The sequence below is a fragment of the Protopterus annectens genome, chromosome 7.part0, assembly GCF_019279795.1.
Source record: "Protopterus annectens isolate FY-2018-M chromosome 7.part0, PAN1.0, whole genome shotgun sequence".
NCBI classification, from domain to species: Eukaryota; Metazoa; Chordata; order Ceratodontiformes; family Protopteridae; genus Protopterus; species Protopterus annectens.
The window spans coordinates 589,848,968-589,981,752 of NC_056739.1; the positions used below are offsets into that span (position 1 = coordinate 589,848,968).

General features: G+C 39.6%; 1 protein-coding gene across 1 annotated transcript; it reads right to left on the reverse strand.

Moving 5' to 3' along the window:
- Positions 1-22,431: 22,431 nt before the first annotated feature.
- Positions 22,432-112,465, reverse strand: LOC122806612 (mucin-3A-like). Its single transcript, XM_044077179.1, has 3 exons — positions 104,254-112,465; positions 55,098-55,217; positions 22,432-22,565 (listed from the first exon to the last, which is right to left on the reverse strand). Exons 1-2 carry the CDS (start codon positions 112,201-112,203, stop codon positions 55,134-55,136), a joined length of 8,034 nt encoding a protein of 2,677 aa, XP_043933114.1. The 5' UTR covers positions 112,204-112,465; the 3' UTR covers positions 22,432-22,565; positions 55,098-55,133.
- Between the last annotated feature and the right edge of the window lie 20,320 nt (positions 112,466-132,785).

A 132,785-nucleotide genomic window follows, 5' to 3' on the forward strand; every position in this document is an offset into this window, starting at 1 on the left:
GGCCTAATGAGTGCCAAGTAAAGTAGACCAAATACATCGTCGAACCTGGAAGCAATATCTTTAAATATGACCTGTGAGATGAAAAAAGACTTCATTAAAACAGTTTTTACATGGTGTTCAAAGGACAGTTCATTGTCAACATAGGTTCCCAGATCTCTAACTATGGGATCAATTTTCCAGGGGGTGTTGTCAATTTGATAGTTACAAAGTGAGTCATGCTTGCCAAAGGATGCAGTTATACATTTCTTGGCATTTGGTTTTAGACCATGGTTTTGACACCAGCTATTTGTCTGGGATAGGCTGTCTTACAGTTTCTTGGGGTCCTCTAGGATGTTTGTCATAGTACCAAAATTGGAATCACCTGCAAACTTTGTCAGCCACAAACCTTAACATTAGATTTGATCTCTGAGAAGTAAATGACAAAAAGGAGAGGTCCAATTACTGAACCCTGGGGTACTCCTCTGGTGACAGAAATTTTGAAGGAGATAGATTCCCCATTATTTCTTACTTACTTTGTGTATTGCATTTGTCAGGCAATTTTCTATCTAATGAGTCTCATAGGGGCTAACATTTTCTATGATGCCTGAGTGTGAGATGGAGTTGAATGCCTACACAAGGTCCAGCTAGGCAGTGTGCACTGACTTGCCTCTGTTTTGAAAATGGCCATGGGCAATTACCACAAGCTTCTTCACTGAATGGACTTACTCATATGACAGGAGATGTTTGATATACCCCAACCTTCGACTTCTTCAATTGACTACCTGGATGATAGAATTTTAATATCTTTTCAGAACCTTTTTTCTGAGGAAGAGCAACCAGTATTAAAGAAGACAAAGAACCCTGCTACTAGGAAAACCTACATGGGAAAGTGAAAAATATGTTCTAGTTGGTGCCTAAGTAAGAACCAGGACCCTTTGTAGGCCCAAACACCTCTGGATCCACAGTATTTCTTTAAGTTATTATCCTGTGATTTTTATTACTCCTCAGCAAAGATTCATCTCAAACTCGTTTCTGCTTGTCTGCCATAGATCCACCCATTACTACCCAACTTCAAGTCATGCAGTTTTTGAAAGGGGTGTTACATATTTAGCTACCTACGTGCTTCCTTCTTGGGATATTAATTTTGATTTGGAGAAGGCTTGCACTGTTTCCTTTTGAAGCAGCTCATGAGGCTGATTTGAAGTTCTTTTGATCTGACCTCTACAAGAAGAGTATCTGAGTTACAGGTTCTTATGGTGAGTCATCCCTATCTCATTGTTCAAAAGATAGGGTTAGTTTCCTTCATGCCTAAGGTCATTTTCATAGTTTACTCTAAGCCATGATTTCATCTCCCTGTTTTCTTCCCATAGACAAAGAATAAAGGAGAAATAATTTACATACTCTGGATGTCCACAGGGAACTCGTATTAACATATTGACAAGAAAAAAAATCAAGATTACTAACCAGCTGCTTTCTGATATGAAGGAAAGAAAAAAGGGACAAACAATGCCCAGACAATTTTTAAATGGTTGCACCATGCTACTGCTTTTTGCTATCCTGACCGTAACAAGTCACCTCCAGGCAAGGTCATGACCCATTCTGCCAGAGCTCTGGCTACTTCTTTAATTTTTTGGAATGGGTAGACTATAGAAATATACTAGAGTTAGAAACTTGGTCATCTGTGCATACCTTTACTAAGCACTACAAACTAGATTCTTTCTCTAGGTCCAGAGCAAGCTTTGTTAGGAATATTCTACAGGAGCTCCTGAATTCTGATTTATCTTCCTCACTTGATTTCTATCTCTTGTAATCATCCCATACAGCGCAGACCACTGCAACAGTGATCTAAGGAGGAACATATCATAGTTGTGTAAGTAAACCTACCATAACAGTAGATGTTCAAGCAGATCACTGCTGCAGTAGCTGGCCCTCCCTCCACCGCCACACTTTTTTTGCTATTTTTACACCATGGTATGGGATTTTCATTAGTATGAATCCCATTTCTCAGGGCTCTAGCATCTTTTTCTTCTAAAGCAAGAAAGCTCTCTAGTTTTGGAGTCCTGGTCACTGATTTTATCCTGCTTCGTCCATGCAAAGCAGTGGCTAGGGTATATGGAAGGTGCACCTAAAGCTTTGGAAGCTAGCAGCTAGTCTGATCCTTACTGTAGCCATGATCTGTTCTATCATCTACTTAACTCAACTTTCTCTTTTCCAGAAAAATATGCATCACATGGTATGTATAATTCCACTGAATACGAATGCCTTTTCTTATGTGCTGCAGAGGAAAACTATTTTCCATTTGAGCTTGGTAGAACAACATTCTGGGCTTCATAGAATGGCCTAAGTGTGTAGAAACTGCATCCCAGTTATACACATTTTCTCCCTTTAAATTACTTTATGGTGGCACTGTGATAATAGCAGTATGTATTGTTTCTTCACCATAACTGGTTCTCCATTTCATATCCAAGTTGGGGCATCTTCTGTTTGGTGTGTGCGTGTCTGCCCTGATTCCATCTGTTATTTCTCATCTGTTCCAATTTCCACACACATCCCAAAAACATTTTGCATGTCTGATGTTGAGCTCTACATTGCCACAACTATGCAGGTAGTGCAATAGTTTATCTGCATCCCGCCATGGGTTCATGGGCTGGCATACAGAATTATTCTCTATTTTATACCTCCTTCCATTACTTGAAAATGATAAAGTAGGTGTCAGAAAATGCATGACTGGAATTTATATTATATATCAACCCCCTTTTCCCATTTTCAACAGGGGGTCGGGTGTCATGTTAACTGTTGCCACCTCTCTCAATTCAGTGCCACACTCCTGCCTTCTTCAGCACTCATGCCTGAATGTTGCAGATATTCTTTCACACAATCCATCCACCTCTTTGCTGGATGCGCTTGTTTCCTCTTACCTTCTTCCTGTCTGTCCCAAATATTCTTCACCAAATTATCTCCTGCTTTTCTACACATGTGCCCAGACCACCTGTAACCTGTTTTCTTTGATCTTTTCTGCAACTGGGGCTACTTTGGCTTCTGCTCTTATTGTCCTCATTTCTTTGTCTGTCTCACAGTGTGCATCCTACCACCCATCGCAAGCACTTAATTTCCATCACCTCTAGGTCCCTCATCTGCTCTGCCTTTACTGCCCAGGTTTCTGTACCATACAGTAATACTGGTTACAACACTGTTTTGCACACCTTACTTTTCAGCTTTTTGGCATTCTTCCATCTACACCACACCTGATACCCTATGCCAGCTGGCTGCAGCCCCAATGATTCTAGCTTTGACCTTTTCATTCAGATTTCCCTTCTCTTCAACCAACCCTCCCAGATACTTGAAGCTGTTTACCTGTTCCACTATCTTCCCTTCTATCTCCATTCTCAGATTCTTCTGATTTCCCCAATTTGCTGCCATTACCACTGTCTTATGTATGCTTAGTTTCATCCCGTGTGCCTTCAGTATTGCATGCCATTCCCCTATCCTTTGCTGAAATTCTTGCTCAGAGTCTGCCTGTAATGCCCCTTTATCTGCATACAGCAGCTTTGTTGATCTGTCCCCTCCAACCTGTTTGCTAATGTAACCCATCACCAGTATGAACAGCAATGGCTTTATAGCTGAACCCTGATACACACCCACTCCCAGTGAGAACCCCTTTTTGAGACTGAACACTGTTTGTACTTGAGGCATTGGATCTTTGTATATAGCCTGCATTAATTATACCAATGTTTCTGGGAATTTGAACCACCGCTGGACTGCCCAAATCAGCTTTCCTGGGACCTTGTCATATGCTTTCTCCAAGTCTAGGAATTCTCAGTTGGATTTTACTCATCTCTGGCTTCTTCTCAATTATCTGTCTCACTGCAAACATTGTTCAGTTGTGCTGCCTCCTGATCTGAATCCGAACTGCTCATCTCCCATCTTACTTTCTACAACTCTGCATATCTGTTTATCACTCACCTTCTCCAGAACTTTCATGCAATGTGACAGCCGTTTGATACCTCTGTACTGCCCACAGTTGTGGAAGTAAGTCTCTTTTGTACTTGTACACTGCCATGCGTATGCTTATTGTCCAGTCATCTGGTATACACCTTTCACTTCACACTGCTATGAGTAACCATAGAAGCCATTTCTCCCCTATCTCACCAAGCATATTTATCATATATGCTGTACCCTCATCTGTGCCTCCTGATTTCTCTAACTTCATTTTCCTCAGTGTTAATCTTACTTCTTCTAGGGTGTGCTCCTTCTCTTCTCTCACTGTAGGCTGTATCTGTTTCAGTACAGCTTCTATGTGGTTTTCTTAATTCAGAAGCTGCTGCAAGTACTCTTTCCATCTGCATTTAATGTCCTGTGGGCTGGTGAGCAGGTTGTTGCTGGCATCCTTTATGAAGGGTTGCTGGCATTCTTTATGAAGGGTATCTGGCTGTCTTCTTTATCTTTCTGTCTTTGCCTTGCAACCTGATTTGTTTCTTTGTGCCAAATATTGTCACCTTTCAGAAGCTGGTAGAGTACCTCCAAAAACCTGTTCTTTGCTATTGCAACTCCTATCTTCACCTCTTTGTTAACCAACCAGTATTCCTTCCTAGCCTGGTCTGTCTTTCTTATTTTCCATTTTGTCCTGCACTTCTTCTTTCTTTTGATGACTTCCTGGTGCACTCCACCACCAGCTTTCCTTATGTACCTTATTTCCATACCTGGCTGGACTACGTATCTATTCTGTAATCCTGACACATGCTGTTTTGAGGTGCTGCCATTCTTCCTCAACTCCACCTATTAACTCATGTTCTTGAGGTTCTAAAACCCTGAGTAATTCCTTATACTGTTGTACTTTCTCTCCAGTCAACTTCCAGGTCTTCAGCCTGGTCTCTGTTGACCTTAGTGCCTTCTCTAACCACTGCCTGCAGCTGATTGTGGCAATCAGTGGTTTATGCTGTGGGCCAACTGTTTCACTGGGATGACTTTGCAATCATTGATTCTACCCCAGTGCCCTTTCCATACTAGGAGGAAGTCTACCTGAGTTGCATGTTTGCCATTCTTGTATGTGATTTTGTGGCTGTCTCTCTTTCTAAACCATGTGTTGGCTACTATCGAGTCAAGATGTCTAGACTGGCCTCTTCTTCTTTATTCTGGTTACCCCACCCATGTGGACCCAGGCAGTCCTCATACCCTGTTCTGTCTGCCCCAATATGTGTATTCAAGTCACCCATTATCAACACAAATTCATGTCATCCTGCTTTATTTAATAGGTCTTGCAACTACTATCTGAATGTACTCTTCTCTTCACTATCACAACCCTGCTGTGGGGCGTATTAGGCTGGAGTCTGATTGCCATGAGTCTGTCACTAATAATGATGACATCCTTCACTGCCTTCTGAAGCCACTCCTCTGCCTCAGCAGTAGACTCTGGATCCCAAACCAAGTGGTTTTGTTGCACTGTCCTTCGATCTTGTCTCTTGGATATATGGGATATCCAGCCTCCTTCATATTGTCATGTCATCCACGTCTATGCTCCATCCTGTCACTAAACCTACATTAAGTGTAGCAGTTCTTAGTCCATGTTTGGCAGGTTGATTGGTTTGACATCTAGCTTTCACTCAGCAGAGCTATCCCAGGTAATCCATGCTGGGCAACTGGACACCAGACGGCCAGTAGCTTATTGACCAGGGTTGCTGGGCTTTAGGCAGGCTCACACTGACCAATATGAGCACATACACCTCTTCCATCATTAGCATGGTTCCCTGGAGTAGGTAGGAGTAGTCCAGGTCCTCAACCCACTTATCACTGGTGAATACCCATGCTTATTTGGCAACATTAGTCAACATAACTGAATCACCTAGAGACATATTTTACATCATCAAATAGCTAGCCCTGCCACAGTGTGCAGTCTGTGATCTGTGCTCTCTTATCCTGAGGATACTGTACACCACAGTAGATGCCCAAAACGGTTAATCAGTGCAACTCCTTACCCTATAGGGCAACATGTAGAGTCTGTGCTGCTTCCTAAATATCCATTCTTTGGTGAATTTGAGATGGAAACACTCAGCATGTTTTTTGGAGGTGGGAGTAACCCCACAGAGACACAGGAAGAACTTCAAACAAGCATTGGCCAGATGTCAGGCTCGAACCTTGTACCTTATGCATGGGATGCAAAGACCGTAATCGTTATGCCTATGGAATGTCTTATTAAAATGGTGCATATCCCCAAGCTTTCACAGTTTCATAATATCATCAGCACTGCCTAGCACTTTCAACATGTGTTGCAATGAATTTGGCGGTTTGTCACCTGGTAAATATTTCCTGTCAGCACTCTAGAAGATGTATATATGCATGATCCTTAATAATACCACAAATGTATTGAGTTGGCTACCTGTCTGTGAATAATTAAAATTTTTGGCATTGCAGGTTTGACTTGTGCCAGCAATTCTAGTACAGAATGAAGAGGAGGGAAAGTTGAACAACTGTTCGTTGACAACGGTAAAAAGCATTTTTCTCACTAAGCCTTTGAAACATTTAAACAAACATATGAACATCATCTTATGAGGATCATTGCAGTTGTTTCAGGTGACATGGCAGTATATCATTTAGTGGGGCTGCCTCATAATTCCACTGTCAGAAACTCAGTAATGAGTGTTGGTTACCATAAACATGGAGTTTACATGTTCTCCTGTCTGTATGAGATTTCTGTGGGGAATTCATATTTCCTCTTACCTCCCACAGACATGCTGCTTATGCTGAATGCCTACTAACTTATCAATACATATATCCTGTGCCCTTCCCATTCCCTTTGTAGTGGAAAGGGCCCCACAACAATCAATACATTAGCCAATAAATTAATACCTAAAACACATAACGCTGAGATTGTAACCGTTGAGGAAAAGGTTTTGCCATATTCTTGGTGCTCAGCACAGCTGCACAGCAATTTCCATGAGTGCTTTGAAACTTGGGTTTGGCAAAAAAAAAAAAAAAAAACATTTTGATGGCTATCACCTCTACAACTGCTTTTATGGATCACTGAGCCATAGACCTACTGAACTTAGATTTCTGTCTCTGCTCTTTGAATGGGTGATTTTATGGGTTACCTATGTTGTGATCGAGTTACCATATGTTGAACTTCACTTCATCACTCCAAGGCAAGTACAAATACAAGTACAAATATGACTCAGTCATTGTCCATGCTGGTGTGAATGACCTGAGACGTACCTCCCTGGACTACATGAAAAGAGACATAGAGGAGCTCTCTGAGCATGTAGCCCAGGCCGGTATGACCCTCACCTTGAGTAGCATCTTACCCTCACCAAGAATGATGCCACAATATGAAGACAAGATGATCAATTTCAACAATTGGCTTAAGTATTGGTGTCATTCAAAGGGGATCCAATGCCTGTCAGCCTGGGATGACATTCTCGACAAGCCACGATGCTTCGCTAGGGACGGCTTGCACCTGTCACCCATGGGCTTTCGGATATTGGCAAAGGCTCTTGCTACGCCCATAGTGCCTTTTTTAGGCAAGGCTCAAAAGACAAACCCACCTCCATAGGTATCACAAGAGATAAGAAACTAAGAGTAATGCTACTCAATGCCAGAAGTCTAAACCTCAAGATGCACGCACTCGAAATTCTCCTTAGCATGGAGAACATCGATATCTGTGCGGTAACAGAAACCTGGTTCAAGGCTCCCGAGAGCACCCCAGCACTACCAGGTTATACCTCATACCATGCTTTTCGACCCCAAAACTTGGACCAAACCATAAAAGGAGGGGGAGTATCAATATTCGTCAAAGATACCCACACCTCCAGGTTGGTGGCACAGCACGAAGCATCAGAGACTATCCATGTGCAACTAACAGTGGGTAAAACTGCCTTCCAGTTTATAGCGTGCTACAGACCACCCTCCCAAACACAGGAACCCCACTCAGCCTTCCTGAGAATACTGGAAAATATGAAGGTCTCTCCAAACACCATTATATTGGGAGATTTCAACTACCCCAACATAGACTGTGAGCATTACTCTAGCTCCAACACCCTAGCCCAAAGGTTCCTAGAATTTATAAACTCAAATGCTATGGAACAACTTGTTACCACTCCCACAAGAGGGGAAAACATACTGGACCTGATCATCACCAACATGGGGACACTATGCTCCAGACCAGAAATGTATCCCTCACTGGTAAGATCAGACCATAAACTAATCTCACTGGATATTCACATCCCGACCCCACCCCCTGCCCAGAAAACCACAGTGAAAAACTTCTCTAAAATGCATTTCACACACCTCAAAACCGAGGCGGAATCCTTCAAAGCCTCCGGGCCTGTGGAAAATACGGCCCAGACCGCAGAATCCTTTATAAACGCATTCTATGAACACCTTCAGGAATGCATGGATCATGCAATCCCAAATAAAACCAAGACCCAATCCTCCAAAGGCAGACGTCCTGTCTGGTGGACCCCAGTCATAAACAAACTATACAATAGAAGGAGGAAGCTACTACATGATAGAGCAAAATCCCAAAAAGGGAAGGCATCTCTGATCAGTATTAGCAAAAAACTATGGGCACTCATAAAATCGTCTAAGGCCAGCTTCGAGAGAAAAATTGCACAGGACACTAAGGATAATCACAAGGCTTTCTTTAGTTATGTTAGGAACCTGGGTGGGAATTCCCAGATATGCTCAGAATTAGTCCAAAATGACAAAAAATACACCGAGCCCACAGACATTGCCAACATCCTAGCTGACAGGTTTAGTGCAAACTTCTCCCTCCCCACCAAAAGGGCAAATATCTATCCCAACAGAGTGCTGCCCCTGACATCTCAGATGCTCAGGTAAGAGCCGCCTTTCCAAAGCAAAAACACAGCATCAATGGGACCAGATGGTGTCCCGGCTGCATCCTACATGAACTCCAAGAAGAGCTAAACCCAAACATAAAACTACTGTTCAATCTTAGCCTTACTACAGGATATGTACCCAAAGAGTGGCGTACAGCAGCAGTGGTCCCTCTCCACAAAGGTGGTGCCTCAACGGATCCTGGAAACTATCGCCCCATAAGCCTGACTAGCTTGGTCTGCAAAGCTATGGAAAGGATCATCATGGACCTCATAAATAAAGATATTGGGGACCTACAGACACTGGATCCTACCCAGTTTGGCTTTGTTAAGGGCAGATCCTGCCTCTTAAACCTGGTCAATTTCTTTGAAACAGTCACCAAGGCCATTGACGAGGGGAAGGTGGTCCACACAGCCTACCTGGACCTCACAAAAGCCTTCGATACAATACCCCACTCGGGCATTATAGATAAGCTCACCAGCTTAAATATAAACCCCTATGTCACTAGATGGGTTGCAAACTGGCTCAAGGACAGAACCCACATGGTTAGAATTGCTGGAGCCATGTCAGACTCCAAACCAATTACAAGTGGCATCCCACAAGGCTCAGTCCTGGGACCTCTCTTGTTCGGTATATATTTCTCGGTGGTACAGGCCAACACGGAAGGACTGTGGCTGACCAAGTTCGCAGATGACTGCAAACTGGGTGCCATAATCAACTCTTCAGCCGACACAAGCATCCTCCAAAAGGGCCTCATAGAAACAGACAACTGGTGCCAGAGCCATGGCCTCAAGCTAAACGCCAAAAAGTGTATAGTCATCCCCTTTTGCAAAAACAAAGAACCCACAAATTACCATATAGGTGGTAATCCATTAAGTACAGAAGAAGTCATTAGGGACCTGGGGACCCAAGTTGATAGCAATCTCGTTTGACAACCACGTGGCCAAAGTGGTTAGAAAAACATTTTATATAGCCCACCTAATCATGAAGGGATTCACATCTAGATCAGGGGAGGTCATCGTGCCTCTTTACTCATCCCTCATCAGGCCCATAATTGAGTACAATGCCCCTTTTGGGATGTACCTTACCAGACACCTGCAGCAACTGGAAAGACCCCAAAAGTACCTCACCAAGAGGATCAAAGGACTCAAACAGATGCCATATGCTGCCTGGTTAAAGAAACTCCAGCTCTACTCAGTGGCATACTGCCTGCTCAGAGGCGATCTGTGCCTGATGTATAAAGCCATGTCCAACCCGGAATTAATGGACATGCTGCACCTCAGAAAATCCAAATCCCATCGAGCTACGCACTCGAGAGACTTGAACTTCAGCACTGAAATAAATAGGACATGCTGGAGGGACAGATTCATAACCCTGAGGCTCCCTTCACTCTGGAATAAAATCCCAGTCCAGGTTAGGCAGAGTCCCACATTGACTCTCTTCAAGAGGAATCCTGATGAGTGGATGGGAGATCGTAGGTTTACCCCGGCTATCACTTCTGTGTCACTGTTAGACAGAGGCACAGTATACTAACCTCAAAAAAAGGCATAGTAAAATTAATTTAAAATGGGTGGCGAAAGCCAAATACACTCTGGCTAGGCTTATAAATGCCCTGGGGCAGATAGCCTAGTATGAACTTATGAACCTAATCAAACACAAGCCATTAAAAGTCCAGCTCAGTTATTCATCCAATTATCAGAAGAAAAACACTGAGACTAAGTTAATGGCAACCAAAGCAACCAAGAAGAAAACTCGGTACTATTCATTAAGTTAGTAAGTAAGTAAATAAATACATAAAAATTAACCAGGATGAACACTCAGGGTACTACATAGCAAGTAAGTAAATTAATAAATAAATTATGATATACTAATTGAAGTAACAAGGAATAAATTACACAGCAGTGATCACTTTATCAAATATCTCCACATTTGAAAAAGTAATATAAAAAACACTTCTGCCTGCAGACATAAACCAGTGACACTGCTCTCTCAAACCAATGTTTATTACCCCTATGCTAACAAGCAGCTGCCAGGCCTACCCTGCAACTATCATCTCCAGACTTCATATTATAAATACACAATGGTACAGTTTTAATTATGCCTTTTGTTTCGATGTTCTGCTTTTCATTCTTTTGGAGAGTCACTGATTTGACTGCTCATTGCTTTCTATATGATGAAGTAACGACTGAAGTAAATTATATCAACCATAAGTTAGGAAGCTAATTTTATGACTGCTATAGCTTCAAGTCATTTTATATGTAGCTTTCCTTGAATCTGTCTGACAACTACCAGAACAAGGAATGGAACTCATTGTAGATCTAGATTACATACAATTTCCAACAGGCAGTGTGGTAGTGAACTCCAGATGAAATTATAATAAGCCACTTCCTATGTGATTGAATTGTAATGAAGTTTATCATACTCAATCAGTTAGCGGTACTTAATTATTTACATCGAACTCCTTCACTGCCATTATTATCCTTTCTAACTTCTTTCTGGCACACACCAGCTTGAATAGCAACCAAAAAAAATTTGTTCATATATCATATCATGATGGACAGTTTAATTGCATAGTTTACAGATCACATGACTACATTGTGCTTGACCATGTGTTATAAAATCTCATGCTAAGAGTATGAGACATCTTCCTGGTATAAGTTGCTTACTGAATATACTCAGGTTATCAGTGATGCTTTTTAGGTCATCGGTCCTTCATTAGCCTACTTTATGCAGCTTAGTAAACATTCCCAGCAATAAATAATAGAACTTGCTTATTTACCAGTTCTTCTCTAAAGTACAGTTTGGATCTATTACAGAGTACTCAAGCTTATTTGACCAAAAATTCAGTTTTCCTTATTTCTTTTATCAACAACTGGCAAACCAAAATTACTGTAAAAAGAAAACAGCAAGTTCTGCTACTTACTATTACCTTGTGTAATAATTCGGAGCTGCAGCACCTTGAAGTTATATAAACATATACAGGTGTAAGAGAAAGAAGCATGAGCACTCTCTTTTTCTCTCACTCTCACCATCACATGCAATCATTTGCATCGCCAGACTTCAACAAACACCTACTTCCACCTACCACATTCAGCCCATTCCCTGATGATTCAGTATTAAACCTTTATTTGCATACCAGCCTGCATTCATTATCTGTCCTGCATCAATCTTCTACTTTGCTATTTAATTTCTTCAAGGCACATCACCTTTCTAGGATTCATTCGTTTTATTAGACTGGTTCCCCTTATTTTCAATATCTTCTTTGCCACCTTCATAAGCTCCTTTCATCCAATATCTGTCACTTTAATTCTTTCATGTGTATGTTTCTTTTTCTTGTTTTTGCAACTCTTTTTACTTCCTATTGCTGACCATCAATGGACCCCCTGTGCTTTTCCACATTCACTGGGTCTACCAACCCTTCCTGGCCATTCCCGGACTTAATCCAATAGGGATAGGGGCCAGCAAGGAGTTCAAGGTTTCCTGTGTCTGTGTCATACTGCTGCTGAGATTGCTTTCACGTGATCCCCCCTCCCCAGCTCAACTAACACACCATGCATGAGTTGTGCAATGGGCCAACTGCAGTGAATCACCCTTCACTTCCACAAAAGGCTGGGTATTGGCAAGCTACCCCCCCCCCCCCATATCCCAGGAGCACTTCACAGTTGTTTCTCTGTCCTCTGCCTGGGAAATCAACTGTATTATGTGTCCTGTGCATGTGCCTCCAGTCCCATCCTTCCTGCCAGAGCCTCAGACACCTGAGCCATTAATCAAACCTGAGTCACCTAAATCATATTTGGAGCCTTATCCCTTTATGACAAAGCCACTGGCTGTTTGTGTGTGTGCATGTGTGTGTGTGTGTGTGTGTGTGTGTGTGTGTGTGTGTGTGTGTGTAGTTAATGCTGTTGCTGTTGTGTGCCATGCTTTGTTGTACAAAATAAAAAAGGCCATTAGCCATTTACCTATCCTAGGTGGAGAATATGAACACAATGAGATGAATTTACATTTCACTGCCGCAAGATGAATTTTTTCACCCCCCACTTGCATTTTCAACAAAAAATAAATTTTTTTCCTCATATAGGATATTTTGTATTTAGTGTCTCGCGTATCTGCTATGTGGAAGTGACCCGCTTCAATCTACCCATATGTTAAACCTTTTTTATGCAGCCATTCATAGTACACAGGGTTGACACTAAAATTAACCACTCATTCATAAGTGAAACTATTTATCACCCAATGAACTGAAACAAAGCTCACCCTGGTCTGGTTGAAATGTATAGGTGAAGCATACCTGAAGGAAGAGTACTAAGCAGAGATTTGATTCCCATTTCCATCCAGACAATTTTCTATTACATCATCATCTATCTGAGTGGAAAAATGATATCATAGGATCACAGGATCATAGGAGTTTACTAGGCTAATGGCCCTGGGGCCTTTGCAAGCCTAGCCAAGAGTTTATCCCCAAAAATAAACCTCAGTCAGCACCTGTCACCCCTATCATTGAGGGACACAGGTGGAACTCATGGAACAAATTTGTGGTTTCCCATCCACTCATCAAGGCTGTGCTTGAAGGGGGTCAGTGAGGTGCTCTGTTTGACATGTATCGGAAGTCTATTCCAGAGATGGGGCAGCCTCTGGGAGACAAACCTGTCTCTCCAGCAGGTTTTGTTAATGTCACATATTAGGTTCAGGCCTTTTGAGCAGGTAGTGTGTGAGGAGTTAGACTTACAGATATGAAGCATCTCTAGTAGGGCAGGATCTGATATTGCCTTGTAGGCGAGACACAGATCACCCCTGAGCAATCTGTACAATACTGAGTACAGTGATAGTGATTTGAGATTGTCTGCATAGGACAGGTGTTGGAGGCCATGGATTCTCTTTGTGAGATATTTCAGTGGCCTTTCCAGTTAGTGCAGATGTTTGGAGAGGTACATCCTAAATGGTCTAATGAGGGAAGAGTATAGAGAGGTAATAACCTCCTTTTTTCTGGATGCAATCCCTTTATTTATGAGATGAACCAAGTAAAAGGATTTTCTGACCACTACTGCTACATGATGGTCGAATGTGAGGTTGTTATTAACCTGAGTGCCCAGGTCTCTCACCACAGCTTGTGCACTTAGGGGGTTGCCGTTGATGTAGTAATCAGTATAGGACGTGTTTTTGCTGAATAGTACGATGATACATTGTTTTGCATTTAGCTTGAGGCCATGACTTTGGCACCAGTCATTAGTTGCTGTGAGACCCTCTTGCAGTATGTTAACATCATTTGGGGAGCCAATGACAGCACCCAACTTAAAGTCGTCGGCAAACGTGGTCAGCCACAGGCCTTTTGTCTTTGCCTGTACCTCCAAGAAGTAGATGCCAAACAGTCAAGGTCCTAGGACAGATCCTTGGAGAACTCCACTAGTGACAGGTCTGCTATTGGAGATGGAGGTGCCTATTTTGACTTTGAGGGTTCTGTCGGTAAGCCAGATAGCAACCCACCTGCTGAGAAAGGAATTTATGCCAAGTTGTGTTAGCTTTTTGATAACGCCTGAGTGAGGGATTGTGTCAAAGACCTTGGCCAAGTCAAGGTAAGTTATATGTACTGACTGTCCCTCATCCAGGGCCTTGGTGACAGTTTCAAAGAAGTCAACTAGGTTCAACAGGCATGAATCCAAACTTGGTGGGGTCATGTGCTCAGAGATTGCCTATGTCCTTGTTTATAAGATCCATAATAATACACACCATGGCTTTACAGATCAGACTTGTCAAGCGAATGTGGCAATAGTTTCCAGGGTCAGTAGTGGCATCACCTTTGTGCAAGAGGATGACAATGGCGGTTTTCCGTTCTGCTGGAATGAAGCCAGTACTTAGGCTGTGGCTGAAAATAGTGCTCAATGGCAAAGCCAGTTCTTGCTGGAGATGGTGCAGAATACATCCTGAAACATTATCAGGACCCATGGAAGCTGTGTTTTTTGCCTTGGATAGGGCCTGTAACACTTGATCTATGGAGATTTGAGGTTCAGGACAAATATCAGGGATGTCGAAAGGGCCTTGTGGGGACAGGGGGGGTGAAGTTTGCACTGAACCTATCTGCTAGCAGGTTGGCTGTCAATAGGATCAGTTTAAGTGATACTGTTAAGTACTAATTCGGAACAAACCTGGGCTTTGCCACAGAGATTCGTGACATAACTGAAGAAGACTTTATGGTTTCCCTTTGTTATGGAGGCTAGTTTTGATTCATAATTGGCCTTGGAGGTTTTCACTAGTCATCTAATTTGCTTGTTGAGGCTAAGGAGGGAGTTTTTCCAGTTTGGGATTTGTTCCTTTTTACCCTTGGACAACAGCTTCTTCCTTTTGTTGTAAAGCCTGTTGATAGAGGATGTCCACCAAACAGGTTTGTCTTTCCTTGAGGAGCAGGTTTTAGTTCTATTGGGTATGGCTGAGTCCATGCAGTTATGCAGGTACTTGTAAACTGCATTGGCGTACTGTTCAGCATAGTTTCTGCATCTTCTGGGGATTGCCGATGTTGGGAAGCTACATATACCCTCCCTTAGGAGGTTGTAGTCACCTTTTGAGAAGTTTTTTAGCTTGATTTTGGCTTCAACTATGGGTCAGAACAGAGAGAAGATAGGGTACGAATAGAGAGATTATAGGGTCTAAATGGAGAGATGGTACGGGTCTGAATGGAGACATGATAGGGTCTGAATGGGGAGATAGTATGGGTCTTAATGGAGAGATGGTATGGGTCCAAATGGACAGATTATAGGGTCCAAATGGAGAGATGATGGGGACTAAATGGAGAGGTGATAAGGACTGAAAGGAGAGATGATAAAATCAGCGAGCAAAATAGAGTAGCATTGCTGGAACTGAATTAATTCTCAAGTTTGGGTGAGTATTTTCATGAGTGAACCATGTTTTTACAAAATCTCACCAAGACAATGTTGATATATAGACTATATTTTGCATAGCATATACCACAGACAGAAGAAGGTTTAAAAATAAAAAAGACAGCTTGTTGCACAAGTCCCAGGATAAAAAAGTGTTTAATCCTGGTAAGTGCACTGGTGTCAGGAATGGAAAAAATAGCAGTGTGGAATCCTCAAGACATGGAAACATCCCTACAATGGGATTAGGCCAGGCGCAGGTGGAGGATGGGCTCCCTGTTGTAGAAGGAAGTGGTAGCCCATAAAAAAAAACACAAAAAGTCTTCCAAAGACATATCTGGAACATTTCTCCCTGGGCCTCCTTCTGAAAATATGCTCTGTCCTAGTCGGACTTTCCTGGTCAACAAATAAATAAGGTGACAGGACAAAAAAGAGGCATAAAGATAATAGAGTGGACTGTTGAGAACAAAAAGGAATTATGTATTGTTACTATTATGCAAGAAGGCCAGTATTTCCAGACAGATTTACAAAAAGATTAAGAGAGAAATTAGGGGAAAGAAAAACACTTGCACAAGAAAAACTGTCAAAAGCTTCAAATACAGAGTTGTGTTCATTAATAAAACAGCGTTATGAAAAACATTATATAGACCAAGAAAGCTTAGGCCATCTGGAAAAAGAAGTGATTGAGGAAGTGTGAAAATACAAAGAATGAAATCTACAGATTTTTGAAAGGTATAAAAAAGAAACATGGACATGGGAAGAAAGAAAGATCTAATATGGTGCAATATTTATGGAAAAGAGAAAGCAAAATTAATCATTACAAAAAGGCAGCTTCAAAGACATTCAAAGAGAAATGCACGCAAAGGCACCCAGATATGGAAACTTTCACAATACAAAAAAAAAAATTAGATCACAAAAGGAGAATAAAGAACAGAACATTAGTAAAGTAGAAGTTAAAAAAATCACAGCTAAAGTTATGGAATACCTGCAAAGTGACGAAGGTTATGTCACAGCATGATGGAAAAATAACTACCCCAAGTAAGGAGAAACAGGAGGAGTGGGAGACATCTGAAGAATATGGACATGGGAAAGACAAAGAGATTTAATATGGTGCAATACTTATGCAAAAGAGAAAGCAAAATGAGTCAATACAATAAAGCAGCACCAAAGATATTAAAAAAGAAATACAGGCAAAGGCATCAGGATATGGAACATTTTACAACACAAAAACATAAGAAAACAAAGGGAGAAGGAAGAAAATAGGGTTAGCAATGAAGACATTAAACACACTGAAGTTATGAATTATCTGTGAAGTGAAGAATTTAGTGTAGAAAATCTAACTCTGATAACATCACAGCTTGACAGAACAATGAGTGCCCAAATTAAGGAGAAACCAGTGGAGTGGGAAGCATATGGTCAGTTGCCATATGAAGATGCTTTGGAGCCTTCAGTAGGAAACCAGTACAAAATGTCAGTTGGAGTTGTACAGCAAGAGAAATAACAGGAAACTGTGGAACTCTGATGCAGTCAATGTTGTGTAGAGTGACAGTCCAGTGAGTTCCCATATGAAATAGCAATGGATGACACAGGATGAAGCTTATCAGAATATCTCACAGGAAGATGTTGTAGAACTTCCTGTAGAATGCCCACATGAAACAGAGAACAAAGAGTGTGCTCTTAGTTTAGAAGAAATGATCTATAGGAAGAGTTGTTTGTTTAATGAAGATGGCTTGACCTCTTAAAAATCAATGAAAGAGTAGATTACAGAAATTCATTATGACCCAAAATATTAGAAGAGTGATAAAACAAATGAACATAAAATGATCATATAAATTAATGTGATATAACAGAAGTAAATTGGATATATTACTATGCAGTTAATTTAATAACAGATAAAGTCTTACCACAAAAACACAGGGCAGTAAGGGAAAGGAAGGGGAGAAATCAAATGCCATTATGGAATTATCAGACAGGGAAAACTATAAAGCAATTAAGACAAGAAGTGCCACTGTTAGAAGAGTACAGAAAAAGGAACAGATCTACAAAAATGCTCAGAAAGATAGATGTGATAAAAGCAACACTCAGTATCAGAAAAGACCAGGATGTATTGTACACTTTTGCAAATAATAAACTAAAGATATGAGCACAGGCAGAAAAACCTTAGAACATATGCAGATAAATACAAAGGAAAAGTACAAAATAAGTAATTTATTGATGACTCAAAAAAGTTTATAGAGAACCGGGAAACAAGGCAAAACGAATAGAAACACCACCAAAAAAAAAAAGAAGAAATAGACACATTTGGGAGCAATATCTATGAAGATCGTGTGAAACATAACAAAGATGCTGAATGGATAGAAGAAGTAAAAGAAAGAATAAGAAGCTGAAATGTGTAGAATGTGAAACAGGATGAAGCAATGATCAGAGAAACTGAAACAAAATTAAGAAAGGCTCCTAAATGGAACGCCCCAGGCTCAGATGCGGTACCTAACTTCTAGCTAAAAGTATTAACATCTTTATGTAAGAACTATTTATATATGCACCCCAAACAGACACTAACCTGGTTAACGACAGGAAAAACAATATTTCTCCTTGAGTGAACTTACAAGATATCCTATAGCCCAATAACTTGCCTTCTGATGATGTATAAACTACACTCTGTAACTGATGCTGACATAGTTTATAGTAATTTAGAAGAAAACTCATTCATGCCAAAAGAACAAAAGGATAACAAAAGAAAGTCATATGGAACAAAGGATGAAGTGTTGTTAAAGTTATAATGGAAAATTATAAAACGTGGAAGAATATCAGTATGGCATGGATAGTCTTCAATAAAACATTTGACAGCATCCCACACTGATGGATAAAAGCATGCTTACAAATGTATAAGACACACCCTACACTGATCAGTTACATTACAGTGACTCTGAAACAGTGGCAAACTACTTTGCAGTTAAGCTATGATAAAGGACAAATTATTATCCCAGGGATAAAAATTCAGTGGGAGACATTCCAGGGTGATTCTTTGTCACTGATGCTTTTTTTTCTTTCCCTTAACCCATTAGTCTGTCTACTTAACAGATTAGGTCATAGTTACAATTTGGCTCATAGAAAACGACAAAGTGCAAATACATCTAATCTTCTTTTTGTAGCTAATTTAAAACTGTTTATTTGATCAGATGAGGTACTGAAAGCACAACTGCAGGTTGTCAAAACTTTCTCAGAAGATATAAGAATGTCATTTGGTCATGACAAATGTGCAAAAGCAATCTTCAAAGCAGTAAAGTTGCAGCACCAAGAAAATATCAGTCCAGAACAGGAATGTGATAAAAAGGAACTTGAACAATAGGAGGGAGTCTACAAATATTTGGGAACTGATGAAGGATCAACAATAAAACATAAGCAAATGCAAATAACAGTAAGGAACATTTTAGACAACTAAAAGTAACAGTGAAAACAGCCTTGATATCTAGCCCAAGCTATAAGCCAATTTGCTCCTCCTGTTCTAACTTACAGTTTTGTGGTGATGGACTGGTCCCAAAAGGTATTGAGTCAGTGTATACAAAGATTATATATATATATATACATATATATATACACACACACACACACACACACATACTCTTTGTATCCCTTCACTCTTTCTCAAGCTCACTGCAGATGGTATCGCCATACCCATCAGCATTCTCATCAATAGATCCATCTAGGAATCTTATGTTCCCAAACTATGGTGAGCTTCCTACATCCTGCCCCTTCATAAAGGAGGCAAAAATAATAGCATTTCTAATTTCCGCCCAATAGCTGTTCTTTCCCCAATTTCAAAAGTCCTTGAAAAATGTATCGACCTGCAACTCATGCCCCACCTCCTAAATAACCATCTCCTCACCCCTACTCAACACAGTTTCCATCCTGGCCACAGTACCATTAGTGCTCTCCTCTCTTTCTTAGACATTGTCAACCTTGCCCGTGACTCTGGAGATATTGTCTCCACTGTCCTTCTTGACCTTTCCAAGGCATTCGACACTGTATCACACACACTCCTTTTTAACCACCTTTCTAACCTCAATCTCTCCCTCGATTCCCTTTCTTGGTTCAAAAGTTATTCCTCAGCTAGATCCCAAGCTGTGAAATGGCAAGCGGGTACATCTACCTTCCTTCCTACCCCTACTGGAGTTCCACAGGGATTTATTCTCGGACCAATGCTCTTTAATGTCTTCATCAATGATTTTCACTCTGCAATTCCAAACTCTCAAATACTGCAATATGCAGACAACTCCACTTTAGTCTGCTCAGCCTCTAGCCTTCCTGAGCTCCAGGCCAAGACCCAATTGGCCTTCACAACTACAGAGAATTGGATGCTTCAAAACCATCTCTCCCTTAATGCCAATAAATACCGTATCATTCTTTTCTCCCCCTCAAAAGCCTTCCCACTTGATAAGCCCTCTTTCAAGATCACCAGCCTCTCCCACTCCTCAATAGAAGTTGTTATTTGTGCCAAACTACTTGGTGTTACCATTGATGAACACCTGAAATTTAATACTCATATTCAACTAAACATAAAAAAACCCATCAGAAGCTCAGCATGCTTTATAGAAACGCTCCCTTTCTATCATTAGCTACAAGACAATCCCTTGCCTCTACCTTCCTTCTACCTTCTCTATTGTATGGTGCTCCTCTTCTAACTATATATCTATATCTATATATATATATATATATATATATATATATATACACACACACACACACATATATATTTATATATATCCCCTGTTCTGAAGGAAGTATGAGCCTCCTTGAAACTGATTACATGTGTAGATCTGCAATCATAGATCTGCATACATATTTGCTGACCTCACAAGATCCAAACACAGTGAAAGTTCAAAACATGAGAAGAACAAGTCTAAGATGACTTACCTGTTTAGTTTAGGAGAAGCATATAGGTATCAAGCAGGAATGGAAATCAAACCAGAAGTAGACAAAAATCATGCAGCAACAAAAACAAAAGAAATAATATATGGTAAAGAATGAGATTAGAAGCCAAGAAATGTGGAAAATGCATAAATATAGCTGCAAGTACAGAAAACTCCTGGAACAACGTCATGTTGATCAGGATCTAATGCAGGAATGGTTAAGGACAGATGAATTTAAACCTTAAGATGAAAGGTTAATATTGGCATCCATGTATAGTGGACTACATACATGTTGATTTACAAAGTCTGTGTTGGAGAAACAAACAAATGCAGGTTTTGTAAATCAGAATTGGAAACAGTCACACATCTTGTTGCTGGCTGTGATATACTAATGGCAGAAGGCCTGTATACTGAAAGGCATAATAATGTGGCAAGACCTTTGCTTTTAGGATTGTCCAAACATTATAATACTAAAGTAGCTGAAAAACATTGGAAACATGAGCCACAAAGCATTATAGAAAATGCTGAGGTTTATATCACATGGAATCACCCATTACCAACAGTTCAAAAAATAGATGCAAGGAAACCAGATATAAGGATACCCAGGCAGTTCCAATAGCAGAAGGAGTGATGGGTCTCCTAAAAAAATAATTTACAGTCTTATTTAGATATGCTACTGATACATGTACTCTATATGAATTGCTGAAGGAGTCAATTCAAAGCACATTGCAGGTACTGCGAAGAGCACATCTGGCTAACATCAAAGATGGAAACAATACTAATTTCACAAACGTTAATCATACTTTGACTTAGGAATGGTGTCGATTTCCATCATGGTATTAGAAACCCAAAAGACTTGGAAAAATTAAACTGGCTACATCATTGATTCCTATTCATGTTGAAAAGATTTTGAAAAATCAAATAAAGAACTGAGTTCTAGCAATAAAACTGATCTAACATAGCTGACAAGTTTAGATGTAAGAAAAAAATCAGATAATAAAACACAAGCCACACCTGCAAAGCAGTTCAGAAAATATATATTATGCTATTCTATTCAAATAAAATAATTTTAAGTATACATTATAAAGTAGAGAAAGTGATTAAAAGTAATAAAACATATTACAGTAACTCCAATACCTGCAGGTCATTCAATGTAATTTAAAATGTCCTTTAGTGCAATATCACAATAAAAATGCTGTCTTGCTGCTTTTATGACATTTAAGTTTATTTATTTATTTATTTATTTATTTATTTATTTAAATTTGTTGACCGGGAGTGTCCGACTGGACGTGGGTCCATTTCCAGCGGAGGCCCGGGGAGAAAAACTAAATGGCATATTTCAGTTGCTAGACTTTGGATTGATTCTGCCCATGAAGTCAATATGTTTAAATCTGGCCCTTGTTTCAATAATTCACTTAACTTTTCTTGGTTGTTTGGTAGTGAATTGTAATGACTGCTCACAGCAAGCATACAGATACACTGTACTGGTTATCAAATGAAATCAAGGATCAGCATGATGGGTGTTTTAAGTGAATCATTATTTCACTGGTTAATATGCTCATCTGTTTAAGACATTTCTCCAGATCAGTTTCTGTGATATGGCTATTTCTCCAGATAACTTTCTGTGACATAGCTGGCCAGATCCCTTTCAGCTTATTGAATAGCCTCTGTTAGGTCTTCTTTAAGTTTTGCAGAAAAAGTATATCTGTATTCATCTTTCGACTGTCTACTCCACCGTTTTCGCAAGGGAATGTCCTTACAAGCAGTGGTGTTACACTATAGTGTCATACGTCACGGACTTCTCTAAGATGTAATATCAAATGTCATCTTATCAAACAAAGTATAACGTAAGCAGTTTAGGTAGTGTTATTAGTGCACAGAGCAAATAACTGTTACATTTTTTTCAGTCTAATATTTTGCCAGGTTAAAGTTCTTTGTTCTTACTGCTTTGGCAACTTCAGTTAAGCACATTTTGCTGGGTAATCTAAAATGGTACAGAAAAGGATAATGTTTACAAATGCACACTTATTCAGTCATATATCATACATAACTTTTTGTCCAGGCAATTTGCCTTGTGTTAAAACAGAATTATGAGATTTTAGTGAAAACTTGGAAAGAAAAAAAAAAGAATCACACTGAATCCCACAATACTATATGTCTTACTTATATTCTTACCTGCACAAATGTTCCCATTTACTTATTTGTCCAAAGCCTTGACATGTAAAATATGGCTGCCTCACAATTCAGTAAATCTTAAAGGAATATTTCAGTAATACATGGGGCAGATGTCGAGGAGTAAATGGGAATGGGGGAGTATCATAATGTTAACTGCAACAAAATGGCAAGCTAAATGGGAAATGTATTTTGGGGGGGATTGTGAATTTGTGATACATTACAATACATTTCAAACACAGACTACAGTGCATGGTCTAGCTCTCTCTGACTCACTCATTCCATTTGCATAATGTATATAAGAAAGCATAATTAGTCTTCCCTCTATGCAAAACTGGAGATAAGTACTGTAAATTGGTTTTGATGTAGGGAACATGGATGAGAAGAAACATTAATCAGAATGAACCACCACATGGCTGCACCTATGTCTGCTGCAGAGTATTGGCTTGAGGCTGACTAAACTTCATTTAGTTGTGGTGCCAATAACTATTTCAAATGCCATAGCACATTCAATGGTGGCTGCACACAAAAGTTGCACCACTAATGCTCAGCAACTCACTCTCCAAGGATGTTTTTATTCAGCAATTTACAACTGTAGAACTCAAGAAGTGAATCCATTTCCCCATCATAAGAAATCTTAAATACATCACTTTTACATGGTTATGAAGGAGAAGCTTCAACAAAATATAGGAAACCATTTATATGGACAAATAATCTTTTCAACTGAGGAAATAATATATACACCTTCATCATGAAGAAAAGCATAAAATATGCAGTTAAAGCAGTGAAGAATTACCGTCTAGTTAATCAAATGGTTCTTTCTTTACAGAAAAACAAAGTCACAGCTAAACTCTGAAATGCACATTATCTGTGGACAACAAGACACCATTTTCCTTTCAACATCAGTTTGATTAAGAATATAGTAATACAAAGAACTGTTGTAAAAGAAGAAAATTAATATAATTTCTAGTATCAGAACAGAAACTGTTGTCAGAAACATTCATAGCTGGTTCAAAGACATCCAAGTAAGAGTTGGTAACATATGTTTTACCTAAAGAAGTAATATAACAGATATACTTTATTACAGAGCTTAAAAATATCAATCTTGGTTTATAAAGGTATGGAAGAACAGTAGGCATACATTTTATTCCCAAATTTGGGGCCTTTAGCTCTACCCCATTTAATTCCAGTCCAAAAATATTATCAGTATCATTATTATTATTATTATTATTATTATTATTATTATTATTATTATTATTATTGTTATTATTATTATTATTATTATTATTATTATTATTATTATTATTATTATTAATAGAAGTAGTTACATTTTCCAGAAGAACTAATATTAGTTCAGGGCAGCAAACCAGTAATGTTAACAACACCATCAAAAGTAACGGAATTATGTATGGTACATGTTTGAATTGTTCTGTGCACAATCTTGATACTGGTTATCTTAGCATCATTTTTTTTTTCTTTGAGACACAAAGAAATGTTGTACTCTTGCTATCTCTCAGATTATTCTAAATCTCTGCTAATATGTTCAGTCCTTCATGTTATCTTTTCACCATATTATATCCATTTGTTAAGATAGTAATTGTACAGCTAAGATCTACTGGAAGCCTGCATTTGAGATTTAGGAAACACCTCATCAGTATCATAATCTTTCAAGTCCTGATTTTTTAAATACCCTATGTGCAATTTGCAGTGGACAGTTCTAATTTCAACCTATCATTTTTCTTATTTAATAACATTCCTTAAATGTAAAAACAGCAACACTCGAAAGCAGTTTGCTGAGTATACAGCCAAATGTTATTGAAACAATCCAACAGGTAGTTTAGCGCTTTCATTCCTAACACAAGAACTTCTTCAGAATTCAGCTACCAGGAAGCTTAATCTCCTCTTCTCAATAAGTGCCATGGGATCTTGTACATCCACCTGAAATACCACCAGCTTAGGCAGATAGGACCTCAGTTTAATATCTCATCTGAAGGACGACATACTCAGTTGTGTGCAACCCCTCCCATGCAGTACCAGTACTGTAAAATTAATCCAAGTACATGGTCAAAGTATTTAAAGTACAAGATGCATTTAAAAAGTTTCAGGCATCACAGAGTCACAAAGAAGACTCTACCAGGAAAGCTAATCTATGGGTCTGGTTTCTGAATCACAATAATTCATTACAAAGATTATAGAACTGTTTAGAATGTTCAGTGTTTGATCAACTCAAGTTATATTTTAATCTTTCTGAAGAGGGCCAGACCTGTTGTAGATGAATATCGAGTTGGATTAGGTGCTAGTTTGATTCAAAAGCATAACCCAATAAATAAATAAAGGGCATAAACTGGTGACTTGTGTTTTTACTGTTGTAATCTCCACCTGTACGGGCTGCTTTCACGTTTAAGCATCCTTCAGCACTCAGTGGTGTGTCAGTGCAGTTGTGCTGCTCCCCATTCTGCAGGGTTTGCTTATCACTATTTAACAGTGGTGGACCTTCACTTTTAGCTTCTGTCTTTTAACAGACACAGCAAAACTCTGCCTCAAGCCATTTGTTTACATTTGATGGCCTGGGTGTGCAGAATCCCTGGGTTTTAGAAGGTCCAGACTGACTGTCTCCCACATTAGTGGAAGGTGTGGCCCACTTCTCTCTCTTCCCACCCCAATTCCCCAGCCATCATCCCAGATCCACACACTCAATCCCACTGCTCTAATCACACTTTTTAAAGACATCATAAACCTGCTTAAAGTCACATGTACATATCAGGACCATTTCCACACATTCACCTACCCCATACTATCCATCACAATAGTATTACCTGCTTACATACATATTGCTCATTATCCAGCCTCATACAGCAGTAATTCAAAGTTCTGCCTCAGCCCCCCTCCCCCCAAAAGGAATACAGCTCAACACAGGAGAAACTAGCATTATCATCATTATCACCATCATCAACATCATCATCAACCCCAATGTTTCCATTTTCTACATGGGGTATTTTGTCAATTGTCACAATCTCTCTCTCTCTCTATTCAATGCCACTCTTCTGCCTTTTCTACACTCATGCCTGACTGTCACAGGTCTTCTGTCACACAATCCAGCCACCTGTTTGCTGGATGCCCTCATTTCCTTTTGCCTTCTTCCTGTCTGTCCCAAATCTTCTTCACCAGATTGTTTTCTGCTTTTCTGCACATGTGCCCAAACCACTGTAATCTGTTCTCTTTGACCTTTACTGCAACTGGAGGTACTTTGGCTTCTACTCTTTTGTCTTCATTTCTTCATTGCCACAGTGTGCATCCAACCACCCATCTCAGGCACTTCATCTTCATCATTCTCTACCTTCCTCAACTGCTCTGCCTTTACTGCCCATATTTCTGTACCATACAGTAGTTCTGGTTGCACCACCATTTAGTACACCTTACTTTTCAGTTTTGGCATTCTTCTGTCATAAACTGCACCTGAGACTCTATGCTAGTTGGTTGCAGCCCCTCTGATTCTGGCTTTGATGTCCTCATTCAGACTTCCTTTCTCCTCAACCACCCTTCCCAGATACTTGAAGCTATTAACCTGTTACACTACTTTCCCTTCTATCTCAGTTCTAATTTTCTTTTGATTTCCACCATTTGCTGCCATTGCAACTGTTTTATCTGTATAGAGTTTGATCCCACGTACCTTCAGTTTTGCATTCCATTCCTCTATCCTTTGCTGAATTTCTTGCTCAGAGTTGTCTGTAGTGTCACATCATCTGCAACTTTGTTGATTTGTCCCTTCCAGCCTGTTTGCTAATGTAATCCATCACCAGTATGAGCAGCTGTGGCCTCAGAGCTGAACCCTTGATGTACACTCATGCCCACTGGTAACCCCCCTTGTGAGACCGAATGCTGTTCATACTTGACTCATTGGGTCCTTGTATATAGCTTGCACTAATTCTACCAATGTTTCCGGGACTTTGAATGACTGCATGACTGTCCAAATCAGCTTTCTTGGGACCTTGTCATGTGCTTTCTCCAAGTCTAGGAATGCCCAGTTGGATTCTTTCCTCATCTCTAGCTTTTTCTCAACTATCTGTCTCACTGCAAACATCAGGTCAGTTGTGCTGCATTCTGATCTGAATCTAAACTGCTCATCTCCCATCTTACTTTCTACTATTCTGCATATTTGTTTATCATTCACCCTCTCAAGAGCTTTCATGCAATGTGACAGAAGTTTGATACCTCTGTACTGCCTACAGTTGTGACTGTCCCCTTTGTTCTTGAACACTGGCACTAATATGCCTATTCCTCAGTCATCTGTGATATGCCTTTGTCTAGACACTGCTACAAGTACCCCCAGTAGCCATTTCTCCCCTATCTCACCCAGTATCTTTATCATATCTGTTGTGACCCCATCTGATCCTGCTGCTTTCTCTGACTTCATTTTCCTTAGTGCTATTCTTGCTTCTTTTATGGTGATCTTGTCCTCTTTTCTCACCATAGGCTGTGTCTGGGGCAGTACAGCTTCTGTGCTGCTTTCTTCATTCAGAATCTGTGGAAAGTACTCCTTCCATTTGGCTTTGATGTCCTGTTGGATCAAGAGCAGGTTGTTGCTGGCATCTTTTATGAAGGGTGTCTGACTATCTTCTTTATCTTTCTGTCTTTGCCTTGCAACCTGATATAGTTTCTTTGTACCACATACTGAGACACTTTACAGAAGTTCGTAGAGTGCCACTGATGCCTTGTTCTTTTCTGTTGCAAGTCCTTTCTTACCCTCTTTGTTACCCAACCAGTATTCCTTCCTAGCATAGTCTGTGTTTTCTCTCTCCCACTTTTTCCTCTACTCCTTCTTTCTTTTGATGACTTCCTGGTCTTCTGCATTCTGCCACCAGATTTTCTTATGTACCTTATTTCCATACCTGTCTCAACCACATAAATGTTATGTAGTCCTCACACATGCTGTTTTGAGGTGTGGCCATTTTTCTTCAACTCCACCTATTTCCTCTTCTTCCTGAGGTGCTAGAGATCTGAGTAATTCCTTGAACTGTTGTGCTTTCTCTCCAGTCAATGTCCAGATCTTTAGCCTGGTCTCTGTTGATCTTAGACCCTTCTCCAACCACTGTGTGCAGCTGATTGTGGCAAACAATGGTTTATGCTGTGGGCCAACTGGTTTACTGGGGATGACTTTGCAATCACTAATTCTACCCCAGTGCCCTTTCCTTGCTAGGAGTTGCATGTTGGCCAATATTTTATGTGATCTTGAAAATGTCTCTCTCTCTCTCTCTATCTCTCTCTCTCTCTCTCTCTCTCTCTCTGCCTTTTTGAACCATGTGTTGGCTACTATGAAGCCATTTGACAGAGAAAAGTCTAGAATGGCCTCTCCTTTATTCTTGTTGCCATACACATGTGGACCTAGACAGTCCCCATATTTTGTTCTGTTTGTCCCAATATGTGGATTCAAGTCACTCATTATCCACACCAATTCATGTTGTCCTGATTCATCTAGTAGATCCTGCAACTGCTGTATGAATGGATCCTTTTCCTCACTATCACAACCCTGCTGTGGCGCATAGACTGAGATTATGAACGCTGCCCTATCATTACACTGGAGTCTGATTGCCATGCGTCTGTCACTAATTCAGATGACATCCCTCACTGTCTTCTGAAACCTCTCCCTCACCACTATTCCCAAACAATTTCTAGCCTGTCGTCCTCTTGAGTAGGAGACTCTGAATCCCAAGCCAAGTGACTTTGCTGCACTGCCCTTCCATCTTGTCTCCTGGATACATAGGATATCCATCCTCCTCCTTACCATCATGTCCTCTACTTCCAAGCTCCATCCTTTCAGTAAACCTACACTGAGTGAGGCAATTCATAATTCATGTTTGGCAGGTTGATTACTTTTACGTCCAGCTTTTGCTCAACAGAGCTATCCCAGGTAACCCAACTTGGGCAACTGGACACTATCTAACCAGTACCTCATTGACCAGGGCTGCTGGACTTTATAGCAAACACATACTGGCCAATAGGGGCACATACACCCCTCCCATCATTTTCATGGGTCCCTGTTGTAGATTGGAGTAGGCTAGGCCCTCAACCCACTTATCACAGTTAAATACCCATGCCCATTTGGCAACATTAGTCAATGCCTGAATCACCTAAAGCCATATTTTACACCATCAAGTGGCTAGCCTTGCCATGGCATGCAGACTGTGATCCGTGTCCTCCTATCTTAAGAATATTGCACACCACAGTAGATACCCAAAACGGTTGGTCTGTAAAACTCTACTCCATATAGGACACCATGCAGAATCTGTGCTGCTGCCCACAGCTCCATTCTTGGGTGAGTTTGACATAGAAACATTCAGCATGTTTTTCTGAGGTAGGAAGGACCCCACAGAGACACAGGGAGAACATGCAAACTTCAGCTAGAAACTAGCCTTCAACCACTACCACTAGGGGACTGAATATCTCTCCAAGCTGCCATGCAGGCAAGATTTGCCTAGTCTAATTATTAAGTCTCTCAGGAAAGTTTAAACCAAGACAAAAGATTAATAGAAGAATAAAATGCTGGCTTATGTCTAACTGCCACTTGGTATGCCAGTAGAGCCAATTTCTCACACACCCAGCTGGTCTTACCATACTGATGAAGACTACATTCAATGCACTGTTTCTTCTATATCTTGTAATACGTTGCCTTGTTTTCGGTTGAGAAGTTGTCCCCCGCACCTATTCTCCCTGGTCACCCTTGAGATATGTACTGAATTTCAATATTTTTCTTCCTAAAACTAAGCAGCTCTGCAGAAACGGTTCTATATCACAAAATCAAAGCTTTACTTAATCGAATAAGTAAAGCTCAAACTTGTAATATTGAAACCGTAAATTGTCGAATGGCAAATTTAACCCAGGGAAACACTTTCCTTGGCCATTCAGTGGAGTATGCCCATTTCTCCAATTTGGAGGGATCTTGGAGTTGGTATATTTAGGTAGGGGGGTGTGGGATGTAAAGATTTTTTTTTATTCAGCCAAGGGAAGTGTTTCCCTTGGTGAAATCGGCCATTCAACAATTTTAGCTGTCGATATTACAAACTCGAGCTTTAGTTATTCAATGAACTAAAGCTTCAATGTTGTAATATAGACGTGCAGAAACATAGCAAGCAGCAACCCTGTAACCTCTGATAAAAAACACCCCATAGAATAAAAAAATCTAATAATAGATATTGATTACATAGTTGATAAATAAATAGATTTTTTTTTGTATGTTACCATAGCTCAGGACCTGACTCTCTCTGGAGACTAGCCTTGCTCCTCTCAGCCACGATACAAGCTGCTTCACTATGCTCCCCACCCACCCTCATATCTTTAAATGTATCAACTAAAACATATCACTTGACTACTCTTCAACCCCATATCATAAACTCTATTGGCCAAAACATATCACCTGACCCTTCACTACCCACACTAGCCAATACAGCCAGCCAATTAAAAACTAACACATAACCAATTAATTGCAAGTCAGAAAATAACAATCTTTTTCACCATCCTTCTCTTATCAACCCCCCCCTTACCAAATAGGTGTATCCCAATATTTGTTATAGTTTTCGTCCTCCCACTTCCTCTCTATACTGTTCCATACAACTATTTCCCACCTCCCATCATGCATATGCATCTACTTCCCTAATAGTAACTTTAGCTATCCTAATCCATATTAACTATGTATGAATTATGCCCTTCCTGCACTCAAAACAAGTCCTCCATAAAAAAACCTATTTAATCCCTATCCACAGATGCAACACCCTAATCTGACCAACCCTTCTCAGCATAGACAAAATCCTACTGAAAGTACATACATTACTAACCTGCACCAAAGGAGGGATGTACACCCCAATCTTGGCCAAACACTAGTACCACTAGTACCACCTACACAAACCCATCATGCAACCCATCCAAACCCCCTGCATAAATACTCCCCTCCTCAATGATCCTCTAATTCACAACAATCCCCAGTTTCTTCAGTCAACCATAAAAATATATAATCTCAATGCCCGAAGCATTTGTAATAAGATATCAAAGCTTCCTGCATGGATTGAATTCCATCAACCCCACATCCTAGTTATCACTGAAACCTAAAAGAAGAAAAAATCCTTCCTCCTGGTTACACCATCACTAGGAAAGACCAGATAGGTAAATATGTTGGGGGTGTGGCCATCATTTTCAAGCCATTCTACAAATCCATACCCACCTCCCAACTATCCAACTATTCCACAATATAGCAATGAAGAAATACTAATAGCCAAACTTCACATAAACAATCAGAAATCCATAATAACTGAAGACATCTGGATTCCCCCCATAAAAAAATGCCAAAATTACTGAAAACATACTTTACTTATCTACTTTCAACCAAGAAACAATCCCTGCTTGGTGATCTTAAAATAGACTGGACCTCTTACAAACCTAACTCTGCCCCTCCATAATATACTTTGATTCAAAAGCATAACTAATAAATAAATAAAGGGCATAAACTGACATTTGTTTCATCTGGGAAGGAGATGATACTCAATTAAACCTATTTATAGAATTTCTGATTGGCACTACTACATTTTTGGACTTTGAAAGTATTCCAAAGAAGAGACTGAATTTCTTGATGTTAAATTATATTTACATCAAGACACAGGACATGAGACCACTATACATAGGAAAAAGACCTGGAAAAATCATTATTTGTATAAAGACAGTAGGCATCCGAGGCATGTCTTTCATAACATTTTTGAAAATCAACTTACTCAAATTTCCAGGCTATATACTACTGACCAAGATTTTGGTAAAGAATTTGAACAGCTTAAAATACATCTGAAGAATAGGGGTTACTCAGATAAAGATCTAAATTTGAAAAGTAACGACATCCAAAACCTAAGGAAGAAGAAAGGTCGACCCTATTTCCCTTGCAAACCAATTAGCAGAAATGATAGTATTAAACAAAGCAATGATTTCCAACCATTGAGATGTATTTTAACTTATACTACTGATATTCAGCAAGTATGCAATACTATTAGAAAATGTTGTCCAGTGTTAACTGAAGATCGGAACCTAAGGAGAATAGTTGGAGATGTACCAAAGCTCACCTTCAAAAATAAGAAGAATATCAAGCAACTTCTTTGCTGTAAGAATGGAACTGCTTTGGAACAACAGACCATAAAAGGCAGAAAAGGGACTGTTAAATGTGTAAGATGTAAGGCATGTCAGTTTATTGATACCTCTAATTATTTTGTCATCCGATTACTGGGCAGATATACTCTTTAAAAGTATGAGCTAATCGTAATAGTAAACATCTAATATATGTGCTAGCTGCCAAAATTGTAATGCCTACTATGTAGGCAAAACTGACTGTCAGTTTAAAGAAAGAACTCTTCGGCATATATGGGACATTGCCAACAATGTCGAAACTAATGCTTTGGCCCAACATGTAAAAGCACACCCTTTGCATTCCTTTAAATTTAGAGTGCTGCAACTACTTTCTGAAGATCAAAGAGGAGGGGATTTGAAAAATTGGACTGAAGTTGCCAAAATTAATTGGAGAATTAACCTGAGAGCTGATCATGAACCTGGACTAAATGGTGTAGTACCATTAAAACCTATATTAAATAAGAGACACTTCAAAGCCTGCCACTGAGTGGATATCAAGAAAAGTTGTGTCCCTTCCCTACTGTTGTGATAGGATGGTTCACTATTGGTTTGGACTGCAGGTGTTGGCTGAATAGTGATGTTTTGATTGGCTGTATGTAAATAAATTGAGAAAATCACACTACGAAAAACAAGATCTGAGGAAGGGTAATCCCAAAAGTACTTATCCATTCTGATAGGTGCACCTCTGCATGATTTATTCATTTTATTTTTTGTAAGACTCTTTTTGCTTTGAAGGATTCTATCTACGTTTCTCAAGATTTTATTAAAGGATTTTATCAATTCATGGTGATATTCTCATGATTTTATTTCTGCATTTTCCTGTTCTTCCATGGGATATTTTTAGCTGCTTACAGGTTTGTTTGGACTTTTTGGTTACATTTTGGAGATGTAAGGTTGAGAGCTATGCTTTTTTCTTCTGTTTATTTGCTGCTTTAATATTTTGCCTGTTCTTCAATTTGCATTTAAAAGTTGGTATCCCACAATTCCATCGGAGTGGGTGGGTTACATAATTATGTATGCATATTTTATGTTAATCAGTGTACAGATTTGTACCTATTTTTCATGGGCCTTTGTCCAGATTTTTGATGTTTACAGGTTGAGAGGTATGCCTTGCTGTCCAGCTTCAAGTGAATGTTTATACTGGTTTCCTGTGGTAGGCTCCAAAATATCTTCATATGGCACTTGACCAATTGCTTCCCATTCCACTGGTTTCACCTTAATTTGGATGTCCACTGCTCTGTCCTGTTGTGGTGCTTTCTGAATTAAATTTTCTACACTGAATCCTTCACTTTGCAGTGTTATGAGACAAGATTAGTTATTAAAATGTGTATTCATTTCAGTTTATTAATGTTGCTATAATATGATTGTAAAACAGCAAATATAATTTATATGCAGGGCTAGGAAAAATACAATTTCATAAGCTAGAGTATTGCTATGTCCTGACTGCATTCTTTTAATATGTAATAAGGAAAAAAATACATGTATGATGTCGAGGCATGTTAGTTACTATAAAAGGAATTTGTCAGCCTGACTTCTCCAGGCTAGGAGTGCGTTGTTGCTAGGGAAGGTTTGATACACTATATGTGAATTTGGAGGTGGGTTTTTAAGCAATTCATGTTATATTACATTAGTATGTTTAGATCACTGTTGAAAAAATGTTTTATTGATTTTTTCAAGGTTTAATTGATTAATTAATGTGTGATGTCATCATTCAGTCACTATATAATGGATGAACCATTTTTATTTGTTGTCTGAAGAAGGTGAATTACTGTTTTCAACAAAAGCGCTAACATAAACTGATTTTTGGGGATTACCACTGCCTGCGTTGTTTTTATAAGGTTTGAAACATCCACGGTCAGAAACAAGACCCCTTGGAAGTAGGTGGATCATGTATAGAAAGGTGTTCACGTGAAGTCCAAGGCGAAAATCATGAGGGGTTAGGACATTTTAAAAGTTTTCTATTAGCTAGAGTCATTGTAATGTAATGAAAGTGCATGACAGGTTTGATAAGAAAAATGTATAAAAGATGTAGGTTGTCTCTCTTCAGAGGGACTAATTTAACATCAGCAATGAAGATTATCTCCCAGCACTGTAAGAATAAAATTTCAGTTTGCACATCCTGAAGTGTTGTTCCTGACTGAAGGCATATAAGGCAAATTCTTAAAGTTATTTATTTATGACTATAACAGCAGGTACTCCATAACCTCGGTTTCTATTTCTTTAACTTTTCCATTACTTATCATCTTTTCTGTTTTTCCTCTTTGTCTTCTTATTTTTTGTATTGTAAAGTTTTCCATAACTGGATTCCTTTGCCTGTGTTTCTCTTCAAAAATCTTTGGTGCTGCTCTTTTTGTATTGATTAGTTTGCTTTCTCCTTTGCATAGATATTACACCATATTTTATTTTTTTTTATTTTATTTTACATTTGTTGACTGGGATAGTCCGACTGGATGCATGTCCATTTTCAGCGGAGGCCCGGGGAGAAAAGCTCCAAGGGTAAGCAGATACAGCATTACATAATACCAGCATTAAATATTACAAACAGACTATTTACAGAGATTACATAAGTAAGCAAGTTAAACAAGTTCCACAGGTTACAGTTAATCCTGAGCACAAGTCAGGATTAAATTAAATTACACAGTAAACTGGTTAACAGAGTTTTACACATTCTAGAGAGAGTTAGCCAGGCTTGATACATTGACATAGCCAGTTAAGTGACAAATGTTGTTTGAGTCTAGTTTTAAATTGACCTAAGGTGGAAAGTAAGGCAATATCAGCTGGAAGAGAGTTTCAGGATCTACTTACAGAGTTTGCAAAGAGAGAATCACCGACTTTGTTATTAATTTTGCTAGTCTGAATTAGTAGTTTGTTAGAGGATCGAAGCGGTCTAGGATTGTTATAGGGGGTGATAATATTTTTTAGTGCAGGAGTATTGTCCGTATTATAGAGGATTTTAAAGGCCATAATCAGTTGGTTATACTGGATTAGGCTGGGTAGTTCAAGCCAACCAAGCTGATTTAGATTGATGCAATGATGTGTCCTAAAAGACAGCCCAGTGGCAAACCTGGCAATGTGGTTGTAGCAAATTGAGAGTTTGTTAAGGACAGTCTTGTTCAAATTCAAGAGTAGAGGGGGTGCATACAGAAGGGTTGAAAGAAGGTGAGAGCGAGCTATGGCAATTTTAGCTGGAGGGTTAGGAAGGCTTTTATTCTGTAAAGTGACCCTAGTTTTTTATTGATGGTTTTGATAGTTTGGTTAACATGTAGGTCAAATTTTAGATTATTGTCTATGATGACACCTAATAGTTTTGTAGATGGGTCAAGGGAGATTATTGTGCCATCATTTGATTTTATGGTAAAGGTGAAAGTGGTAGACCTATGTGTTGGTGAAAATAACAGCATTTTAGTTTTTTGGGGATTTAGGATCAGACGATGTTCAGAAAGCCAATTTTCTATTGTATTAAAGGTGGTCTGGGTAGCTGACCATAACTCTACTGGAGATGTGGCTGAGCAAATCAGAGTAGAGTCATCAGCATATTGGATACAGCTGACTTTTGGGATGACAGTATAAAGGTCATTAATGAAGATGGAGAACAGCAAGGGCCCTAGTATAGAGCCTTGTGGTACTCCGAGCATGTTAGGTAGAAGGTTAGAGAGTTTGTTCTGCCAGAGGACAGCCTGCTGTTGACCATTCAGGTAGGCTTGAAACCATTGGAGGGGTCCAGTATCTAGACAGAATGTTTGCAGGGTGTGGATTAAAAGTTGGTGATCAACCATATCGAATGCCTTGGAAAGATCCAAAAAGAGGGCTGAGGATATATAATTATTGTTGCGATTATGGTTTATGGTGTTAGTAAAGGCTAGGAGGGCTGAAGTAGTGCTGTGATGAGGACAGAAGCCATGCTGAGTGTCTGCCATAAGGCGATTTTGGATTAGGTGGTGCATGAGTTGTCTATGAATACATTTTTCCATAATCTTTGCAAGTGGAGAGAGTATAGCTATTGGCCTATAATTGGAGAATTCAGTAGAGCTACCTCCTTTGTGAAGTGGGATTACATAGGATATTTTCCAAATGGTGGGAATTTTAGCTTCTACTATGGTTCAATTGATTAGTATTGAGACGGGGTAAGCAATAACATCAGCTGATTTTTGTAGGTACTCGGCAGGGAGTTGATCAGCAGAAAGTGTAGTGGGTTTTAATTTTTTGATCAAGGTACGGATAAGTGAAGTGGTTGGAAGCTGGTTGGGGATTTAAATCTTTTTCTTTCCCATGTCCATATTTCTTATGTCTCCTGATCTTCCTGTTTCTCCTTACTTTGGGGACTCATTCCTTCATGCTGTGATGCTGTGATATCTGAGCCTGCAGTTCCTCTTGTACTGAGCAGGATAACTATCGCAACAACACATCATCAGTAGGGTAAAACTAACCTGTTTCACAATGGTCTAATCCCAGCTCACATTCCCTTTTAGTGGGTGAACATTCCAATGCTTGGTGAACTCAGCTTCACAATGATAGGAAGAGCCAACATTGAAGGATCAAAAAGCAGCATCACTATGAACCCTTGGCCACCACAACCCATCCCTGTTGCAACTTTTCTGACACCTACCGCTTAAAATCCAAAAAGCCAAAAGGATCATGAGGCCCCACTTTTCTGGTCTGTATTTATACTGAAAATCAAGATCAAGCAAGCTTTTGCCCTTCTGCTCCATGGGAGGTTTCTGTCCTCCCTGAGCTCACCTTAGGACACCTGCATGACTCTTTGACAGGTGTACCACCCCAGTCAAACTCCTCACCTGACACTGTCCCTGGAGTGGGTTGTGCCCATTTGCCTGGGCACTTGGAGCCAGAAGCAAAAGCCCCAGTGTGGCTCACCCCCTTGCCTCACTGGAAGGCAGAGGGTGTGGCAAGGGGGTGACACCTCATCCAGCTGTGGCACTCACCCAGACCCGCTACATACCCAAGCCTGACCGACCCAGCCCTTAGAGCCAATCCTTATCCCAAAGTTACAGATCTGGCTTGCTGACTTCCCTTACCTATATTGTTCTAAAATGCCAGAGGCTGTTCACCTTGGAGACCTGCTGTGGATATGGATACAACTGGCATAAGACATACACCCTCTTCCCTGGATTTTCAAGGGCCAGTAAGAGCTCACCTGATGCAACCGGAACCACAAGGTTTTCCAGGTCGTGGGCCCCTCTCTTGGGGTGAACCCATTCCAGGGTGCCCTGCCCTTTACAAAAAAAAAGAGAACTCTCCTAAGGGCCCCCACCAGCTTCTCTGGGATCATTTGCGTCACTGCACTGGATGCCGCACCAAATCCTTCACTTCCCAGACACTCCATAACTTCAATTTCTATTTTTTTAACTTCTACTTTAATAATTTTCTTTTCTTCTCTCCCTCTTTGTGATATTATTTTTTTATTGTGAAATTGTCCATATCTGGATGCTTTTGCCTTTATTTCTCTATGAATATCTTTGGGGGTGCCTTCTAATTGACTAATTTTGCTTTTCCCTTTGCATAAATATTGCGCCATATCAAATCTCTTTTTCTTTCCCAAGTCCATATTTCCTTTTTATACGTTTCAAAAACCTCTAGGTTTTGTTGTTTATATTTTCGCACTTCCTCAGATGCTTCTTTTGCCAAACAGATCAAAGTTTCTCGGTCTATATACTGTTTTTCATAAATCTGTTGTATTAACCAACACAATTTTTAATTTGAGGCTTCTTTTCTCTAATATCTCTGTTAATCTTTTTGTATATCTTCTGTCTGGAAATTCTGGGTTTCTTGCATAATAGTAATAATGCATAATTTCTTTCTTATTCTCAATAGTCCACTTTATCATCTTAATGGCTCTTTTTTGGCCTATCAGTTTTTGTGATTTTTGTGGACTACTACTTTCTTCTACAACAGGGGAGACAACCTCCTTTGAGAGAAGCAACATGGTACAAGAAATTACAACCTTGTGATTCAGCTTTCTTATAGAAAAATAGAGAGTATAATAAACATTATGTCAAGGCACCAAATCAGATGTGTGGAATAAGTGAGCAGAGAGTTCAAAACAGCAGAAGAATAGACCCATTTCATTACACATAATGTAGTCCTCAAAGAACACATTTTAGAAAGGATAAAGAGAGAGAATAGTGATGCAGCACTCCCAACAAATAAAGGAATTGTGCCCAAAAACTAATGACATTTCTTTTTAAGTAGTATACTATCTGCCAACATGAGCTTATTGTTGCCAGTGATGGGAAATACATCTTAAGATGAACAACACTATTCATACTTCAGCCATTGTACGCTCTTGCAGGTTGCTCATGACACTCATCAAGGGATAGTTATTTTATTTATTTATTTATTTTACATTTGGTTACTGGGAAAGTCTGACTGGACACAAGTCCTTTTCCGTGGAGGCCAGGGGAGAAATGCTCCACATATAACAAAACATGCATAACAAAGATTAATATCGTACAATTTCAGAGGTACAAAAGCATGACACTTCACATTTTATATCAAGTCCACTTATGATAATAATACTTTAAGTCATAACACCTATGATTAAGTTAAAATAAGATATACTATACTGTTAGAAGGATGAAACACCTTAGGCAGTACAGCTAGTAAGAAATAGGATTTTAGAAAACTAGAGTATACTCCAAGGGTTTAAACTTTGAACAAGGATTAATTGTAAAAAGGAAGATGGAGGTATGAAGAAGAAGACTTGCAAGGAAGATGGAGGTATGAAGAAGGAGACTTGCAAGCTGAAGAGAGGTTTACTGCCTGACAGTAATGGAGGAGTAGTTACCCTGAGTGAGCAAGAGCAAGATGGAGGTAGACTAGCCTGGAGAGTCACAGTTACAAATCCAATTGGCTTGTGTGTTTTTAGAGAGTTTTTGAACTGGGTTAAGGATGTAGTGGCAGTTATATTAGTGAGCAGTGTGTTCCACTTTTTAGCTATAAAATGTAAATAGAGAGAAGCTCCGTCAGAGTTGTTGGCTTTAGTGACCTGAAGGAGAGGACTGTTATTGGAGCGTAGGACCCTAGTAGTGGAGTAAGAATGCATTAGGTTTTCTCAGGGTAATAAAGCATTTTATAGGTTGGTATAACTTGGTTGTAGAAGAGAAATTGGGAAAGTTCAAGCCAGCTGAGGTTTTTTTTTTTTTTTAGGACTGAGCAGTGGTGTGTGAGATGTGAGGTATTGGAAGCGAACTTTGCAATTTTGTTATAGCAGGCATGAAGTTTAGTTATATCTGATTTTCTAAGATTGGTGAGGATAGGGGAGGCATATAGAAGTATGGATAGTAGATGGGTTTGTGCTATTTTGCCTTAGTGCTGTTTGTGAAGAATTGTCTATTAATTTCGATACAGTCTTCCTAGTTGTTTTATGTACTTAAACCATCAATTTGAAGTGAAATATTTCATGACAAGTTATACTTTTAAATAAAATATGACAAATACATTTAAACAGAGGATATGGTTTCTAGACATTGACAGATGTGCAGAGATTATAGTAAATAACTATGTGACTTGTCAAGTAAATGGACAAAACAAAACGGCAGTACCCTTACAAATGTGAAAGTAGCTAGCACAGTCATGTGTAGAATATAGCATAAACTTCTATTGTTATTCATGCATCATTGAATAATTACTAGCCGGATTATTGCCAAAAGCAGATATCTGGTTGAAAAGCCATTTACTTCAGTTCCAACAACTGCTGTCATACTAATTACACTACCTATCATACATATTGGCAAAAGTCATAAATACTACACATAACTCCTTTATCTGTTTAAAACCTTAATTTAAAGGCTCACTGTTGTTCTTCTGCTATGATAAACATTTCTGTAGTGTTTTCTGCCTAAGTAGTATAGAGAGTAGCTGTAGGATTGTCCATATTCAGGATTGTGTTTCTGGACCTACTTGTTTGTTTGCAGAGGCTGTGTGTCTGAGCACATTTTCCAGGCCATCTTAGTAAAGTTGCTTCCAGTTTCAACCATCTGTTACTTAAGAAGTTACTTTGTGAGCGTTTCTGCCATTTCACACAGAGCTAATTGGAGGAGTGGCACTGAACAAAACTCTGATCTGTGATATATAACATTAAGTATCCTGTTTTTTGCTTATTTTACTAGTATTTGCTTATTCTAAGATATTTATAGCACTTTTATTGTCTGCTGCATACTTTTTACTGCATTTTATACCTATAAACTAATCTGCACAGTTGTACTAAGACTGCTCACAGGGCCTGATAAGTAAGGTTTTTACTGCCAAACTGTTTGTAAATCTTTTCTAGCTGGTTTCACTGTTTGCAAGATATTAACTGGAAATTTTCTCCATTTGCTAAACATCTGTTTGTTCCTGCCAAGGAGTATATTATATAACTGATTTGTTTGCAGTTAAAAGCATTCTCTAGTGTCTCCTTGCTCATTTATCTGTGTAAAACCTTCAATTAAAGGTTCACTGTTGTTTTTCTGCTATGATAAACATTTCTGTACTTTCTGCCTATGTAGTATAGATAGTAGCTGTAGCATAGTCCATATTCAGGACTGTGTTTCTGGGCCTACTTGTTTGGTTGCAGAGGCTGTGTGTCTGAGCACATTTTCCAGGCCATCTTAGTTTAGCAAAAACCATTTTACATTTTAGTGAGAGTGTAGTGTTTATGGTCATTGCCTGATTTGGGTTACCTGGACTGTGGCTTGGAGAAAGCACCTCATTGGCTGTTTCGAACTTTTTTTTAAAGTTGTTTCTGGTTTCAACCTTCTGTTACTTAAGAAGTTACCTTGTGTGTATTTGTGCCATTTCACACAGAGCTAATTGCAGGAGTGGCACTGAGCAAAACTCTGATCTGTGATATATAACATTAAGTATCCTGTTTTTTGCTTATTTTTACTAGTATTTGCTAATTCTAAGATATTTATAGCACGTTTATTGTCTGCTGCATACTTATTACTGTATTTTATAGCTAAAAACTAATCTGCACGCTTGTACTAAAATTGTCTGCCTCACAGGGCCTGATAAGCCCATCTACCACAAGAGGAGTGGTTTCTGACCCAGAAATTGTAGTTTATTGGCCATTTTGGCAGTTTTTCCATCTCTTTCAACTTTCTGGTTTAAAAGCCCACATTTGCTCTTGTTTCTCAACTTTTCTGTAACTAGTCTAGTCCAGATACAGATTTAATGTATCCAGGACTGTTTGCAAGCTTTGGAGCCCCCAAGACTTTCTGTGTTGGTGGGAAGCCTTCTAGCTTCTCAGTGGGAGTGGTAAGCACTAGGTAGCCTATCTATCACAAGAAGAGTGGTTTCTAGCCCAGAAATTATAGTTTATTGGCTGTTTGGCCAGTTTTCCATCTCTTTCATCTTTCTGGTTTAAAAACCCACATTTGTGCTTTTCCTGCCTTTCCTGTAACTAGTCTAGTCCCGATACCGATTTGCTATATCCAGGACTGTTTGTAAGCTTCTGAGCAGTGCCAAAGTCTGCTCTTCAATTTTTCCCTTAGATCTGCTAGTTGTCTCCTTTCCTGCACTTTTACTAGCTTATTAGTCTAGCACTTTACCAGACTTCTTGTAGCAATTATTGTAGCACACAAAAGTGCTACCAGCACTAAATGTTCTACAAGGAAACAGCTCCAGTACTTATTATAAAATCACACCCCTCCAGGCATGCCTAAAGGTCAATTCCCTGTGCTTTCTCCTAATAACCTGGTGAACTTGGGCATCCTGAGGCAATGTAGCAATTGCCTCATGTACACTGACAACCCTCTTGTCTTACCTCCCACCACTCAGACTTGTGAGAGATGCACTTATATATCCAGATTGGAAGCTACCAACTCTTCAGCAAAGACCGGAATAGCTGGTCAAGAGAAGGTCAACACTTGCACTTCACCACATGGAACACATAGCTCTCCAGAATACACACCAGCACTGCCTTCACATAAAAACACAAACCACACACCCACCTTCATGGGGGCTCTCAATAAAAATCTACCCAAACAGTAGAGACCTCCAGGGCAGAAACGCACTCGACCACCACAACACAACACTAATCATGAGACACATAACTCTCCTAAACTGTGTGCCACTCAACCAAAGGCCTAAGGCAAAACAGCATGCCCAACACACTAGTCATAGGCAACTCGATAGTGAGGCACACTGATGTCCCATTCACTAGGCTGAATAAGGAGAAAGTGGCGGTCAGCTGCCTGTCAGGCACCAGGATCCACCACATAATGCACACACTCAGGTCCCTCAACAACAGGTACAAATATGACTCTGTCATTATACATGTGGGTGTGAATGACCTGAGATGTACCTCCCTGGAAAAGAGACATGGAGGAGCTGTTGGGTTATGTAGCCCAGGCGGGTTTGACCCCAGATCTGAGCAGCATCCTACCACCACCCAGAATGATACCACAGTACAAGCAAAAAATGATTGATTTCAACAATTGGCTAAGTTTCTGGTGTCATTCTAAGGAGATCCAGTATCTGTCTGCCTGGGATGATATGATTGACAGACCTCGATGCTTTGCCATAGATGGCCTGCATCTGTCACCCATGGGTTTTGGATACTGGCCAGGGCTCTTGCCACCCCTATAGTGCCTTTTTTAGGTGGTGTTCCAAAGACCAAATTACCACCATAACAGCTACAAACAAATACAATCTGAGGGTCATGTTGCTGCACATTAAAAGTCTAAATTTCAAAATGCACTCGCTCGAAGCACTCCTTAAAATGGAAAACATCGACATTTGTGCCATAACAGAGATCTGGTTCAAGGCAGCAGAAAGCACTCCTGCACTACCAGGCTATAACTCATTCCACACCTTTCAGCCCCAGAACTTGGACCGAAGCGCCAAAGGCAATGGAATTTCCATATTCATAAAGGATGCACACACCTCCAGACTGGTAGCCCAACATAATGCATCTGAGATACTTCAGGTGCAGCTAACATTTGGGTAAGACTGTGATTCAGGTCATAGCCTGCTATAGGTCCCCACCCATGACCCAAGACTCACACTCCACGCTCCTAAGCACCCTGGAGAATATGAGGGTCCAACCTAACACTCTCATACTGGGCAACTTCAACTACCCCTCCATTAACTGGGAAAACTACTCATGTACCAATACACTTTGCCAACATTTCCTGGAATTCATTAATTCCAATGCCCTGGACCAGCTTGTTCTTACACCCACTAGAGGTAGCAACATCCTCAGTGGCGTAACTACCAGAGGCAAAGTGAGGCAATTGCCTCAGGGCGCCAAGCAGCAGGGGGCACTTTGGGCAGGGCATTATTTAATTAAAAAAAATTATTTTTTTTTTTTAGAAGTGTAGTTGGGACATCATCGTGACTGTGCAGCACATCAAGTTTTGCGAGGAGCAGGAACCAAAATGGACGGTTGAAGAGGACTACTCAACTCAACTAACTTGTGAGGTCCGGGGAACTGAAAACGGACGGACGGACGGACAGACAGGATGGAAGATGGATTTAACAGTGAGTAATGTGTGGAAGATGGGATTTCAGAGTGAGAGGTGTGTGTGTGTGTGTGTGTGTGTGTGTGTGTGTGTGTGTGTGTGTGTGTGTGTGTGTGTGGATTTCAGAGTGAGAGGTGTGTGTGTGTGTGATTTTTAATTATAATTTATTTCAGAGTGAGTGAGAGGTGTGTGTGGGATTTCAGAGTGAGAGGTGTGTGTGTGTATGGGATTTGTTTGTGTGTGTGACTGTGTAGGATTTAGTTCAGACTCGAGAGAGGTCGGTGTGTGTGTTGGCATGTGGCGAGTGCCGAGTGTGACAAGTCATGTCCTGAAGCAGAAGCAACCATGTGACATCCATGTGTAAGATAAGAAGTGTCAAGAGCACAAAGAGCAAATGTTGTCCTTCTGCAAGCACCCATTTTTGTCTGAGAGACTGAGGCTGGAGCAGTGAACCTGATGAGTACAGAATTTAAATATGAATAAATGGAAACTGTGTGTTCAGAGTTCTGCCGTCTGCAAATATTAGCAATTGTCCTACTCCTTTTTGAAATAGCCAGCTGCCCGTTTGTGTAACTTGCTTATTCAGTCACTCATATCCTTGATGGTAACATAATCTGCTGGGAAGCTTTTGCTTAGTAAAAATTCTCAAGGTTGGTAGGCAGTGATTAGCATAGATTTAACATTTTAGGATGGAAAAGAAGATTGGAATTGACATTTGAGGCTGTATGCATTTATTGTAAAGGCTGGAAGATTTTCTGTTACTTTTCTATGTATGGTATTTTAGTTAAAATTGCAGATGCTGTAGTTCAGTGCCTTGAAAACGTACAACATAAGAAAGCAATTATTGGTAAGGGGAATTATTTTTCACACCTTATTTGTAAGTGCCAAATGGATACTGTGATTTTACATGTATTCGCATGTTCCTAGGGACATGTTTAATTATGCTGAATACTGGTTGTTAATGTTGTTACTAAGTATGATAATGGTGTAGCAGTTTGCTGGTGGTACACTACAGGGGTTGTCTAAGGTAAATGGAAATTATCTTTCTGCAGCACCTAGCATTCTAAAATCTAGTCCTGTTTGTGACCAAGTAGCATTCTTTGATAGCCATGTTATAGCTGAAACTGACCATAGGACATTTCAGCAGGAAATAAATAATTGCCTTTGGCAAGGAAATGGGGTGGGGGTTTAGCAGGTACCATAAAATAACTGGATAAATATTTTATGAACAGGATGAACTTGGATGTATTTTACATCACAAGATATTATGGGATACTTAGAGATTCCATTAATAATTAAGTATTTCAGAACTACAGGCTACTTCAATGTGTAATACTTTAAAGGTCTTCTATGACTTGACTTGAACTGGGTGCTGCAAAGTTCGATGATGTCTCTAATCAGAGTCTTTCCTTACTTTTCAGTACTGCATCTCTTTTTCTAGACTCCTGTTTTGAATGATACATCTGTAGGGTTGCCACCTTTTCAAATGCCCAAAGTGGGACATTTTGTAGAAATGTCAGATTTTGCAGGCTAAAACATACCCATGGCCAGTACAAAGGACAGAACTTCAATTTTGCCTAAATAAAAGCTTATTCTGGTAACATTTTAGTTGCTTATTCTGTTTCTTATAATATTTAGGTGTTTCAGACACAGAATAACTGTTTTATGCAACTATTACATAAAATATAGGAAATAATTTTGTCCTAAAATCTCTGGACATTTGCCATTTTTATAATTTTTTTTGTAGGACACAACTGCCCAAAGAGGATTGTCCTCGCTAAAGTGGGACAGGTGGTAACCCTGTACCTCTGAGCCCCTTCACAACCTTTCTCAGAGGTTTTGTATAGTCATCAAACTTAACTCAAGGCAATAGTTTGTATTAGAGTGCTTTGCCAGGTAGTTTCTAGGCATGAATATCAGAATGGCTTAAAACTATCTGTCTGAGGAGTGGGTCTGGATTTCCTGAAGAAGGTGCCACTGTGCAATCAGACTTAAAACACCCAAAGAAGCATGGGTGTCTACTCATGGCCTTAACCAAGGCAGTTTGGGGCAGTCTACTGCCATCGGCTGCCAGAGCATGGGACAGTGTGAGCTCCTCCCACTTGCTTATTCTCATTTCCATGTACTGTTCTTCAGCTTTCATCAGCATTAACAGAATGGTTGTGTCGTCAGCCAATCATGAGTAATGCAATGTCAAGGCAAAGCATGAGTTACTGTGTACAATTTCACTACTAGGCTTTAAAAACAAGAGATGATGCCAGATATTCTGATGTCACTGCACACTGCTATGATGTACTTGTTGGTATTACAGGTACTCATTTCTAATATTTGATAGAAACATAAAGTGGTAAGGTGGTTGTTGATAACTGATTAGCTCTTCTACATGTCCTGTCCTTGAGACGTTGGAAGAAATCAGATTAAAGTAGGAACAATCCAAAGTGTTTAGATAGCAATTAATGTCCAGTAGGTGTCCTTTACTCCATATCTTATACAGGTTTTAGAAGTTTGAAACATCAATATCAGAACAGACAGCACTAGCTCCAGTAGTATTCCATATTACTATGAGATACATCACTCATGTTGTGTGGCCTCAGCTCTCCTTTCTTTTCTGCTAGGTGCAACTGTCTGGTTGTTTTGCTCTTGCTGTCCCTGCCCGTATGCATATGGTTTTGCAGCATATATGCTTGCTATTGTATCCTATGGACTTCTTTAAATATTCCTTAAACTATTTACATAGCAGTATAATCATGAATCTCTCTGGTGGTATGTCATTCCAAAACATGGCAAAGTACAGTGATACAGTGCATCCTGAAAGCACCCTATTTTACTTACATAATTATGTGGGTACGTGATGTGGGTTGGTCAAAGGACCTTTTCCACCACAATTCAAGCCAAAGCCACATGCAGAAATTTCAAGCTGTATTCAAATAGACTATAGAGGAATACACTTACAAGACAAATAACGGATTAGAGAACTTCGTTTAGATAAAAAAACAGATAAAGTTAAAATAAGTCAGAATTTTTTTACTTTAAGCAGCAAAGCAGATGAACTCACTATCTCTAAACTCTGGAAGCATTGATGCTTCTTATGGGGTATTACACAGGCAAGTACTTTAAGATTAAACTAATTTCTCATAGAGTTAGGTACATTATTTCAGCAAGCAGGTGAAAGGTGTGTGTGTGGGATTTCAGAGTGAGAGGTGTGTGTGTGGGATTTAGTTCAGAGTGAGAGGTGTGTGTGTGGGATTTAGTTCAGAGTGAGAGGTGTGTGTGTGGGATTTAGTTCAGAGTGAGAGGTGTGTGTGTCTGGAGTGTTTCTCCCTGAGCCTCTGCTAAACATTAGCTTTTGTTCCAAGTCAGACTTTCCTGGTTAACAAATGTTAAAATAAAATGACACTCATTTGAATATCAGACTTCATATTCTTTAGAAAGTGCATGGTGACACAAAAGCAATTTTCTAAGTGTATAAGATGGATATTTGAAATGTATCCCTATCTTTGGGACTGTATTCCCCCTGTTATTGGCTTCATCCAGGTTTTCTGCTAAGGTTGAGAGCTATGGTAAGAACTGAATTCACTGAATATGTTTGGGGGCTATATTCCCCCATTACTGGCTTTGTCCTGGTGTTTTTTGCTAAGAGGTTGAGAGCTGTGGTGAGAACTGAATTCACTGAATGTTTGGGGGCTATATTTGATGCTGAAGGCTGTGGGTTCTACTCCCACAGTAGGTAGATGCATTGCTGATACTGTACTGTGTTGTAAAGGGGGGTGGATGCTGCAGTCCTTTTTGGCAAAGATACCTAGTAACTATGAACCTGTTATCAGTTTGCTATCCATTCCCTATTGCGGTATTACTAGCTTATGTTTTAATGCATGCAACAAAGGCAATTTATTCTTCAAGGGCAACAGTCACTTTATTTGTAGATGAAACAATGACATATAAAGTTGTTTACTAGCAGCAGCCTCTTTATTAGTTACAGATTTTTTTAATGTGGATTTTACTACTTCAGAGATTGTGCATATATGGTGGTAACACAGTATTTTTCTTTCACAAAGCAGCTGATTTGGCTAGTGGTATATTGCTCTGACTGATTTGCATCCAGAGTCCCAGACAGAAGGATGAGTATGAATTCCCGCGATGGTGGCAAGAAAAAGCTTAGTGGTGCTCAGCGAGAAAGCGAGAGACAGAAAGAGGTTGCAGAAAGTGAACTGCTGAAAAAGTACCAAAACTGAGCGCATACTTTATTGCTCCACAAGCATCTTGTAGTGTGACTTTGGAACAGCGGGAAGAAGGACAAGGGATAACGAACAAAGATATTCGGCAGCCAGAGGACGATCAGAAGAATGCCAGTACTCACTCTGAATCCGATGATGCCCTGAATGAACAGAATGTTCCTAAACATGAGGCTCAACTACCAGAATCAAGTGCATCGACAGAATTGCTACCGCCCTCTGCTGACCGAGCATATTTTGGAAGCAAGACATTAAGCGCTTTTGAAAAGAGATTTGTTGTGATGAGTGGTGCATTGCAGCCGCCTGGTCCGTTCCCAAAACAGGCAGAAGGTCTTAATAAAGGCCGCAGCTTCCAGGAACATTTCTACACACGCAAAACGAAGTCTAACTTGAGTTTCAGAAGAACATGGTTGTCCTACAGCATGGCTGGTGACAAGTGCTACTGCATTCCATGTTGGCTGTTTGCATCACCGATAAGAACTGGTGATTCATGGACTGACGGTACTTGTAACTGGAAGAATTTGTCGCGTTCCATACAGATACATGAAAATTCAGCGACCCACGCAAAAGCTTGTCAGATTTTTACTAATTGGAAGAACAATGTCACTGTCGATGTCCTGACCGACAAACAGATTATGCAAGACCGTAAGTACTGGCGCTGTGTTCTGGATCGCATAGTGAATCTGATCATTACCATGTCAAAATGCAACATCGCATTTCGAGGTCACCATGAAACTGACAGCTACACCGATGATGACAGGCCCAGCTCACGAGGATGTTTCCTGGAATTCATTCACTTAATTGCCAAGTATGATCCTGTTTTGGAAAACTTGCTGAAGCAGCCAAAAGGAACCACCAAGTACTTGAGCAGGCCGATTCAAAATGAAAGCATTTACATTCTGGCAAGAGAGGTAAAGCAGCAGAGCATAGATGAAATGGCCGATGCATCGCTTTGTATCTCTTATAATGGAGTGGATTGCTCAAAGATGGATCAGTTGAGCAAAATATTTCGGTATGTGACTGTCAAAAGAATGACGAAGGGAGGCCGGTAAGCTTGCATATCCAGGAATCATTCTTGGGGTTCACCGATGTTGAAAGCCAGAAGGGTCAAGATTTGGCAACCGTAATTACAAAGGAAATTGAAAGTGTCACTGACCTGAAGAAGATTCGCGGTCAAGGATATGACGGAGCCGCCAACATGAGTGGTGCTTACAAGGGTGTCCAGTCTTTAATGAAGCAGAAAGCACCAAAGGCCCGTTATGTTCACTGCAGTGCTCATGCATTAAATTTAGTCATAAATGATGCTGTTAAGAACGTGAAGGACATTCGGAACTTTTTTGACATGCTGGAAAAGCTGTATGTATTCCTCAGTGCTATTAGCAGATGGAATCGCTACAGAAAGATAGTAGCTGCTGCTCAATTACATTAAAGCGACTTTGTCCTACACGCTGGTCATCACGAATCAAGCCTTGATAGCTCTTCGCAGCCGGTTTGTCGACGTGATGAAACTGTTGACTGTGTTGTCACTGACTGGCAAGGACAGTAATGAGAAAGGTGAGGCATCGTCGCTGAAGAAATATTTTGAGCTGTCAATGATGAACATTGTTTTACTGTCGCGCATTCTGGGACCACTAGACATTATCTCCAAGAAAATGCAGTCACAACAATCCGATGTCACATCTGTTTCCATTCTGTTGGAATCACAATAAAGGACCTGAGTGAACTTCGCAACAACTGGGAGACTGTTTTCTTCGGCCAGGAGTTAGCTCAAAGTTGGGGCATGCCATCCGAGTTTGACAGTTCAGAGATGGTTTCTCGTGTCAGGAAGTTTCACGATGAACTTTCAAATGACTGCAGACTGGAGTCAGCAGAACAGCGCTATAAGGTCGAAGTGTTCAACAGAATCATCGACAACGCCATTGTCCAGATAACAACACGATTCAAGTCACTGCAAGATACTGACCAAGTCTTCACATGCTTGAAACCTATGACAATTACTGAAACGAATGATGACGAACTGCTAAAGATGTCAAAGAGTCTGATCACGGAGTACTCGGATGACATTTCAGATGAGCTGTCTGACCAACTGCTCCTGCTCAAAATGACTTTCAGTGTCACATTGTCAGTGCTGAAATCTATCAAGGACTTGGCTGAATTCATCTTGATAACTCATTCAGAATCATCTTCCAGCTTTCCGGATATAATCACTGCTTGTTTGCTGTATCTGACACTTCCTGTGACAGTTGCCAGTGCTGAAAGAAGTTTTGAAGTTGAAGTTGATAAAGACATTCTTGCGTAGTACAATGTCTGAGGTTCAACTTAGTTCTTTAGCCATTCTGTCGATTGAGAGCCGACGCCTGGAAGATGTGGACACTGACAAGATCATTGATAGTTTTGCTGATAACAAAGCCCGCAAGAAGTCATTCTAGGAGTAGGATTGAACAATGGAGGTACAATTCACATTCTGGTATCTATATAATGTACTGTTTTATAATTGTGTTTTTTTTACTTTTTGCTGAAATAGCACGTCTCCAGATTTCAGTGTTTTATGCCACTGTCATAGGTCGTTTAACGTGACTATATGTGATTTCTTTGGCTTGGTCATCTCGATGGCTTGGGTTCCGTGGGCGCCTAGGAAAAGTTTGCCTCAGGGCGCTTCTAACGTAGTTACGCCACTGAACATCCTTGACCTGGTCATTACTAACATGGGTAACCATTGCGCTACACCAGTAGTCAACTCCTCCCTGGTTAGATCCGCCACAAAATAATCAACTTGGAAATCCACATCCCTCCCACCCCTATAAACGTAACCACCATGAAAAATTTCTCCAAAGCTAACTTTGGGCTCCTAAAAACAGAGGTGGTTAACTTCATGGCACCCATGCAAATGGAGAATAGTTCCATGACCACCGAATCATACACCAGTGCACTTTACGAACACATACACAAATGCATGGATCTTCCCATACCCAATATAACCAAGACGCTCTCCTCCAAAATAAGGAAGTCAATCTGGTGGTCCCCCGCCATAAACAAACTCTACAACAGAAGGAGGAAACTGATGCAGGATAAGGTGAACTCCCAAGACTGGAAAAACTCCCTTATCAGCCTCAACAAAAAGTTGAGATCCCTCATCAAATCCTCTAAAGCTAGTTATGAAAATAGAATTGTAGCAGACAGTAAAGACAACCACAAGGCCTTCTATAGCTATGTAAAGAATTTCCACAGCAATACCCAGATTTTCTCTGAGCTACTGCACAATGGTACCTCCTATACCGAGCCAACAGATATTGCCAATATACTAGCCGGCAGATTCAGTGCCAACTTTACCCCTCTCTCCCCTCCCAAAGGATGAGTCACAGTACCAGTAGATAACCAGGTGCTGCAAAGGTTAAAACAGCACTATCCAAGGCCAAGAATACAGCTTCTATGGGACCTGACAGTTTCCCTGGCTGTGTTCTACATAAACAACAGAGTGAACTGGTACCACACCTGTGTGCCCTGTTCAGTCACAGCCTCACCTCAGGCTTTGTCCCTACTGAATGGCGCACTGCTACAGTCATCCCTCTCCACAAAGGAGGAGCAACTACAGACCCTGGGAACTATCGCCCCATTAGCCTGACGAGTCTGATATGCAAAGCTATGGAATGCATCATAATGGACCTAATTAACAAGGATATAGGGAATCTCCAAACTCTGGATCCCTCACAGTTTGGTTTTGTGAAGGTTTGATCATGCCTGCTCAACTTGGTCAACTTCTTTGAGTCAGTCACCAGAGCTGTGGATGAAGGCAAGGTGGTTCATACAGCCTACCTGGATTTGGCCAAGGCCTTTGACACCATTCCCCACTCAGGAATCATAGAAAAACTCACTAAGCTAGGCATCAACCCCTATATCACTAGGTGGGTTTTAAACTGGCTCACAGGTTGAACCCACAGTGTGAAAGCAGCTGACTCCAAGTCAGACTGTCGACTAGTCATGACTGGAGTCCACAGAGTTCGGTCTTGCATCCTCTCCTGTTTAGTATCTACTTCTCTGAAGTCCAGGCCAACACAAAGGGACTCTGGCTGACAAAGTTTGCAGACAATTGCAAGTTAGGAGCTATTATTAACTCCCCAAGTGATGTTGACATCCTACAGAAAGGCCTCACTGAGACCAACAACTGGTGTCAGAACCATGGCCTTAAGCTTAATGCCAAAAAATGTGTCATCATCCCCTTTGGGAAAAACACAGTTCCCATGAATTACCACATCGGTGGTAGTCCACTGAATACAGAAGGTGTTATAAGAGCTATGGGAACATAGGTTGACAGCAACCTCTCTTTTGACCACCACATTGCCACTGTGGTCAGAAAGTCCTTCTATGTGGCACATCTCATTACTAAGGGTTTTGCATTCAGGAAGAAAGAGGTCATTGTCTCCATCTACTCTTCCTTCATTAGGCCAATCATTGAGTACAATGTCCTATTTGGCATTTACCTCAGTAAACACCTGCAGCAACTGGAGAGGCCGCATAAGTACCTTGCAAAGAGGATCCTTGGCCTTAAACATTTGTCCTATATGGACAGACTCAAAAAACTCCAACTATTCTCTGTCTCATATCGCCTACTTAGAGGTGATCTCTGCTTGATTTACAAAGCCATGTCTGACCCCAGCTCTGTTAGAAATGCAACATCTAAAGAAATCCCAATCTCTCCATACCACATGCTCCAGAGACCTCATCCTCATTACCACAATCAACAGAACATGCTGGAGGGACAGGTTCATATCCCAGAGACTGCCCATGCTATGGAATAGACTTCCCATACATGTTAAACAGAGCACCTCACTTGCCCTTTTCAAGAGAAATCTTGATGAGTGGATGGGAAATAGAAAATTCACCCCAGGGATCACTCCAGTGGCTTTACTCGACAGAGGCACTGGGAACTAAGGTTGGGTGTCACAATGCCAGGGTAATCCTATGGGCTAGGCTTGTAAAGGCTCCAGGGCCATTAGACTAGTACACACCTATGAACCTATAAACAAGGCTCCTTGACTGGATGGAATGCCAGTTTGTCAGCCTTGATAATACATAAAGTATTATTTATTCTTTTTATGCTGGCAGTCAAAAAATCAATATATAGGAAAGTGAAGCTAAAGGACCTGCCAAAATTACAACCCCCCCCCCCATAGGTCAAGGAAATTAGAAGATGGAGGAAGAAGAGATATTATTACGATGTTAGCTAAACTGAATATATGGGATGAAAAACTTCAAGTGATGGGAATAATGGTCTAGACTGGTGCAGAAAAATAAAAAAAGAAACAAAAATATTAAATATTAGCAGGGGTTCCATGAAAGCACTTGAGGTAATAGATAGGAAGAGGGTACTTACTCTTTACAACAGAAAAAAATATTATTGTTATTATTATTTTTAAATGTGAATTCATCTGTTGGGATAAGATGTATGCCTTCTGCATTGATCAGTTTTTCAATGTGAGTTGCCTTGTTTAGAAATAGTTCACCACATATGAGGAATGCACTTTAGAACTGTATTTCTTTTTACAGGAAATAGTGTAGTGGAAATATAGTTTGAATATTCTGGCAATAAAAAATCCAAATATTGATTACAGCAATTGCAGTTAAAAATGAATTGTGCTTCACAAAAAATATTTATATAGTGAAACATCAAAATCAGTATAGGAAAATACTAGACATTTTGATGTAGCTTCATTGTTATTCAATCTCCATGACACCTGCATGGATAAGAAAGTCATTTCACAACATATATAGTCTTTGAAACATGCTGGACTACTTGGAACTGTCTTAGAGAATCTGGTCACAACCACATGTCAACATCAGAGGGGGATCAGGAAAAAAACCTGGTTCTAAAACAAGTTCATATCCAGTAGCATGTTCCAAGCCCAGATGCTTGCCTTCATTATAAAAACATTTAAAGAGAACACTATTTTATTGAGGTATATTTGCCATTTGTCATAGCAATCATGGGACCCTTGACATGTATGAACGTACAGTGTTGTGGAGGGTAAAGAGGTATGTGTTTGTTCTGGCTCATAAGTTTCAGTAACACAGACTGTCCCACTTGGGGGTTGTGCCTCCTGACCTGTCTACTGACAACTGTACAGGACTTAGGAACAATATCAGGCAAGTGACCACAATATGTTTAGCCACATACACCCTTAAGCTGACACACCTAAAAGTATGTGTCTCCCTTAATTGTATCCTGCTGGTAACAATCTCTCTGTCTCACTGGTTCATCTGCATTGGGTCTAGATTAGGACATAAAAGGTATCTTGATGTTATATGATGTTTTACTTCTAATCAAACATAAACCTTGATGATCATACTTAATCTGTGGGCTAAATCCCTCTTCTGTATTGCCATAAGATGGTGTAAGCCTATTGCTTCTAGCAAAGACCTTTAATTTTGCAGTTCTAATTGCCTTTCTTTTGTTGGTCAGAAACCATTCCACAAGCTCTGTTGTCATAGCAGAGCTATGTTTTGGTAACAAGTGGCTGAAAAAGATCTGAGTTGACCAATTCATTTAAATGGATAACAAACTAATTTATCAACAATGAAATTAAAATCTCACATATCAGATCTAGCATCAGTCATTGCTCTATCCCTCTGTGATTGCCAATTCAGACTATTCTGATGGCCATTTGCATTGCACTACAGAGGGCCTCATGGGAGGCATCAACAATGAAAACATCCTTAAAAGTACCAACAACTTTACCTGGTGCTGAAACATAAAGGGACAAAGCTCTGACTATAACTGAGATGATCAAAGTTCAATTACAGGCTGAGGCAGAGGAGGAGGGAGGCAGAAGACTGGGAATGAGTGGTTGAGGTGTGTTCATCCATTCTGGGGGACAGGGAGTAGGTCTCTACTTGCAATCACGGCACTTCCCAGTGGAGACTAGGAAATGTTACCATGACAACAATGCAAGTTACCAATTTTTCAGCTGTCAGGGGAGAGTGGATCTAGCTCTGCTTGCACTGATGTATATGATATCACTGCTGTGCTCATTTAGGAGTTACCTATCCCCTTAGCACACTAAGACCTTTGCTGCAGCTGCAATATGGTATCACTCTGCCCATATTCTTCTCTCTGAAGGAGGGGGTGGCATTTAACCAGAGGGTACTATAAGGACAAACTCTACATGTAGAGGGACAGTCCTCCTTTTGAGATGGATATGTCCAAATTCTGAAGGTCCTAGAAGGGAATCATTGAGTCCACAGCAAAGGACTAACTAAAGAAGTTAGCAGTGGAGGTAGAGGGCCATAATATATGTGGCAACTACCTGGATTTATTAGCCTAAGCAATGACAAGGCACAGAGACTTAGAACACAAAAACTACATGCATCTGACACAAAACAATACATTTAAAGATGAACAACACAATTTCTGTAAACATTGTAAATGTATTATTTAGGAAATAACACATTTGCTTATCAAGCAGTTGACTTTGCATGCATAATAAGATTGGCACTTACCTTAATGATGCAGTCTTCACACATACTTAAAAGTCCTTATGATGTTTGTGTTATCCTTGTAATTTCAGGCAGTGAACATGGGAAGACTTCTTTTACCTTTAGCTTCATTTGCTCTGAAAGCTAAAAGGAGATTTTCTTTTATTTAACAAATCTGAAATAGTGATGATATCAAAGGCACATGCATTGGTGATTTAGTATTGCTTTACCCTATAATGAGTCTTGTATGTTATCTCTAAGCTACAGTGTTTCATCAACACCTCCTGTGTTTTCCACCAAAGAAAAATAATTAGTTTACATAAATTAAATTGTAAGAACAGCTGCAGGACCATAATGCACACACTGGGATTGACAAGCATGTTATGAAAATGATTTCCCTTAACATATTCAGCAAGTCAATGAAACCTTTACTTGCTAACATTTTAGGATGTCTATACATATGAACATTTTGCAGCCTTAGATATCACCTAGTGGGGTTTGTGTAGTAGATGGCTTATGAATTTGTGCTATCAGCTATAATATTATCCATTACAATCTGGATGTTGTCGCCTCACAGTTAGACATTGCCCGTTCGATTCTCAGTTTGAGCGTCTTCTGTGTGGCGACATGCGTGAATGGGCATTCCTTCGTTGAAGGTTGTGCATTAGGCCTGGCAAGCCAGCACGCAAAAATCTACTGCCAATCATTAGCGGACCGGAGTTCCGCTGTGGCGACCCCTAAAAGCCGAAAGACACAACAACAATCTGGATGTATCTATTGGAGGGACAGATGTCTTGCAACTATCTGTCAGTTTACTTTTCATCAATATATCCAAATGAGATTATCTTTTTTTCTCTGCTTAACTTTATTAAGTAAGTTTGCTGAACAATTTTCTCTGAGAGATTCTAGTTAAGAAACTAAAGAAGAGTTGCTTAGCTTTTTGCATCTATGTTGCTTATTCCTGAGAATTCTGTATCATTTTTTGAAAGTGGAAGTGTTAACAGTTTGACATATTCATGTTCCTTTGTTATTGCTTCAAATTGCTGATGTACCATATTTAAAACATATACAGATTGCTTAGCTCTGTGCCATCCTAGACTGATCTGTGCAGTCCTGTTTCTCTTCCTATATGTTTTTTGAATAGCCTAATGCCTTCATCCCTGCCTCTTATTCTGCTCAGAGCCCACTCTTTTTTTAGCACTGACTGAAGTCCAGTTTTTGGGAGCTCTTGTAATATGTTTCAGGACCATGAGTGCAATCTTCAGAACAGTAAGAATTTTAAATTTGGTTACAAGAAAATTTATGCTTACTCCAGAATTGTTGTATGGTGGCATAGTCCCTGTTCTTCAGCTACAGTGATCTTGAAGGTCATACATAAACATAATGTGGGTGTGGAATGCAGAGGGACAAAATCTACATGTTTTTAGGTGTAACAGTAAGTTTCACATTTCACTGTTATACCTCACAGATCACACTTAGTTTTTCAGAGTTTCTGGACTCACATTGAAGAATCCTGAATTTCCACCAGGGAATATGTGTTCTCCAGCCCTTTTTATTCACATGCACTTGTCACCCTTTTGTTAAACGTATAACTGCCATTGAGCTACCTTTTACCTCCTTTTCTTTACTATACTCCTTTGGCCTCATTTTCTCCCTTTACCTGTCTTGATTGTATGTCCTCTACATGTACCTCCTATTCTCTGCACCCTCATCTAACCACTTCACTGGTGACCTGTTTAACCATCTTCTCCTAGCTAGATGCTAGTGCTATACTGAATTGAAAAACTGGGCCACAAGAGTATAAAAATCTTTTTCCAGAGTACGACTTTCTTATTGTTGTTTTTATTGGTCAGCTTTTCTTTTTTCAGCAGATTATTGGTCTTTGTAGTTCTAGTAATTCATTGGACAACATGTGTGGGTGCATTTGCATACTTATTCAAGAGGTATGGAGTTTGATTCTCAATTTTCATTGGATGTTTTTGTAAGTTACCTGATTGGAAGTTATTCATGTTCCTCATTTTACTGTTGGACAAAACTGAAGGAGGGTGTGTGTGCCTATGAATTTTTATTCGCTGTTTGCATAGTACAAGTCATTCAATGATTCTGAGGATGTCAGCAGATGATGAAGGCACTTAATCATAGTTTTTAACTTTGGCAGTAAAGGTTTGTTCCTAGTTCTTGGCTACCTGGTCATTTTTATTATAAGTGGAGTTTTTTGTACCAGTTCCTGAGTTATGTTTGGTTTTCAGTGGTTTACTGGTTTTCAAGCATTCTTTGGTATGCCTGCACCAGACTCACAGGACCTTTTTGCTTTGGATACCCCCAATGGTTCTTCCTTCAACAATGTGAATTTACCTGGACTTATGGGGAATCTAACAGTTTTACTCCAGCAGCTGTCACAATATCTACAGGAAGTTAATGGTGGAAATAACAACAGTGTTTTTTCCAACCTGATACACAATTCTGGGACTCCCCTGGTCTTTCAGTGGCCAGAAGAAGGTTGATATCGTAATGTTGAACATGATACTTCAGGTTTGCCTTTGGACTTTAGTGAATCCAATAACGTTAATAGATAGCTTGACAATTTAAACTAGCCATCCTACAGAGAATATAGTTGATCTGCTGATGGAGCATTTTTAACTCTGAATGAGTGAATTAAGATGTTGGACAAGATTTTGCTCAAATACAAATTTTGCAATTGAACAATTTTTTTCTTGATGAAAGTATCAAATGTAAACATGTCCCTAAAGGTATGAGGTTTAGAAAATTTCCTGAAGGTGTCGAGCAAAATTCACCCTTTGACATTGAATCACTCAAACTTTTTGACAGAATTGGTTTGGACCTAGCCAGGTTGGTGTTATGTGAAAACAACCATCAGATGGTTGTGCTTAAAGAAGAAATTAACAAGCTTATGAAATCTATACCCACAGATCTTGATTTTCTGAAACATAAGTTTCATTTCAACAATGTCTTTAACCAAATTGAATCCAAATTGGTTTCTATTAAACACAAGAAGGATAAAAAGATTATTCGGGATGATCAGGATTACAACAAACAAACTATTTATCCTAAACCTCCTGGCAGTGGGCAAGGAAGGTATTATTCCAATTTTGACCATTACTGTGATTACAATGGATTTAATAGTCAATCTGAGGGTGACAAGGCTCCTTTAGACCAACTTGTCCTGAGGAGGTCGGAATGTCTGGCTAAGGAGAAATCGAGGAAATCCAACAATTTGCCACAATTCCACAACAGGAAGAAATGAAATGAATGGGACAAGAACAAAAAATAAGGACAAAAACACTTGGTGTTGTTGGCATGGATGATTTCCAGTGGTCAAGGTACTGTATCCATAGCTTCTTTTTACAATTTTAACATTTATAATTTCTCAGACATTATTGTGGCCCATGAACATCATAAATTGTTTTTAAAGGGGTTCACCTTTATTCCATCTAATTGGGCCAGCATTGAACATACCCTATTGGATTTAAAAATCTTTACAAGGAAACTTAACCTTCAGCTGCTGTTCAGAGGTGATATGAGGGATGAATTGGCCTTATATAATTTCAGACATAGAAGCACTGCAAATCCCTCCTTACATCCTAACCTTAACATGTTAGAGAAATCATGTGAGATAGACATCAACAAATATCACAACCTTACCCAACAGGAGCATGACATCTTGAATAAAATTACCAGTGATGGGTCTATACGTATACATTGTATGAAACCTGACAAAGGAGTTGGTTTGATTATTATGGACAATATTGATTACACTGGGAGGATGCATTCTTTATTAAGTGACCAATTTATATATAGAATCACTTCCATTAATGAAATCAACATAGCTTCTCATGCCATTAATATATAGTTGGACAAACAGTTTCTTTTTGATATCATATCACCCAGGCGCTATGATTTTTAAAAGTAAAACATCCGCACATTCCAAAGATATTTGGAATAGCTAAAATACATTCCAATGTTGGAGCTTCCCTTTATGTTCTACAGTCTCTGCTAGAGGTTCAATTATAGAACCGCTAGCTAAATTGACAGAAAACTGAAGGGTCTATTTAACAACTGCAGTCATATTATTAGAGACTCATTGGCCTTTTTAGATAAACTCAGGGGGACTGTGGTTGAGGAACCTCATATCTTTGTTACATGTGATGTTAAGAATTTATCTACAGCTATTAGCAATGAATATGGCATGCAGAGGTTCAAAGACATCATTTATGCATATGATGGACTCTCAGCTACTGACATTTCTCTCATTGCAGACTTCATGGAGCTTATAATTGATAATTTTATAAAATGTGAGGATAAATATTGCAAACAACTCTGTGGAGTGGTAATGGGGGCTGTACATGCCCCCATTTTTGCCGATGAGGTACTACTGAGATGGGTGACCCAATCTGTTTTTCACTTGGATCTTTTTCAGTACTGTTTTTGTTATTACTGCTATTTGGATGATATTTTTTTTCATCTGGACAGGGGATGGAAAACTGCTTGCTGATTTTGTGAGAGACCTTGAGAGGACATCTATGTTTTTTGAATTTATATCACATGTTGATCAGGAAGGTATGAATTTTCTTGACATATGTGTGCAGAAAGGCAACTTTCTTTCAGTTGAAACTACTATTTACAGAAAACCAAAGTTCTGCAATTCATTTTTGCATTTTCAGAGTAACACTCCCTCCATCAGAAGCAGGGAGTGGTGAAAACTCAGTTTATTCACATTTCCAACTTACATCTAATGGCCAAAGATATCTACAGGAATTTCAGCTATTAAAATCCATGCTCCTGGAAAGAGGTCACCTGCCCCATATTATTGATAAAGCCTGACAGACAATTACCCAAGTGAGGTCCAGCAAGTACAGCGTGATTATTAAACATGGTCTGCATAGAGTGGATGAAGATGCATGGACTTCCAAAAGTCCAATCACAAACTTCAACAGTAACATGGTGCATTTCAGTAGTAATTCTAAAGAAATTAGCGGGATGCTTAACAAAAACTGGTTAATATTACACTGCGATGACTACCTAAAATTGATTTTTAGTCAACACCCCCTACTTGTACTTTTAAGAACTGCTTTAACATTAAAAGGATTTTAGAAAACCCAAAAAAGTCCACTATTTCAGGGTTTCCATGAACTATCAAATGTGGTTGTTGTCACCAATGTTGGTATATTGATGCCAGCATAGAAGTTTCTTTATTTAATTCAATTAACAACAGTGCTACATATGGCCAATTTGACTGTACATTAGTCCTGGTGGTGTATATGGCATGGTGTGGGTCATGCACCACTTTTTACATTCGCAAAACTAATGATGCACTAAACAAAAGAATATATCAGCACATTTACAGCATTGAGAAAAAAGACAACAAGAATGCACTAGCTAGACATGCACTAGCATGTTGTAACTTTGTCAATTTTAATTTCTGTGTGTTGGAACAGGTGGGGTGTGATGTTTTACCGAGTGACTGGAAAAAAAACACCTGTTACAATGTGAAATGATGTGGCAGTTGAAATTAAATGCCATTATGCCACCAGGACTCAATGATTCCATTTTGACTGTTAGTGGATTGAAAATAAGGGCAACAAGAGTGTAAAAAACTTTTTCCAGAGTTTGTCTTTCTTATTTTTGTTTTTATTGATCAACTTTTCTTTTTCCAGCACATTATTGGTCTTTCTAGTTCTAGTAATCCATTGGACAATATGTGTGGGTGTATTTGCATAATTATTCAAAAGGTATGGAGTTTGATTCTCAGTTTTCATTGGATGTTTTTGTAAGGTACCTGATTGGAAGTTATTCATGTTGTTTATTTTACTATTGGACAAAACTGAAGGTGTGTGCACCTATGTGTTTTCATTCACTGTTTGTATAGTACAAGCTATTTAATGGTTCTGAGGATGTCAGCAGATGATGAAAGTGCTTAACTGCAATTTTTAACTTTGAAAACAGAAAGAATGGAATATAAATGGATTCATATTTTAAGAGCAGATATACTCCTGGGTTGAATTTTACAATGAATGTTAAATGTATTTTAAAAGTCAAACCTTTGAGAAAGTTTACAATGTTTGAATGATGCTTTTAACTATTTTTTGTGTTTCTTATCATGTGTTTTTGATATATATTTACATTGTCATATTTGTTTTGGAGATGGAACACTTTCTGAAAAATAAAAATATGGGAGAATGGTGATTGGATGAGAATAAGCTGGCAAACTTTTTCAAGAGATACTAGCATTATCTGAGGGTCACTCTCTTTTATATAATTTCCTTGCATGGAATTCAGTAGAACTATTCTTGAATAGTGCAAAAAAATAAGCATGAAACCAAAGTAGCTTGTTTTACCATAGCTCTAATATATGCTCTGTTCCACTGACATTAATAAATCCCAGGGATTAAATAAATTGCCCTGATAAATTCAAACAGGTGAACCTAACAATAAATTAAACTCCTAAGTACAAATCCACCACTATGAAGCATGCATGTATCTTTCCTGGAAGACGTGAATTTAGTTCCAGCTGCAGGCAAGACAATAGCCCAACTGGAAGCATGTTTCCATAAAAGTTGAATCAGATCTCATTTTAATACTTGCTGATCATTTTATTCTGTGCTGCTAAGTAGCTCCTCATTGGACACCATTACAACTGCATATCTAACCCACTGTGATGTTTCTAACATTCAGCAAATTCCCAGTAGAATAGTTGGAGAGGGTGCAGGGGTCTTATTCCCTGCAAAAATGTTTTTGAGTGTTACTTTTTAATGTCAGCTGTGGTCTGCAGTCCAGTGATTCTCAGATTTTGTGATAACTTTTTCTTGTCTTGCATATAAAACTGTTGGAATTTTATTAGGGAGCCCAAATAGTCATAGTGTTCATATTTTGGAAAATATCCAACAATTGTGTTAAATGGGCTAAACTGTCAAGAGGGCTCATATGAGGGCTCTCAGCTAGCAAGCAAAAATTATGTTTACCATATGTATAAATGTATGTATGTATGTATGTATGCATGTAGATTGAACTATTACTGATACACTTTAAGTTTTCTAATCATTACACAAATTAGCATTTATAGCATTTACTGCGAACTATATAGTTTAAGACTTGGAATGTGAGGAATATCATTTCTATACAGATAAATTATGCAAAGCAGTTTGACTTTTATATCTCTTGATTAATAGAGTTCTAGATGTGCATTTTTGTTGTGCAGTGACTACATTTTCATAGGTTCATAGGTTCATAGGTTGATACTAGACTATCTGCCCTAGGGCATTTATAAGCCTAGCAAGAGTGTGTTTGGTTTCGCCACCCTTTTAGATTAGTTGACTGTGCCTCTGTATAGTAGGTCACAGAAGATAGCCCTTTTAAGGTTAGTTTACTGTGCCTCTGTCTAGTAGGGACACAGAAGAGATCCCTGGGGTAAACCTACGATCTACCATCCACTCGTCAAGATTTCTCTTGAAGAGGGTCATTGAGGGGCTCTGCCTAACATGGATTGGGATTTTGTTCCAAAGTGAGGGGAGCCTCTGGGATATGAATCTGTCCCTCCAGCATGTCCTATTTATTTCTGTGCTGAGGTTTAAGTCAATGGAGCATGTAGCTCTAAGGGATTTGGATTTCCTGAGGTGGAGCATGTCCATTAATTCTGGTTTGGACATGGCTTTATACGTCAGGCACAGATCGCCTCTGAGTAGGCGGTAAGCAACTGAGTAGAGCTGGAGTTTCTTTAGCCTAACTGCGTAGGTCATCTGTTTGAGTCCCTTGATCCTCTTGGTGAGGTACTTTTGGAGTCTTTCCAGTTGCTGCAGGTGTCGGGTAAGGTACATCCCAATTGGGGCATTGTATTCAATTATGGGCCTGATGAGTGATGAGTACAGGGGCACAATGACCTCTCTTGATCTAGATGTGAACCCTTTCATGATAAAGTGAGCTATATAGAAGGTCTTTCTAACCACTTTGGCAACGTGATTGTCAAAGGAGAGATTGCTATCTACTTGGGTCCCCAAATCCCTAATTACTTCTTCCGTACTTAATGGATTACCACCTATGTGGTAATTTGTGGGCACTTTGTTTTTCCCAGAGGGGATGACTATGCACTTTTTGGTATTTAGCTTTAGGCCATGGCTCTGGCACCAGTTATCCGTCTCTGTGAGACCCTTTTGGAGGATGCTTGTGTCAGTCGGCGAGTCGATTATGGCACCCAGTTTGCAGTCATCTGTGAACTTGGTCAGCCATAGTCCTCCTGTGTTAGCCTGCACCTCAGAGAAATATATACTGAACAAGAGAGGTCCCAGGACTGAGCCTTGTGGGATGCTACTTGTAACTGGTTTAGAGTCCTGACATGGCACCTGCAATTCTGACCATGTGGGTTCTATCCCTGAGCCAGTTTGCAACCCATCTTGTGACATAGGGGTTGATATTTAAGCTGGTGAGCTTATTTATGATGCCGAGTGGGGTATTGTGTCGAAGGCTTTTGCGAGGTCCAGGTAGGCTGTGTGGACTACCTTCCCTTCATCTATGGCCTTGGTGACTGTTTCAAAGAAGTCGACCAGGTTCAATAGGCAAGATCTGCCCTTAACAAAGCCGATTTGGGTAGGATCCAGTGTTTGGAGGTTCCCAATGTCTTTGTTTATGAGTTCCATGATGATATGCTTCATAGCTTTGCAGACCAGGCTAGTCAGGCTTATAGGGCGATAGTTTCAGGGGTCTGTTGTGGCACCACCTTTGTGGAGTGGGACCACTGTTGCTGTACGCCATTCCTTGGGTACATATCCTGTAGTAAGGCTGAGACTGAACAGTGACTTTATGTGAGGGCTCAGTTCTTCTTGGAGCTCGTGTAAGACGCAGCCCGGGACACCGTCTGGTCCCATTGATGATGTGTTTTTTGCTTTGGAGAGGGCAGCTCTCACCTGTGCATCTGTGGTGTCAGGGAGGCGACACTCTGTTGGGATAGACATTTGCTCTTTTGGGGGGGAAGGGGGGAGAAGTTTGTACTGAACCTGTCTGCCAGGATGTTGGCAATGTCTGTGGGTTTAGTGTATTTTTTGTCATTTTGCACTAACTCAGAGCATATCTGGGAGTTGCCACCCAGGTTCCTGACATAACTAAAGAAGGCCTTGTGATTATCTTTAGCGTCTTGTGCGATTTTTCTTTTGAAGCTGGCCTTAGATGATTTTATGAGGGATCATAGTTTCTTGCTAGTACTGATCAGAGATGCCTTCCTTTTTTTGGGATTTTGCTCTATCATGTAGTAGCTTCCTCCTTCTGTTGCATAGCTTATTTATGACTGGGGTCCACCAGACAGGTCTCCTGCCTTTGGAGGAGTGAGTCTTGGTTTTATTTGAGATAGCATGATCCATGCATTCCTGTAGGTGTCCATAGAATGCATTTGTAAAGGATTCTGCGGTTTGAGACATATTTTCCACTGACCTGGGGGCTTTGAAGGATTCCACCTCGGTTTTGAGAAGTGTGAAGTTTGCTTTTGAGAAGTTTTTCACCGTGGTTTCCTTGGCTGGGGGTGGGGACAGGATATGGATGTCCAGTGAGATTAATTTATGGTCAGATCTTACCAATGAGGGGTATACCTCTGGTATGGAACATAGAGTCCCCATGTTGGTGATGATCAGGTCCAATATGTTTTCCCCTCTTGTGGGAGTGGTGACCAGTTGTTCCATAGCATTTGAGTTTATAAATTCTAGGAACCGTTGGGCGAGGGTGTTGGGGCTTGAGTAGTGCTCCCAGTCTATGTTTGGGTAGTTGAAGTCACCCAATATGATGGTGTTTGGAGAGACCTTCATATTCTCCAGTGTTCTCAGGAAAGCCGAGTGGGGTTCCTGAGTTTGGTCTGTAGCAGGCTACAAATTGAAAGGCAGTTTTGCCCACTGTTAGTTGCACATGGATGATCTCCGATGCTTCGTGCAGTGCCACTAACCTGGAGGTGTGGGTAACTTTGATGAATATGGATACTCCCCCTCCTTTTGTGGTTCGGTCTGAGTTTTGGGGCCGAAAAGCATGGTATGAGATATAACCTGGTAGTGCTGGGGTGCTCTCGGGAGCCTTGAACCAGGTTTCTGTTACTGCACAGATATCGATATTTTCCATACTGAGGACAGCCTCGAGTGCGTGCATCTTGAGGTTTAGACTTCTGGCGTTGAGCAGCATTACCCTTAGTTTCTTTTTCCTTGTGTTGTCTATGGAGGTGGTTTTGTGAAATGTTTCTGAATGCAGCCACTGGAAGTTGGACAGCAGTCTTGTGGAAGCAGAGACAAGAGAGCTTTGTTTTGCTAATGTTTATGTTCTGGTTCTTATTCTCTTGCCATTTATTTCCATTTATATTGTTTCCTTTTCAGTATGTGAGTTTTGTCATAGAATTTGTTCTTTCAGGCATTATTTGTTTGGTTTCCTTTCTCATTTATGTAGATTTTGTTCATCTCTCTTTTTTTATCTTTATTTCTTCTGAATTTCTTCCCTTCTTTTTCATTATCAGTGAGAACATTAAATTCCTTGCCATTTATATTATTATTTTCCTCACTTGCTCATGTACTTCACTTCTTCTAATGTTACTATGTATGTCTCCCTTACACTTGCTTTTGATTTTTCTGTGACTCTTCTTTTTAATGTGGTAAAATGCATTTCAGCTGATGCTCCAAAATATTTAATCTCATTTTTAGAAACTCCTATGATTCATCTTTGTTCTGCCAGCTGTCTCCCCTATGATTAAGTAAGCCAGGAAGTATTTGTTTCTTCTACTTTATCCATAATATTGCTCAAAAGTATGCAATTTTTTAAACCTTTGTGACAGTATTTCCTATCCTGAATATTGCTTATGTCTGTTTTACAATATTCATAATTATTTTCAAATATTCTCTTAGTCTCCTTTGCCTTTCACATTTTTGCATGTTTCTTTCCATAAGGATTGGTTCCATATATTTGAAATTAATGTACTTCATTGGATCTCCTTCATTTTCCATTATTTGTAATACCTTTCTTCCATTTAGTTCTATTTTGGGCCTCAGTAGACAGAACAGATTTTTTTTCTGTTTCCTTTCCAAATCTGTTTCTTGTTTTTAATTACTTTTCATTATATTTACTTGGCATAAGCCTATCAAATCTGCCTCTTTAAGTATCTTAACATATTTACTTCTTCTTCATACCGACCCAGCTACCCTTTTCCACATGTCCTATGAGTTCTTAATGCCTCTGTAGAATTCTTTTCCATCACCTATTCTCAAAGTCTATGGGCCCATAACTCAGTCTGTGAAAAATATATTTCTAGAGATCCATGAAGAAGTTAGTTGCTACAGTCTGATGCCTGTGCTTCCTGCTTTCTTTTCAGGCCATCTTCTTCAGAATGACCCTTTCACATCTCCCAGACATGACCTTATGCATGAATATCATATACTTCTTTTCTCATCTCAGGTGAGAAGACTTCTAGTTTCGTTAGCTTCTGGTCTTATCCCTTCCCAGAGATCATTCTAACAACCTTTTTTTAATTGCTCCAGGAAGATTAATATCCTTTTCTTTATAAGGCATCCAAAACGTCATGCAGTACTCAAGATGTGGTCTAACCAAGATCCTATAGATTGGAAGCATTACCTCATCTCTTCCAGAGTAGCCCCCCCCCCCCCACCAAGATACACACACCAGCATTCCATTTGCTGCTGCCACTGCATTCTCATTATGCTCCAAGTGATCCAACCTGGGTATGATCAACATCCCCAGATCACTTTTCTGCTCTATTGCCGTCAGTTGCTCTCCTGTCAGCTGACATTTCCTACCAGGGTTGTTGTGCTATAAATGCAGTACTTTATAATTGTTTGCATTAAATCTCTGTAACTAGTTGTTTTGCACACTTTTTCATAGTGGTGGATTAAATATACCTTGGACTCAGGACTACTTTCAAACCGCAGCCCCCCCCCCCCCCCACACACACACACACACACACACACATTTTACAACCATGCATGAATGCATATATGTCTTGGTTAATACAACATTTTTAGAGTATATTTTAAATTTGTAGTTTTGAAATTTTTTTCCACTATGCAGTGAAACAAAATTTCTTAAGCAGTAATGATAAAATTACCCATCTCAGAATATAACTGTTTAAAGGTAATGAAGATGACAGCCAGCTAGTTTTAGACTATTTTAATAACACCACCTATTTTCTCCAATTTACATCTACATTTAATTGTGACACTATCGCTTACCTGGACATTTGTTTAAACAAAAATTATGCTTTGCATACCTTTACAGCTAAGATATTCAGGAAGAATACGTATTCCAATACTTTCCTTCATTACACCAGCAGTCACCCCTTCCATCAAAAGAGATCTGTCATCAAGGGGCAACTAGTGAGAGCTTCTAGGATGGTCAGTTTGGATGAGGAGTTCTTTGATGAGTGTCGAGTCATTAAGAACATGTTCCTCCACAGAGGGTACCCTGAATCCCTCTTAGACACGCTCATCCATGAGGTGACAGACAAAAGACACAATAAAGTGTATGTACCACTTTTAAGTGTCAAATCCATGGCATTTCCTACAGGCCCAAGTATTAATTTAGGGGGGAATGACAGCTTAAATGTCAATATGGATGCGACTGAAAGTATAGGACAGTTGGACACTAATACGTCTGCGAATTTCATAACTACATTTAGTACATATAGCAAACACTGTTTATTTATTTTAAGAAAAAACTGGGACTTATTCAAGATGTACCCAGACATCCACCAGAAAATAGGCAAAGGCCCTAGAGTGATCTATAGGAAAGGAAAAAACCTTAAATCACTACTAGAAAAGCAGGACAAGGTAGTGGTAAGGAATCCGGGCATGCACAAACTCCTGAATTGTAATTACTGTAAATTTGTGGATGAAACTAATAGTTTTCATGTAAATGGAACAACGTATAAATTGAAGGGTAAATATAATTGTAACTCAATGTTTGTCACATACCTAGCAAGATGTACATCTTGCTTAGGGTTCTACATAGGTAAAACTGAGAGAAGACTGCAGGACAGGATGTATGAACATCTATATGCCATAAAAAAGTGTAAACCTGAAAATGCACTTGCTAAACATATATCCTGCTATATGAATCACAGCTTCAAGTTTATGGTTATAGATCAAGTTAAAGTCGACCCTAGGGGAGGCCCAAGACACCGTAAACTTGATGAACTTGAGTTAACTTGGCAAGTGAGACTGAATGCTTACAGTTTCCCTGGGCTGAACGACTTCTGTTCGATTAGTAGTGTGTTAAAACTTAACAGCTTAAAGAGGTGAACAAACATGAGCAAATTGAAGTAACATCAGTTATAAATTAAATTTAATTTCTACATTTATCCACAACTTTTTGTACTTTTATCATCCTACTAAGTAGGTATTAATTAATTTTCCTCTGAGTGGTTCATTTCTGATGTTTCACTACAATTATATCCTTTCTCTGCCCCTTATTCCCCTACCTCCTGGGCTACTGCCCCACCATAGTTCTAACTATTACAAGCTAACTCTTCTCTATTTATATCTTCCAGCCTACTCTCTTCTCCCTCTTTGACTAAGTGAATGTCAATTTGCTTTTCGTGCTAATTTGCTTTGCTTGTCAAATATTGTATGAACTTGTGCTGATTGTACCTTATAACTCATGGCTTAATTGCTGTTTAAAACCTATACCAAGACTTTGTAACTTTGATCACTCAAATTGCTTGTACTCTCTTTACAATCATTTTGTGCTTCAAAATGTATTTTTTAAGCTTGTTTTTTATTCTAACTATTGTATGTAGTAATCTTATCATACTTGGAGCTTTTCTCCCCGGGCCTCTACTGAAAAAGGATATGTATCCAGCTAGACTAGCCCGGTCAACGAATATAAAATAAAATAAATAAATAAATTTTACATTTCATATTTTTGTTTAACAATTTTATGTTTTAATAATTTTAAAATGAAAAACTTTAAATCTTTGTTATTTACTAATTATATTTTTGGGAATTGCATTTATTGTATTGTCAGGACATGTATATGTCCTGTTCCTTTAAATTCTATGTGCTCATTAGTGTCAGTTAAGTGGTTTTATATATATATATTGTCCTTACATTTATTGAGTGTATTTCTGATGAAGTCAGCTGTTGAAGCTGACGAAAAGCGCTTCAAATAAACTCCTTGCTTCTGTCTGCATTTGCCTTCGCCCGTATTTTTTGTTTTATCAGTTGTTTTAGCCTGTTTGTGGTTCCATCTCAGAATATGCCAGCCATAAAAGGCCACTCAAACTGCTGTCCTTTATAATGAATCTACATCTTTACTCATCAACTGCAGCCATTTTATTGAGAGTATGCACATCACATTTCTGATCATGATAAAAATGGCCACAGTAAAGTATCCCAGTTTGCTTTACACAAATACATGCTAGTCATACAAAGACAGACTAATGACTGTTTAACTTTATTAATTCAGCAGGGTCAATCATTTTTTTTATCCACAAACATCTCCCAAACCCAACAATTATAGCCACATTGTTAATTGCATCCTTCTCAGATGTAGGTGTCAAAATATTAATAACAGTAATAATGACCAATGTAAAATATTTCAGATTTATTTCACACAAACACACAATAGCCACAGTGTGTGAGGCTGTAGTAGTTTGGTTCCAAAATGGCAGGTTCTAGTTGTTGCAGCATGGATATATCCAATGCCCAGGCAGAAACAAGTGAAAGGCAACCAGCTGTAGAAGACATCGACTTCAAAGGATTATTACTTTGATTCATATGCCCACTTTGGAATTCATGAGGAAATGTTAAGGGATGAAGTTTGTATTTTCACATACAGAAATTGAATGTTCCATAACAGACACTTATTCAAGGATAAGGTTGTGCTAGATGTGTGGAGTGGCACAGGAATCCTGAGCATGTTTGAAGCTAAAGCTGGAGTGAAAAAAGTCATTGGCAGTCATGCAGCAGAAGCGTGCTGGGCCCATAACTTTATCTTTAAGTTACTTTAGTCTTTAACTAAGATTAAAGACTGGTTAAAAATGATGGAAAGAGCATAAATTACTTTCAGTCACAGATAGCCTCCCCATCCCTACCAACAGCGATTGCCACTTTGTTGCCTGTGCACATCCCTTATTGTTATAAAGAAATAAATTATGTGTACTTTATTAGTAGATTTGCATGAACTGCATCAGATTTTATAAAGATCACCAGCATCACACCATAAGACCCAGCCATGTGTAGGATAGTATAAACAGAAGAGTATTTATAATGACAGCATTAGAAATATTAACCACCTGATAACGTGCTAAATTGATATGCAGTGTCTCTGCAGAAGCAGAAGTAATCTGAATAATTCCACATTAAAGACAAGTATTATTAACGCAGATGTTGCTATTTACAAGTAGTTTTGCATTTTAATGCTTCATCTATAAATGCAGTATCTGCTTCCTTTGAAGAATAAATAGCCTATGTTGCATTAAAAGTTGGTGTGCTGGTGATATTCCCTGAACTTAATGAGTAGCAAAAATCGACCTCAGGTTCATAGTTAGCTACTACGTATGCAGTCAAGGAACCCATTGAGGAGCCTAGCCCAAATTTCCAGTTGCCCCAAAGCACTGTCTAGTTAAGTGACTTGCTCAAGGTGGCACAGTAGGCAAATGGAGACTGAATTACATAAAGCCTGTACCACAGAAACTACACTTCACAGCCTTAACCCTCAGCACCAACTGCCAGACTGAAGTAAAAAGGGAGGAAAAGGATATGAACCCCATATCCTTGACATAGGAAACAGCACTATTAACCCAGTACATCAATTTTTAAGTTACAAGTGGAAGAGAGGGATATGTGTGAATTGAGTATTTATACAGATACACACAGATGTGACCATCAATTACAGTTTGCTCAAAGTCATATAGTAAGCAGTGAAGTAAGGGTTCAAACTCTACACTTGTGACTATAGGAAGCCCTGTGTTCATATAACACAGCCTTAAGTGCAGACAGAGCTCTCAGTTAAGGCATTACCAGAACAGTAAATGTTACATGGGCATGCATTTTCTGAACAATAAAAAATATAAATCTGTAATGACTGGCATTATGACTGACTGTGATTTAGCAGAAAAATGAGGGAAATGGAATAAATATGAGACAAAATAAGAGATGTTCTGCAAAGTTAGAGACAGACTACACTAATTCATTTAACATGTTAACAGAACAACAGGTTTTGCATCAACACTCATTTTTAAATCACAAAAAAAATCTGAAATTCTAAGAACTAGCATTACTGACTAAATGTAAACATCAGTGACTTTCAACCTTCAGAGATGTAAAAGAAAATGAAGAAATGCATGAATGTCTGGCAGGTAGTACAAAGGAATAGGGCTCTAAGCTCTTAATGGGATGTTTCCCGTAGTCAAGGAGGCAAAGTTTGATTCTTTTTGCCTCCATTTGCCTGCTGTGTGACTCTGAGCAAATAACTTAAACAGACAGTGCTCCTAATGCAAATAAATCTTCTAGGGACGGCTTGCACCTGTCACCCCTGGGCTTTCGGATATTGGCAAAGGCTCTTGCTACCCCCATAGTGCCTTTTTTACGCAAGGCTCAAAAGACAAACCCACCTCCATAGGTATCACAAGGGATAAGAAACTAAGAGTAATGCTACTCAACGCTAGAAGTCTAAACCTCAAGATGCATGCACTCGAAACTCTCCTTAGCATGGAGAACATCGATATCTGTGCAGTAACAGAAACCTGGTTCAGGGGTCCCGAGAGCACACCAGCACTACCAGGTTATACCTCATACCATGTTTTTCAGCCCCAAAACTTGGACCGAACCACAAAAGGAGGGGGAGTATCGATATTCATCAAAGATACCCACACCTCCAGGTTGGTGGCAAAGCACGAAGCATCAGAGACTATCCATGTGCAACTAACAGTGGGTAAAACTGCCTTCCAGTTTATAGCCTGCTACAGACCACCCTCCCAAACCCAGGAACCCCACTCGGCCTTCCTGAGAACACTGGAAAATATGAAGGTCTCTCCGAACACCATTATATTGGGCGACTTCAACTACCCAAACATAGATTGGGAGCATTACTCTAGCTTCAACACCCTTGCCCAAAGGTTCTTAGAATTCATAAACTCAAATGCTATGGAACAACTTGTTACCACTCCCACAAGAGGGGAAAACATACTGGACCTGATCATCACCAACATGGGGACTCTATGCTCCAGACCAGAAGTGTATCCCTCACTGGTAAGATCAGACCATAAACTGATCTCACTGGATATTCACATCCCGACCCCACCCCCTGCCCAGAAAACCACAGTGAAAAACTTCTCTAAAGCAAATTTCACACTCCTCAAATCCGAGGTGGAATCCTTCAAAGCCCCCGGGCCTGTGGAAAATACGGCCCAGACCGCAGAATCCTTTATAAATGCATTCTATGAATACCTTCAGGACTGCATGGATCATGCAATCCCAAATAAAACCAAGACCCAATCCACCAAAGGCAGACGACCTGTCTGGTGGACCCCAGCCATAAACAAACTATACAATAGAAGGAGGAAGCTACTACATGATAGAGCAAAATCCCAAAAAGGGAAGGCATCTCTGATCAGTATTAGCAAAAAACTAAGGGCACTCATAAAATCGTCAAAGGCCAGCTTCGAGAGAAAAATTGCACAGGACACTAAGGATAATCACAAGGCTTTCTTTAGTTATGTTAGGAACCTGGGTGGGAATTCCCAGATATGCTCAGAATTAGTCCAAAATGACAAAAATACACTGAACCCACAGACATTGCCAACATGCTTGCTGACAGGTTCAGCAAACTTCTCCCCTCCCCACCAAAGGGCAAATATCTATCCCAGCAGAGTGCTGCCCCTGACATCTCAGATGCTCAGGTGGGAGCCGCCCTCTCCAAAGCAAAAAACACAGCATCAATGGGACTAGATGGTGTCCCAGGCTGCGTCCTACATGAACTCCAAGAAGAGCTAAACCCAAACATAAAACTACTGTTCAATCTCAGCCTTACTACAGGATATGTACCCAAAGAGTGGCGTACAGCAACAGTGGTCCCTCTCCACAAAGGTGGTGCCTCAACGGACCCTGGAAACTATCGCCCCATAAGCCTGACTAGCTTGGTCTGCAAAGCTATGGAAAGGATCATCATGGACCTCATAAATAAAGATATTGGGGACCTACAGACACTGGATCCTACCCAGTTTGGCTTTGTTAAGGGCAGATCCTGCCTCTTAAACCTGGTTGACTTCTTTGAAACAGTCACCAAGGCCATTGACGAAGGGAAGGTGGTCCACACAGCCTATCTGGACCTCGCAAAAGCCTTCGATACAATACCCCACTCGGGCATTATAGATAAGCTCACCAGCTTAAATATAAACCCTATGTCACTAGATGGGTTGCAAACTGGCTCAAGGACAGAACCCACATGGTTAGAATTGCTGGAGCCATGTCAGACTCCAAACCAGTTACAAGTGGTGTCCCACAAGGCTCAGTCCTGGGACCTCTCTTGTTTGGTATATATTTCTCGGAGGTACAGGCCAACACAGAAGGACTGTGGCTGACCAAGTTCGCAGATGACTGCAAACTGGGCACCATAATCGACTCTCCAGCCGACACAAGCATCCTCCAAAAGGGCCTCATAGAAACAGACAACTGGTGCCAGAGCCATGGCCTCAAGCTAAACACCAAAAAGTGTATAGTCATCCCCTTTGGCAAAAACAAAGTGCCCACAAATTACCACATAGATGGTAATCCATTAAGTACAGAAGAAGTAATTAGGGACCTGGGCACCCAAGTTGATAGCAATCTCTCATTTGACAACCACGTGGCCAAAGTGGTTAGAAAAACATTTTATATAGCCCACCTAATCATGAAGGGATTCACATCTAGATTAGGGGAGGTCATCGTGCCTCTTTACTCATCCCTCATCAGGCCCATAATTGAGTACAATGCCCCTTTTGGGATGTACCTTACCAAACACCTGCAGCAACTGGAAAGACCCCAAAAGTACCTCACCAAGAGGATCAAAGGGCTCAAACAGATGCCATATGCTGCCGGTTAAAGAAACTCCAGCTCTACTCAGTGGCATACCACCTGCTCAGAGGTGACCTGTGCCTGACGTATAAGGCCATGTCCAACCCGGAATTAAGGGACATGCTGCACCTCAAAAAATCCAAATCCCATCGAGCTACGCTCGAGACTTGAACCTCAGCACTGAAATAAATAGGACATGCTGGAGGGACATATTCATAACCCAGAGGCTCCCTTCACTCTGGAATAAAATCCCAGTCCAGGTTAGGCAGAGTCCCTCATTGACTCTTTTCAAGAGGAATCTTGATGAGTGGATGGGAGATCGTAGGTTTACCCCGGGTATCACTTCTGTGTCACTGTTAGACAGAGGCACAGTATACTAACCTCGAAAAAGGGCATAGCAAAATTAATTTAAAATGGGTGGCAAAAGCCAAACATACTCTGGCTAGGCTTATAAATGCCCTAGGGCAGATAGCCTAGTATGAACCTATGAACCTATGAAAGTACAGATGCATAAGTCCTACTTATCTGTTTGTCTGTGTCTTTCGGCTTTTCCCGGTTAGGGGTCGCCACAGCGGAACTCCAGTCCGCTAATGATTGGTAGTTGATTTTTACATGCCGAGTTACCAGCCCTGACGCACAACCTTCAACAAAGGCACACCCATTCATGCATGTCTCCACACAGAAGACACTCTAGCTGAGAATTGAACCAGACAGCGTCTTACTGTGAGGCGACAACGCTACCGCAGCACCACCACTGCGGGTATATAAGTCCTACTTACCTGTAACAGTAGATTATCAAATTCATCAATGCCTCAGTGACATTTTCAGTACCTGCAAAGATAAGCCAGTAATAGTCAGCTTTCAAAAGCTTAGACTCCTCCCTCCCTTCTTGTAACAGCTGACTGACTGAGCACAACCTGACATGAAAGCCTTCAGCTATCACATGAAGTGAGTTTTCAGACTTTTTGCTTCCACAAAGAATGAGTGGAAAGTACCTGAAGCCAGAATCATCTAGCTACAGTAAATTTGCAGCCAATCACAAACAGTCTTCCAAGTAATGAAATATAAATTGACCTGAGAAGCAGGTTCATAAGGAGATATGGTCAGTTTTTTCAAGAACAAAGTTGAGATTCCAGGGGGAAAGATTTGCTTTTGAGGGGGGTCTCATGCGCAATACTCCTTTCATAAACTGTTTGACCACAAAAAGAGAAGAAAGAGGGAAATCCATGGACAGACAAGATGAAATGGTAGCAAGATGCACTTTGATAGAAACACATGATAAAGTATCACTAAGTAGTTCACAGAAATATTTCAAAACCAGAGGGGTTAAAACCCTGTTGCTGGCTAGAAACCACATAAGAATCCTCTCCCATGTGTAAAAGTAAGATTTTCTAGTTACAGGTTTTCTTGCCTTTTTAAATATATTCTGCAGATCCTCATGGAACAAGTGCTTAAAAGGTATGAAAATTGAACATCTAGGCTGTAAGTTGCAATTGCTCTAACTTAGAGTGTACCATTCACTCCTGATACTGTGTACACAAATCCAGTCTGTAAGGAAACTTGTAGCAATTGCCCTTGGCCAATTCCATTTAAAGGGTTACTTTGCCTTAGTCAAAAGAGGGTTGAGACAATGATCTTTGATAATTCTCTCTGAATCTTTAGAAGTACCTTGGGAATCATTGGAAAGGGTGGAAATGCAAACAGGAACAATCCAACCATATGGATGATAGAGCATCTGTCTTCCAAGTATGGCTGCAAAGATGTCTTGAGCAGAATTTTTTCAGTTGTCTGTTTTGAAAGGAGGTAAATAGATCTTCTTGAGGTGTTTGTCACATCTAGATCATGTCCTCTAAGACCTCTATATGGAGCTTTCAATAGTGAGTGTCTATCCATAATCTGCTTAGTCTGTCTACCACTGTGTTTTGCTCTGATGAACTGTACAAGGCCTGAACAGACAAAGAGTACTACTGAGCCAGCTCCCCTGCCATTATTGTCAAATGGCAAAGAGGGTATGACCTCATACCCGCTTACTTGTTCAGGTACCATATCATGGTAGCATTGGCTGTAAACACTAGAAAAGGACCTGGAATCCGTAAGTGGTGATGGACTTTTATAGTATGAATTACTGCCAACATCTCTTTTACTTTTGTGTGTTTTGGCATGTCCTGAAGACCCCACAAGCCTTGCACTTGAACTTATATGGGCACTGCTCCCCACACAATATCTGAAGATTCCATCTGGACAGATTAGACTGAGATCTGAAGAGCAAAAGGAAGTCCTGGATTCAGCTATAGTTGATCCCTTCATCACTGCAGTTCCTGTTTTACATATGAAAGTACCAGTACCTGGAAATCCAAGAGACAAACATGCTGGGTTTAATAATTCTTCAAGCACCAGTGAATTTTTCTCATGTGTAGTCTAGCTAGTGGTATCATGAGGATCTTTGATGCCATGAGGCCTAGAATTTTGTGGAACTTTTTTGCTGAGGTCACATCTAGAAGACATAATTTCAAGAAAATGCCCTTATAAATCAAACCTTTGTCTTCTGGCAGGAAGGCCATACTATTTACTCTGTCTATTCAACACCACATGAACACAGTTTATTGAGAGGGTGTGAGGAAGGACTTTTAAAGGTTCATTTTGGAGGCCAGGTGAGAATGAAGGGATGCAACCTGGTCTAAAGACTTCAAGCACCTGGATATAGAGTCTGCACAAACCAGCAAGTCATCTAAATAAGAATAATGCAGATGCCTAGGGTTCTGCAATAGGTAACCAATGGGGCCAGACACTTTGTAAAGACTTGAGTTGCAGTAGATAGCCCAAAGGGTAATGCAGAAAACTGATAATGTAAACCAGATGCAGCAAATCTCAAACAATGTGTGAACTTGGGACTAATTGGAATATGGTGTTAACTGTCCTTGAAATCCAGAGTCAACATGAAACAGTGGTCTGGGAGCAATGCTAGGACCAACTGTAAGGAGATCATTTTGAATTTCATACCTTTTACGAAGGTGTTTAGAAAGGACCAATCTGGCACTTGTATCCCAGAGTGCTCCTTTTTTGTTACCAAAAAGATTCTAGTTTAAAATCTTTTGCCTTTGTGTATCACAGGCACTGGTTCTATGACCCCTGCTTCTACCATGTGATGTTGCACCAGAGGAAACAGCTCTGTCTGGTTTGATGGATGTGGGGGATTTCCCCTGAAAGGAGGAGGATTTTCTATCCACTGCCAAGTGTATCCTCTCTAAATTATTCCTAGAACCAATTTGTCTAAGACTCTTTGCAGCTAGGCTGCAGGGTTGAGAGAGAGGAGGAAGAAAAAAGAGAAGGAAGGGTGGAGGGGTGCTCTATGACTTTGCATAGACATTCCCTTGTAAGGTGTTGATCCTTTTTTCAAAAGGAACCCTTCCTGTTTGAAGGGTTCCTACATTACACTAGTTCTCACCCTTTCCACCAGAAAAAGTCAGTGGTAAAGGGTCAGTTAGTACAGGCTGCAAGGATGACCACTGAGAACTTCCATTTCGAAGAAGAATGTAAAACCCTCAGACAGATGTTTTTACATAGAGGTTATCCAGACTCCCTACTGAACCAGCTTGTTATAGAGGTGCAGATTAAACGTAAACAAGGTTTATATAGACCTATTCTAAACAGAAAAGGTATTATAGCCCTAGACCAAGAAGACCATTTAGACTACCAACTTATTACTGGAAGGGTGGGAGTACAGAACCCACAGTAACATTGTCTCATATTCTTTGAGTTTTATTACAACATACAACATTGATGCAGTAGAAATGATAAGGATTATAATAAAAAATTGGGAAATACTCTCTACGGATAGGGACATAAAGAATAAAATAGGCGAGTACCCAATGGTTATGTTTAAAAAAGGAACAAATTTGAAGAACATTATGTAATTTACTAAACAAACCCCTAGTAGGAATCCTGGGATGTATAGGTGTGACTCATGTAATCAATGTAAACACGTAGAGACAGGATGTAAATTTAAAAGTAGGGGTAGGCATTACACCACAATGTATAAATTCAACTATAACTCTAAATATGTGGTCTACTTAGCAGTATGTCAATGCTGTCTAGTATTTTACATTGGTAAAACTGACCGTAAACTCAAAGAGCGTGTGTACGAACATATATACAACATAAGTAGAAACAAGACTGACAACGCATTGGCTAGACACTGTGAAGCGTTTCCAAATCATAAATTTAAATTTAGAATTTTAGACCAGGTGAAGACTGACATCAGAGGGGTCCTACTGCCCTACTACTTGAAAGGTCAGAATTACTATGGCAGATTAGATTAAACTCCTATCAGTACCCAGGTTTAAACGAAACCTGTTCCATTGCTTGTATCTGAAACTTAAAAGTCTGCTAAGGTAAATGTCTACCATTTCAAAAAAACCCGGTGAAAAGGCTGAGTACTTTACATAACTGTATTCAAGAATTCCATATACCTAATTGGGACACTATATTTGTGATAAGTTGTATAATCAGTTTGGTACATTTGGGGTATTCAAGAGATGTTAGCATGTTGTATACACTTTGTATGTGATTATGGTTTGTACTTTTTTAATTATAAAATTGTTTAATGCCAAATTAACAAGTACTGATTGAATTAGTCACATGATCAGTATTTAAACAACAGCTGATTAGAAGTAAAGTATCTGAAGAAGTTTAGTTAACTAAATGAAAAGCGCTTCATGTTCACGACTTGTTTGTTTTAATAAAATAGAAAGTGAGTAGCTAGGGTATGGCTCCTTTTGTTTTATTTTGGTTTGATCATGTTTTAGTATATTTTTCGAGGTGCCTAAAGTAATTAAGACTCTATAATCCAGGCAATCAGTTGATGATGACTGATGTCAGGGTGTATCAAACACCCCTGTTCTTGTGTGAGTAGATCCAGTCTCTGAGGAAATTTGGGTAATTTCCCCTGGTCATTTCAAAAAGAAGGGAGAACCATGGTTGACTGGGCTAGACAGAAGTCACAGCAATAATCTTGGAGGGTTCCTTCTGAATCTTTAGAAGTAACCTGGCTATTAGTGGAAAGGGTGGAAAAGCATACAGGAACATTCATGTCCAAGGAAAAGAAAAGAAAAGGCAACTGTATTCCAGGCCATCTTAAATGGAGTCCTGTAACAAAATATTGCCAGTTTATTGTTCACACAGGAGGCATCAAGATCTGCTTGAGGATCTCTCCACAGATGGATCAAATCTTGGAAGACCCCCCCAATCTAGTTTCCAATTGTGAGGGTCTGCCCTTTTCCTGCCATTTTGCTTTGATATAATGTAGGATGCCAGCACAGTAAGATTCTGCTATTATCCCAAGCTAAAATGACTTTCTGCCAAGGGGGTACAGCTTGGTTCCCCCCTTCTTGTTGATGTACCACATGACTGTGGTACGGCCTGTAACTGCTTGAAGAGGCCTCAGGGACCAATAATGGTTCACAGAGTTGACTACCTTGATCAGGGCAAGTATCTCCTTGATACTGATGTGCTTGCATTTGTCCTTGGAGTCCCACACCCCATGTACTTAAATCACTCCTGAAACTGCTCCCCAAGTAAACTCTGAAGTGTATGTGGTGACTGATTGCTTTGGAGCAGGGAAGAAGGGAAAGGGGAGACCCGGATTTAAGGATATCTGTCATCTCCACCAAAAGATTTCTGTTCTAACAAACCCCAGCATTGGGATTAGAAAAGATAAAGGGTGTTGATGCTGGGACTAAAGAGATTTCAGATACCACTGTATCTTTCTCACAGAGTCCTGCCAGAGGTATCATGAGACTCATAGATGCCATGAGACCTAAAATCCTGAAGTATTTCCTCACAGTGACTGAAGTCTGAGTGGAAAACCTTAGAAATGGATCTAAATAAAGATCTATTTTTTACCTGTGGAATAAAAACTCTTTGAACTGAGGTGTCTAGCTGACATTATGGGAACACAATCTTGTGTGAAGGAGTCAAGAAAGACTTCTGAATGCTTTCTTGGAATTCCCGTTTGTGTAAGAAATCTCTCATCCAAGAGAGAGATTCACACACTTTGAAAAAGACTCTGCAGAGATAAGTAAGTCATCTAAATATGGAAATATGTGGCTAGCCTGTAGCCTGCAATGAGCTATAACTAGAGACACTTTGTGAACATTGTAGGTGCAGAGGATAGTCCATAGGGTAAGGCAGAAAACTGATAATGTGATCAAGACACACAAACTCTTAAGAAAAGTCTGAATTCTGGATTAATAGGGATGTGATGATAAGCATCATTTAAGTCTAGTGTTATCAGGAAACCTGAAACAATAAGTAGCAGGTTGTGAGGTGACATCATTCTGAATTTGGACACTTTCACAAAAAAAGTTTAAGAAAGAAAGATCCAGGACTGGTCTCCAAGCATTTTTTTTCCTTAGCTGAAGGAACATCCTTGAATAAAAACCCTTCCCCACTTGGGAAGGAGAAACTGGTTCTATCACTACTTAGGACAACATGTGATGAAGAACTGGTGGAAACAAGAGAGCCTGATCTGGATGATAAGGAATGACCCCCCCCCCCCCCCCCCCAGAAAGGAGGAATTTCCTTTCACTGCCATCTATAACACCAGTGAATGATTTTCAGAACTCATTTGTCTAAACCAAGCTATTGTCAAGGAGAAAAATGGTGATTCAGACTTTTTGGAAGAAAAAGGGGGCCAGGGTGGAATGGGGTCACAAGGTCTCGTGTGCAGTCATTTGGACTTATTGGACTGTCCTTGGTTTTAGGAGGTTCGTAAAATCTTTTTGGAACCCTCTTGCCATTTCTTCTAAAATGTGTTGTTTACCCGACTTTTGTTGAGACCATTTATTCTGTTTTGTGCCAGAATTGGATGAGGAAATAGAAAATCCCATGGGCAATTTACAAAAGGTCTGAAAAATTTTAGAGAAGTTCTGATTATATAACCAAGCATACCATCTTAATGCAACAGAAAAAGCAGCATGTTTTGCAAATTGAGTCAAATTAGAAACAGTTTCATTACATAAGACTTTTTCTCAGTAGGTAAGTAATCAGAAAAATTGGGTCTATATTAGATCAGCGAAAGCTTAAACAAGCAGACGCTGATTGATCGACTTTAATTTAGCGAAAGTTAGAAATATCGAAGCAACAGAAACTCAAATTTTTTTCCTAGGGAAAGAATTCAGTTGTCCGTTTCTGTTGCTTCGGTATTTTCAGTGCTGTGGTGGAAAGTTACGGGTCGGATTCAGGTAAGTGTGCGATTGTGTAGATGTGAGTGTTAGGGTGGGTTAGGTGAGTTAGGGTTAGGGCTCGGGTTAGGTATGTGTGTGATTGTGTGGACATAAGGATTAGGGCAGATTTAAGTGAGTTAGGGTTAGGGAGTGGGTGAGATGAGTGTGCAATAGTGATGTACCTTAGGGTTAGGGTTTGGGTTAAGGTAAGTGGGTAGTTAGTGGAGTGTGCATAGTTTAGTGTAGGGATAGGTGTCAGATTTTAGGTGTATGTGTGTGAATTTCTGTTTGTTTGGTGTGCTTGTGTTGTGTGTATGTGTTTTGGATCAGCGATTTTTTTCCCTAGGAAAACAATCGCTGATCTGACAGTTCAAGATTGTAAGCTTTTGCTTACATAAGGATGATTAATCAACGTTCACTTTTTTAAGCATTCGCTGATCTAATATAGACCCGAAAAATCATCCAAACTGTAAGCACACTGTAAAAAAAGTTTCCACAAATAACATTAATAATTTAACAATCTAAAGGCTAGATTACTAGCGAGAGACATCATTGTGCTCTGAAGATCTGTTTCCCTCTTTATCAGGATGTGCTGAAATAGATGAAGCTAAGGAATTTGCAGCGAACTGGGAGGACTGCAGCTGGGTCAGCAGTCAAATAAGAGACCTGCCTTTTCCAAGGAGACCCTATATTTTCTCTGAGCATTTTTAGGGACTGCTAGAATAGATACTAGTGTCCTGCAGGCAACTTTATAAACATCTTTCAAGGCCAGTAAGAGAGGGGAGATAGCCACAGAATTGGACATCTTGCCCTCTGTATGGTCGTATTCCATGCATAACTCTGGGGTACATCCTAACTGCTCCCAAGCAGAAACATCACAAGCTAGCAATCATCTGAGGAAAATTGTTTGTTTGGACTTTAGCTCAAGTTCACCTTCCAAAGAATTAGAATGACTGGACTCAGCATCAACTAGGAAATCACCACTGCCCTCATCAAAGTCCTCATCATGCTCTGAAACAACATAAATGTTTCTAGCTAAACTAGCACTATAGACATGTATGGAAGGGTCTATGTCAGATAATCAAGTTTCCAGAAACTCGAAATTCATATGGTCAAGGCATCAAAAAAACAAACAAAAAAAAAAAACAAAAAAATCCTACTCCTGCAAATTATACATACCAACTCTGAGATTGCACTACAGTGAGGAAAAGGGTAAATTTCCTGATCCACACTGTACCGTGATCTCCATTCAAAAGCTTCAGGTTTTCAAAAACTTGATCATATGGTCTCGACCATATTAATTTCATGTTTCTGAAAACTCAGTTAACTGATGAGAACACAACCACCAGAATTAGCTGTCTGCAGAACAGTCTTACCCAGGGAAACCACATCAGCCTTATAATAACAGCTATAATCTGATCATTAGCTGTATGATTAAGCTTCTGTTTCTTTTTCTTGTCAACTTCAATACTAGATAAAATATGTAGAGACAGAGTACTACCTCTGGCAAGGGGTTTCTAATAATAAGTATGTCTTCATACAACTAAACTCTGCCAAACTGTACTATTATCACAAAAAAACTGCTTGAAACACCAAAGCAACCAATGTGCCAAACCAGTGTTAAACATTAACTCCACACACATTAACCATATCAAACAACCATTAAGAACAGAATCATACATATAGTAAATAATGTATATATGCTGAAAAAAATCCAAGTACTGCAATAGTTTCCTGATAAAAGATGAAAATAAGACAGAGTAACAACAGATTTCTGACTGCAGGAGACAGTCCCTAGGGTCCAACAGCACACAAACACACTGCACTTAAGAGAAACACTGCAAGTTTTCTCAGAAACACTAAAAACAAGCATTTGTTAAAGGAAGAAGCCAAATAAATGGTGCTACAAGCAGGAATTCCCACAGGAATAAAATAAAATATTAAAATAAATATTTTTAAATAAACACGTCAATAGAAAGAGACTAAACAATTTAAATAATGCAATGAGAAGAACTGGGTTACCAAATGGGGCTTATCTGAGCAGTAAGCCAGAAATATCAGCACTGGATCCTATGAAAGTCAGAGAACTTTCCACTTTGTAAGGCAGAAAAAGACTGAACATTCACTTCTTGTAATAGCTGAATGCTTCCCTCTCAAGATATGCTCAGCCATTCAGCTCTCACAGGAAAAGAGAGGGAGGGGGGCCTGAGCTTTTGAAAGCTGGCCAGTACTGGGTTACCTTGGCATATAACCCAGAATGCCACTAAGGCAATGGGAATGATGAACATCTATAGCTTCTTTACCATCTGGAAATTTTTTAACAGGACAGAACTATATAAAACAGGTAGAATTAATGACTACTTAACACACACACACACACACACACACACACACACACACACACACACACACACACACACACACACACACACACATACACACACACACACACACACACACACACACACACACACACACACACACACACACACACACACACACACACACACACACACACACACACACACACACACACACACTTGCTCCTACAAGAAAAAAGACAAGTCTTGCTCTTTCATCTACATCACCCAGAGTGATAGTGCTGCCAGTCTCACTTGAGCTGTAATTAAATCTCCTGCATGAATCATAAAATTGCTGCTAGCTACGGGCTGCATTCTCACTTGAATAATCTCCTAACTACCATTCAAAACAGTCAGCTGCTGTTAGCTACTGTATTCCCTCTCATTCTCACTCCATTCATGCTGCTACCTACTATTTCCTCTTCCTGGCTGACAGCTGTACTGGGAGGGGGAAGGTGGAACCAGGTCTTGCTACTATCTGTACTCTTCACTACTAGATAATATATCTGGGGCTGTGAGCCAGGGATAACCACTCATTTTGCTTCTATAATAATCCACCATTGCTTGTTCAGTCTTTCTAAATCCTTCTCTAGACTCTTTTCCCATCTGCTACTGGTAGACCCATGTTTTCATCAGCATAAAGAGGTCATTCATGTTCTCTTTTTCCTCAGATATATATGAGACAAACACAATGAAGAGCATTGTACCTGGGATAGACCCCCGTGTCACTCCACTAGACACTTCCCTATTTCCTGACATAGTCCATCCCAGTACCACCTTCCTTGTTCTACCTTTAAACCATGTAGCTGTCCATCTCCTCATTCTTGGCCTTACTACCAACCTTTCTAGTTTTCCTGTTGGCCTTCTGTGTGAGACAGAATGAAAAGCTGGGATGACTTTATCGAGTTTACCTATGATCCAGTCATAAATCTGAATCATTTCTCCTCTGATGCTTGTTTTCCTTTACTTACAATTCTGTAACTCTGTCAGTCTCTTATGTAAGTCTCTACTTACTTTTCTTCTTTCTATGAATGTATTTCCAATCTTCTTGTTGTATAAATCAGTCAACTTGCATTGTTTTATAGTGTTTTCACTTGAGGAAGACCATTCCCAATTCTATCATTTTCTGCTTTGCCTTAACGTTAGCTAGCTAAATGTGATTACAAGTTGTATTTTTTTCTGTTCTTCTCTACTGGAGTTTGCTGAATGCAGTGAACTGTTTTTACAGTTATTTTTCTTTCTTAAGACTGCACTTAACTTATACGGTCCAGAATTGTTAATTGCAAGCAGTATTTACTTGCAGAGTGAATTGAATGTAGTATGCTGTTAAAATGTCAAGAGTCAAGGGGCTGCATGTTTTATGTGAAAATGTAAAAGAAAATTATAAAGGTCATAGACCTATAGCACATCACCTACTTTTGAGTAGTGTCCTTACTAATGTGTGGATAAATCAAATACAAGTGTGTGCATCACTTATGCTCTATCCATCCCTAAAGTGTCCTTAAGACAGCCTGCATCCCTTACACATTTGTACTCCTTCTGACCATACAGCCATAAATCAGGTAATTTCCAGCACATTCTCTGATTCTAGGCAATTGTAAGGAATGAAAACTATATTATTTTTTTCTCACTGGACTAGAGCTCCAAATTTTCATCAATAAAATCTTGAATTACATTTTAAATTCTAATGCTGGTCTGCTGGTTTACTTAACCCCAGTATAACAATACTTTATTTATCTAAGAGACCTCCTGGCCCTATACAACCCCCGCACAGATAATACAATTGTATAAGAAAACTTACCATAACAGTATATGTTTGAATGATCACTGTTGCAGTAACCTTAGCTATATCCGTTAATATCCTGCACAGGATATTGGAGCAAGCCAGCTTCCAAACCTTAAAGGCTCCTTCCATGAACCCAGACAGTTGACAGCTCAAGCAGAGTTGTAGAATAATCAGCAGTCTAGGCTTCAAGCCCTTCAGAGTTTTCCTGCTGCCAAAGAGTGCTTGTCTTGTGGAATTTTGGAGATAGATGGTTGGCTTTCTCCATTGCTAGGCTTTAGGAAAAACTTCCATGTTTTAGTTTATCACAGAAACATGACTTTTTACTGTGAAATACATTATCAGATAATAGGAATTTTATGTTTATTGGGCGGTCACATGACTTTTCAGTCAAAGTATGTGATTCTGCTTTATATTTTACCATCAAAACTTGTTAATAGTATAGTTTAGTTTTGTTTTTTTGTGGTAAAACATTTTATGAAACTGAGTTTAGTGGCTGGAATAAGAGTATGATGTATTTTTTCAGTTTTTTTATATATAACTTATTTAGTTAAGGGTACTGCAGCACTGATCAAATGATGAACATCTATCTTTGTTTTCCTCAACCCTGAGGCTGCGTGGCTTTCCAAGAATAAATATGGAGAACTCAGGCATGAGTGTTGCTTTTAATCCAGCTCCATGCTTTTGGAATCTTCTACTCCAGTAGCTAAGTCAGTCTCTCACAATCTTAACTGAGACAAGTAGCCAAACAAACAATTTCTGTACTATTGCAAGTATAATGCTCATATGCCACAAATGTCTTATCCAGTTTAAATAAAGAAACTGACTTGCAATAACTACACATCCTGCAGTGATAAGTGCCATTCAACATCTGAGTACTGACTTTAACATTTTCTAACAGTTGTTTTAGATATGTGCTCTTTTCTTTAAAAACAGTGGTGTTTCTTCTAGAATATCAACCAAATTATTACCACTACTCAGAATTCCCCAGTTATTAAGTAAAATATTCTTAATGCCAGCTGGAAAATATCTGCCCCCTACTCCAATGCCAAGTTGGCATTATATCATCTAAAGATCCCATTTTATAACTTATATCAGCAAATAAATTTACCACATTGTAGCCTTATCACAGATCTCTGTATCTCTATCAATAGCTATTGAAGACTGGAAGCTATAACCAACTATTTTAAAAAGCATTAGTCTTAGCATACGAAGAGTGACAACTGACCAACTGTTTTTTTTCTAAAAATGAATAAAATGAACTGGCTCAACATTTTATTGTAGTTAATGTCTGCATCTAAATAGCGAATGTGAGAATCTTCAGTAGAAGCACTGAATGACAAGTGTGGTGTTACTATGTTTTTCCACAAAACTGTTGAATAAATTAACAGGACAAGACTAAAGTAGAAATAAATGCCAGTCAAGCAAGCATGAAAGGGAATATGTTTAAACAGTTCTAAATTATATACAGTTTTTTGTCACACTGTATGGGTTAAGATTAGCAAAGACTGGGGCCACTGTAGCTCCTATGACCACTCCTACTGTTAGTAATACCTTCTCTGGGAAATTATGTATATCTATAATATATATATATATATATATATATATATATATATATATATATATACACACACACACACACACACACACACACACACACACACACACACACACACACACACACACACATATATATAAAGAGACATATATACACACACACACACACACACACACACACACACACATACACACATATATATATATAGAGAGAGAGAGATTGGTCAACAAAGCAAAACCACCAAGGCTCAAAAACAATACTTTCCAAAAAATAGCAAGAAAAAAACATTTAAACATTTTCTTGTACAGAGGGGCTTTTCACCCTCACTCCCCCCAAAATTAAATATACAAAGTCAGGGGAAAAATCCTGAAATATGTAACCCTCAATCTCCTGAAGTTCAGCAATTACATAATCAACCAACAGGATGAATGTTTCCAAGGGGTGGTGTGTGACAGAAGAATGTCAAAAAAACTGAAAAGTAAGATGTACAAAACAGTGCTACTGGATTGTACAGATACCTGGGCGGTGGAAGCACAGGAAGCTAGAGGATATGGAGATGAATGGCCTGAGACAGGTGGTAGGTTGCACACTGTGGGACAGATGAAGAAATGAGGACATCAGAAGTCCAAGTAGATCTAATTACAGAGAAGGTCAAAGAGAACAGATTTCAGTGGTTCTGGCACATGTGAAGAAAATTTGGTGACAGTCTTTTGAAGAAGATTTGGGACAGGTAAGAAAGAACAAGTACATCTAGTTAAGAGATGGATGGATGGATTGTGTGAGAGCAGACCTGAGAAAGTCAGGCATGACTATCAATAATTGTAGAAAAGTGGCATTGAATCAAGTGAGATTGTGACCATTGATGCAACACCCTAAATGAATGTTGAAAAATGGGAGAAAGGGGCTGATGACGGTGATGATGATGACGCATTATGTATATGTAAACTAAGTGGCCACCTATGGTGCTGTGGTATTAGGGGTTCTTTTCTCTATTTTCTTTCTTAAAGAAAGAAAGAAATGCAAAATTTCTTTAAGTAGATATGTAAATGATCAGAATCACACCTGCTTAAAGATATAGCAACTGCAACATTCAGGAGAGGGGAAGGGGGATGTTTTGCAAACTTGGCAAGCTGATTTTTTGGCCTCCCACTCTATCCTACAGACAATCTACTTAATTTATTGTCTGGGCAGATTGTGGGTGGAATGTAGGGAATATCTGCAATGTGAAGTGAAAGCTGTCCTCTCGGTGGCAGAGTGGGGTATTGTTTTCATACTGTTACTGCCAGCCAACCAGATATTGTGAAACTGTAGATGGCTCTCCAGGAAAGGTTTAGCTGCAGTTCTCATCCCTCCCTGATTTTGACTCATGTTCCTGTTGCCTCATATGCATGCCCTGTTTGCCATAAATGCTATGATTTTTGGTAAACCACTGAGAATTAGTCAGTCAAAAATGACAAGACATTGGTGTTGCATGGAAGTTGGTGCAGGGGGTTAAGGCTGTGAGTTGTAGAACCTGAGGTACACAGTTTGATGCTCTAAGTTTTTGTTTAGCTATTGTGTGACCTTGTGTAAGTTACTTGACTAGACAGTCCTTGGGGGCAAGTGGAAATTTGAACAGCCCCTCAATGGTCCCCTGGGCTGCAAGTCTAGTAACTACCTATTGGCCTATTCTTCTTCTGAAAATGCATGTTGGCACTAAAACTGTTTAATTAACTTTCTAAATTATTTAGCGTAATAGATAAACTTGCTGGCCTGACTGTGGAGTAATATAACTAATAGTGCTGCTGTTTTCTATTATTCTGGCTTTGCAGGATTAATGTGATTAGCGTGAAGCAGCTTGGAATATATTGATCAGAGTTGTAGCTAACTATTCTGGTATCCAGTGCCATTCCTCCCCAACACTGATAACCAAAAAAAAAAAAAAAACTCTTTTACCTTTAAATGTAGAAAACTGCTTGCCACATTTGAAACATGCTGCTGCTACAGTTTATGCCAAAGACACAGAGTGAAAGTGCTTTAGTTTTGATCAAAAATGCATTACAGGCATTGACTTCTAAATGCCAGTAATGCATTGAAATGCACTGTGACCTCTAACACTTTGTGCCTAGGGCTAACACTTTTGGTGGAACAAAACTGAAATATAATAAATGCCCATCATTTTTATCATAATCAGATGTCTGAAGTGCTCACAGAAATGATTATAATTGCTGGGTGGTGTGGGAGCTGTCTTTTAAAAGTAACAGACCATCTTTTTGTCTGCTCATTTTAAACAGTCACTAACTTGGTTTTGCAAAACTAGTGGGAATTTGTATGAGGTAAGATGGAACACTATTATTGTGACCATTATTATTTTTTTACACAATCAGACATTTCTGGTGTACACATCAAAAATGTGTGGCTAATGAGTACATAGACTATCCATGGATACAAGTAATTTACCTCTGCTGTTGTTTGATCAGTGTTAAACATAACTCCCAGCTGTTCCTGGTTTTGAAGAATGTTTTGATTTTGCCTCATACTTTTGGTCTCTTGACTAAATGCCAGTTCACCTACATTATGTTTTTGGAGTATTGGAAGGAACCAGAGCACATGAATAAACCCACACACAAAGAGACATGGAGGGCATGCAGACTCCAGACAGAAGGCACAGACAAGAACCAGAGCCCATATGCTCTAACACCAGAAGGATATTCAGAAGGTAACTATCTTTTTTTCTGTGGGAGAGGGTGGCAGATACTATTTCCAGATAAAATATGTGGTTTTCTGGCAAATTGTTTATGATTGCAATCACTATGTAATGGCAGGCATTTGAGTTTCAGGCTTTATATCCTGAAGAAAATGCATGTTAATATAAAATTTCTTATTCTAGCAACTTTCTAAATATATAAGAGTGGTATTTAAAATTTATCCTGAGTTTAGTCCTTTGTCATAGGTTAGTACTAGGCTAACTGCACTTCCGAGGCATTTAAGCCTAGCCAATTATCCCTTGTGAGACTCAAACTCTGCACCTTGTTCTTGTAAGGCAAGCACCTTAACCATTAGGCCATCCTCCCAACCCGCCTGTTGGTTTTGCTTTTTCCCTGATTCTTGCGCTAAGAGGTTGAGAGCTATACTTCATAAAACAGGGTATTAGGAATGAGAATATTAAACAAACAAACATTAAACAAACAATTAAGCAAGCAAACAAGCATCTTAATACAAAGAGAGCAGAAATAAGATCATAGGATCATAGGAAGTTACTAGGCTATTGGCCCTGAGGCTCTTACAAGCCTAGCCAAGAATTTAGCCCATGTTCCAACAAGTCAGCACCCTATGCCACTGTCCAGCAGGGACACAGGTGGAATCCCAGGGGCATATTTTTGTTCCCCATCCAGTTATCCAGGTTGTGCTTAAAAAGGGTTAATGAGGTACTCTGCTTGATGTGGAGATGGAGTCTGTTCCACAAAAGAGGGAGTCTCTGGGACACAAATCTGTCCTGCCAACAAGTCCTATTGATGTCACGGACTAGGTTGAGTTCACACATGCAGATTAATCAAGTGGAACTTGGCTTGCAGATATGCAGCAGTCCCATCAAGGCTGAGATTGCATTGTATGCCAGACAGAGGTCACCTCTAAGGAGTCTGTAGGAGACTGAGTAAAGGGACAGGGCCTTTAGCCTGTCTGTGTAGGGTAGATATTTGAGGCCCTGGAATCTCCTGGTGAGGAACCTCTGTGGTCTGTCCAGCTGCTGCATGTGCTTTGTGAGGTCAATAATGGGTCTTATAAGGGAAGAATACAGGGATGTTATGACCGCCTTGTCCCTGGATGAGATACCCTTACTAATGAGGTGGGCCATGTAGAAAGCTTTCTGTACAATGGAGGCAATATGGTGGTCAAAAGTCAGTTTGCTATAAACCTGGGTGCCCAAGTCCCCCACGACTGATTGCATGCTTACGTCCATATTAATGTGATAATTTGTGGGGGTGTCACTCTCCCCAAAGGATATTGGTGATGCATTTTTTGGCATTCAGTTTGAGGCCATGTTTCTGGCACCAGTCATTTGTATGGGTGAGACCATCTTGCAGGATGTCCATATCACTAGGAGAATTTATGACAGTACCCAGCTTGCAGTCATCTGCAAACATGGTCAGCCATAGCCCACTGATTTTGGTGTGCACCTCAGAAAAAGTATATCCCAAACAGTAGAGGTCCAAAGACCGATTCCTGGGGTACACAGCTTGTTATGGATCTACTGCTTGAGCTGGTACCCCTATTTTGACTAGGTGGGTTCTGTCAGTGAGCCAGTTTGCTACCCATCTGGTAACATATGGACTGATGCCTAGTTGAGAGAGTTTTTCTATTATATCTGAGTGGAGAATAATACCGAAGGCTTTGGCCAGGTCAAGATAGGAGGTGTGCACCATCTTCCCCTTGTCCATGGTCTTGGTGACTGTCTCAAAGAAGTCAACCAAATTTAACAGGCATGACCTCCCCTTGATGAAACCAAACTGTGTGGGACAGAGTGTCTGGAGGCTGCCAATGTCCTTGTCAATGAGGTCCATGAAAATCCACCCCATGGCCTTGATCAGGCTAGTTAGGCTGATGGGTCTATAATTTCCTGGATTGGTGGACACTCCACCTTTGGGCAAAGAGATGACAGTGGCTGCACTCCCACTCAACAGGGGTGAAGACGGTACTCAGGCTTTGGTTGGATAGGGTGCCTAATGGTGCTGCAAGTTCCTGCCTGAGCTCATGTAGGATACATCCTGGGATGTAATCGGGTCCCATGGAGGCTGTATTTTTTTACCTTTGAGAGGGCACTAATGACTTGCTCCCTACAGATAAGGGAAGGGGGCAGGTACTGGGGATGTCCTGTTTTACTGATGGGGGAACAGAGGGATTAAGTTTTCATTGAACCTGTCTGCCAGCAGGTTGGCTATATCTACAGCATTTGTGCATGTGGTGTCCTTGATCATCAGTTCTGAGCAGATCTGGGTGCTTCTCTTATGACTGCGGACATATGTGAAGAAGGCCTTATGATTGTCTTTAGTAGATGTGGCCAGTTTGGACTCAAAGTTTGGTTTGAAGGATTTCACTAATGCTCTTATTTGCTTGTTCAGGCTAAGGAGATATTGCTTCCAATTAGGCACCTGCTCCTTCTTGGTCCTGGACAGCAATATTTCCTTCTGTTATAGAGTTTATTCATTGCAGATGTCTACCATAGGTTTGTAGGTAGGTACTAGGCTATTGGCTCAAGAGCCTACGTAAGCCTAGCCAACAAGGTTCCCTGGCTTACGCCATCCAAGAAAGTTATTTTCCTGTGCCACTGTCGAGCAGAGACACAGAAGTGATCCTTAGGGTGTATTTCCCTATTTCCCATCCACTCATCAAGATTTTTCTTGAAGAGTGCTAATGAAGAACTTTGCTTGACATAGATGGGTAGCCTGTTCCAGAGTATGGGAAGTCTCTGGGACAGGAATATATCCCTCCAGCATGTCCTATTTATTGTGGTGACAAGGTTTAGGTCCCTAGAGTGTGTAGCTTGGAGGGATTGGGATTTCTTTAGGTGTAGCATGTCCAACAGCTCTGGGTTTGACATAGCTTTGTATGTTAGGCAGAGATCACCTTGGAGTAGGCAATATGCTACGGAGTAAAGGTAGAGTTTTTTGAGGCGGTCAGTGTAGAGCATTTGTTTGAAGCCAGTAATCCTCTTTGTGAGGTACTTCTGTGGCCTTTCCAGCTGCTGCAGATGTCTTGTGAGGTACATTCCAAAAGGGGCATTGTACTCTATAATGGGTCTAATGAGTATCGAGTAGAGGGGAACAATGACCTCTTTTTTCCTGGATGAGAACCCTTTTATGATGAGGTGTGCCACGTAGAAGGACTTTCTGACTACTGTGGCAATGTGACTATCAAAGGAGAGACTACTGTCCACCTGGGTCCCAAGGTCTCTTATCACACATTCAGTGTTAAGTAGATTGCTGCCTATGTGGTAGTTCGTGGGTACAGAGTTTTTACAATGCACTTTTTGGCAATGAGCTTGAGGCCATGGCTCTGACACCAGGCATCTGTCTCTGCGAGGCCCTTCTGTAGGATGTCCACATCATTTGGGGACTTAACTATGGCTCCTAGTTTGCAGTCATCTGCGAACTTCATTAGCCAGAGGCCTTCTGTGTTAGCCTGTACTTCAGAGAAATAGATACCAAACAGAAGAGGTCCCAGATTGGAACCCTGTGGTAATCCACTTGTCACTGCTTTGAGGTCAGATTTGGAGTCTGCAACTTTTACAGTGTGGGTTCTGTCAGTGAGCCAATTGGCAACCCTTTGGGATAGGTTTACTCTTCCTTAAGGAGGATGATTTTGTCCTGTTGTTTATTCCTGATTACATGCAGCTATATAAATGCTTGTATAGCACTTTGTGTAAGTTTGGACATATGTGCCAGTTCCTATGGAGGAGGAGGGGGCTGTGAAGCTGTTTATAACTTATCTCAGGAGGTTGTATACAGTTATGGCCTCCTGCTACTATAATGCAGTTTAAGTAACCAATACTATTGTGAGTATACTCCAAAACTTGCCAGCAGCAGAAGTAATTCCTATCTCAGAAGTAAGCAGTATTCTCACATCTGCATCCTAATGAAGAGGTGGTTTGGACCTAAAATTGCTTCTCAGAGCCATATTATGCTCATGCAGCCAGCTTTGTGTTTGGCATTGTTTGTGTTTTCAGTTTAAAGTTTGCATTCACTGTTAGGCAAAAGTCCATCAATGATACAACCATTATATGTTTCTCACTGACGACTGATTCAGCTAGAAGATGTAATTACATTTGTGAGAGACTGTGTTTTTTCCACAATATAAATAGCTAGGACTAACTTCCTTATTTTCAGAAGCATATTAAAGGGGTGAACACACCATATAAAAAACCTATGCCATCATTTTAAGTCTCTTTTTTCTACTAACAGGGAGATTTTTTTGTGAGACTGCAGTTCTTATTTGAATGCAGTATATTTGTGGGTGTTTGGTGTCATTTGCTTCCATTTTGCTGCAGTTATTATGCACATTTGTTCTACTGTTATTAGGACATTGTACTGAGTTAAACTTAATGAATAGTCTACTTTAAGACAACTAACTCATCTGAACTTGTTTACTGCACTACCCTTTCTGTTTTTACTTGCAGAGGGTTGAAACTATTAAGTTGGCAGCAAACAGCTGAGAAGCAATGCCACTGGTGTAACATTATAAGCACTAATGCACCTAGTGCAGCTACCATTGAGCCGATGGCAGCTGCAGTTTCGGCATTAGGTTCTAGGAATAATGGAGCTCAGTTTCCGGACATCAAGAATTGTATGGCCGATAATTTTTCTTTCTCTCGTCCTACAATGTCTGAAGGCTCAGCCCAACAGTCTGCTGACAAGGACAGTGAGTATGCTGATATTGCTTGTAATTTAAAAACTTTGGACAATTTTCTGGTAAAATTAAAAAAACTCAACTTGAAATTTCTTATTTTCAGGAGTGTCTTAAACATAAAATTATTCCAAAGGATCTGAGACACCACCAATACCCTACAGGGTTGGTAGCAAATTCAGCTTTTCACAAGGACTTGCTTGTGTTATTCGACTGACAGGGTGCGGAACTATTATTATTAATGATCACATTATTCCTTGTTGGTCGAATCTTTAAGCAACCAAGTATCTGAACTTGATGCACTGATTAGACTTGATAAGGAATTTTTTCGTTATAAGTATGAATACACCAGAATGTTCACAAGCATAGATCAATACTTGGACAAACTCAAAAACAACAAAATTAAGAAAATTGACAGGGATGTGAAGGCCTGCAATGGTGGGGTAGCCTATCCCACATCACCTACAGCTCAGGTTTGGCAAGGTCCACCTGGGGTGGCTCAATGTTCAAACCCTGATAGACCAATACCTTCAAAGTCTAGTTGTAATTTTGACAACAACTCTTCCCCTCGGAACAGCTCTCCTGGTACCAGTGTTGCCTCCACTGAGTGAAAGAAGTGAAAAACAGTCGAACAACAACAGGTTGGGCCATTACAACTTGAGATCCAATGACTCCAATAATTTTTTAGGAGCAAGACCAAAACAGGTATCAGGGAGACTGAACCAGAACTCCAAACAGAACTTGAAACAACACAGGAGTTAGTTGTACCATTTCAAGTTTGGCTTTATACTACAGTCACCGGAATGTGTTCCATCTGAATGCATGAATAATTTTTGTACTACTAGAGTAAATGGACATGATGAAGAAAACCTTGGAGATCTTAGGTCACCGGAATGTGACTCATCTGTATGCATGAATGACTCTCTTTCTATTAGTGTGAACGGTCATGATGAGAACAACTTTGAAGGTTTTAGGCTACCTGTTATATTAACGAATGCCGACGGTGACTTTAAGGTTTACAACTATTCTTCTGTAACTATTACACACAAGTTAATTGAGCTCTTTTCTAAGGGATATACATATATTCCCGCCCAAAGATTGGATATGGTCAAAACCATCACTGACATTAAGTTATTTACAAGGAAACGTAATTTTAACTTAATGATGGGTGGTAACATCATGGTTAACAACAATCCCTTTAGAAATTCCAGCGTGTACAATCCTCCCTTACACCCATTATTGCATGTTTTTGAATTAATGTGTGAGGTGGACATCCGTCAGAAATTCAAGTCTGCACATAACTTTTCTACCTTTAGTGTTGAAACTAAAGCTGAAAAGGAGTGCATTGACTTCATTAAACTACGTGATATCCGTATTTGCAAACCCGATAAAGGTGGGGGTTTGGTCATCTTTGATTGTGACGATTACAACGAACGGATGTCACATTTGTTGGATAGTCCATCCTACTCATCCAGTTCAAGATCTGAGACTAATGGTGCTTACAATACTATCAAGAACAGTATTGAGGAAATGTTCATAGAGGGTAGGATCGATCAGAATACCTATAACTATATGTTTACATCATTCCCTAGGTTTCCCTACCTGTTCGGTATACCTAAAATACACAAAGACATCCTTAATCCTCCAATGCGACCATTAGTTGACAGCAGGGGTTCCCCTACGTATACATGTGCAAAAGTAGTGGATGCAGTCTTGCAAAAGTATTTAAGTAAGGTTAACCATATATGCAAAGACTCTTGGTCATTTCTTGATAGAATCAATGGTTTAGATTTTGACACCAGATACAACTTTCTTACCATAGACGTAAAATATCTGTATACATGCATTTCGCATGATATTGCCCTGGAATGGGTTAGAAATTCTTAAAATTTAATGGTGGCACTAACAATGAGTTGGCACTCATCAACGAACTTTTGGATTTGATTCTTGATAACAACTATTTTATTTTTGCAGATAACTTTTATTTGCAGAAAGTTGGGGTTGCAATGGGCTCCCCTTGTGGAGCAAGCGTTGCTAACTCCATTATGGCCCATTGGGAATATCTGTTTGTGTTAAACAACTGTGCCTGTAAGGAAAGATTTATTTATTACACCCGTTACCTAGACGATATTTTCATATTACTAGACAGCGATAGTACAATCAGTGATAAGGTTATCGAATATTTCAACAAGTCTACACAGTTTTTCCAATTTACATCTACTTTTAACACCGAGGCCATAGCTTATTTGGATATCATGCTAAATAAAGATATATCAATTCAAAAATTTACGGCCAAAATTCATAGAAAGAGTACGTATTCTAACTCTCTTTTACATTATTCTAGTTGCCACCCCCATCATCAGAAACGGGCTGTAGTTAAGGGACAGCTGGTGAGGGCTGCTCGTATGGTTACTCTAGACAATGATTTTCATGCGGAATGTTCCTTTTTAAAGAACATGTTTCTCCACCAGGGTTACCCAGATCAAATGGTTAACATTATTGATGAAGTCTCAACGAAACACCTGAGACGTGTCTATACACCGATACTTGATAGTGCATATACACAATACCAACACGAGGACACTAATGTTACAACACAAGATGCCAACAGACCCCCTGCGTTTAATACACAAGATCCTTCACTTATTACAACGTACAACATTAATAGTAAAGATTGTTTTTATATTTTGTGTAAAAACTGGGCAATTTTTAGGAGTGATCCTAGCGTTTTCCAAAGGGTAGGTGACCGACCTATGGTAATTTATAGGAAAGCTAAAAATCTTAAAGCATTTTTTGAACAGCATAAACCGAGTCCAAGTAGGACTGTTGGCATGTATAAATGCCAATCTTGTAGTTTATGCCAATACATTATAGAAGCTAATAGATTCACTGTGCATGACCAACAGTGCACCCTGAAGTATAGAATTAACTGTAATTCCAGGATGATTATTTATTTAGCTCAGTGCCAGTGTTGTTTAGCTTTTTATATTGGCAAAACGGAGAGGCGTCTCCGTGATCACCTCTATGAGCACATTTATGCTATTAGAAAAAATAAACCTGAAAACGCTTTGGCTAAGTACATTTGTTCTAACCCTGATCATAGTTTTAAATTTATAGCAATTGATCAAATTTGCCAGACCCCTAAAGGTGGTCCAGTAGGTTTAAAGTTGGAAGAACTCGAACTTACTTGGCAGATTAGACTAAATGCATACACTGTGCCTGGTCTGAATGAAGGCTGTTCCATTAGTAGTATATTGAAGCTTAAAAGTTTAACAAGATGACATTGTCTAAGTCTATAATTAATTTTCAACTTGTTTTTAGTGTTCAGAATTTTGAGCACCTGTTTATATATTTATTTTGTGCTATGGGTATCTGTATAGGAAATGGTTATATCATGAATTATATTTTGTACTATAGGTGATGTTAGCGGTCGGTTCTCTTTAAATGCCCCTTTCTTATTTAAATGGACGTTACTTATTTATATTGCTTAATTGAGTGTTTAATTGTTTTAAGTATTTAAGGTTTGTATCATTGATACTATTTGTCTGATGAAGTTTGTCTATTTTATTCAAACAAAAAGTGCTTTACTTTATTAAAGTTTTAATTTTTTCGTTGCTCCTGGTGCTGCTGTCCTGCTATTGTTCCTGTTTTGTGGAGTTAACATTATAAGCGACATGAAAAGGCATTACTGCAGTTCACTGTTTTCCATGATTGCCCATTTTCCATCACAAATCAGTACTGCACATGATAGGTGGCTACCTGTCTTTGATGGTCTAGCAGGAATAGAATGTGTGTGAAAGTTACTGATCATTAATATAATGGCTCAGTGAGTAGCATTATCACCTTGCAGCTCATGGTTCTGGTTGAGTTATTGGCTGTAGCTACTTCTGTGTGAAGTCTGCATGTTCTCCCTGTCTCCATATGATTTTATCCATGTGCTTAGGTTTTGTCCTTCACCCCAAAGACATGGTGTGGGTCAGAAGCATGGTTCAGCCAGCGCCCTGTGCCAGTACCATGAACCAGAACTCCACCCCCTCAGCTCTTCAAACAAAAAGCAATCAGCTTACTACAGATCCATGCTCACCCACTGAACAGCAAAAAAAAATGGATGTTCCTCTAGCCAGGTGGCCAGATGACAACATGCACCTCCCTTCCTGTTGAGCCATTCAGGTCCCATTTTTATGCCCTGACCCTCCTCCATTGCATTCATACCTGAGCCCTGTAGCACTCCATTTGTGATCTAAACTGTAGCAACTACTTGCTACATTGTAGCAAACAGTTTGCTACAGTTTAAAAGTCTAAGAAAATATCTTCTGCTCTTCAGAGCTCTGTGTAGGCAGGGTATAAACTGTAGCCAATGTTTCTGGTAGTCAAAGTAGTACATTGTATGACCTGCATTGTAACTTATTCCAAAGGCTGGTAATATTTTGAGCTAGCAACCTATCTCTAGGGTGTCTTGTTTATTTGTCGGTCTAGTTTTAGGTCCATGGCATGGGTGTTTGCAGAGCAGCCACTCTTTTTGCAAAGAAATAGGAGGTCAGATAGAACTGGGTTTTGATCGCTCAAGAGGCAAGACATAGGTCACTTTGAAGGAAGTTGTAGGTTACAGAGTTTAAGGACAGTCGTGCTGATCTATCAAGATAGTTGAGGGATTCAAGACCTTAATTTCCTTGTTTAAATATCTTTAGTATCCTTCAGTTGAGTGATATGCTTGGAATTATAAATACCAAAGGAGGCATTGCATTCAGTGATGGGTCTGATAAGGGAAGACTACAGTGACTGAATGATCTCTTTGTATATTGATGATATTCCCTGGGAAATGAACTGAGCCATATCAAAGGATTTCCTGGCAATAGTAAAGATATGATTATCGAATGAGAGAGAATTGTCCATGTAAGTACCCAGAAATACTATGACAGTATCTGTCTGAAGATAAATACCATCTATATCATATGAGGTGGGAACAGAGTGTTTGCTGAGTACTGCTATTCTGCACTTTTTTGCATTTTTAGCATGAGGCCATTTTCAAAATATCATTATATGTGCATATTTCAGCTCTTGCTGAGCTGTTTAGTATCAGTGGATGAACAGATTACAGTACCCAGCTTTCAATCAGGGGAGTAGCCAGAGAATTTAGTTTTGTACTTGTGCGCTGTTATTGCTACCCACCAACCCACCTGACATTTAAAAATTTGACACATTACTCCCCAGCAGTTAACAAATGTTTGTATCACTATCCTATAAAACCATTAAATGTATATTTTTCCAGTCTATGTAACTCTTATTGGAGGCATTAATTAAGATACTTGTAAACATAGTATTGCCTTAAAAAGCCATAATTTTTCCTAATATCTAGAAAATTGTACTTAGTACAGTAGAAAGAGTATACCCAGCTACCCCTTGTTTTCAGTCATCAGCAAATGTGCTCAAACTATTACTAGGATATTAGATAGGATGCCTGCAAAATAAACTCCAAAACAGAGAGATATAAGCATTGATCCCTGTGGAACCACACTAGTTACAAATTTACATTCAGAGAAGGTGCCAACAACTTTCACAACTTGGAATTTGCTGAATATCCAATTTACAATCCTCCAGGTAGCATAAGGTTTACAATAATATAAACATTGGGTATAGTATCAAATGCCCTGGCCAGGTCAAGATAAGCAGTTTGCACTGAATGACATCAATACCCTCTGTATCTGTCAACTGTTCAAATTTTTGCAGAATGTTCAAATTTTAGCCTCATATTTTTGATCTCTTCCTTAAAAAAATGTTGGTTTGCTGGCAAATCACTAAGGATTGAAGTCACTAAATAATGACACACATTTGAGTTTCAGACTTTATATCCTTCACAAAATCCATGCTAACATAAATCATGATATTCCAGCAAATGTATAGGTTTATAAGAACAATATTTAAAATCTAACCTTATTTTTGACCTTTGTCCCCACATTATTTAAGCCTTTGTCCAGGATTTTTGTGTTAAGAGGTTGAAAGGAATGTCTGTAAGCTTTTCAAAGAAGTCTACTAGGTTCAAAAGACAGGACTTAATCCTTCTCAAAACTATTCTGATGAGGGTCTGAATTAGTTGTCTATGACTACAGAAATCAGTTCTACTATTATATGCTCCATGGTTTTGCATATAATGCTGTTGAGACCAATGGACCTGTAATTACTCTGTGTAGGAGAGCTACAGTGGCTGTTCTCCAAGCATGTTTAACTTATTTATCAACAACCTAAACACAACAAAGAGGCCACCATAGTACAATATGCCAATAACTTCACTCTAATATATACTGCTAGGACACTACCCATGCTCCAAACATTTACTCAGAAATCCTTCTCCTCCACAGAAGTTTACTTGACATCTACAATTGCTCTTTAATATACTGTCATCCAACAAGATCAAATACACAGAAGTGGTATCCCACACCAGTCTACTAGGTGTGATTATAGACCACCTGAAATTTGATAAAATAAGTAAGTCTCTATTTTACTCACAATTAATTACAACATTCAAACAACTGTAGAGCCCTGAAAAATTCCCATCTCTTCACTCCATCATTCAACCTTACACTACTAAGAGACCTTCTACGCTCCACTGACAAATAATTACTCTCCATAACTAAACCTAACAATAAAGGATTCACAGTGTATTGCTAATAACTGGAAAACCATCCATCTCCACTTAAGAACAGTCTGCCACCTGAAAGACGTTAAATGTAAATACCAACTAAAGCAGCACGTGATAGGTAAATGGTTCTCCACCTGCACCACCCTGGTTAAACTAGTGCTAATACAGCTAAATGAATTTTTGCCATAACTCTGTGCTGCACAAAACCTAATGTACTGTTATCACAACTATACCCTCCTCTGTCATCTCATCACCTTTATCTTCCTTGTCCTCTTCCCCTCCTTCCTTTCTTTAGGCGGCTCTAACTCTTTATCTTGTCTTCCTATGTCATGGAGTTCTTAAAGTAACATATATTCTTACATAAAACCTGACAATCTGTGCATATTGATGATACTGCACTGTTTATATTCCCCTGTACTTTAAAATAAATGTGTTCATAAACAGCCCACTTAACTAGTATTTTTAATCAAAACTGCGTATAAATCATGTAACTGATGCCAAGGATGTCTAAACAACTGAGTTGTTGCTCATGACTGAAAATGACTGATGAAATAATGCAAATGATGTCCACTGTGTCTTTATAATGGAGCCATTCTCCCCGCTCCTCAGATGAAAAGGGCACTGCTGAGTTAGACTTTCCAGATAAACACGTGCCAATAAATACATAAATAAATAAATATATTGGGAACAAACTGCATGGAAAGCCTGAGGATGAACTGTTTAAGAAAAGGCAAAGATAGTGCATAGTTGTCACTGAAGAGAATGTAGTCAGATATGTTCTGTGGTCCCATGGAAGCATTATTTTTAGCCTTTGACAGGGATTCTAAAATTTGTTTCACTATGATTTCAGGGAAAACTAAATTTTAAGGGTTATTGGGAAGGATGTGAGAAAGCAGCATAAAGTTTGCACTAATGAATTTGTGATATCATAGATGAGTTCAGAGCATTGTTAGACATTACTTCTTAATTTCCTGACATAACTAACGAAAGGCTTGTAGTTTCCTTTGGGATCTGCAGCAACCTTGCTCACAATCTGCTTTACATTTTCTAATAATACTCTTTAAGTTCCTTACTGGCATATTTCATTGTGGTCTTGCGGTAAGGAAATGGGGATTACTTAAAATTTTTCATTATTTTCTTTCTTTTGTTATAAAGTTTATTAATAATGGAGTTCCAACAGAGATGTTTATTCCTGAATTAACCATTGTATTTATGGTGAATAGGTACTGACTCTTCTATGCAGCTGTTTAGGGACTGGTAAAATGTGGAAGTCATTGCTGCAGTCCTCTCAGTAGGATCCATATGCAAGCTATTGTTGGGAACTTTGCATAGGCCTTTTACAAGATGAAGTAGGTTTACCCTAGTGAAGTCCCTAAAGATATTCTCATTTGGTAGAGGAGTGGTACCATTAAGCCTGATACAAAAGACCAATAACTTGTGGTCAAATTTATCCAGGTATGATGAGATATAGAGTGGGGCACAGGAGAAGCCTAGGCTGGTAATGACCAGATTAAGGATATTAGAGCCTCTAATGGATAGTTTTACAATTTGCTCCAATGCACTAGCATTAACAAAGTCTAGGAAACACTGAGTATATAAATTTTTAGAGACATTAGTGTGATATGTAATGCCTGTGTAATTGAAGTCCTCTTGCCAGTAGGTATTTGGTTTGATACTTAACCCCTCAGTTGTGATAAGGTAATTTTTCTTATCTTTGAGAGCCATTGATGCTGCACATAGTCAACTTCCTCTTGTTTTGTCTGACTGATCATGTGTAAAAACATATCAAGAGTCTGAATGATTGAACATTACTTGCTTATTCGATTTTGTTTACTGGGAAAGTCCAACTGAGTTACATTGCCTATTTTCTTATGTGCAAGATTGTGATACAGTGGGGATTGGAAATTTGCCCTTTTCCTACTGTATTATGATGTCAAAATTGGTAAATAGATAGATAGATAGATAGATAGATAGATAGATAGATAGATAGAAAGATAGATAGACAGACAGATAGATGGATAGATCACTAATGGAATGTGTGGAGAATGCCAGTGCGGGATTGCCCCTGCCCACAAAAATCTTTTATTGATTTATTTATTTATTTCAAATATTTTACATTCTTTTTAATATCTTTTTTATAGTTTGAGCACTTGACATAGATTGATTCACTTTAGAAAAGGCTTATTTTCCAAAAGCAAGGCATTACATGTCATCCTGCTTGGGTTTTATTTAAATATATTTAGGCATTACATGTCATCCTGCTTGGGTTTTATTTGAATATATTTAAATACTTTCTGCACTTCCTAACAAAAGCATTTTGCTGTTTATTAATAAAGTTTCTATTTTTATTCTAAAGAACTTATATGGTATGACGTTCAAAATATTTAAAAGAAAATAGTGGAATAATGGCAGAGTTGCACTAAATTATTAATTTAGAAACAAAAAACACACAGTTCCAGTGGATGTTCAAGAAAACCAGAACCCACTGAAAAAAATGCAGGAAGGCTACACAAAAAAAAAAATCAGCCTCAGTTGTGCATGATAAACTGTTTAATGATTTCATCCCAGCAATTAACAGGACTTCATCACAAACAAATACAAGTTTATTTTTTTCCCCTGCAGAAAATTATTAATTTAGAGAAGGGGAAGAGATGGGCATTTGGGCTGTAGACCAAAGATCAAAGAATAAGGACTTTAATTATAGCTATTCAAGACTGTATTTCAGACTCAGACTGGCTCTGGTCAGCATTTCCCTCCACAAATGCGTTACTGTCCCCAGCTGTGGTCACCTATATATAGGTACTGTACTGGATAATGCTGCTACCTTCCTTCTTGGATGGATGTAATAATCCCATATACAATGTTGTGAAGTACACATAGCTTTTGTACCTGCCAATCCCCCTAGAATATTCCTCTTTTCAGATTGTCACTTACAGCTACATTGGTGGTTCCAGAAAAAGAGAGTGCACAGTTGGTTCATAAACCATGCGTGTGCATGTGTGGGTTATTAAATGGAGGACTTATCCTGCACAATTGCTTCTTAGGTCTTTCCCTGACCCACCACTGTTGCTTCTACTTTTGTAACTAAATGACAAGCTCTGCTTAAGGCATAGCATGTGCTATACATAGGAGTGGTCTAGTATGCCTGCATCAGCAAAACAGAATGTTAGAAAGCATGCATGAAGAATAATTTTCTACTTACCGCACTTACGACTACAGAAGAAAAACTTCTCACTTTCACAGCAATAAATAGTCTGAGCTTTTGAGGAGTAGGAGACATTGAAGGACAGCCTGTTTGTTTTGCTGAAGTGGCAGTACTTGTAAAATTATGATATGGTGTTGTCGGTATTAAGCCACTGGTTGTGGCATTAGCAGAAAATGTTGTACCATATGAAAACGTTGGACTACATGTTGTTATTCCAGTAGCCAGGCTAGTGTAACCCAATGCTGAAGAAGAACTTAAAAAGACTGGTTTACTTGTCATTGTAGTAAACAAACTAGTTGGTAATGAGCTGCTAGTTATGGTTCTTGTTATTAAACTAGTAAAACTGGCAGACCTAGCAGGTATGCTTGTTGCATTTTGTAATTGATTCGCTGATGTTGACTCTGTAAAGAGGGTCATTGATGTGCTAGATGAGGAAGATGTTTCAAAAGTGTGTGATGAAGTAACATGAGTTGCTCTTTCTGGGTCACTTGCAGTAGCTTTATTTTCTTGAGTTGTTGCTGTCATATCAGATGCTGACTTAATATCAGTGGCCATTGAGGCAGTTATGTTTAAAATGTCTGACGTGATATCCAAGACCGATACATTTGCAGCTGTTGGAGTGATTCCTGTAGTTGCTTCTTTCAGTGTATTCTGAGTTGTAATAATTAATGGATTCTGTACTGTAGTTGTTTCTGGGTTAGTCATAAGTACTGTAACATTATAGGATACATGACTCAAAGTCACTGATGGGTTTGAACTAGTCAAAGGGGTAACATCATGAAATGTGTGGCCCAGTGTTGTTGATGGTTCTGAGTTAGTCAGAAGTGTTGTAACATCCTGAGATGTGTGACCTGGAGTCATTGATGGTTCTGAATTAGTCAGTAGTGTTACAACATCATGAGATGTGTGACCCATTGTTGCTGATGTTTCTGAATTACTCAGAAGTGTTGTAACAACATGAGATGCGTGACCCAAAGTTGTTGATATCTCTGAGTTAGTCACAAGTATTGTACCATTCTGAGATGTATGATCCAGGGTTCTTGGTCTTTCTGAGTTAGTCAGAAGTGCTGTAACATCACGAGAGGGGTGACTAAAGGTTGTTGTTTCTAAGTTAGTCGGAAGTGTTGTATCACCATTAGAGGAATGGAACAAAGTCATAGATGGAACTGATGTAGCAATTAATTTAGCAGTACTTACGTCTGTTACTCTTAATGATACATTAGAACTTTTAGTCGTCTGTGGTTCTACTGAAACAGTTTTGATGACAGTAGAATAGCTGTCTGCTGATATAAAAGAGCGAAGAGTTGTAGCAATATCTAGAGTACCTTGTACAGTGACAGCACTTGCGGATGTGGTAAGTTCAGTGGCACTAAAAGCTGGTCTGTCAGTAACTAATGATGCAAAAGATGCAATGCCTAAAGAACTCAAGGTGGAAATAGTTTCTAGTGATGTCACTGTGGTCTCATTTATTGTGGTAGCACTGGTCATCGCTGGGATAGAGATGTCAGTAACTGCAGGACTACAGATAATAGACGGACTTGTCAAATGATTTGTTATTGTTGTTTCAGTTGGCAACCCAGTGAACTTAACAGATGTGATTGCCCCTGTGGAGCTTGAGGAATGTACATCAGTAACTGAAAATATAGTATCAGCAGTGGTTAAAGCGGAGGATGCCACATGCAATGGTGAGCTTGTCAATGCTATTTTTGTTGATTCTAGAAGAGAGGAGAAGTTAGTAGTTGTGCTTTCTCCTGTTACAGTTGGTACAACTGTGGCTGTGTCCAAAGTCGAAATCGAAACAAGAAAAGTAGTAAGCACTGACGTGCTTATAGCTGCTGTTAGCAAACTAGATTGATTAGGAGTTGTGGTAAATTCTGTTATCTCTGGAACTAACGTACCTCTTGAGGTCCTGGTGGCAGCTGTAATGGACAGATCTTTTATATCAGCAGGTGTACTGAATGTGACTAGGGATGTAGAGAGGGTGGGAGTGGCAACAGTGGTTACAGATGAAGTTAGCACAAATGCTCTACTTATAGCTGATGTTTCTTTTGACATTTGTTCACTTTCTAAAGTAACTGCTGTGCTAAAATCACCTGCAGATATAAAACTTGTGTCAGTAACTGACAATGTCCCACTAAGAGTCACACTCAGTGGAGAACTTGCATGGGTAGCTATTTTAGTCAACCAGGAAGAGTCAGAAGGTGTGCTGGATTCGCTAATCACTGAGACAGATGATGTAAGCAATGGCATGCTCGAACTTAATGTATCAGCTGACATCTCTGAAAATGATGTCTCAATGCTCACACTAGATCCACTTAGAGGTGTAACTATGCTATGGGTAATTGATGAAGTACTGATGATAGTTGTGCTTAAATTCTTGGCAAAGTCTGTAGCCCTTCCTAATGTTGTCAGATCTGTAGAATCCTGGAAAGTATTTGCATTACGAGGAAGTGAAACAAACGAAGTAAGAAGTGGTGTTAAACCTGAAACCGCTGTATCCAGTGATCTTGCTGTAGATGTTGCATGAGCTGATGTCACTGTGGGTGTTATATCGTGGATTGTGACAGAGTCACTTACAGGTGGAAATGAGGTATCAGCAACTGATAAGGAACTACTTCTAGTTGTACTTAAAATATCGGTTAAGCTTGTAACAGCATCTACTGTGGAGGGAGCTGAAGAGGTCCAGGATGTGTCTGTATAAGCAACAGTAGAAATTAAGGAAGAAGAAAACCATGGTACAATGGAAGTGACATTTTCTGCTGATGTCACCGTAGTTGATACATCAATGGTTGTGGTCGATCCCATTACAGAAGGAACCAAGGTTTCAGTATTGCTCATGGAGACACCCAAGTTGTTAGTCACAGCTGTGGTTGCCCCTGATCCAGTCAGAGCAACAGACTGAGTAGGTATGCTATTGTCAGTGCCAGCGGAGACAAAGGAAGAATTAAGAGATGACACAGATGGAGTTCCTATTTCTGCCGATGTTAGCAGAGTAGACAAACTCATAGTCTTGTTAGATTCTGTTAGACCTAAAGCAGATGTACTTGTAACTGAAAATGCCTCACTTGTAGCTTTACTAAATGAAACTGGAAGACTTGTAGTAGGTAACATGGTCTGAGTTTCAGACATAATAACAGTGTTGCTGTCACTGACAGCAGAAACAGATAACGTTGTACGCAATGGCAAGTTTGGAGTTACTGTTGCTGAAGATGTCAGCAAAGTAACCAGGCTGGCAGCTGTATTAGAGTCTGTTACAGCTGCAGTAGATGTATCAGTAACTGACAATGTCTCACTAGCAGTTGTACTAAATGAGATAGGAAAATTTGTAGTTGCTGGAAACATGGTCTGAGCTGTTGATCCTGACAGTATATTTATATTAGTAACAGATGAAACTGTGAGCAAAGTTGTACTGAGAGTTTCCGTTTCCTCAATTCTTGGATACATTGTTAGGACACCAGTAGTGACAGCTTCGGTTATGGATGGAACCAAAGTACTTGTAACGTTTTCTGAACTGCTAACCTTTGCATTTAAACTATCTGTTACATCAGTAGCCATCTGCGATGTAAGAAATGTAGAGTCCTGATATCTGTCAGCATAAGTGTAACTGAAAACAGAAGAGTTAAAAGATGAAGATATACCTGTACTAGTTGTATCTGTTAATCTTACTGTAGATGATACGTTAACAGATGAAGGTTTACCTGCAGTAATTACTTCTGTTGATGTCATTGTAGATGATATGTCAGGAAATGTACTCAATTCTTTTACATGTGGAATTAATGTATTAGTAACTAATAGTGTTCTGGTAATAGCTGTTCTAGATTCTGTAACAGCTGGAGAAATGACATCTGTAACTGATAATGTCTCTGTATTAGCTGTACCAGCTGAGACAAGAAAACTTTCATTTGTGGGTAAAACGGTACGAGTTATAGTAATATTATCTGTGTTGGTGTCAGTTACAGCAGAAATAAAGGAAGTACTAAGTGATGACATGCCTGGAATTACTGTTGTTGCTGATGTCAGCAGAGTTCCTTGTCTAGTGGCTAAGGTAGATTCAGTTAAATCTACAACTGCTGTATCTGTTACTAGCGATGTCTCAGTGAAAGTTGTACTAAATGAGATGGGAAGACTTGTTGATAACATAGTCTGAGGTGCAGGTACAGTAGCTGTGCTGGTGTGAGTGACAGCAGAAACAGAAGTACTAAGTGATGACATGGCTGGGGATACTGTTGTTGCTGATGTCAGCAGGGTGCCCAGGCTAGTAGTCATGTTTGTGTCTGATTCAGTGCCAAAAGATGTATCTGTAACTGACAATATCTCACTAACAGTTGTGCTAAATGAGGTAAGAAACTTTGTAGCTGTTGGTAATTTGGTCTGATATGCTGATTCAGTGAGTATACTGGCAACAGTGATAGATGAATCTGTGACCAAAGATGTGCCAACAGTTGCTATTTCTTCACTTCTTGGAGACATTGTTTGGGTAACAATTGTGAAAGATTCAGTTACAGATGGTACCACTGTAAAGGAAATAAAGGAAGTACTAAGTGACGTTGGCTGTCCCATTGTTAGAGAGCCACTAGTTGAAGTAGTGATTTGGAAGTTGGTGTTAGAGGAAACACTTGGATGTGTTGCTAATTCACCAGATAGCAGGGATGTGGTGGCAGTGGAAGTATTGGCTTCATTAATGACAGAAAATAAAGACAAAAGTAAAGATGAACTTTGAGCCACAGTTTCCAATGCTGCTGACATTTTTGCTGCGCTAATGGATGTGTTGAACTGTGCTGTAGATGAAGCAGATTTCTCTGTCACTGATGAAGTGCTTATAACAGAAGAGTTTATGACTGGACTCAATGTGGTATTCATATCCACTGATGTTATAAATTGATTATTTGTATTTGTTTTAATTTCAGGACTAAGTGAAGAAAGTTTATCAGCAGTGATGCCTATCGTTGTTTTAAAATTTGATATTGTAGTTTTAAATTCAGTGGCTGAACCAGTTTTAGGGGTAGCTGAAAGCGAGGAGATAATCATAGGGGCAGAACCCATAGAAAGACTAGCAGAAGTAGTCGTATGAGGGATTGATAGCACTGATGTAAATTTAACAAAATTGCTAGATTTAGGGGTTGCCAAAGAAGATAATTCAGTTGCAGAAGAAGTGCAGATTATATTCGGATTAAATGACGGAGTAAGGGTAGCAATAGTTTCTAAACTGACTGGAAAAATGACAGGGCTACTTGTGGTTCTACTTTCAGATGTGGTTTTTACAGAGTTTTCCATTTCAGATATAGCAGTGAAAACAGTTGGTTTAGCTGAATCATTAGCATTTGTTGTCTGTAATAATCCAGTCAAACTTGCAATGCTGGGCATTGTTGCAGGCTCTGTAATTAAAGTAGCAGATGCAGTACTATATGAAAGGTTTGAAACTGTACTTGGAGACATTTTTGTCTGCAAAAACTCAGTCCTGGCAGACATATTCATTTCTATCTTTGGAGTAGAAGGACTATTTTTAACAGATGTAAAGTATGACATACCTACAAAATTTGTTGTGTTTAAGGTTCTTGCACTTTCTTGTAAGGTTCTTGCACTTTCCAACAGTTTTGGCAAAGTTGTTAAACCATTCAAAGTGATATTCTCAAAACCAGAAGAATTAGATAGACTATTTATTGTGGAAGTACTGAAAAGATCAAGGTTTTGTGCAGTATTCACAGTGTTTGTACTCGGTTTTAGAGGAAGAGATGTGATGCCAACAGATGAAGTAGTTACAGACGCTGGTTGTAAGAACCTGCCTGTTATTCCTGATGTACTGGTAATTGTGTCACTAACTGAAGTACTATGTAAAGGATTTATTTCACTAAAGGCAGATGTTTTAACATCAGTTATGGTCATAGCTATTGTAGTTAGAGGGGCATTTGATGATGTAGATAGTGAATTATTAGAACTGGTTGGATTTATTTCTGGATTCATTGTTGCTCCTGTTTCTAGTAATGTTTGCAAAGATGTAATCCCTGAAAGAAATAACCCTCCTATTGTGGTTGCAGCTGTGGTGGTAGCTGTGTCACTAACTGAAGTACTATGTAATGAAATTGTTTCTATGAAGGAGGAAGTTGTAATGTCAGTTATAGTAACAGCTGTTGTAGTCAGAGGGACATTTGGTGAGGTAAGTGGTGAATTATCAGAACTGGTTGAATTAATGTCTGGTTTCATTGTTGTTCCTGTTTCTAGTAATGTTTGGAAGGATGTAATCCCTGAAACAAATTCTCGTTCTGTTGTGGTTGCAGTGGTGGTAGTAATTGTGTCACTAACTGAAGTACTATGTAATGAAATTGTTTCTATGAAGGAGGAACTTCTAGTATCAGCTATAGTAACAGCCATTGTAGTTAGAGAGACATTTGGTGATGTAACTGGAGAATAATCAGAACTGTGTGGATTAATATCTGGTTTTATTGTTGTTCCTGTTTGTAGTAATGTTTGCAAAGATGTAATCCCAGAAAGAAATTCTCCTCCTGCTGTGGTTTCAGTTGTGGTAACTGTGTCACTAACTGAAGCACTATGTAATGGAATTGTTTCTTTAAAGGAAGAAGTTGTAATGTCAGTTATAGTAACAGCTGTTGTAGTCAGAGGGGCATTTGGTGATGTAAGTGGTGAATTATCAGAACTGGTTGAATTAATGTCTGGTTTCATTGTTGTTCCTGTTTCTAGTAACGTTTGGAAAGATGTAATCCCTGAAAGAAGTTCTCCTCCTATTGTGGTTGCAGTAGTGTTAGTAATTGTTTCACTATCTAAAGTACTTTGCAATGAAATTGGTTTTTGAAAGGAGGAAGTTGTAATGTCAGTTATAGTAACAGCTGTTGTAATAAGAGGGACATGTGTTGATGTAACTGGTAAATTATCAGAACTGGTTGGATTTATGTCTGGTTTCATTGTTGTTCTTGTTTCTAGTAATGTTTGCAAAGATGTAACCCCAGAAAGAAATTCTCCTCCTATTGTGGTTGCTGTTGTAATGATAACTGAAGTACTATGTAATGTAACTGTTTCTTTAAAGGAGGAAGTTGCAGTAATAGCTGTTGTAGTTAGAGGGACATTTGTTGATGTGACTAGTGAATTATCAGACCTGGATGAATTAATGTCTGGTTTCATTGTTGTTTCTGTTTGTAGTAATGTGTCCTTGGATGTAATCAATGAAAGAAGTTTTTGTCCTTCACTGGAAGTTGCTGATATGTCTGAAACAGGAGACATGCTTAAGAGATTTATATTTGCATGTGCTGTTGTTGTGAGTGTTGTTTCAGTTACTGCAGATGTGTGGATGAGTGTTGTGTTCAACAGTCCAGTGATATTTGTGCTGTAACTTGATATCAACATAGTGACATCACTGGTGCTGACAGCCTCTGTGACTGTCATCAAGGGCAAGCTGTAAGTATTTGGTGTAGCTTTTGTTTCATATGAAGAAATTGACTGCAGATCACCTTTAGTGTATGCAACTGTTTCATTCTGAGTGGCATGTAGGTTTGCTGTCATTGTTGCTTGAAAAGCTGTGGAATTTTTGTTAATGCTATTAGCAGTAGAGGAATCTGGTACAGTAACCAAATTTGTGGAAAAAACAATTGGTGTTGAGGCAGTCAGAGTTGTCTGTAATGTTTCAGATAGAATTGTTGAATTGGTGATGGTGCTTATAACTGTTGTCGTAATATAATTCCTAGGTATTGTTCCTGTTTGTATGGCTGTCAGTAAAGTTGTGACATTAATAGTTGTGTTGCTCTCAGTCATAGCCGGGGAAGATGAAACAGTAAAGTGACTAGTTGCTGTTAATGGACTCATAAATGATGAAGAGGAAGGAGTGCTCATGAGATCACTTTTAAGTGTTGTCTGTGATGTGGCACTTGCAGATATATCCATAACATGTTCGGTTACACTAGTAGGAGCTAGCACATTTGTGCTGCCTATGCCTGTCATTCGACTTGAAACGTTAGGTGATTGGGAAGTGTAACTCAGTCCACTGGAATCAGAGTCATTTGTTACTGACAGACTACTTTCTGACTTTGTTGACCATGGGAGTGTGTTTCGTGCAGCAGTAGAAGAAGTAGAGACTATCACAAAAGGTGTAATTGCATTAGTTGTAAATATGGCAGTTTGTGCTGTTACTCCTGTTGATGTTGTTAGAGTTGGAGGGCAATATGTTATAATGTCCTGCGCAAAACCACTATAGAAACCTACTAAAAAGAAAACAAAAATAAAGTTAGTTGGTGGAGTAAATTGCTCACCACACATACAGAGCATACTGGCATTGTTCTATCTACATTACTACCCTGTTGTATGTATTATTACTATGACAACTGTATAGTATGTGATAGTAAATATTAAAACTAATAAGGACACTGTACTTCACCGGTACTTGCCTCACAATGCTACATCATGAAAGACTGCAATCATTTTACTTAATCCTTCTTCTACAGTTTGTGTCTTCTGAAGATGACTGAATTTGGTGCAAAAAACATGTTATTGCAACAATATATACTATATTGCAATCACTGGTGGAAAAAAATTAACTGGATAAGCCCACAGAATACTCACTGTCTGCTTGTAACTTGCAAATGGAGACTATGGGAATCAAACCATGGACTACTGCAGGGTATGATTCTAGCAGCACATAGTCTTAAATCTCTGCAACAGACTGCCATACTGAATCTTGATATTTGTGAACAATATGTTATAAAAAACAAACAAAGCCAGTGGTAATCTCCAAAAGAATTTATGTGTTAGCGCTTTCGTTGAACAAAATAATCCAACTTCTTCTGACATAAAATACAATTATACAACAACCCCCCATTAATATTCAAAAACATGTATGCTGATTGGTCAGTGTGCATGTTGTAAATCCGAGTTATAGTAATGGAAAAAGGTCCGGTTGCCCAGACTTTTTCCATTACTATAACTCTTACAGCAACACTGTCTCGCTATGTTAAACGAGTTTAACATATTAACATAGCAAGACAGTTTGTAAAAAGCAACGGAGATCTTGCTTTCTCTGTTGCTTTTTTCAAAACTGCCTCGCTATGTTAAATGGGTTTAACATAGCGAAACAGCTTTAAAATAAGCAACAGAGATTCTTCATTGCTTTTTTTAAAGCTGTCTTGCTATGTTAAACCCATTTAACATAGCAAAACAGTTTGTAAAAAGCAACGGAGATCTTGCTTTCTCCATTGCTTTTGCCCACAGCTCTGATTACTCCATAGGCATACGCATGCGCAGTACATCAGAACTGCCGCAGAATACCAGACAGCTGTGGAAGGGCAGCAAGGAGGCATTATACAATGCCATTATTTAAGAAAAGTAATTATTTTTTTCTTAAATAATGTCATTGTATTATAGCAATAAACCACGCCTGGGTGTGGGTAATGCTGGATTTACTCACAGTTGGCTTTGTTTGGCCACTCGGGCTTTGCCCTCATGACCAAACCACACCAACCGTGGGTAAATCCAGCATTACCCACACCCAGGCGTGGGTTATTGCTATAATAATCCATTCCTTTTAAAATGTTTCAACAGGAAATGACATCAACAATAAATGACATCACAGATAATCTAATTACTCATAAAAATATATACTTGTAAGATGCAATATTTATATAAAAAACTAGTAAAAATATTTTCATATAAAATCATTATAACTATGAAAATCAATATATGTACAAAAATTACCTCCCAAACAAAAAAGCAAAAGTAAAATCAACTTTTTACCTTTCAAGTGCTTTCAACTTTAAAATGCATTTCAAAGAGCAATGCTTCATTGAGACCAGGAAAAACAGAAGCATTTAATTTAAGTTGCCAATATAATTCTCTACTTTCTAAAAATAATTGCCATGGACCACCCCTTTTGTTTTTTATTACTTGCTCAACAAGCATATATTCAAAGGAATGAAATTCATATTCTATGACATGTCTAGCCATGGCGTTATTAGCGTTGCGCCTGCCTATGCTGTACCGGTGTTCATAAATTCTATCTTTAAGGTGCCTCTCAGTCTTTCCAATATAAAAAGCAGCACAGCACTGGCATAAAGCAATGTAAACAACCCCAGCACTCTCACAATTACATCTGCCTTTCAAATGATAAATGGTGACAAATGATTTTTATATGAAAATATTTATACTAGTTTTATCAGTTTATTAGTTTTGTCTTTTTGGTTTTTCAGTTTATTTTTTATGGCTAGTGGTTTGTCTCCTGTTTCTCCCAATATGTTTTCTCTTGATTCTAATGGCCCCATTGAGGCGAATGCTGTGGGGAACCTTACAGCTTTGATCCAACAGCTATCGACTATAGTGGGTGATTTGGCTGCAAAGATGGATCGCTGTTGTGCTGTATCCACTAGTAATGGTGCTACTCATGCAGTGAATCACCCTGTGATTGTGGATTCTTCTGTTTCTGGCACCATTTCTGATTTAACAATTTTACCTTCTGGACAAATGTCTATACCAAATAATCACTCTGAGTGTATCTCCAGTGACTAATGGACATACTTCAGGTAATGTAGTTATCCCTTCTCTCATAAACTGTTTGAGTGAACCAATAAGCCTGCTTAATGTGACTGCAGTACATGGTTCTATAAATAATGGACTATCAGATCATCTCAATATTGTTGACAATCTAAAATTATTTGATGTCAAGCTGTACAAATTTTAAAAATTACAGCTTGAGATATTGTACCTCGAAGAATGTATTTCAAGGTGCCAGATTCCTAAAGGACTACGCCAATGGAGATTTCCAATGGGGGTTGTGCGAGATTCTCCATTTCACCAGGAACTTCTACAGCTCTTTGATTCACAGGGCTGTGAATTTTTACATCTTTTGGTTAGGAATTACAAATCTGAAATGGAAGTTTTGAAATCTGAATTGACTGATTTGGAATCTTCAATAGTTGGGGATGCAGACTTTGCTAGATACAGATTTGACTATCAGCGTATCTTTAGCAGTATTGGTAGTGCTTTAATTAAATTGAAAGGTACTAAAATTAAAAAGTTGGAAAGGGATCGACTTGATTATTTGAACCAAAAGGCTTATCCCCATCTAGTTCCATTGATTCTGGGAATGTTAATAATGCCCTGAACACCCTTAATAGTCCGTTGGTTGCTTCCAGGACTGAAGTTAACATTAATATTCATGAAAACGCCATTCCTGACATACGACGTAGTGAACGACTACGAGAGTGCACAGTTAACTCAGGAAATGATAGCTCTATCAATGATACTGGAGACCAGGATTTTCAGGATGTAAGGAGACAAGATACTCAGTACCCGAATAATCACCCTTCGTACAACAGGCAGCAGAGGAAGAACAAGAGACGGAGTAGGTAGTGTTTTGTGAGGATTCTCTCAACTCCAATGGTGTTATAAACAACTAGCTGCCTAGACCACAGATTTCAACAAATTCGACAGGTGACTTTAAAATATATCATTTTTCCATGTACAATCTCTCCCCTCTACTTGTTGAACTTTTAGCTAAAGGACTCACATTTGTACCATCTAGGAAAGCTGATTTAGCAAGTACCTTATTGGATTTGAAAATTTTTACTCACAAACTTAATTTAATGTTGTTATTTGGTAACAATACTTCCATTCCACAACATTTCCGTGTTTCCAGTGTATTTAATCCCTTTCTACATAATAATGTTGCCATGTTCGAGAAAATTTGCGAGTTGGATATTAGAAATACATTGTGTTTTGATAACATCAAATGAATGCCCTGAATGAGCTTAGGAATGCTGACATTAGAATTATAAAACCTAATTGGGGGGGGGGGGGACAGCCTTGTTTTTATGAATCAGGATGATTATGTTGACAAGATTTTGGATATATTATACTCAGATGCTTATGCTGAAGTTTCATTGAATGAGTATAATGGGGCATGTCAACGTATTAGATCCAATATCAATGACTTATTTATAGATTCCAGAGTAGATATTAATGTTTTTATTTATTTAAACATTTTAGCTCCTATTATCCTGACTATATCGAGCCTTCCTAAGCTCCACAAAAGTGAAATTAATCCACCTTTGCATCCCATTGTTAATGGGAGAAATTATATAACATATGGTTGTGTGAAGTATGTTAATAGTTTGCTGCAGAAATATTTGAAAACTGTACCCCAGATATGTCGTGACTCCTGGGACTTCATAAAATGTTTGAACTTCCTGACCTTTGTGACGGATTAGAATTTCCTAACTATAGACGTTAGGGATTTATATACTGTGATACCGCAAACTTTGGGTATTGCTTGGGTTAGGGAGTTTTTAATGAAAAAGGGTACCCCAGGAGATGAGATAGATTTGATTGAGCACTTGCTCGATATTGTTCTTTCTAATAATTTTATCTTCTTTAATGGTTGTTACTATTTGCAAAAATCAGGGGTGGCAATGGGTTTCCCATGTGGGGGGAGATTTGCGAATAGTGTGATGGCTTTTTGGGAGGAAGAATATTTGTTCAAATGTGACACCTTTAAACATGTTGTCTGGTATACGAGATTTTTGGATGCTATTTTTATTATTTTCAAAGGTGATAGTAGTCAAGCAGTAATGTTTGTGGATGAAATTTCAGAATTAACTGATTTTTTAAACTTCACCTTTGAATTTGGTACTGAATCTATTTTTAATTTGGACATTTTCCTCTCCAAACACCTTTTGAATTCGAGATATGTACCCAAAATTTTCAGGAAAGCTGCATATTCAAATAACTTTTTAGACTACGAGAGCAACCACCCCTTCTACCAGAAGAAGGTGGTGGTTAAGGGCCAGTTAGTGAGGTCGGCCAGAATGGTCACCCTCAATGATGATTTTGTATTTGAATGTGAACATTTGAGAAGGATGTTTTCAGCTAGGTCCTACCCCACCAAATTTTTAACCTCTATTATTGATGAGGTGGTTACTAAGAGATTGTCAGGTTGGTTTAAACTCCTGTTGAATGGAGAACCAATGACTACTGACACCAGCCATGTAGGTATTCTTGATGAGGTGGTCACGACTACTATTGATACCAACATTGATTATATATTGAAATTCAACACCCCTTATTCTTTAGACGCTGGACGTTTAAGGAATATACTTGTTAAGAATTGGGTTTTATTGACAGAAGATACTTCATTTAGAAAGAAGTTAGCAAATGATTTTCAGACGTGGCCCCAATCTTAAGAATTTATTAGAAAATCCAAATGTTTATCACAGTGCTAGATTTGGTATGTTTACATGTGGGTGCTGCAGAACTTCCCATCTCATTAAAGTGTCAAATAGGTTTTGTATTGCTGACACCATTTATCATTTGAAAGGCAGATTTAATTGTAAAGGTGTTGGGGTTGTTTACATTGCTTTATGCCAGTGCTGTGCTGCTTTTGATATTGAAAAGACTGAGAGGCACCTTAAAGATAGAATTTATGAATACCGGTACAGCATAGGCAGGCGCAACGCTAATAACGTCATGGCTAGACATGTCATGGAATATGAAGGTCATTCCTTTGAATATATGGTTGTTGAGCAAGTAATAAAAATCAAAAGGGGTGGTCCATGGCAATTATTTTTAGAAAGTAGAGAATTATATTAGCAACTTAAATTAAATACTTCTGTTTTTCCTGGTCTCAATGAGCATTGCTCTTTGAAATGCATTTTAAAGTTGAAAGCACTTGAAAGGTAAAAAGTTGATTTTACTTTAGCTTTTTTGTTTGGGAGGTAATTTTTGTACATATATTGATTTTCATAGTTATAATGATTTTTATATGAAAATATTTATATTATTTATTATATAAATATTGCATCTTACAAGTATATATTTTTATGAGTAATTAGATTATCTGTGATGTCATTTATTGTTGTCATTTCCTGTTAAAACGTTTTAAAAGGAATGGATGATTTCTATGTTGTGTCTGAAGAAGTTAAATTATTTTGTTCAATGAAAGCGCTGACACATAAATTGTTTTGAGATTACCATTGGCTTTGTTTGTTTTTTTTATCAGTTTATTAGTTTTGTCTTTTTGGTTTAACAATATGAAGTTACATGGTGGAGTAAATTGCTCACCACACAAGCAGAGCATACTGGCATTGTTATTTCTACATTATTAGCCAGCTGTGTACTACTATGACATCTGTAGTGATAGTAAATACTAAAAAATATAAGGTCACTATAGTTTACCAAAGCAAATCATATTAATTTCTTCTAGACTACCGTAGTTTACTGACAATTCCCTCGCAAGGCTACATCATGAAAGGGTACAGTGATTTTATTAAACCCTTGCTCTACAGTTCACATCATTCTGAAAATGACTGAATTTGGTGCAAAAATATTATTGCAACAATGTACACTATATTGCAATGACTTGTGGAAATGTATTAACTGAGTAAGTCCATAGAACACTCAATGCCTTGTTGTAACCTGTAAATGGAGACTATGGAATATCAAACCAAGGCAAGGACTACTGCAAGGTATGACTGCAGCAGCCCATAGTCTTAAAGTTCTGTGTCAAACTCACAGATTTAACAGATTTAGCTTGCAACAGACTGCCAGACTGAATACTGATTTTGTTTCACTCAAAGAGGCTTTTAAAGTCATAACAACCTGATGTGGTGCTATGACAATCTTCTGACAAAATCTGTATCTTTATGTTCTGAAGTCTTAACTTGCTGGCATTTTATTTTACTTATTGTTTAAGTAACTTGCTTGGGGCCATATGGATCCTTGTCAACGATGATGTGGGTAACAGACAAATAATGGTCAATTAAAATATGCATAATTTGTTGCATTTATCTAGTTTATGCAGAAGCAATATAAATAAGCTGTTTCAAGACCACAGAAACCTAGAATGCCATCTTACCTATCACACCACAATGACTGGAGGCAACATAGTAACTTCATGGTAAGATGGCTCATGGCTCTAGGGTCTTTATTTCACTTTTGAGCTGATCTGCATGGGCTTTAGTATAGTCTCCCTATGTTTGCATAGATTTTTCTGGTTTCTACTGAGCTTCCCAAAACATGCTGCATGATATATAACATACCTCTCACATGCCTCTCATTATGAGAAATGAGTCTTAACAAATATACCTTCCTCACAGTTTTATATAGAAAGGATCTGTTGCACATTCAGTCTGAAGAACCTTTTTTAACTGATATCCAAGGTAAATAATATTGAATCATATTAATTCATCAAAATAATGTAGAAATATAAAGTAACACATTTTAACCTTCCTATGAGCTTCCTTGTTAAAGTTGTTAGTAACATATTTGTAAGTTTGTAAGTGTTCCACATTTTGCACATTTGTTCCATGGAGATGGAAGGTTAAGAGCTATGATATATGGGTCTATTGTGTATGACCGAACCACCCTAGTATTAAATATAAAACACCAACAAAATAAGTTTGATCATACACAATAATGAACACAAACCAATACATAAACAATAATATCAACAGAGGAAAACTATTTCCTCTCTCAATACTAAAACTAAATCCCCCATAACACTAGCCTCAGATTTGTCCAAATAATAGCAGTGTTATGGGAAGATTTTAATGACGTGAAGGTGTAGGGTTTGGATTGGGAGAAGGGGGAACTTTAGGGTTATGATTAGCACCCTTTACTAAAGAGGCCAGGGGGTACTACCTTAGTAATCAATGCTAACCATAACCATAACCCTAACACTGGCCCTTCCCCCAACCCTAACCCTATACCTTAACATCATTAAAACCTTCCCATAACACTGCCACTACACAAGACAGACTCAGACACACAAACGTTCATAAACACACATAAACAACACTACATCTGTCCCCTAACCCTTACCCTAAAATACACAAACTCACATACAGACACATACACTCATCCTTCACTCATCCCCGACCCTAACCCTAACTCACATACATACACACACTACACACATACACACACACACACACACACACACACACACACACACACACACACACACACACACACACACACACACACACACATACACACACACACACACACACACACACACACACACACACACACACACATGCTCTGACCCCCCAACCCCACTTACCTGTCTCAACATATACCATCAACATATCCACTGTTCAGCCATTTATACCATCAACATTAAATTACACTCCTGCATTTGTCGAACAAAAGTTTGGTGCAGGCGAAACATAAAAAAAAAAAATATATATATATATATATATATATATATATATATATATAAAGAGAGAGAGAGGGGTATGTAAACACATACACACATATATATATATTAAATAGATATACATGGGGTTTAATAAAATTTATGTAGGCATTGTGTAAAGCCTACATGGATGGTACCATGGCCGTGTATGTGGAACCCCCTCAGCAGTGCACCATGCATATTAATGAAGATGTGTTACTGAGGGAGAGCTGTGTAACACTGTTATTGAATCAGTGTAGGGAGTGTGTTACTGTCCAGAGATAAGTGACACACCTCCTGCACTGTCAAAGTGCTGGATATCAATCTAGGCATATGTAATAAAAAGTTTAATTTGTTTTTTTCTTTTTTTGTGCTTGCACTGCAGCGCAGTGAGCAGCAATGGACATGTGCCAGACATATAAAAATAGAAACCGGATGCATTTAATTATGAGTGTAAAGGTCAAGTTTAAGGATAGCAGAGTGGGCTTGCATGGTGCAGCACAGTGCTTACCAGTGTTGCACCACACAAACCCACTGCACCACGCAAACCCACTGCACCACACAAACTCGCTGCACCACGCAAACCTTGTCTGGTCTTCTTAAACTTGACCTTTGCGTACTGCAGCACAGCGCTTACCAGTGCTTAAATGTTGCAGAGAGGCATATGTAAAAGTATAGCAGAATTCTACATGTCCACATAGCCAAATGGCTGTTAGAGTGACAGCCTTATGTGCAGTAGGTGCAGGGTTTGAATACACAGATTATTAAGAATTTATTTTGCAAATACAAATGATGCCAATTAATTTTAAATTCTGCTTTGCTGTGCTCAGCTAAGCTTTGCTAAGCACAGCTAAGCCTTGCCAAGCACTGCCTAAACAAGGAATGTTTTAGCAGTACGTAAGTCATTTGCGCTTTGCTAAGCATTATGAAGCACTGCTAAGCAATGCCCATTTAAGCATTGCTCAGCCCAGCTAAGTGGGTTTGTGCACCGCTAAGCAGTGCCAGTCTAAGCACTGCTCAGCTGTGCTCAGCGGGTTTCCGCAATGCTAAGCCACGTGCAGCATATTTGAAAATTGCCCAAATGTGGTAAAGGGTGGGAAAACAGGCTTATGTAAGTGCAACAGGTGGGAATACAGCAGAACCAGTTGGAGTTTGAACCTGGCAGGAGCTATGGCAGGTGTTGGAGAAGGTGCAAGCTTCTGGGTGCAACAGTGGGGCATTCTGGAGTCCAAGGTCATGGTTGGACTCCTTGTAAAAGACCATGACATCTGGCTGCTGCAGGGCCAGTACCTGGGATCAGAGTACAAGTCTGAAGCCTGGGACCGGCTGGCATGTGATCTCACCAGTGCTACAGGTAAGGTGAGCAGGTCTATCATTATTTTGATGACCTGAAGCAATGGAAGAGGGGACTTCTGGACACCTGGGTCCAGGATGCTAGAGATGGGAATGCCCCTCAAGTTTGTAAGTACTGTTTGCATTGTTTTACCAATACCTAAGCTGAATGTGTGATAGACAGGTACATATAATAGTGTGCTTCTCTCCCTACAGCTGCAGAGGAGAGAGCTCGCAATCTAAAGGCCCATGCAGGGCATATGGCCAAGTTGTGTTGTGACTGTGGTGAGTACAGATGTATCTTGCTATCTACAGTCATGTAAGCAAGAAGAATTAATGTATTAACTGCCATTAGGTATATACAGTTTTGATTGTACTGCAAGGAATGTGGTCATAGAGCTGGTCTGCAATAAGTGAGGAATACCAGGTGTAGTTCAATAAAGATGAAAGCATGAACCTGAGAATGTTAAGGAAATAAAGTATCTACTGCATAAATTGTGGAATTACAGCTGTATTGCAACACCTGCATAATATGAACTGTTCTGCAATAAAGACTGGAAAAATATACCAATCACTGCATGAAGTCACCCCTAATAAAGCTGTGTTTTGCAATATGTGTGTATTTTGACCTGTTGTTCATGAAACCGAGTATTATATCTGCTGTGAACTAAAAACACAAAGAATACTACTAAGTGAGTGAAGGTTACCTAATAAAGAGTGTTCTGTTAAACTGTACCTGTGGAGGTGTATTACAAGATATAATGAATTATGATATTTGTTCTGCACAAAGATCTGAAGCAATAATAGCAACAGCCATGGTATATTGTGTATATCAGTACTGTCTTGTGTTAACCATTGCATTTAATTTTCAGCTATATGCATTGCTGCTCTGAGGTACGATGCTGCAAGCAAGTATGAAACTGTAATGGCTGTAGACTGCAAATATACCATCTGCAACTGTATATGGTTCAGGTAGCCAACCCAGCACTCCAATATGGTTTGTACACATCACAGATATTTCCACCCACTAGGGGTATATAGTGTACACCTGCATTCTACGTATTAATATGCAGTTCACCTACTATCTCTATCATGCATGAATCACATGCATGTGTCTTCAACTGTTAGTGCAGTCCCATATAGCAATCTACTTCTATAACTAGGTCATACTTTGTTAGCAGATGAGATCTAGGCAAATATCAGTCAATCAATCAATATGCAGCAGTAGCTCAGTAGCTCAGTTTGATAAATGCTAGGTCTGGTGTACGTTTTGTCACACACAGACCAGGGTTCGAGTCCAGTGACAAGTACTAGTAAATATTATTGAATCACTTATGTATTGTTAACAGATGTTCTCCCCACAGGAATTACAGGTAAATAAATGGCTGCAGTAGCCCTTAGAGTGGGTTAATAATTTGTGTGTTCAGATGTAACAGAGTGTTAATAGCATTGCTCAGCAATGTGATAAGACTTCAAAAAATAAAGGCAAGTACAATACTAATAAAAGTTGATACAATAAATAAAATGTGTAATCTTGCTATAGCTGTATGCCTGGTGTGTCTGTGAATGTCTCCTAATAGTCTGTGCATTATACATGTCTCTCAAGTGTCACGCTGTCACAGACTGCGATCACTGTTGCCTAATCCCTCTGTCATATCATGGAAATTACTTATGTCAATAGCACAGTCACACTACATCACTACATCAGTCCACAGTACACTTTGCTAGTCCTATCTGTCCCCCTGACATATAATAGTCCTTTGCAGTTGTGTACCTGTAGGTGTTACAGCTTGGCCCATACTGTCCCATGCGGATAGCTTGAGAGGTATGTACATGCTACAGAGACTATAGGGCACATGTATACATAAAGGAAGGGCAGACCTGTAGAGTATATAAGAGTACTGTTGCAAACAATATAGACTATATTGGTATTAATGGACTATATTTCTCTCTCCCCCCACCGCTTATCTGCATCATAATTTATTATTGTTATACATCAATTATGGTTTACTATTAACATATGTTCTTCTCAAAATGTTATGTTAGGCCTTGTATTTTATTATTGTTATGTATTACAATGGTTGCATACTAACATACCTTGTTGAATTACCTATGTTGTTGGCCTTATACTGTAACTGTTACTGGCATGCTGTTACTATACTGACTGCTATCTCACTTACTGTTGTGTTCCATATACTATGTAGTGTTATGTTACTGGGTTATTTGTAACATTCTGGCATCCTGCTATAAATATCTAAATGTTATGTTCATTGCTAACCTATACACTTTGAAATACCTCAACACCATAGCTTGACTGGGTAGGTCAGTGCCTGGTGATCTGCCTACCCTACTTCAGCTGGCAGTGGCACCGGGTCCCAGCATGTCTGGGACCCACGCCAGTGGTGCCCCCTCTGCTGGCCCTGCATCACCTATGGGTGGACCTGCCTCAAGGGACATGGCCCATCCCCTGCAGGAGCAGGGGTGAATGGGGGTTGTCACCCAGGATCAGCTAACAGTGATGGTGTGCAGGATCATGCATTGTGGCTATGGGAATTGTCTGTGCCAGATTGGGGGCAGACTGGCCAACCTGGAGGGGCATGGTGGCCCAATGCCCAGCCCCCAGCATAGCCACCTTCGAGGCAGTGAAAGAGTAGTGTTGACTGCCCATGGGAGGCGACCTCAATCTTACTTTTGCTGTCTGGGAGCACATGACTTTCTGATTCCACAACAACTTCCCTGTCCAAGGTGTTTACCCTCCTCATGTGTCACACATTGCCCATGTATGCCATCTTGTTTGTCTTGTCCATGCAAATGCAACCTCTCCTACCCAACTTACCTCCCTACATGTGCCTATATTCCTTACCAAACATTCCACTCTCACCTTATTAAAAAAAAATGGGCATCTGTCCCACAAAAAGATATTGCCCCATACATAGCTCTCCATTTCACACCCATGTCCACTGGACACACTTAACCATTACATGAATCAATCAACATGTTTATGTTGCCCTCAAAGGCTCCAAATTCCAAATCATCTACAACCTGCACAGTTGTTGCTCTACAAGAAATGGAGAGCTATGGTCCTTTCCTACACCCATCCTGCACATCTCTACCTGCCTTTCAGTATGTTTTCCCCCTGCTTGCCCCCATTTCAACACTTTCCTATTACCCCTGTTTTCTTTTCTTTTTTAAAATTAGAGCGGGTGTAAGCAGAGCTAAGTGGAGTGCCGAGCAAAACTGTGCAAAGCCACTTAAAAGTGCCTTAATCACCTTCTGTGTTTCTGACCCTGTGAGACACATCTGCAAAATAATCACCCCTGCCAAGTCTCTAACCCAGGCCCCTGTCAACTACAGCATACTGCATTAGCCCCAAGAAACAAAGAAGGTGGAAAGTAACTGAGTGTACAAAGCACAAATAACTGAGAAAAAACACTCAGTCAGGCACACTGGTTACCAGGAAAGTACAAAAATCCACGAACTACCAAGGTAAAAAACAAGTTCTTTAATGTTCTAATACACCACACAGATTTAGCACTTTCATTCCACAAGGGAACTTCATCAGAATTCATCACTGCATTAGCCCACTAGGCCACTCAGCTCTGAAGTAAACAGGTGTTTCCATAAACTTAATCCTGATTGCCAATGACACACTGCATGTACATATAATGGAAAAATTAGCAGTATACTTGGCGCGATGTAGACACCAAACCAGTACACAGCCAAATAACTCATGATGGATGGATGTGAGGCCTGGGATAGCAGGTATAGCTGTCAACTGCATACTCCTGCAGAATATCCACATTTGTGCCACCCACGTTTGGCACAGTTGTCATAAACCTTTTCTGTTTACTAAAGTACTGACAAATCAGTGCAGATTGCAGTTAGAAAATCATAACAGACAGTTCAGTGTCACACATCATACCCATCCAAACACACATGCTAATGCAAATCCTGTGCAACAGATTGTATGCATGCACATATATCTTGCAAATACACCTGCTGCAATATTGACTCAGTAGCTCAGTCTGTTAAATTCCTAGCATGCTGTACATTTTGCCACCCACAGTCCTGGGTTCGAATCCACCGTGTTGCACTTCAATTACATGCTTGTGAATACAAAAAATAATGACTGAGTCCTACAATTTTAACCAAAACAAGTTGTTGTTGCTGCATTCACTGCTACCCATGTTAGCACAACAAAGACCTGTAGGTACAAATATGTATAGGTTACCTATATGTCACCTAACACTCTCTGATTGGTACTGTTACATAACATATGTACTTTAAGTACATGCCTCAACTGGACTGTTATGGGTACCCTCACCCTGGCTCTGCTGTAACAACAGAGCTGACACTGCTCCCTCACTGACACATACAGCTTGCTGTCCTCCAATGTGTTCACACTCCCCAGCATGAGTCCTGCGCAAAAAGCAGCAGCTTCAGTCTGCAACATATGCAGCAGTATGTTCAGCTACCCACTACAGACCTACCATACCTCAAACCCCCTAGAACAAGGGATCCACACTACACCCATACATAAAGGGGTGGGGGTGAAAGGTCAAGTTACAGGGACATGTGTCACAGTCTGCCCCTACAAGCATACATAGCTGATAGACCAACTGCTACTGCAGCAGCATGCATATTCTGATGTGTATGACATATGACACTCATATTTATCCCCCTTACTGACCTCAACCCACATTGTTTAACACTGATCTGCCACATAATCAGAAAGGCATATGACAATGGCCAAACATATCATGCAAAACTATGGACATACCACATAAATCCCAACAGTGGACAGTATTTATACCTACCCTCTGTGATGCTGTAGTCTCCACACCTCAGTAATGTCCATCTCAAAGTCTAGGAAAGGGGCCAAGACCTACATGAAGGCCTTAAATATTGCACTGTTGTGCCATGTCATTGGCTAATGAAAGTGCAACCCAGATGTTCTGGATGCAATTAGCAGGTCTGAGCCATGGATTGGTGCACAGGCAATCACCTGTAATTGAGCATTACCTACAAAAGGCAAGCGGTTGCCTATTGTAAACAGGTATGTAACTTGCTTTACCAAGGTAGACTGATTTCAGAAGCATTTTTCTTCAGGATTTCTGCACAAAAGGATTACAGCACTCTACCAGGTATGTAATACAGTTCCCCATCTAATGGGACACAGATGGGAGGATGCAGTTATGGGTAATAGGGATTACAACAGTAGGCCTCTAGTACATCTCTGGGAATGACATGTTGCTGATAGTCTGCTGTCCAAAAGCTACAGGCATGCCTTGCAACTCTGCCTGCTGTGACTTAGATCACAGCTGTGGCCCTCTCACTCCCTCCTACTATGGTCGGCTTCTGTACGAATGCTACTAGATTGTGTGTTAGACATAGTGACAGTAAGTAATGGTGGACACAGATGGCATATCACATGATGTACTGTCATTCAGCTCCTCTCAGTCTGTGAATGTCACACAAGAATAGTTCAGACATTGTACCGGTGTCCCTGACTGTCCCTGATGCACTCTGGCTAGGTCACTGTTTTGTTGACATTCATATCTCATCACTTGACAGCTATGGCTACCATACCTGGCAACCCTGTACAGCAAGACTGCAGGTCATAGCCATTAGTAGTAGGGGGACACAGGCACAACCTCAGTGACAGAGTGTATATACTGATTATACAAAGTAAGGACATGAATACAGTAATAGATATTACTGGAGCATAACTGTTTTCTGAGGGTTCTGGCTTGTGACAGCCAGATTCACCATAGTCTAATAACAACCATCAGTTATTGCCCAACCATTTGCATCCACATATTTCTGGCAAAGGGCACACATGCACATTCCACAAACATCTGTGCACTGGAGAACTAGGACACCTACAGGGAAGATACCCTACAGCACATTTGCATTGCTGTCTGTCATTGTGGCACACAGATGTTGCTGGACTGTACCCATATTCTCATAATAACACACATCTATTTGCTGAACAGTGGCTGTCTGACATGGTACTGGGATGTTGTCCATAGGGGACACACCACAGTAGATGGCACTGATGGGAGAGGAGACATACAGCACACTCCATCATTGCACACAGGTACATAACCGGTATTGCTATTATGTTGCTGATAGCCACATACAGGGTAGGACTTGGGAGGTAGCAGTGGATAGTGCAGGGAGATTTGGATTTGCAGGGTCTGTACACAGTGGAGAGCAACATATGTCATCCTGAGATGTGTTCTCTTATTCTTGTCTTTCAATCATGATGTATAGATGGAGGCACCACCATTTTCAGCTGCAGAAAATGATGTTATCCTGGATGACCTCCGACTGCATCATGACATTCTGCTCTCCAGGACTCGCCAGAATCATGAGCAACATGCAGCACTGCGGGCTAACTTTGTCACAGCAGGCAACCGAGTTGGGCTACAGGACAGAAGCTATGAGCAGGTCTGCCACAGGGCATCAGACATGGTAAATGCTGCACGGCAAAGGGCCGCTGCTGTTGCCAGGGACTGTGCTGCCACTGGTGGAGAGCCTGCAGCAGTAGAACCATTCTCGGCCACAGAGGAATTCCTGGCAAACCTGGGATTAACCACCAGCTCACAAGCAACCATCACCCCATACATCGTGGAGGTGGGTGCCACAACATCCACAGCAGAGAAGTGTCCAGGTAAACCTCTTGTGTTCATCACTGTAATACTGCATCAGTCATCATGGCAGCCTCTGCATACCAGTACACAGATGCCTGGTCAATCTGCATCAGGGGTTGTTTGTAACACACACTTGTGAACACATACTCAGAATGTCAGCAATGTAGGCAGTATCAGTACCTACTGTACATGTTGCTATATGCACATATTGTCCTGTAACAATGCAACATTTTTATTGCTGACAACACCTCACCCTCACATTTTCATAGGTACATCAGGTGTGGCCAGAGTCCACCGTCCTGTACCCGGTGAGTATGATACTGATTTTGTATGGATCATATATACCCTAAGAATGTTAAGGGTTGCCATTTTGCTGTATGCACAACTGATATGCTTAGCCAGATTATACTACTTGTATGTTCTTTTTCGGAGGGGGTTAACTGAAATGCATTGAATTGGTAATCACAGTAGTATATGTGTAGGAGCTGTAACATATTTGCACTTATTTTGAGAAAGTCTATGTAGTCTGCTATACATACAGGGGGTAATAGTATGCTGAAGACGGGTGCACTGTGTTTTAGGTGTAGGTCTATCGTATACACTGACATATCACTTATCTCACAGGTGTATAGTAGTGGCAACATTAACCGGACATAGCTGCAGTGCATGTGGTTTAATTGACCTGTCTTCTCTGTGTATGTTGTAGTCTGTTTGTGTGTTGTACATGGGATCAGAAGTAGGATGTGGTATGTGTAATGGAGTTGTGGCACTCCACCTGTATATATGTGTGTGTGTGTGTGTGTGTGTGTGTGTGTGTGTGTGTGTGTGTGTGTGTGTGTGTGTGTGTGTATCACCATACATAATAGTGCAGGTAGTACTGTACTTATTTTGTCTTCCTCCTCATAGGTGACCGTGGGAGTCAGAGTCTGTCCTCCTCACAACCTGATGTCAGTGTCTCATCAGACTCTGATGATGATGATGATGGCCATAGTAAGGCACAGTGGGGTTGCTGGGGGTTGAATCTGTCCCATGGTTTGACATCCCACTTCCTCCCCCTTTGTTCCTGCATACAGATAGTATGCTCACACATACCCAGTCCCCTGTGGCCACAGATATCGGATGGTCAGAGTGTGGTGGCATCGAACTGGAGAGTGTGGTGACAATGCCATCAGTGAGTGTAGACACTAGCCATAGCCAGAGATCTGGTGAAGTCACACACAGGCAGAGTGACAGGGGTGCTTGAAGGAGGATGGCTGCCCATCCACCAGCTGTCACAGGTGTCACATCATGAGTCACCTGATGCATGTTTCGGTCCATCATGGAGGCATAGGCATGTTCCGAATGCAACACCAGATGGGTGCCCAGGATCATGGATGCATCACTGTATGACATCCATGACTCCCTTCTCCACATTGGTGATACCATGCATAGTTTCTCTGATGTAGTGGACAGACAGTGGGGTGAGACATTGTCATTCCTTGACCACACATTGTGCTAGAACATGTGGTGGGAGTAGGGTGTCGGACATGTGGCCGTAGGTCAGTAATGACATCTGCTGAGAGTCCACATGGCCATGCACACTCACACTCCTGTAGTGACAGTACCTACAGCACTACAGAAGGGAGGGTGCTGTCTATACCACACATGGCAGGCCATAGGCACATGATCCTGGGCTGTCCCATATGGGACACAGGCCCAGCATACACCAGTTACCTTCAGCGACTAGTACCGCATCTGACCCTGGGCACGGTGGTGCAAGTGCCACTCCTGGCAGAGCCAATTTCCGTGTTCGTGGCCAGAGATGGTGAACTATCCACAACTGTCCAACATACCCACATGTAGGGCTAACACATGGCTTGACTGTGTACATGCACACACTCATACATCACTGTTACATGCAACCCTATCTACCTACTATTACATACTACAGCTCACAGTACTACTTGCATGCACCACTGGTTACATTTGGTGTACTAGTGACTGCAGCACTACATCACTCAACACCTTTATGTGGCTCTACAGCTATATATACATATGTTACCTCTATATATCTATATCTATCTATATATCTATATATATATATATATATATATATATGTATATATATATATATATATATAAAATCCAAAAGTAACCGTGTGCATGTTAAAAGGGATGCTCCGGTTCATAGACACAACACCAAAACAATAATATACCAGCACTCGACCCAGCAAAGCTTCTAGTAGTGAAATGCCTAATACAGGCAAAAAACGAGTCTGGAAACACTTCTGAGTGAGCTAAAATAGCTCTATATTTTTTTACTTGTTACATCATCCCTCAGCAGTGAAGTTAGTGAAGAATATGGTGAGGTAGTCTGTACCATATTCTGTATGCATAGTGATATATTCACATCTCAGTTCTGTAGGCAGATGAGCCATTCGACATGGGCCGAAATTAGCTAAGTGTAGGAGTATACCCAGTGTGACCGTCAGTACACCAGCCCAGACCTACCTATACTCCAGTCCAGGATTTTGTGTGCTACAACCAATTGGCTGCTGCACCTTATTCAGCAGTCCAGCACCTCCCTGATATTATGTCCAAATGATTCCTCGGCTGTGTGCTGCACATAATATCTGGGTCATACCTAGGATGTGTACAGATTGTAATAGACTGTACAGGGTTTTGCATCATATGTCTTTTATGTTTTACATAGCATTGTGATTTTCTGGTACATAAGTGGTAAATTATTATAGCTTGATGTTAGGAATTGATGACAAGACAGTTGATTTACTGACTCCATACACAGCAGGGAACACATGATACCGGGTGACCTGTTATTCCCTGCACTGTCTGCATTTGTGTGGCCACTAGTTAATCCTTCTACTTATATTTGGGCCTTTGTCCCACTCCCGTTCATGGCTTTGTCCATATCTCCTGCTCTAAGTAGTTGTTGGTATGCTGTGACTGGGGTACATGATGTAACACCACACACACGGTTACAGATTTCACACCTCTGACTGTACATGTTTTGCAGGATGTCCAGCATTCCACCCTATATGTCTGCTCTGCTCCTCAGACAGCTGTGTTTTTTTTTGGTAATAGACTACTACATAGTGCCCACTGACTTGTTGTAGGTACTGACACAATTACGTGATGGCCTGCACATCCTGCTGCGATTCTGACTTGTTACAACCTGCTGTTATACTAGCCACCTTCTAGGTTACTCATAGCATGTGTAATGTCCATAGCTGTGGCGCCCTGTCCCTCCATTGTCTCTGGCATTGTCCATCTTTCTTGCAGTAACAAATAGTGATATATTGACAGTCTATGGGACTACCATAGGAATACCTCTCATGCAAAATTGTAGGTGTATCCAGCTTCGAATCATGAACACCATCAACCATGTTAATGTACTTAGTCCACTAAGCCAGATCAGCCACCACAAAGTGAAGTTTAATTTCTGTCACTATTAACAGCAGACAGACATACACTTTGACCCCTGCAATTTGAGGAAATAGGACATGTTGCCAGGTTGTTTAGGATAGCCCTGGGATTGTGTGGTCTGCTGCTATAACCTTGCAAATATACAGTTACTACAGTTGCATGGGAACATGGCTGCATTGGGGGTAGGAGACTCTAGCATTGATAGTCATGATTCTGTTCTATGATCCCACCATTTGGCATTTCCTTCACATACTGCACTGGATTTTGCTGCCTTGTGACCTACTGCATATTATGGGGTAGCCAGTATTGGACAGAAAGTTCCTGTTGTCCCACATAGCTGTTAATTCTATGCAGGTAGCCCAGTAGCCCACTCTATTCCCTTGCATACATGCAGCAGGTCCATATATATGCTACCATAGTCTAGTACCCCATACATTTGTTGTAGAAGAGTGACTTATCTTGTAAATGCAGCAGTTGAGATAGTGCTTTAGGGCTGACTCTGTCTGATGCACACAGTACATGGTAAGGTACAGGTTGTGTGTTGTGGCTGGCATCCTTTTTACAATGTATGTGAGTTAGAGTGAGATGTCAGTCCCTAGGACCCTTGTTTTTCAATGCAGATGCTATGTGTTGCCTCTTGACCAAGGCCAGGGCACACCAAGCATGCTTACATCTCCTACAGGGACAGGCTCAGGGGGTTCCTTCTGTGAGTCCCCCTGGGTGTTTGGCTCTGGGAACCTTGGCACTGGTGGGGGGCTATGTGTCCCTTCCCTGTAATGATCCTGCTACAGCTGTTTCCACAGGATCATATTGTGTAGCATGGCACATACTGTGAACATCTGTGCACGTGTGGCTGCAGAGTACTGCAGGGCTCCACCAGATATGTCAAAGCAGCAGAACAGTGACTTGAGCAGTCCAAACACATGCTCTATGATGTTCCTAGTCATTATGGC

What these genes read in the sequence shown, in the direction of transcription:
- LOC122806612 (XM_044077179.1), bottom strand. Translation starts at nt 112,203, where the DNA reads ATGACAGGCATAGGCAGCACAAATGTGCTAGCTCCTACTAGTGTAACC. An exon ending in CTTCTGTAGTCGTAAGTGCG is followed by an intron (nt 55,218 to 104,253) that starts GTAAGTAGAAAA and finishes ATCTCCTTTTAG; the next exon opens with CTTTCAGAGCAAATGAAGCT.